We start from the raw sequence: 144,179 nt of genomic DNA on the forward strand, positions 1-144,179 counted from the left end.
CCAGGATTTTATTCCTTTGGGCCCTCCTATCCATTAATGCTCAAAGCCTTGGATCCTTTTTACCCTTGCCTTTTAGTTTTAAGGGTTACTGGCTTTTTCTTTTTCTTTCTTTTTCTTTTATTTTTTGCCATTTTTTTCGCAAGCTTTTGTGTTTTTCACTGCTTTTTCTTGCATCAAGAATCAATTTTATAATTTTTCAGATTATTAATAACATTTGTCTTTTTTCATTATTATTTCATGAGCCAATAGTTTTAACATTCATAAACTTCACTATAAAAAATATGCACTGTTCAAGCATTCATTCAGAAGACAAAAAGTATTACCACCACATCAACATAATTAAACTAATTTCAAGATAAATTTCGAAATTATGCACTTCTTGTTCTTTTGCAAATAAAAACATTTTTCATTTAAGAAAGGTGAGAGATTCATGGAATCATTCATAGCTTTAAGACATAGAATCTAAACTTTAATGATCATATAATAAAAATAAGACATAAAATAAACATAAAAGCAGACAAATAATAAAAGAAAGGAAATTAAAGACATAAAAATAAATGACTCTAATACTAATGCTCATGTAACTCTTAAAATACGTTTCTAATAATAAAAGTTATCACAGAGTTAGGACTCAACAACCTTTATTTTGAGAGGTAAGTGCTCCTTCAATCTGTGGGACGTCTGGCTCTTCAAGGGACAGCTTCTGGCGCTTTAGCTCCTGTATCTCACGCCCTTGTTTCTCTTGTTCTATGAGTAGTTTGCAGAGCATGCTATTTTGATTCTGCTGCTCTTCTTTGAGTTGATTCATAGCTTCTTGCAGCTTGGTGACAGATGCTTCTAAGCGGGCTCAATAGTCGAATTGGGGAATTTCTGGGAGGAGCTCATGCGCCTCCCTCTTGATAAGGTTATCTTGAATTTGAGGTCCATCCATCACTTTTTTGGTGATTAGGCGTTCAACTGGGATATATTCATCCATACTCATCTTTACCCCCGCATCTTTACATAACAAACTAATCAAGCTTGGGTAGGCCAACTTGGCCTCAGTGGATTCCTTGTTTGCAAACATGTAAATTTCAACAGGGATCAGCTGATGAATCTCTATCTTCTTCCCCAGCATAATACAGTGAATTATAACTGCCCTCTTGACAGTGACTCGATAAACCACTATTTTATGGTTTATCTTGTGCTTAATTGAGTGGTTTTTATCAACTTTTTACCCACTTATTCATACTAGTTGCATGGTTTTACAATTCCTTCCCAGAATTTGTGCTATGATTGAAAACATGCTTCTTTGGCCATATATTTGCGAATATGAAATCCTCTCTTATTACCATTAGATGCCTTGATATGTGTGTTAAGTGATTTCAGGATTTACAAGGCAGGAATGGCTTGGAGGATGGAAAGGAAGCATACAAAAGTGGAAGGAATACAAGAAGTTGAAGGAACTGCAAAGCTGTTAGCCTAACCCTCTCGCACTAAAACTGCCATAAGTTGAGCTACAGAGGTCCAAACGATGTGGTTCTAGTTGCGTTGGAAAGATAACGTCCGGGGCTTCGATTTGATATAAAATATGTTATAGTTGCTCTGACGCTAAACGATGCGAATGCGTGCTCCACATGGATGCGTCGCAGTGACGAAAATCAGCGTGGCAGATTTCTTCTCCAGCGATTTTTGGGCTATTTTTGACCCAGTTTTCGGCGCAGAAAACACGGATTAGAGGCTATAAAGTGGGGGAATCCATTCATTCATAATCATCAGCTCATAATTCATAATCTTAGGTTTAGATGTAGTTTTAGAGAGAGATGTTCTCTCCTCTCTTTTAGGATTAGTATTTAGGATTTCTCTTAATTTTAGGATTGCTTCTCAATCCCAGGTTCAATGTTCTTCTACTTTTATTTATTCTATTATTTTATTTTAGTTTGTTAATGTTGGTTTATGAACTCCATGTTAGATTTGAATTTATATTTAATATAATTTGATGTGTTTCAGATTTATGATTGCTTTATTCTATTTATGATGTCTTCAATTTAATTTAGAATTTTCTCTTTTGGCTTTGGTTAAATAATTGGTGACGCTTGAGTTATCAAACTCGAGGTGTTGATTGAAAATTGGAATTCTTCAAGAATTAATTTGAGTTCCACTAACTCTAGCCTTTCCCAAGGAAAGACTAGGACTTGAGGATTCAAATTAATTCATCCACTTAACTTACCTTCATAGTTAGAGGTTAACAAAGTGGGAGAAAAATCCAATTCTCATCACAATTGATAAGGATAACTAGGATAGGACTTCCAGTTCTCATACCTTGCCAAGAGTTTATTTTATAGTTATTTATTTATTTTACTTGTCATTTAAATTACTTGTTCCTTACTTTCAAAATCCCCAATTTACAAGACTCATAACCAATAATAAGAACACCTCCCTGCAATTCCTTGAGAAGACGACCCGAGGTTTAAATACTTCGGTTATCAATTTATTAAGGGGTTTGTTACTTGTGACAACCAAAACGTTTGTAAGAAAGGATGATTGCTTGGTTTAGAAACTATACTTGCAACGGGAATTTATTCTGAATTCTGAACCGTCAATCATTCGTGCGAACGCGTACCCTACGCATCCACGTCGCCTGCACCGCACAGCTTATCTAAATTAGCCAAAAATATCTTATCTTTTCTTCCCCAATCCTAATTTTTCTTATCCTTTCTTACTTTCTTCTTCTTCATCTTTTTAACTTCTCATCCCTCTTCACTTCCATTCTATTTCATTTAATTTATTTGCATACTTTCATTCATTGCATTATTGGTGTTAGAAATTTATTTGGATTATTAAGGGAATTGTTTGACAATTATATATTAATTCTATAAGATTGCTTGCATGTTCAATTCAATGCTTTCAATAGCTTATTCACCATGCATGCTATGTGTTTGTGAAAACGCCCATATGACATTGTGCACCATTTTGAGATTTCTTTTAATCTACTACTCTAAATGCTTGCTTTTCACAAAACCCCTTTTTATATTTTATCAGTCAAATATAATTGTTATTACAAACATGTTATTAGTTTGAAAGACTTGGTAATCTAACTTGGACATGGAATACCTGATCTATGCTACTCATGCCTTTGCTAGCATGCCAATAAACATCTTGCATTTAATTGTCATTACATGCACTTGCTATATTTCCATTAATAAACTTTTCACATGTAGTCATGACCATGTGTTAACGTCATTCTTCTTTATTGTGCATTGATTACCACCTTTCCCGCTCTCTTTCTTGCTCTAAACCTTAGCTTTAAAAGTTACTTTCTTTTTCCCTTTTCAGGATGGCCACTAAGAAGGGTAAAGAGAAAGCTACTCCCAAACCACCGGCAAGGAAAGAAACAAAAGGAGCCCCAGCTGAGGAACCACAACCCCCATCCACTTGCACATCTTAGCATGCACCGAGGACGGTGCAATCTTTAAGTGTGGGGAGGTCGATACCGACTTCCAGGGGTTAGTTACCTTCTTTTCAACACCAATACTCTATTTTCTTTGTTTGTTCATTGTTGCATTTGCATATTTGATTGTATATTTGTTTGATTTTATGTATTTAGTTAGTACTTGGTTGAAGTAATATTTTCTTTTTCAAGAAAATTTTATAGTATTTCACTAATTTAAATTAAAAAATTTTTGTGTTAAACTTGTTTGAAGTTGTATTTGGAACATGATTTTTGAGCCAAAGAACACACAACATGTGAGACTTGAGTTTAATTACATGGTTACATTATTTAACCATAAATATTTTATTCTTGTGTGTTTTCTTCTCTATAATTGCAATTTTTACTTTGTTCCACTCTATATGTCCATTATTTAGTGTATTTACATACTTGCATATGATTGAGGCCATTATTTGTTATTAGCTTACTTATCCCAAATAAGCCTACCTTTTACATCACCCTTGTTAGCCACTTTGAACTTTTTAACCCCCTTCTATTTCATAACCACATTACTATCCTTAAGTAGAAAAACAAAATAAAATTCCAAGTTGAATCCTTGGTTAGCTTAAGACAGATATTGTGTATAATTTAAGTGTGGGAAATTTTATGGGAACATGGAATGATATGAAAAAGTAGGGAATTAAATTGAATGAGTTATTTGAAAATTTGGGAAGCATGCTCATGTGAAATCAAAATAATTAAATTACCATGTGCATTGAAATAAAAAAAATATTAAGTAATTAAATAAGGGGATACAAAAAAATAATATTACCCCAAATGCAAAATAAAAAGAATCAATGCACATAGGACAAAATTCAAAAATAAGTTTGATACATGAGCATGTAATACAAAAGTGGGAAAAATTTGGGTAGCTAGGTAAAGTATTTTAAAATTGTATAAAGTATGTATATGTTAGGTGAGATCTTAGACTAATCAAGGATTCACTTTATAAAGCTCAGTTGGCCATACATATATCCTTACCTTTACCTCAGCCCCATTACAACCCTAAAAAGACCTCATGATGTTTGTATTGGTACATTAAATATTTGTTGATTGGTTAGATGAAGAACAAAGTTTAGAAAGCATGATTAGAGAAGAGTAGAGTGAATTACCCTATACACTTGAGAGACTAGAGTGATATACACTATCAGTGAGGGTTCAATGCTTGATTCTATGTTCCCTGCTTTCATTAGCTATCTTCTTACAAGTTTACTTGTCTTTTATTGTATGATTTGAATTAGTAAAATCTGATTTATGTTTGTCTTGAAGAGCTTATTTACTTTTAACCAAGTAGGTAGAAACATTTTGCATGTAGTTGCATTCACATAGATAGGTTGCATTGCATACTCTCTATCATTCCTCTTCACTCCTTTATAGCTTCTCTTGAGCTTAGCATGAGGACATGCTAATGTTTAAGTGTGGGGAGGTTGATAAACCACTATTTTATGGTTTATCTTGTGCTTAATTGAGGGGTTTTTATCAACTCTTTACCCACTTATTCATACTATTTGCATGGTTTTACAATTCCTTCCCAGAATTTGTGCTATGATTGAAAACATGCTTCTTTGGCCATATATTTGCTAATATGAAATCCTCTCTTATCACCATTAGATGCCTTGATATGTGCGTTAAGTGATTTCAGGATTTATAGGGCAGAAATGGCTTGGAGGATGGAAAGGAAGCATACAAAAGTGGAAGGAATACAAGAAGTTGAAGGAACTGCAAAGTTGTCAGCCTGACCCTCTCGCACTAAAACTATCATAACTTGAGCTACAAAAGTTCAAACGATGCGGTTTCAGTTACGTTGGAAAGCTAACGTCCGGGGCTTCGATTTGATATATAATATGCTATAGTTGCCTTGACTCTAGGTGTCGTGAACGCGTGCTCCACGCGAACGCATCGCAGTGACGAAAATCAGCGTGGCAGATTTCTTCTCCAGCAATTTCTGGGCTGTTTTTGACCCAGTTTTTGGCCCAGAAAACACAGATTAGAGGCTATAAAATGGAGAAATCCATTCATTCATAATCATCAGCTCATAATTCATAATCTTAGGTTTAGATGTAGTTTCAGAGATAGAGGTTCTCTCCTCTCTTTTAGGATTAGTATTTAGGATTTCTCTTAATTTTAGGATTGCTTCTCAATCCCAGGTTCAATGTTCTTCTACTTTTATTTATTCTATTATTTTATTTTAGTTTGTTAATGTTGGTTTATGAACTCCATGTTAGATTTGAATTTATATTTAATGTAATTTGATGTATTTCAGATTTATGATTGCTTTATTCTATTTATGATGTCTTCAATTTAATTTAGAATTTTCTCTTTTGGCTTTGGTAAAATAATTGGTGACGCTTGAGTTATCAAACTCGAGGTGTTGACTGAAAATTGGAATTCTTCAAGAATTAATTCGAGTTCCACTAACTCTAGCCTTTCGCAAGGAAAGACTAGGACTTGAGGATTCAAATTAATTCATCCACTTAACTTACCTTCATAGTTAGAGGTTAACAAAGTGGGAGAAAAATCCAATTCTCATCACAATTGATAAGGATAACTAGGATAGGACTTCCAGTTCTCATACCTTGCCAAGAGTTTATTTTATAGTTATTTATTTATTTTAGTTGTCATTTAAATTACTTGTTCCTTACTTTCAAAACCCCCAATTTACAAGACTCATAACCAATAATAAGAACACCTCCCTGCAATTTCTTGAGAAGACGACCCGAGGTTTAAATACTTCGGTTATCAATTTATTAAGGGGTTTGTTACTTGTGACAACCAAAACATTTGTAAGAAAGGATGATTGCTTGGTTTAGAAACTATACTTGCAACGGGAATTTATTCTAAATTCTGAACTGTCAATCATTCGTTCTTCATGACTTTAGATCGGTTGCTGGTTGGGAGTATAGTACGCCCAATGAAATCCAGCCAACCTCTGGCAACTGGTTTGAGATCTCCTCTCTTTAGCTGGTTTGGGATACCTTTTGAATTAGTAATCCACTTGGTTCCAGGAAGGCATATGTCCTCTAGAACTTGATCTAGCCTTTTATCCTTGGCCATTCTCCTATTAAAGGACTCTGGATCATCTTGTAGTTGAGGAAGTTTGAGAACTTCTCTCACTTTATCAAAGTGGAAGTAAATAATCTTCCCTCTGACAATAGTCCGAAAGGAGTAGAAAGCAGTTCCCTCTAATCTTTGCTTCTCTATCATCCACAGATTTGCATAGAATTCCTGGATCATGTTTCTTCCAACATGTATCTCAGGATTAGCCAGGACTTCCCAGCCCCTGTTTTGAATCTACTCTTGGATCTCCGGGTATTCATCTTCTTTTAGATTGAACTTAACTTCCGGGATCACTGATCTTCTGCACACGATTTTGAAGTAATGGTCTGCATGTTCTTTGGTGCAGAAATTCTCATGCATCCAAAGTGGCTTTGGGTTTCTTTCTTTCTTGCCTCTTGAAGTGGTTTGTCTTCCTTTGGGAGCCATGAGATTCGTTTGTTTTGGCTCAGGGATCGCGGAAATCATACCAAACTTAGAGATTTGCTTGTCCTCAAGCAAAAATAAATAAAAAAAAGATGAATAGAAGGAGAGAAGGATTTGAATGATGGTTAAAGGGGATGGCCGAATGTAGATTTAAAAGGGAGGGGGGAATGGGGTCGAATTTTTAGAAAAATATATCATTGAAAGATATGATTGATAAAAGATAAACATGATATGAAAAAGATAAGATTTTTTTTTAAATTTAAAAGATATGAAAAAGATATAAAGAAGTTAAATTTGAATTTTTGTTTTTGCATCTAAGAAATAAAAGATAATATGAATGAGTTAAAAATATTTGAAAAGAAATTGGAAAGATGAATGAGTTTTGAAAAAGAATTGAAAAGCATTGAAAAAGAATTAAAAAGAATTTATAAGATTGTTGATTTTTGGGAATGGAAATTAAAAAAATGAATGTTTATAATATTTGGATGCAGAAAATCTTGAATTAAAACATGAAAATTCAAAAAAATTGAATTGGAAACGAAATTACCTCCCCCTTGCTATTCTGGCATTAAACACCCATAATGATACCCATTCTGGCGTTTAACGCCCATCTGGTGGCCATTTTGGCCGTTTAACGCCCAGCCAGGCACCCTGGATGGCGTTAAACGCCAGAAATCCTTTGTTACTGGGCTTTTTTCTGAATGCCTAGGATGCTGCTGTTTCTAGTGTTAAATGCCCAGAATGCTGCCTATTCTGGCGTTTAACGCCCAGAATGATACCTTTTCTAGCGTTAAACGCCCAGAATGGTAGCCATTCTAGTGTTTAACGTCCAAAATACCCCTTTACTGTCGTTTTGACGCTAGTGAGCTCTTTTTCTCTGTGATTCCTCTGCTTTATGTCTTGAACCTCTGTTTTCCTGACTTATTCACTGAAATGCATTAGCTAACATGAGTAACAAAATTAAATAGACTTATATAATTGTTATAAACATCTAATTTATTATAATGGCTGGGTTGCCTCCCAGCAAGCGCTTTTTTACTGTCTTTAGCTGGACTTTACTGAGCTTTTAATTTAGTTTCAGTTTTGAGCATTCTTGCTCAACAATACCTTCAAGATAATGTTTGATTCTCTGTCCATTAAGAATGAACCTTTTGTCAGAATCAACATCTTGAAGCTCTACATAATGGTGACACACTTGTAATCACATATGGTCCCTTCCACCGAGATTTCAATTTCCCAGGGAACAATCTGAGCCTAGAGTTAAACAGCAGAACCTTCTGTACTGGCTCAAAGACTCTAGATGACAGCTTTCTGTCATGCCATCTTTTTGCTTTCTCCTTGTAAATTTTAGCATTTTCGAAAGCATTGAGTCTGAACTCCTCCAGCTCATTCAACTGGAATAATCTCTTTTCTCCAGTTACCGTAGCATTAAGGTTTAGGAACCTGGTTGCCCAGTAGGCCTTGTGTTCCAGTTCTACTGGCAGATGACAGGCTTTTCCATACACAAGCTTATATGGAGAGGTCCTTATCGGAGTCTTGAATGCATTTCTGTATGCCCACAGAGCATCATCCAGGCTTCTTGCCCAATCCCTTCTACGGGTACTTACAGTCCGTTCCATAATTCGTTTTAGTTCTCTATTCGAGACTTCAGCCTGCCCATTAATCTATGGATGATATGGTGTGGCCACTTTATGGTTAATTCCATATCGGACCAGAGCAGAGTCAAGCTGTTTATTGCAGAAATGAGTGCCTCCATCACTGATCAGTATCCTAGGGACACCGAACCTACTGAAGACATGCTTTTGGTGGAATTTCATCATGTCTTAGTATCATTAGTGAGTGTTGCAATTGCCTCTACCCATTTAGATACATAGTCTACTGCCACCAGAATATAAGTGTTTGAATGTGATGGTGGGAAAGGCCCCATGAAGTCAATACCCCATACATCAAATAGCTCAATCTCTAAGATTCCTTGCTGAGGTATGGCATAACCGTGAGGCAGATTACCAGCTCTCTAGCAACTGTCACAGTTACGTACAAACTCTCGAGAATCTCTATAGAGAGTTAGCCAGTAGAAGCCACATTGGAGGTCCCTTGTGGTTGTTCGCTCACCTCCGAAATGTCCTCCATATTGTGATCCATGGCAATGCCATAGGATCTTCTGTGCCTATTCTCTAGGCACACATCTACGAATTACTCCGTCTGCACACCTCTTAAAGAGATATGGTTCATCCCACAAGTAGTACTTTGCATCAGAAATCAATTTTTTTGTTTGCTGCTTACTGTATTCTTTGAGTATGAATCTCACAGCTTTATAGTTTGCAATGTCTGCAAACCATGGTACTTCCTGAATGGCAAAGAGTTGCTCATCCAGGAAGGTTTCAGAAATCTCAGTAGGAGGGAGGGACGCTCCTACTACTGGTTCTATCTGGGACAGGTGATCAGCTACTTGGTTTTTTGTCCCTTTTCTGTCTCTTATTTCTATATCAAACTCTTGCAGAAGCAACACCCATCTTATGAGTCTAGGTTTTGAATCCTGCTTTGTGAGGAGATATTTTAGAGCAGCATGGTCAGTGTACACAATCACTTTTGATCATGCTAAATAAGATCTAAACTTGTCAATGGCATAAACCACTGCAAGCAACTCCTTTTCTGTGGTTATGTAATTCTTTCGCGCGTTATTTAAAACACAGCTAGCATAATAAATGACATGTAGAAGCTTGTCATGCCTCTGTCCTAATACTGCACCAATGGCATGGTCATTAGTATCACACATTAGTTCAAATGGTAATATCCAGTCTGGTGCAAAAATGACTAGTGATGTGACCAGCTTAGCTTTCAGAGTTTCAAATGCCTGTAGACACTCTGTGTCAAAGACAAATGGCGTGTCAGCAGCTAGCAGATTGCTCAGAGTTTTTGCAATTTTTGAAAAATCCTTTATAAACCTCCTATAGAATTCTGCATGCCCCAGAAAGCTTCTGATTGCCTTAATATTGGTAGGTGGTGGTAATTTTTCAATTACCTCTACCTTAGCTTGATCCACCTCTATTCCCTTTTTCAATTACCTCTACCATATCAGAGAAAATAGAGAGCATGCACCTCTGAAAGGTTACAGGTGCATTGCACAGGCCAAATGGCATCCTTTTGTAGGCAAATACTCCAGATGGACATGTGAATGCTATTTTTTCTTGGTCCAGAGGATCTACTGCAATTTGGTTGTAACCTGAATAGCCATCCAAAAAGCAATAGTATTCATAGCCTGCTAGTCTCTCTAGCATCTAGTCTATGAATGGTAAAGGAAAATGATCCTTCTTGGTGACTGTATTGAGGCTTCTATAGTCAATACACATACGTGATGCACGAAATTGTGATCACACTTTTCACAACTCCGCACAACTAACCAGCAAGTGCATTGGGTCATCCAAGTAATACCTTACGTGAGTAAGGGTCGATCCCATGGAGATTGTCGGCTTGAAGCAAGCTATGGTCATCTTGTAAATCTTAGTCAGGTGGATTCAAATAGTTATGAGGTTTTGATGATTAAAGGATAAATAAAACATAAAATAAAATAAGATACTTATGTGATTCATTGGTGGAGATTTCAGATAAGCGTTTGGAGATGCTTTGTTGCCTGTAAACCTCTGAACCTCTCAGATGAAAAATATCAGGTACGATCTTTGCACGGCTAATCAACTGTTGGATTTCTTGCCTCGGATGAAAAATACCAAGTACAGCTACTGCACGGCTAATCATCTGTCAGTTCTCACTAGTGTCAGAATAGGATCTCTCTATCTTTTTGCATGCTGTCAGTGCACCCAACATTCGCAAGTTTGAAGCTCGTCACAGTCATTTCTTCCCAGATCTTACTAGGAATACCACAGACAAGGTTTAGACTTTCCGGATCTCAGGAATGCTACCAATTGGTTCTAGCCTATACCACGAAGGTTCTAATCATGGATTTGGATGCTCTGTTGTCAGGAGAGATGATGAAAATGGTGAATTAGAGACCTAAGAAAATATACTCCGGCTATCATCCAATGACTATGTTGAACATCATGTAGACCGCTTGTGGTTGTCAGGCACGCAGATCTTGGCTAAGCGAGTAACGAAGATAGTGGGTGATTGTCACGGGTCACCCCTTCATTCTGTCTTAACTGAATTAAGTACGAGAGTATATTTTGCAGAAGAAGTAGGCGTGAATTGAAAGAAAAATAATAGTACTTGCATTAATTCATGAAGAACAGCAGAGCTCCACACCTTAATCTATGAGGTGTAGAAACTCCACCGTAGAAAATACATAAGAGAAAAGAGGTCTAGGAGTGGCCGTGAGGCCAGCCTCCAAACGTGAACAATGATTCCAAAGATGATAGTCTGATAGTCTCTCGGAATATAATAGTTAAAAAATGCTATTTATACTAACTAGTTACTAGGGTTTACAGAAAATAAGTAACTAAGTGCAGATAGTGCAGAAATCCACTTCCGGGGCCCACTTGGTTTGTGCTTGGGCTGAGCATTGAAGCTTTCATGTGCATAGGCCATTCTTGGAGTTAAGCGCCAGCTTGGGTGCCAGTTTGGGCGTTTAACTCCAGTTCTGGTGCCAGTTCTGGCATTTTACGCCAGAAAAGGGTCTCTGGTGGGCGTTTGAACGCCAGTTTGGGCCATCTAATCTCGGGCAAAGTAGGAACTATTATATATTTCTGGAAAGCGCAAGATGTCTACTTTCCAACACAATTTAGAGCACGCCAATTGGGCTTCTATAGCTCCAGAAAATCCACTTCGAGAGCAGGAGGGTCAGAATCCAACAACATCTGCAGTCCTTTCTCAGCCTCTGAATCAGACTTTTGCTCAGATCACTCAATTTTAGCCAGAAAATACTAAAATTACAGGAAAACACACAAACTCATAGTAAACTCTAGAAATGTGATTTTTGCATAAAAATTAATAAAAATATAATAAAAATTAACTAAAACATACTAAAAACTATGTAAAAATAATGTCGAATAGGGTATAAATTATCCGCTCATCACAACACCAAACTTAAATTGTTGCTTGTCCCTAAGCAACTAAAAACAAAATAGGATAAAAATAAGAGAATATACAATAAATCTCAAGAATATCCATGAAGATTAGTTTCAATTAGATGAGCGGGACTAGTAGCTTTTTGCTTCTGAACAGTTTTGGCATCTCACTTTATCCTTTGAAGTTCAGAATGATTGGCATCCATAGGAACTCAGAATTCAGATAGTGTTATTGATTCTCCTAGTTTAGTATGTTGATTCTTGAACACAGCTACTTTATGAGTCTTGGTTGTGACCCTAAGCATTTTGTTTTCCAATATTACCACCGGATACATAAATGCCACAGACACATAACTGGGTGAACCTTTTCAGATTGTGACTCAACTTTGCTAGAGTCCCCAATTAGAGGTGGCCAGAGTTCTTAAGCACACTCTTTTTGCTTTGGACTACGACTTTAACCACTCAGTCTCAAGCTTTCCACTTGACACCTTCACGCCACAAGCACATGGTTAGGGACAACTTGATTTAGCCGCTTAGGCCAAGATTTTATTCATTTGGGCCCTCCTATCCATTAATGCTCAAAGCCTTGGATCTTTTTTACCCTTGCCTTTTAGTTTAAAGGGTTACTGGCTTTTTCTGCTTGCTTTTTTCTTTTTCTTTCTTTTTTTTCTTTATTTTTTGCCACTTTTTTTTCGCAAGCTTTGTGTTTTTCACTGCTTTTTCTTGCTTCAAGAATCAATTTTATGATTTTTTAGATTATCAATAACATTTCTCCTTTTTTATTATTCTTTCAAGAGCCAAAAATTTTAAGATTCATAAACTTCACTATAAAAAATTTGCACTGTTCAAGCATTCATTCAGAAAATAAAAAGTATTACCACCACATCAAAATAATTAAACTAATTTCAAGATAGAATTCGAAATTCATGTACTTCTTTTTCTTTTTTAGAAAATATTTTTCATTTAAGAAAGGTGAAAGATTCATGGACATTCATAGCTTTAAGACATAGACACTAAACACTAATGATCATGTAATAAAGACAAAAAAATAGACAAAACATAAGGCATAGAAACCGAAAAACAGAAAAATAAGAACAAGGAAATTAAAGAACGGGTCCACCTTAGTGACGGCGGCTAGTTCTTCCTCTTGAAGATCCTATGGAGTGCTTGAGCTCCTCTATGTCTCTTCCTTGCCTTTGTTGCTCCTCTCTCATGGCCTTTTGGTCCTCTCTAATTTCATGGAGGATGATGGAGTGCTCTTGGTGCTCCACTCTTAGTTGCTCTATGTTGGAACTCAAATCTCCTAAAGAGGTGTTGAGTTGCTCCCAATAGTTTTGGGGATCACCTTTTTCTTGGCCACAACTTCATAGAAGTGGTTTTGATGGACTTTTGAGATGAATCTCTCCATCTCCCATGACTCAAAGGTGGAAGCAATTGCCTTCCCTTTCCTCTTTCTAGAGGTTTCTCCAGCCTTAGGTGCCATTAATGGTTATGGAAAAACAAAAAGCAGAGCTTTTTCCCACACCAAACTTAAAACGTTTGCTCGTCCTCGAGCAAAAGAAGAAAGAAAGGAGGAGAAGAAGAAGAAATAAAGGAGATTGAGGGGTGTTTTAAATTCGGCTAAGGGAGTTTAAGTGTGTTTGATGTGTGAAAATGAAGGTGGTAAGGAGGGGTATTTATAGGGTAAGAGAGAGAGAGGGAATTCGTGTAAGATGGGGTTGGGTTTGGGAGGGAAGTATTTGGAATTTGAATGGTGAGGTAGGTGGGGTTTTATGATGTGTTGTGGTGAATAGTGGATGGATATGAGTGGTGAAGAGATTATGGGGAAGAGGGTAGGATTTGATAGGTGAATGGTGTTTGGAGAAGAGTGTTATAGAAAGGTGTGAAGAGGAGAGAAAGAGAGGTGGGGTAGGTGGGGATCCTGTGGTGTCCACATATCCTGTGGTGTCAAGGAATTCTGATCCCTACACATTTCTGGCATTTAAACGCCCTCTGGGTGCCAATTCTGGCATTTAACGCCATCTCTGCTACTTTTCTTGGCGTTAAACGCTAGGCTGATGCCCCTTTCTGGCGTTTAATGCCAACCAGACACCCTTTTCTGGCGTTAAACGCCAGTCTATCTGCCAATTCTGGCGTTTAACGCCAGCCAGATAGCCACTCAGCCAGACACCCTTTTCTAGCATTAAACGCCAGTCTGTCTGCCAATTCTGGCGTTTAACGCCAAGAATGCTGCCAGGCTGGGCGTTAAACGCCCATTCTGCTTTCCTTACTAGCGTTTAAACGCCAGTAAGCCTGTTGATAAACCCATATTTTATGATATATATTGTGCTCAATTCAAGGGATTTATTCAATCATTCACCCACTTATTCATGTAAATTGCATGGTTTTACTTTTCCTTTCTTATTATGTGATATATGTGAAATACATGTTTCTTATACTTTGAAATTATTTATTTTAATCACCCTCTATTACCATTCGATGACGTGATTTGTGTGTTGAGAAGTTTCAGATCTTCTAAGACAGGAATGACTTAAATGATGGAAAGGAAACATACAAAAATGGAAGGAAAGCACAAAATGGGGTTTTTGAAGAAACTGGCAATGACGCGAACACATGGACGACGCGGCCGCATGCCTAGCGCGGAAAAAAAGCAACGCGAACGAGTGACTGACGCGGACGCGTGCTATGAGTAGAACACAGATGACGCGGACGCATGACCGAAGCGAACGCATGATAAGGAAAACTCCAGATGACGCGACCGCGTGACTCACGCGGACGCGTGACAGACGCCACGCACCAAAATATTAGAGAAAACGCTCCCAGCGATTTCGGAAACCCTTTTTGGCCCAGATCCAAGTCCAGAAGGCACAGATTAGAGGTTATGAAGTGGGGGAATGCATCCATTCAGAGAGAGATCTCCAATTATTCACTTTTCATAGTTTAGATGTAGTTTTTAGAGAGAGAGGTTCTTTCCTCTCTCTTAGGTTTTAGGATTAGGTTTTCATGTTATTTCAATTTAGTATTCCGACTCTTTATCAGGTTCAATATTCCTTTTGCTTTATATTTCTCTTTTGCTTTCAGATCTTTTAAAGCTTTCTTTTAATTACTTTTGTTGCCAATTTGGCTTATGAACCATTCATGTTTAGAATCGAATTTCTATTTAATATAATTTGAGGTATTTCAGTTTATGATTGCTTTCTTTTATTTATGTTAATGTTGCGTCCAATCTGAAGACATTTTTATTCGAGTAATTTTACTTTTCCCCTTTTGGCCTTGGTTAAGTAATTGGTAACTCATGAGTTATCAAACTCAACGTGATTGATAATTGTTGTCTTTGCTAATTGAATTGAACTTCAATAACTCCAGTCCTTTCTTAGGAATTGACCAGGACCTGAGGATCAAACTAATTGGTCTACTTTACCTTCCTTTGCTTTAGTAAAGGCTAACTAAGTGGGATTAAAACTCAATTCTCATCACCATTGATAAGGATAACTAGGATAAGACTTCCAAATTCCCATACCTTGCCAAGAGTTTATTTTACAGTTATTTATTTATTTTATTTGTCATTTAAATTACTTGTTCCTTACTTTCAAAACCCCAATTTACAAAACTCATAACCAATAATAAGAACATACCTCCCTGCAGTTCCTTGAGAAGACGACCCGAGGTTTAAATACTTCGGTTATAAATTTTAAAAGGGGTTTGTTACTTGTGACAACTGAAACGTTTGTAAGAAAGGACTTTTGTTGGTTTAGAAGCTATACTTGCAACGGGATTTTATTCTGAATTCTAGACCACGCAAAAGTTCTCTCTTCAAAAATGGCGCCGTTGCCGGAGATTTCCAAACGTGTGCCTTATTATTGGTTATTGTAAATATTTTTTCTTTTATTTGTTTATTTGTTTTTGTTTTTCCCTTTTTTTATTTTTTTATTAGCTACTATAAATTCTCACCCCTCTCACTTTGAGTTTGGTTCTAATATTGTTGAAGGGAACGGAAGTTATAGCAGGAACATGCATCAAGGTCAGAGAAATCAAAGATGGATGGAGCCAAGAGGATTTGATCAACCCTTTAGGCAACAACACCCTCCAAGATATCATGGACAAAGACCATTCTACAATGCATACCAAGCTGATATATATGGTGGACAACCTTGTAACTACCAACAAGCCCCACCCTGTACCTATAGACCATCCTCTCAATATAACTTTGAACTACCACACTCACAAGCTCCTTTTCACCATTGACCACCATACGATCCTTATTTATCCCAATTCCAATCCAATTACTCCCAAACACCACCACTTTCCTATGTACAATGTCCAAATCCATCACCTCGAGAATCACAAGCTCGCCTTAAGGAAACAGTAGATCAACTTCATACAACCCTTCATCAGCTGGAGCAAGTAATACATCAATTATCTTCTAGACGTTTAGACCCTCAAGGAACTCCAATAGCTTTATGTGGAGAATCTAATGACGAACGTAGCATGAAGGAGACACTAGAAACCCCAGTGGGCGGTAATGAGCATAACTTTGTTCTGGAACAATTGGAGGAAGCTCAAATTATCCAAGAAGAAGAAGTACTGATTGAAGATTTAGGAGATGCTGAACCTCCATGGGATTCCAGAGTTGTGAAAAATTCCATCAAGGACGTTACAATTAATGCTAAGGAGGGTAGTGCACAACCCCCAAAGCAGGTATTTCATGAAGAACTAGACGGAATAACCCAAGACGCACGTTTCCTTGTTGATGATAGTCTCAAGTCAAGTTCTCCTAGTAATGAACTTGCATCCGCAAGTGAATTCTCTGAGATTGAAGAACCTTATCCAAGTGAATATGAAGATGATGTTGAGGTAGATTTTTCTCAACCTCCAACTTATGACTTGAGTGATGCGGAAGATGTCGAAGACTTTGATCAAGATGTGGTTGCCTTTGAAGAAGTTCGCAAGGAAGTGGAGGAATTCGCAGAAGATTACAAGGGAGTAGAACTTATAGAACCACTGAAAACACCTATCCCAAGGCCATTACCACCCAATACAAGCTTCAAGTGGGTACAATCCTTAACCTTTAACTTTATTTTTCCACTTGAATATGGTTTTCTTGAAACAAATGGCCAGCTTAGAGCTCTCTGCGGCTTTAAGAGTAAGAGGGAAATGGCTCTTACTCAGAGCTGGTGCACAAGGTTCAATAAGGTTCCGCGCTTCAACTCAAAGTGCACGGATTGGTATCATGTTCAATCGAATGGATCTCGAAAAACGTTTGGTCATCTTGGTGAGAATCTAATTTCTAAACCGCCCGGATGGAAAAATATAGATCAAGACGAAGGCGGATTTAAAAGCAAAGTTTGGGACCTGGAAAATATTCTGATATTCGTCACCCCGGAAACCTGAAAATCTGTTTGAAGCTGCTTAGAAGCTTTACATGCCTAGTTTGGGACCCCAGAGGCTGTTGGTATTCCAAACATTGGTGGAGATTTTTGGATGAATTTAAGCATAAGCCGCCATAACAGGAAGCTCATCCAATGTCCAACTTAAGGACTTTAACTAAAAGTGCTAGGTGGGAGACAACCCACCATGGTATGGTCGTTTCTTTTTCAAATTTTATTTCGTACTGTTTGATTTTATGTTATATTATTGAACCTGGATGTTATTCATAGCATTTGCATTAGCATTGCATACTGCATAATTGCATACCTGCATATAAAAAAAAGAGAGTGGAAGGCGTGCGACGCGATCGCATCGCTAAAGCGTTCGCGTCAGTTGCGAAAAACTCTTCCCACGCGTCCACGTCAATCACGCAAACGCGTGATCTGGAAATCGGCGTAAAAATCCAACGCCCAGAAATCTAGGCTGGAATCGTGCGGCTGTTGTGCGTTTAGCACAAAACAGCCCACGCGTTTGCGTCCCTGACGTGAACGCGTCACTTGCAAAACATCCATCCCACCCGAAAGCGTGAGCGACGCGTTCGCGTCGCGTGGATTGCACAACACCCCAAAGGAGACAGAGAGTTACACTGAAACGATGCTGGAATTGTGAGTTTAGCATATATTCCAGTGACGCGGTCACATGCCTCACGCAACCGCGTCATTCACTTTTTTACCCATTCCATGCGATCGCGTCACTCACGCGATCGCGTCAACCCCCGTCCACCCTAACCACACGACCGCGTGCCCCATGCGTTCGCGTGGATTCAATTTTACTAAACCCCAGTGACGCGAAACCTTACCCCCATCGCGCCCCATTCTCCCCCCCAAACCCCCACTGCTCCCTCTCTGCCCCCCGCCACCTACAACCACCACCACCACCCCAACCAACTCCAACCGCCGCACCCCCCTCGACCACCCAGCCACGACCGCGACGCCACCCCCCTTCTTCCTTCCCTCTCTTTCTTCTCTTTCTCCTCTCTTCTTTCCTCCACCGTCGCTGCCCCCCTCCGCGGCCACCACCACCACTGCACCACCACCGCCGCGCCTCCCAGCACCACCACCCTTATCCCTATTCTTCTTTCACAACCCCCTCCACCGGTCACCTTACCCGAAATCCCCCCGCCACCACAAACAGCCACCACCACCACCGCGTAGCCCTGTTCCGCCACCGCGCCACCGTGCCCCTCCCAGCACCACCACAACCACACCCCTGCCATCTCTAAGTTCCCTAGCTTAGTTCATCGCCTACCAGGTTCCACCGAACGCCACCTTTCTTTCATTCATAATTATTTGCATATTTTTTCAGTAATGTTTAAATTTAGGATAGTTAGAGATGTATGTTGTAGTGGATTCTAGGTGGTTAGGTAGCTAGGATGTGGTTAGTGGATTTAGGCCTGATTCATTTCGCTGTTCTTGCTATTTGTTTTATAATTTTCGCAATTCTGCTGTTGCTGTGATGTTAGTATTGTTCATATGATGTTCTCACTGTTCATGCTGCTATTGCGACTGCTCTTTCATGTTCATATTATTTATGTCTATTTACAGATTTGTTTTAATTTTTATGAACTATTCTACTTGCTGTTTATTACCCGGAAACATCCAATTTTAGCTGGAATGCTGCCCAATTTTCTGTAAATCATTTTGATTCTCATTCATATATTGGTTTTGGCATTTTCAATTTTGCATTCCTTAGCTCTTCCTAAACCAATTCATGAATGCACGGGCCAGCATTCTTATTCCTTTTGTTTTCCCGGTTAATAAATCACATTGTTGATGATTAGATTTCACTTTTCGCTATTTCTATATCTATATGAATCCTCAACAACTTGATTCCCTTGCTTGAATATGAGTTGTCTGTTGCTTAAAATTGTGAAATTCTTGTTACTTAGAAACCAATCATCATGCCACTTACTCTGACTTTCTCTTTACTAACTCACTGATTTTCACTTTCTAACCTCTTTTTCAATTTTACCCACTTTTAACTTTCTAACTTCCCCCTCTGCTTTCTGACTAACTTTTTCAACTTTTTTACTCATGGCATGATTATTGTTGCTCCTACTTAACAAGTATTCCACTCATAAAATATTTTGGCTTGTGATTTTTCATCTCAGATTTTTACCTCCGAAACAATCCAAAATATACATTTCTTTAACTCATTTCATAATTCTACTGCTCCTTTGCCACTTTGTGCTTATCTTGTTATTTGCCTACTTGTTTTCCTATTTTTATTATATCCTAGATTTCTGTTTTTCAGGATGTCTGACCCTCAAAGAAAAGGAAAAGGCAAGGCTACCACTGGCAAACAGAAAAGAGGTGAATCCTCTATGTCAATCCTGGAGATTATGCATGATAACTCCTGGCGGGAAAAGCACTTTACCCCGCAGGAGAAGGCTGACCAGCTCCTCCCTGCCAATGATCCAATCAAGTTTGCAAACCGATACTGTGAGCTGAAGTATCCAGTGTTTGCTACCTCCAGAAATCTGTACCTGGAGAGGACTCTGAAGATTCCAGAAGAACTACAGCAGTACACCTCCGATCAGATCAAACAAAGAGGCTGGTTCTTCTTGGAGAGAAATTTGACAGAGGTTAATGCTTCCTGGGTAATAGAGTTTTACTGCAATTATTTCAAGACTTTCCTGGATGCGGTGAACCTCAGAGGGAAACAGATACTGGTCACTGAAGAGGCCATTGAGGATATTCTGCGCCTTCAGCCTAAGTCAGATCAGCCTGACGGTTACCAAAAGGCTGAAGAGGATATGAGGTTTCTGAGATTCGACTGGGATGCTATCAAGGAGAGGATAGCCCTTGACCCTACTGTCCCATGGGTCATGGGTAAAAACACCACAATGCCTAAAGGAATCAAGCTTATGTATCTGAATGATGAGGCTCGGCTCTGGCACCAGATCCTGAGCAACTTTGTTATGTTGAGTACTCACGAGACGGAGCTGCTTGCTACTATGATCACCCTTCTATGGTGTGTACTGGAGGGTAAGGACCTGTATTTGCCACGATTCATCTGGCACTTTATGGCCAGGGTCCATATCAGAGGCACCCTTCCTTTCCCTTACCTGGTTACCCAGCTAGGCCGTCGTGCTGACGTGCCTTGGGAGGATGCTGATGAGAAGCCACTTGCTGCGGACTACAAGAAGATTATCCCTCACAACAGGAAGTTTCGGGCATTAGGCTATACACCTCCATTCCTCACCGCTTCTGCTGAGACAGCCACGCCTTTAGCTGCCCCTTCTTCTTCCACTGCTGCACCATCCCCACCCACTGCACCTCCACCTGCTCCTGAGCCTATTTACCCTTTGGTACATCGACTCTTCGCCCGCTTGGACCGTATTGCGACGCTATGAGCACCTCAAGTTGATGATCTGATCCGGCGGCGACATTCCCTCCGAACCTGACACCCCTTCTGACACATCTGAGGTGGAGGGGAGCGCTCATGAGGAGGAGCCACATGCCCAGGCTGAGCAGGCAGGCCCGGAGCAGGCTGCACCACAGCAGGAGGAGCCACACCAGATACAGACCGCAGAGGCAAAGATTCCTATCCAGTCAGAGCCTCCACTGCAGCAGACAGATCCTCCCACCCTCATCCAGTCTGCAGATCCTCAGGCCACCACCGAGACTCCAGCAACCCATCCTTCCAGTGATGACACTCCTTCACATCTGGCTTGAGTGAGCATCGCGGATGATGCTTTATTTTAAGCGTGCGGAGGTCGCCATCTCTGGCGTATCTTTTTGGTGAACCACTACAGACTCTTTTATCTTATTTTGGTTATTTTTCTGTATTTTTATCTTTATTTTCATTTTTATCTTTCAGTACTTATACATTGTCCTTTTTTTATGTATTTTTATTTTTATTTCTTCATTTTGCACCTTAGTTCATATTTTAGCCATTTAGTTTAGTTGCAATTCTAACTTATTAGTTATAGAATATGTGGATTAATTAGTATAAGTTTACCCTTTTAGCCTATGATAGTTTGGTTTAAATTGAAAATAAAAAGGAAGTAAACTAGAGACTTTAACATAATCAAAAATAATCCACACACCTTGTATATAGAGCATAACATGTTAGTTAGTTAACAACATTTCATCAAGGAAGAACACTAAAACTTTAAAGCCACCCAAAAAATAATATTTTTACATTGAAAATAATGGGAACTCTTAATTTCTACTTCCATGACATGTATAACTGATATATGATGTTTGAGCTAGAGAACACACAGCCTGTGAGTTTTGAGCTTAATTATATGGTTACATTCAAACCATAATTTTTATTCCTGTGTGTTTTGCCCATCTTTTTTATTTTGATGTTCTTTGCTTTGTTTTAATCTATATGTCCAATATAGAATATAGATACATACTAAGAGATGATTGAGGCCATTGCTTGAAATATTTGCTCACTTATCCCAAATTAGCCTACCTTTTACATCACCCTTGTTAGCCCTCTTGAGCTTTTTAATTCCCTCTTGTTCTATAAACCACATTACTAGCCTTAAGTAGAAAAATAAAATAAAAATCCCAAGTTGAATTTTTGGTTAGCTTAAGATAGAAATTGTGTATTGTTTAAGTGTGGGGAACTTTAGGGGAACATGGATGATAGAAACAAAGGTGGAAAGTTAAAAAGAATAAAGATGTTTCAAAATAAAAATTTGGGAAGCATGCTCATGTGAAGTCAAAACAATTGAATTACCATGTGCATTAAAAAAAATTATTTTTGGTATTTAATTAAGGGGATACAAAAAATTTCCCAATTGCAAAATAAAAATGAATCAATGCACATGGGATAAAATTTAAGTTAATGCATGAGTTTGCAATACAAAGTGAGAAAAGTTGGGCAAATAGGTTAAGAAACTATGAATTACAAAATATGTATGTTAGGCGAGATCTTAGACTAATCAAGGATTCACTTATTAGCTCACTTAGCCTTATACATATACCCCTACCTTTACCTTAGCCCCATTACAACCTTGAAAAAGACCTCATGATTTTTGTATGCCTATATTCTATAATTGTTGATTGGTTAGATGAAGAATAAAGTTATAGAAAGAAAGGATAAAAAGAAGAATAGAGTGGTTAACCCAATAAACACTGAGTGACTAGAGAGTAAACACAAAATCCAGTGAGGGTTCAATAGCTCATCACCATATATCTCTGCTTAAATTGTTAATTGTCTTGCAAGTTTGAAAAATACTTATTACCCATCTCCATAGTAAAAGTGCTTTAACATTATCTAGGGTTTGGCTATGCATATATGATTCCTTGAGAATGTGAATTAATTTCACTACATGTAAGTTTTATATACAAGTGAATAACAATTAGAATTGCATGATGCATTTAGGTAGTTGCATTTAGAATAGATTGCATTGCATGAGATTCCACCACTTTAACCTTACCTTATTCTTTATCTTGGACTTAGCATGAGGACATGCTATTGTTTAAGTGTAGGGAGGTTGATAAACCCATATTTTATGATATATATTGTGCTCAATTCAAGAGATTTATTCAATCCTTCACCCACTTATTCATGTAAATTGCATGGTTTTACTTTCCCTTCCTTATTATGTGATATATGTGAAATACATGTTTCTTATGCTTTGAAATTATTTATTTTAATCACCCTCTATTACCATTCGATGCCGTGATTTGTGTGCTGAGAAGTTTCAAATCTTCTAAGGCAGGAATGACTTAAAGGATGGAAAGGAAACATATAAAAACGGAAGGAAAGCACAAAATGGAGTTTTTGAAGAAACTGGCAGCGACGCGAATGCATGGACGACGCGGCCGCATGCCTAGCGCGAAAAGATAGCGACGCGAACGCGTGACTGACGCGGACGCGTGCCATGAGCAGAACACAGATGACGCGGACGCATCACCGAAGCGAACGCATGATAAGGAAAACTCCAGATGACACGACCGCGTGACTCACGCGGACGCGTGACAGACGCCACGCACCAAAAATTACAGAAAATGCTCCCAGCGATTTCTGAAACCTTTTTTGGCCCAGATCCAAGTCCAGAAGGCACAGATTAGAGGTTATGAAGTAGGGAAATGCATCCATTCAGAGAGAGATATCCAATTATTCACTTTTCATATTTTAGATGTAGTTTTTAGAGAGAGAGGCTCTCTCCTCTCTCTTAGGTTTTAGGATTAGGATTTCTTGTTATTTCAATTTAGTATTCCGACTCTTTATCAGGTTCAATATTCCTTTTTCTTTATATTTCTCTTTTGCTTTCAGATCTTTTAAAGCTTTCTTTTAATTACTTTTATTGCCAATTTGGCTTATTAACCATTCATGTTTAGATTCGAATTTCTATTTAATATAATTTGAGGTATTTTAGTTTATGATTGATTTCTTTTATTTATGTTACTGTTGCTTCCAATCTGAAGACATTTTTATTCGAGTAAGTTTACTTTTTCCCTTTTGGCCTTGGTTAAGTAATTGATAATTGTTGTCTTTGCTAATTGAATTGAACTTCAATAACTCCATTCCTTTCTTAGGGATTGACCAGGACCTGAGGATCAAACTAATTGGTCCACTTTACCTTCCTTTGCTTTAGTAAAGGCTAACTAAGTGGGATTAAAACTCAATTCTCATCACCATTGATAAGGATAACTAGGATAAGACTTCCAAATTCCCATACCTTGCCAAGAGTTTATTTTACAGTTATTTATTTATTTTATTTGTCATTTAAATTACTTGTTCCTTACTTTCAAAACCCCAATTTACAAAACTCATAACCAATAATAAGAACATACCTCCCTGCAGTTCCTTGAGAAGACGACCCGAGGTTTAAATACTTCGGTTATCAATTTTAAAAGGGGTTTGTTACCTGTGACAACCGAAACGTTTGTAAGAAAGGACTTTTGTTGGTTTAGAAGCTATACTTGCAACGGGAATTTATTCTGAATTTTAGACCACGCAAAAGTTCTCTCTTCACCTGTCCTCCAGGGTGTGCTATTTTTTATGCTATTTTTTATTCTGCTTTAATTCTGCAGTTGTTTTTATGACTCCACATGATCATCAACCTAAAGAAAACATAAAATAACAATGAAAAACAAATGTCTATAAAAATAAATATAATTAAATAGCATTGGGTTGCCTCCCAATAAGCGCTTCTTTAATGTCAATAGTTGACAGTGAGCTCTTAGAGAGCTTCACAGAGACTCAGAGCTTAATGGTGGCCTCCCAACACCAAACTTAGAATTTGAATGTGGGGGCTCTGTTTGACTCTGTATTGAGAGAAAATTTTCATGCTTTCTCTCCATGGTTACAAAAGAAGATCCTTGAGCCTTAAACACAAGGTAGTCCTCATTCAATTGAAAGACTAACTCTCCTCTGTCCACATCAATCACAGTTTTTGCTGTGGCTAGGAAGGGTCTTCCAAGGATAATGGATTCATCTTTATCCTTCCCGGTGTCTAGGATTATGAAGTCAGCAGGGATGTAAAAGCCTTCAACCTTCACCAAGACATCTTCTACAAGTTCATAAGCCCGTTTCTTTGATTTGTCTGCCATCTCCAGTGAGATTCTTGCAGCTTATACCTCAAAGATCCCTAGTTTTTCCATTACAGAGAGTGGCATGAGATTTATTCCTGACCCCAGGTCACACAGAGCCTTTTCAAAGGTCATTGTGCCTATGGTACAAGGTATTAAGAACTTTCTGGGATCCGATTTCTTCTGAGGTAATTTCAATTGAGCCCAAGCATTCAGTTCATTGATGAGCAATGGAGGTTCATCCTCCCAAGTCTAACTACCAAATAGCTTGGCATTTAGCTTCATGATATCTCCTAGATATTCAGCAACTTGCTCTTCAACAATATATTCATCCTCTTCAGAGGAAGAATACTCATCAGAGCTCATGAATGGCAACAGTAAGTTCAGTGGAATCTCTATGGTCTCTGTATGAGCCTCAGATTCCTTTGGTTCCTAATTAGGGAACTCCTTAGTGGTTAGTGGACGTCCCTTGAGGTCTTTCTCACTGGAAATCACTGCCTTTCCCTCCTCTACAGGTTTGGCCACTTTGAGTATATTGATGGCCTTGCACTCTCTCTTTGGATTCTCTTCTATATTGCTTGGGAGAGTATTAGGAGGAATTTCAGTAACTCTTTTACTCAACTGACCCACTTGTGCCTCCAAATTTCTGATGGAGGACCTTGTTTCAGTCATAAAATTTTGAGTGGTCTTAGATAGATCAGAGACTATGGTTGTTAAGTCAGAGAGACTCTACTTAGAATTCTGTGTCTGTTGTTGAGAAGATGATGGGCAAGGCTTGCTATTGCCAAGCCTATTTCTCCCACCATTATTATTACTGAAGCCTTGTTGAGGCTTCTGTTGATCCTTCCATGAGAGATTAGGATGATTTCTCCATGAAGGATTGTAAGTGTTTCCATAGGATTCTCCCATGTAATTTACTTCTTCCATTCCAGGATTCTCAGGGTCATAAGCTTCTCTTTCAGAGGAGGCTTCTTTAGTACTGCCAGATGCAGCTTGCAATCCAGTCAGATTCTGAGAAATCATATTGACTTGCTGAGTCAATATTTTTTTCTGAGCCAATATGGCATTCAGAGTATCAATCTCAAGAACTCTTTTCTTCTGAGTCATCCCATTATTCATAGAATTTCTTTCAGAAGTTTACATGAACTGGTTATTTGTAACCATTTCAATAATTTCCTGGGCTTCTGCAGGCATCTTCTTCAAATGAAGAGATCCACCAGCAGAGTGGTCCAATGACATCTTGGACAATTCAGACAAACCATCATAGAATATACATAAGATACTCCATTCTGAAAGCATGCCAGAAGGACACCTTCTGATAAATTGCTTGTATCTTTTCCAAGCTTTATAGAGGGATTCACTTTCCTTTTGTCTGAAGGTTTGGACTTTCACTCTAAACTTACACAACTTTTAAGGTGGAAAGAATTTGGCCAAGAAAGCATTGACCAACTTTTCCCAAGAGTTCAGGCTTTCTTTAGGTTGTGAGTCCAACCATATCCTAGCTCTGTCTCTTATAGCAAAAGGGAAAAGCATAAGTCTATAGACCTCGGGATTAACCCCATTGGTCTTAACAGTGTCACAGATCTGCAAGACTTTAGCCAAGAACTGATGAGGATCTTCCAATGGAAGTCTATAAAACTTGCAATTCTGCTGCATTAGAGAAACTAATTGAGGCTTAAGCTCAAAGTTGTTTGCTCCAATTGCAGGAATTGAGATGCTTCTTCCATAGAAGTTGGAAGTTGGTGCAGTAAAGTCACCAAGCATCTTCCTTGCATCTCCACCATTGATATTGGGTTCGGCTGCCATGTCCTCTTCTTTTTCAAAAAATTTCTGTAAGGTCCTCTCTAGAGAGTTGTGCTTTAGCTTCTATTAGCTTCCTCTTCAGAGTCCTTTCAGGTTCAGGATCAGCTTCAACAAGGATGTCTTTATCCTAGTTCCTGCTCATATGAAAAAGAAGAGAACAGAAAAGAAGAGAAATCCTCTATGTCACAGTATAGAGATTCCTTTATGAGAGTAGTGTAACATCCCGCATTTTTGAAAATCTAAATATAAATAAATTGAGATTTTATCTTATTATGTTTAAACTTTGTAATTTTAGAAATTACTTTATTAGAAATAATTAAATAGATTCTTAAGTAATTTTATTATAATTGAATATTTTGCATATTCTTAGTAGTTGAAAAATAAGAAAGGATTGTACATTTTAATTTAAGTAACTCCTATTATGAATAAATTGTGACTTATTTTATTAGTTGAGCCCTTAGAGATTAATTTATTAGGGATGATTAAATTGATTTTTATAAATACTTTGAGTTTAAGTTAATAAATATTTTTGTGTAATCTTATTACAATTGATCATTTTATATAATTTGGAATTAAGTTCTGATAATAGAAAAATAATAAAAAGTTATATCATTTAATTTGACTAATTAGTATTGAGTTTAAACTATATTTTATAAAAATGTGATTAATATGCTTATTTTATAATTTAAATTAGAAATAATTAATTCAACTTACCAATATGTTGATAAATAATGTTCTTAGATATTTTTAATAATGTATGTTTGATTTTAAAATTATTTTATTCTTTAATCTTATCAAAATATCTATTCACATTTATATTTATTCCTTTATAAAAATCCTAAGTTTACCCTAATTCCCCAAATTGAAGCCCTAGTTCTAAATCCCTAATCAGAAACCTAATTTCCCCTTTCTCCAGCCCTGAAGAACGCAGCCCACCCCCTTTCTTCCTAAAACACTAACACAAAAAACAAAAGAAAGAAACGCAGAAATGGAAAGGGAGAATCGAGAGCTGAGAGGAAGAGAGGGAGCTACACCACATCGTTGTCCAGCTGCCGTCTGGCTCGCCATCACTGGCGTCTCGCTGCCGTCGCTGTGGAGACCGAACGCCTTCGAGTTTCCTACTGCCACCTTGGAGCCCGTCCCTATCAAGAGCGTCAGAAGAAAGAGAGAGGGACGAACTCGCGATGGAGAGAGAGGAGATTGCGCCGTGCAGCCGTGGAGCCCGTCACACATGTCGCCACCGTCGGAAGCAGAACCACGAAGGGGAGAGAAAGAACGACGTTGGGAGGAAACTGTGAGCTGCAAGCCGCTGACCGAGAAGAAGCTCTGCCTTTGTCACCATGTTGGAGTCGTCGCTGCCAACGCCGCGCACCGCCGTTAGCGCTGCCGTTGAAGGGAGGCGCCACTGAAATACCCAACAGCAGCTTCCCCTGCGTTCCCAATTCCATTCTTGAAACTGTAACACTCTTGCTCGTGCTCTGCTTCCCGATTTTATTTCTCTACTATATTTTCATTCTGAATAAAATAGTGTATGTTCCTGTTTTGTATTGTTGTCGCCATCGTCAATCTGGATCCTAGTCGTCCCTGTCGTTCATGCCCCTTTGCTGCACCTGTTTCTCTACTGCTATTATTTGGAGTATTGGCGTTGATGCTATTATGAATCTGTTAGAGTTGCTATTGGTGAGTCCAATGCTACTTTAATTCTGGATTGATCTTTTCCTTGATCATTGACTATTTACACATTTTATTGTCACTGCTATACTTGTTCTGAGTTGATCGCGGTATGTGCCTTGTCTTGAGACCTCCAGGGCTGTGATTGCTCTTAATTTTCATCCAATTTGAATCCTTTGTTTGGTTACAACCACGGTCACTGCCGTGAAGATTAACAATGCTGCTGTTCCGGTTGCTGCCTTTGCCATTCCGGTTGCATGACAGTCACCGCTCTTGCCATGAAACTAAAAGGAAAGGGAATTGTTACATTAAATTATGCAATTGCGACATCGAGGTAGGGGGTTTAAAATGATTTCAATTTAAGAATGCCTACAAGGTTTATTGAATAACTGCAAATAGATTTAGTAGCTGTGAGTAATTGATTGATTATGTGAATATTGAATTGTGGTTGAGATTGTGATTTGGAATTGTTGATTAGTGATATTGATTGATTATGTGGATTGGGAATTGTTTGATGACTAATTGTTGAGAATTTCTGAATTTTAATGGGTAATGTTGGATTTGTTGTCGCTGAGCTGTTATTTGGTATATTGTAATGTTAATGAACTTGGTTGGTGGTTGATTTGGAATTGGTTTTGAGGGGTATTGAAGGGTTGGATTTTGAATACAAAATGGTTTACTGAAAATCAGGTTCTCTTGAAATTAAACGGCAACTTTGAAAGTGAATCAGTGGCTCTATAGTGACTGAAATGATGAGAATTTAAATGTTAAGTAAATTATATTAAGTGTGATTGTTGAGATTTAATTTTGAAGGTTTCATATTAACTGGAACATTAGTTATGATTTTTCAAAGTTAAATCGTGAATCTGATTTTCTGCACTATTTTAAATGAAATTAGAAACTTTGAAAATCTATAACTAATTCTATGACGATCGGATTTGTGTGGGACTAATTCTGGATTATGATTGAGAATATAGGGAGTTGAACTGGTAAATTTGAGACTTTTTCATTAAGTTTATGAATTATGGTGAATTTTTGAATTGGGGATGTCAAATCTGGTTTTTCTGCAGAACGTTTAACACAGCAGCAAATTGATTCCTCTATTGGAAATTCTGCAGTTGGAATTTTTAAATGGAACTAATTTTAAATGAAACTTTGGTCTTATTACTTTAATTTCATAAAAGTTTAGAATTGTTAGAGTTGTGGTTTTAAAGATTTGGATTTTCAATGAAAGATGTTTTATGCAGTAAAAGTCAGGCTTTGTTTTCTAAGTCAGTAAATTTGAGGCTTTATAATTTTTAATTCTGGAATGATATTAAGATGAAACTAATTGGAGGTGAAAGTTGAGTATGTTTAGTATATATGATTCAAATTTCATGGTTTTCCATGTTTTAATAAGTGAGTTATGGGACTTGGAAGAGGTTGTGTTCAATGATTTGTAAAACAGAATTCTGCAGAGGATTACCTAACTTCCAAGCTACGTAACTCCTTCATTAAAAATGGTATGACCCTGGAACCAATTTAGAAAGAAATTTGGATAAGTTATCTTTAACCACATTAATTTTTAAGGGGGTTGGATTTAATTTGTATTTTATATGAAATTTCGAATGTTGTATGCTGCTGCTGTCTTCTGGATTTAAAACACTGCAGAGCAGTCACGGTTTTGCTTATATTCCCGAAGCTAGAGTCAGCATAAAATTATGATTTTTGATTTAATAGAAAGCTTAATCCGAGACGGTCACATGGATATAAAGTTTGCGTAATTCCGAATTCATTTGATATTTTAAAAAGAAAATGGAATTTAAGAAATAGATTTTGGATATGGAATTTAACAAAATAGATTTTCTATTATCAAATGTTTTTGAGGATATATTGTTGTGACAATTGCTGAAAGAGGCTGATGAAATATTGAGAAAGAAGGATCCCGTAGGGTGGATAAGTCCTATTTTTAAAGGAGATTATGTCCAAATTTTTATAAAAGTATAAGGACTTAGTAAAAATCAATATTTAAGGCTTATTTAATGATAGAAACTTCAATGATTCTTTTAAGAAGAGATTATTTGGTATACGAGATTGTTGGCAAGGGCGTGGGTCTTGTCGTGCTTGCGTATTTGCAATTATGAAAGGAAATGGAAAGATGTAAAGTTTTTATAGTATGATTGAACTGAGAAAGGAAGTGGTACTGCATAAGAATGTGAAAGCGATGATGAATAATGAGAATGATAATGAATGATGGTAATGAGAATGATTATGTGATGATCTGCTGCATTGAGGCAGTCAGATAGATAGTGGTGCGACCACTGAGAACGCTTTCCTGCGGTACAGATCCATATTTTAATTCTGTAAGGCAGAGGGGTTATTTCCTGCTACAGAAGTACCGTGACCACCTGTTCCATTTCTGTAGTGGCAGAGGGGTTATTTCCTGTATACAGAAGGTGTGTCGGCATACATCCCTGCAGTGGCAGATGTGTTATTTCCTGCGTGCAGTGGACCCTGTGGTGGCAGAGGGGTTATTTCCTGTACACAGGGGTATAGCCAACAGGAAAGCCATATCCGGCTGGTAATGCTGGGTTACGTCGGGAGCGGGTAGAAACCGACAAATGAGCTCATTACCTGCACTAGGACTAGACATTCATCATATGCATCTATGTGACATTGTTTGGGTGTGTATAATGTAATTGGTTTGCTTAAATGAATAATTCTGTTAACTACTAATTGTTATACTTGATGTACTTGCTCTTGATTGTGTTTGAACCTCATTACTTGGGTTTGTAACTGATTGACTGGATTGTGGTGAATTGGATGTTGATTGAATCGCTTGGGCCTGAGGCCGTGATTGGTTTGTGTTTGAGGTTTAGTAAAGTATGAAAGATTAAGCTGGTTCAGTGATGAGCGGATATTTTATACGCTTTTTGGGGTTAATTTCATATAGTTTTTAGTATATTCTAGTTAGTTTTTAGTTTATTTCCATTATTTTTTAGGAAAAATTCATATTTCTGGACTTTACTATGAGTTGTGTTTTTTTGTAATTTCAGGTATTTTTCTGGCTGAAATTGAGGGAGCTGAGCAAAAATCTGATTCAGGCTGAAAAAGGACTGCTGATGCTGTTGGATTCTGACCTCCCTGCACTAAAAGTGGATTTTCTGGAGCTACAGAGCTCAAAATGGCGCGCTTCCAATTTCGTTGGAAAATAGACATCCAGGGCTCTCCAGAAATATATAATAGTCCATACTTTGCTCAAGGATAGATGACGTAAACTGGCGTTCAACGCCAGTTCTCTGCCCAATTCTGGCGTCCAGCGCCAGAAAAGGATTAAAAGTAGGAGTTCAACGCCAGAAATGGATCCAAACCTGGCGTTGAACGCCCAAAACAGTCTTATGCACGTGAATTGTTTAAGTCTCAGCCACAGCACACACCAAGTGGGTCCCAGAAGTGGATCTCTGCACCACCCATCATAGTTTACTCATCTTTTGTAACCCTAGGCTACTAGTTTAGTATTTAAACAACTTTTAGAGACTTATTTTGTATCTCATGACATTTTAGATCTGAACTTTGTACTCTTTGACGGCATGAGTCTCTAAACTCCATTGTTGGGGGTGAGGAGCTCTGCTATGTCTCGATGAATTAATGCAAGTACTTCTGTTTTCCATTCAAACATGCGTGTTCCTATCTAAGATATCCATTCGCGCCTAACTATGGAGAAGGTGATGATCAGTGACACTCATCACCTTCCTCAATCCATGAAAGTGTGTCTGACAATCACCTCCATTCTACATCAGATTGAATGAATATCTCTTAGATTCCTTAATCAGAATCTCCGTGGTATAAGCTAGATTGATGGCGGCATTCATGAGAATCCGGAAAGTCTAAACCTTGTCTGTGGTATTCCGAGTAGGATTCTGGGATTGGATGACTGTGATGAGCTTCAAACTCGCGAGTGCTGGGCGTAGTGACAGACGCAAAAGGATAGTAAATCCTATTCCGGTATGACTGAGAACCTGCAGATGATTAGCCGTGCGGTGACAGCGCACCTGGACCCTTTTCACTGGAAGGATGGATGGTAGCCATTGACAACGCTGATCCACCTACACACAGCTTGCCATAGGAGGACATGCGTGCGTGAATCAGAAGACAGAGGAAAGCAGAGATTCAGAAGACAAAGCATCTCCAAAACTCCAACATATTCTCCATTACTGCATAACAAGTAACCTTTAACCCATACTCTCTTCTTTAATCGAAATTCAACTGATAAATAAAATTGACTTCCTGACTAAGAATTGCAAGATAACCATAGATTGCTTCAAACCAACAATCTCTGTGGGATTCGACCCTTACTCACGTAAGGTATTACTTGGACGACCCAGTGCACTTGCTGGTTAGTGGTACGGGTTGTGAAAAGTGTGATTCACAATTCGTGCACCAAGTTTTTGGCGCCGTTGCCGGGGATTGTTCGAGTTTGGACAACTGACGGTTCATTTTGTTGCTTAGATTAGGAAAAATTTCTCTTTTTTTTTGTTTAAAGTCTCTTATTATTGTCGTGTTAAAATTTTAGAATCCTTATTTCTTTTTTTTAAAATCTTTTTCAAAAATAATTTTTTTTATTAAACCTTGTGCCAAACTTTAAGTTTGGTGTTTTCTTGTTGGTTTTTCTTAAAACTTTTGAAAATTTATTTTGGTTTTCTAAAAATTTTAAGTTTGGTGTTCTTCCTTCATGTTCTTGTGTTCTTGTGAGTCTTCAAAGTGTTCTTGAGTTTTCCTCGTGTCTTGATCTTAAAATTTTTAAGTTTGGTGTTCCTTGGTGTTTTTCCCTCCAAAAAAAAAATTTTCGAAAACAAGGAGCATTAGATCTAAAAATTTTAAATCGTGTGCTATCTTATTGCTTTTCTCTCTATTTTAAAGCATCTCTTTCAAAAATCAATTTTTAAAACTCAGATTTTTTTTTCAAAACTTCCTAACCACTTTCTCTCTCCTCAATTTTTCGAAAATATTCACCCATTTTTATTTATCTTTATCTTATTTTCGAAATAAAAAAAAATATTTTCTCTATTTTACATCATCTCCCTTTCTCCATCATGGACCTAAGCGGAAATGAACAGTCCAGGAAGACTCTGGGGTCATATTCTAACCCCTCTACTGCTTCATATGGGAGTAGCATCTGCATACCCTCCATTGGAGTCAGTATCTTTGAGTTGAATCCTCAGCTCATTATCATGGTGTAGCAAAGTTGCCAGTATTCCGGTCTTCCACAGGAAGAACCTACAGAGTTTCTGGCACAGTTTTTACAGATTGCTGACACAGTACATGATAAAGAAATAGATCAGGATGTCTACAGACTATTACTGTTTCCATTTGCTGTAAAAGATCAAGCTAAGAGGTGGTTGAATAACCAACCTAAGGCCAGCATAAGGACATGGAAACAGCTGACAGAAAAATTCCTGAATCAATACTTTCCCCCAAAACGGATGACACGGCTAAGGCTGGACATCCAAGGCTTTAAACAACGAGATAGTGAATCTCTTTATGATGCTTGGGAGAGATACAGAGAGATGCTACGAAAGTGCCCTTCTGAAATGTTTTTAGAGTGGGTTCAGTTAGACATCTTCTACTATGGGCTTGCAGAAGGAACTCAGATGTCTCTAGATTACTCAGCTGGTCGATCTATCCACATGAGAAAGACAATTAAAGAGGCTCAAGAGCTCATTGATACAGTTGCCAGGAATCAGCATCTGTACCTAAGCAGTGACCCTTCCATGAAAGAAGAGGTTAAGACAGTAACTGCTGAACTTAGTCCTGTAAAACAAGCTGCTGAATTCAATCAGCAATTGGACTTTCTAACAAAGCAGTTAGCCGAATTCAAAGATAGACTACAAGAGACAATGATGGCTAATATACATATGGAAGAACAGTTTAAGCAAACAAAGCAGCAACTGTCAAGGCAAATAACAGAAGAATGCCAAGCAGTTCAATTAAGAAGTGGGAAAACATTAAATACCCCACCTCAAGGAATGAGCAAACCACCCAAAATTCACCTGAGGACAGTAAGAGCCCAGGGAAAAGTAATTCTGGAACTAAAACGCCAGAAATTTGGTGGAAGGCTGGCGCTGAACGCCCAGACCATGCTCAGGACTGGTGTTCAACGCCAGAAACAAGGCAGGACTGGCGTTCAACGCCAGAAATAGGCAAGGATCTGGCGTTGAACGCCCAAAATGGGCAAGATTTGGCGCTGAACGCCCAAAATGGGCACAGTTCTGGCGTTCAGACGCCAGGAACAGACAAGGAGCTGGCGTCCAATTTCACTCCAGCTTCTAACCCTGGCACTCAATTACCAGTGAGGGATCAGACACACACAAATGCTGATAACAACCCCTCTAAGAAGGCTTCTTCAACCACTTCTGTAGGCAATAAACCTGCAGCAACTAAGGTTGAGGAATATAAAGCCAAGATACCTTATCCTCAAAAACTCCGGAAAGAGGAGCAGGATAAGCAATTTGCTCGCTTTGCAGATTACCTTAGGACTCTTGAAATAAAGATTCCATTTGCAGAAGCACTTGAGCAAATACCTTCTTATGCCAAGTTCATGAAAGAGATCTTGAGTCATAAAAAGAATTGGAGAGAAACAGAAAGAGTTCTCCTCACTGAAGAATGCAGTGCAGTCATTCTGAAAAGCTTTCCTGAAAAGCTTAAAGACCCTGGGAGTTTTCTGATACCATGCATATTAGAAGGTCAATGCACCAAGACAGCTTTATGCGATCTTGGGGCAAGCATCAACCTAATACCTGCATCCACTATCAGAAAGCTTGGCTTAACTGAAGAAGTTAAACCAACCCGGATATGTCTCCAACTTGCTGATGGCTCCACTAAATACCCATCAGGTGTGATTGAAGACATGATTGTCAGAGTTGGGCCATTCGCCTTTCCCACTGACTTTGTTGTGCTGGAAATGGAGGAACACAAGAGTGCTACTCTCATTCTAGGAAGACCCTTCCTAGCAACTGGACGATCCCTCATTGACGTCCAATAGGGGGAAATAACCCTGAGAGTCAATGATGATGAGTTTAAGTTGAACGCTGTCAAAGCCATGCAGCATCCTGACACATCAAAAGACTGCATGAAAGTTGATCTTATTGACTCTTTGGTAGAAGAGATCAACATGGCTGAGAGTCTCGAATCAGAGTTGGAAAACATCTTTAAAGATGTTGAGCCTGATTTAGAGGATTCAGAGGACATGAAAGAGCCTCTGAAATTTCTTCTGGAAGAAGAAAAACCTCCTAAACCTGAGCTCAAGCCATTACCACCATCCTTGAAATATGCATTTCTGGGAGAAGGTGACACTTTTCCAGTGATCATAAGCTCTGCCTTAAATTCACAGGAGGAGGAAGCACTTATTCAAGTGCTAAGGACACACAAGACAACTCTTGGGTGGTCCATAGGTGACCTTAAGGGCATAAGCCCAGCTAGATGCATGCACAAAATCTTATTGGAGGATAATGCCATACTAGTGGTTCAACCACAGAGGCGGCTAAATCCAGCCATGAAGGAAGTGGTGCAGAAAGAGGTCACCAAATTACTAGAGGCTGGGATTATTTATCTTATTTCTGATAGCCCCTGGGTGAGCCCTGTCCAAGTCGTCCCAAAAAAGGGAGGCATGACAGTGATTCATAACGAAAAAAATGAACTGGTTCCTACAAGAACAGTTACAGGGTGGCGCATGTGTATTGACTACAGAAGGCTCAATACAGCCACCAGAAAGGATCATTTTCCTTTACCATTCATAGACCAGATGCTAGAAAGACTAGCAGGTCATGATTATTACTGCTTTTTGGACGGCTACTCAGGCTATAACCAGATTGTAGTAGATCCTCAGGATCAAGAGAAAACAGCATTCACATGTCCATCTGGAGTGTTTGCTTATAGAAGGATGCCATTTGGGCTGTGTAATGCGCCTGCAACCTTCCAGAGATGCATGCTCTCTATTTTCTCTGATATGGTGGAAAAATTTCTGGAAGTCTTCATGGATGACTTCTCAGTATATAGAGACTCATTCAACTCCTGTCTTGATCACCTGAAACTTGTTCTGAAAAGATGCCAAGAGACCAACCTAGTTTTAAACTGGGAAAAATGTCACTTCATGGTGACTGAAGGGATTGTTCTTAGGCATAAAATCTCAAACAAGGGAATAGAGGTGGATCAAGCAAAAATAGAGGTAATTGAAAAATTACCACCACCTGCCAATGTTAAGGCAATCAGAAGCTTTCTGGGGCATGCAGGATTCTATAGGAGGTTTATAAAGGATTTTTCAAAAATCGCAAAACCTCTAAGCAATCTGCTAGCTGCTGACATGCCATTTGTGTTTGACACAGAGTGCCTGCAGGCGTTTGAAACACTGAAAGCTAAGCTGGTCACAGCACCAGTTATTTCTGCACCACACTGGACATTACCATTTGAGCTAATGTGTGATGCCAGTGATCAAGCCATTGGTGCAGTGTTGGGACAGAGGCATGACAAGCTTCTGCACGTCATTTATTACGCTAGTCGCGTTCTAAATGATGCCCAGAAAAATTACACAACCACAGAAAAAGAATTACTTGCAATGGTTTACGCCATTGACAAGTTCAGATCATACTTAGTAGGATCAAAAGTGATTGTGTATACTGATCATGCTGCTCTTAAATATCTACTCACAAAGCAGGATTCAAAACCCAGGCTCATCAGATGGGTGTTCCTTCTGCAAGAGTTTGATATAGAAATAAGAGACAGAAAAGGGACAGAGAACCAAGTGGCTAATCATCTGTCCCGGATAGAGCCAGTAGAAGGGACGCCCCTCCCCTCTCTTGAGATCTCCGAGACTTTTCCGGATGAGCATTTATTTGCCATTCAGGAAACACCATGGTTTGCTGATATTGCAAACTATAAAGCTGCATGGTTCATACCCAAGGAGTACAACAGGATACAAAAGAAGAAATTAATTACTGATGCAATGTACTACTTGTGGGATGAACTTTATCCCTTTAAGAGATGTGCAGACGGAATAATCCATAGGTGTGTGCCTAGAGAAGAAGCACAGAGGATCCTGTGGCATTGCCATGGATCTCAATATGGAGGACATTTCGGAGGTGAGCGAACAGCCACCAAGGTCCTCCAATGTGGCTTCTATTGGCCCACACTCTATAAAGATTCCCGAGAGTTTGTACGTAACTGTGACAGTTGCCAAAGAGCTGGTAATCTGCCTCATGGTTACGCCATGCCTCAAAAAGGAATCTTGGAAATTGAGTTGTTTGACGTATGGGGAATTGACTTCATGGGACCTTTCCCACCATCATACTCAAACACTTATATTCTGGTGGCAGTTGACTATGTATCAAAATGGGTTGAAGCCATTGCCACACCCACCAATGATACTAAAACAGTGCTGAAGTTCCTCCAGAAACATATCTTTAGCAGGTTTGGTGTCCCTAGAGTACTCATCAGTGATGGGGGCACTCACTTCTGCAATAAACAGCTTTACTCTGCCATAGTTCAGTATGGAATTCGCCATAAGGTGGCTACTCCATATCATCCACAAACTAATGGGCAAGCTGAAGTCTCTAACAGAGAATTAAAGAGAATCCTAGAACGGACAGTAAGTACCCGTAGAAAGGATTGGGCACGGAGCTTGGATGATGCTCTGTGGGCTTACAGAACAGCATTCAAGACCCCTATAGGGACCTCTCCATACCAACTTGTGTATGGTAAAGCATGTCACCTGCCCGTGGAACTGGAACATAAAGCCTACTGGGCAACCAGATTCCTAAACTTTGATGCCAAATTAGCAGGAGAAAAAAGATTGCTCCAGCTAAATGAGCTAGAGGAATTCAGATTCACAGCTTTCGAAAATGCCAAGCTTTATAAAGAAAAATAAAAAAAGTGGCATGACAGAAAGCTGTCATCTAGAATCTTTGAGCCAGGACAGAAGGTTCTGCTGTTCAACTCTAGACTCAGGCTATTCCCCGGGAAATTGAAATCCCGGTGGAGGGGACCATACGTGATTACAAGTGTATCACCATATGGTTATGTGGAGCTTCAAGATATTGATTCTGATAAGAGGTTCATTGTCAATGGACAGAGAATCAAGCACTATCTTGAAGGCAATGTTGAGGAAGAGTGCTCAAGGCTGAAGCTAGACTAAAAGCTCAGCAAGGTCCAGCTAAAGACAATAAAGAAGCGCTTGCTGGGAAGCAACCCAGCCATGGGGCATCAATCCTCTAAGCATTTTGCCCTATTTTTATTTTTATTTGTTTATATAGAGTTCATTGATAACAAGGTAAAGAATCAATTGCATAAGTTCACAGGGTTACAGAAGGAATCTGCACACAAAACAGAGAAAAAGAGCTCACTGGCAAGAAAACGCCAATAAGGGCCTATTTTGGGCGTTCAGCGCCCAAAAGGGGCAGCCAGTGGGCGCTGAACGCCAGTAAGGATAGCAATCTGGCGTTCAACGCCAGAAAAGGGCAACAATTGGGCGTTGAACGCCCAGGAGAACAGCATTTGGGCGTTGAACGCCCAAAACAGGCAGTGTTTGGGCGTTCAAACGCCAGGATGATGGGGAGGAGGTAAATTCATTTTTCCTCATATTTTTTTCATTCTAATCTTAATTTTCACACTTCAATTCATGATTTCTTGCATAAACATGTTAAGAACCCTGATTTCTAAAATCCCTAATTTCTAAAAACCCTACCTTAAAAATATCAAATATATCTTAATCCATAAGCACCAACCCTCTTTTGCAAATTCAATCCAACTCTTTTTCAAATTTTCAAAACAAATCTAATTTTTTTCAACTAATATCTTTTTTTTAAATCTCCACATTATCTTTTTCAAAATCTAGATTTATCTTTTTCAAAAATCTTTCATATCTTTTCAATTTTAAACTATATCCTCTCTTATCATATCTTCTATCTTATCTTTTCCAAATCAATCTTTTTATCATATCTTTTCAAAATTTTCGAACCCACCCCCCTCCCTTTATATATGGGTTTGGCCTCTACCCTCCTCCATCAACAATTGCACCTAGCTCTCCTTCTATCCCTCTCCTTTCTTTTCTTTTGCTTGAGGACAAGCAAACCTCTAAGTTTGGTGTGTTTATCCACGATCACTAAGATCATGGCTCCTAAAGGAAAATAAGCCACTCCAAGAGGCAAGAAAGAGAGCATTCCAAAACCACTTTGGAATCAAGGGAGGTTCTTATCTAAAGAACATTCAGACCATTATAACAAAATAATGGGTCTGAGATCAGTGATCCCGGAAGTTAGATTCGATCTGAAAGAAGATGAATATCCGAAGATCCAGGAGCAAATTCGAATCAAGAACTGGGAAGTCCTAGCTAATCCTGAAACGAAAGTAGGGAAGAACATGGTTCAGGAGTTCTATGCTAATATGTGGCAAACTGACAAGTAAAAACTATCTGGGACTGCTTTCTATGACTATTGGACCGTGGTCAGAGGAAAGATTGTTCATACCCACCCTGACATGATCAGGGAGATCTTAAAGCTACCTCAGCTGAAAGATGATCCAGACTCCTTCAACAGGAGAATGATGAGAACAGACAAGGGCCTGGATAAGATTCTAGAGGACATATGTATCCCTGGAGCCAGGTGGACCACCAACACAAAGGGTGTCCCAAATCAACTCAAGAGAGAAGATCTCAAACCAGTCCCCAGAGGATGGCTGGACTTCATTGGGCATTCTCTGTTGCCCACTAGCAACCATTCTGAAGTCACTGTTAAAAGAGCAGTGATGATCCATTGCATCATGATGGGAAAAGAAGTGGAAGTTCATCAGCTAATCTCAACTGAACTCTACAAAATTGCTAACAAAAATTCTAAAGAGGCCAGGTTGGCTTATCCAAGCGTGATTTCTCTGCTCTGCAAGGACACTGGAGTAAGGATGGGAATAACTGAGTATATCTCAGTTGAGAAACCAATCACCAAAGCATCAATGGAAAAACAACAAGCACAGGATGATCCTACCAAGAAGAAAACACAGGAATTTCTCCTAGAAGTCCCTCAATCTGAATACTGGGAGTATCTTGAGACGTCTGTTACCAAGATACGGGAAGCTATGGAACAAATAATAAAAGAACAGAAGGAACACAGTCAAATTCTTACCTATATGTTTAAAGAACAAGAGGAGCAAGGGCATGACTTAAGGGAATTGAAATGCCAGAAGTTATCTCTTGAAGAACCAAGCACCCCACAGATCAGAGGAACACCCATTTCCCAGAATAAAGGTTGTTAAATTCCAATTTCTGCTTTAACTCTGTGATAGTGTCATTATAGAAGTTCACCTTAGGAGTCATATAGTAGTAATTAGTATCTATTTTGATTTTATCTCCAATTAAGCCATAATTTATTTTTCTCATCATCAGCAAACATGAATAAAATAGTAGATCTTTTGAATAAGAGGCAATAAAATTTCGAGTTTTAATAAGAGAAATTCTAATTAAGTGGTGGCAATACTTTCTGTCTTCTGAATGAATGCTTGAACAGTGCATATGTCTTTTGAATTTGTTGTTTAAGACTGTTAAATATGTTGGCTCTTGAAAGAATGATGAACATGAGACATGTTATTGATAATCTGAAAAATCATAAAAATGATTCTTGAAGCAAGAAAAATCAGCAAAAAAAAAAAAAGAAAAAAAAGCCAATAGCCCTTAAAACCAAAAGGCAAGGGTAATAAAAAGGATCCCAAGGCTTTGAGCATCAGTGGATAGGAGGGCCTAAGGGAATAAAATCCTGGCCTAAGCGGCTAAACCGAGCTGTCCCTAACCATGTGCTTGTGGCGTGAAGGTGTCAAGTGAAAACTTGAGACTGAGCGGTTAAAGTCAAGGTCCAAAGCAGAAAGAAGAGTGTGCTTAAGAACTCTGGACACCTCTAATTAGGGACTTTAGCAAAGCTGAGTCACAATCTAAAAGGTTCACCCAATTATGTGTTTGTGGCATTTATGTATCCGGTGGTAATACTGGAAAACAAAGTGCTTAGGGCCACGGCCAAGACTCATGAAATAGCTGTGTTCAAGAATCATCATACTGAAATAGGAGAATCAATAACACTATCTGAATTCTAAGTTCCTATAGATGCCAATCACTCTGAGCTTCAATGGATAAAGTGATATGCCAAAACTGTTCAGAAGCAAAAAGCTACTAGTCCCGCTCATCTAATTAGAATCTGAGCTTCACTCAAAAACTCTGAGATATTATTGCTTCTCAACCTATTAGTCTTCTATTTTATTTGTCTAGTTGCTTGAGGACAAGCAACAGTTTAAGTTTGGTGTTGTGATGAGCGGATATTTTATACGCTTTTTGGGGTTAATTTCATATAGTTTTTAGTATATTCTAGTTAGTTTTTAGTTTATTCCCATTAGTTTTTAGGAAAAATTCATATTTCTGGACTTTACTATGAGTTGTGTGTTTTTCTGTAATTTCAGGTATTTTTCTGGCTGAAATTGAGGGAGCTGAGCAAAAATCTGATTCAGGCTGAAAAAGGACTGCTGATGCTGTTGGATTCTGACCTCCCTACATTCAAAGTGGATTTTCTAGAGCTACAGAACTCAAAATGGCGCGCTTCCAATTGCGTTGGAAAGTAGACATCCAGGGCTTTCTAGCAATATATAATAGTCTATACTTTGCTCAAGGATAGATGACGTAAACTGGCGTTCAACGCGAGTTCTCTGCCCAATTCTGGCGTCCAACGCCAGAAAAGGATTAAAAGTTGGAGTTCAACGCCAGAAATGGATCCAAACCTGGCGTTGAACACCCAAAACAGCCTTATGCACGTGAATTGTTTAAGTCTCAGCCCCAACACACACCAAGTGGGCCCCAGAAGTGGATCTCTGCACCACCCATCATAGTTTACTCATTTTTTGTAACCCTAGGCTACTAGTTTAGTATTTAAACAACTTTTAGAGACTTATTTTGTATCTCATGACATTTTAGATCTGAACTTTGTACTCTTTGACGGCATGAGTCTCTAAACTCCATTGTTGGGGGTGAGGAGCTCTGCTATGTCTCGATGAATTAATGCAAGTACTTCTGTTTTCCATTCAAACATGCGTGTTCCTATCTAAGATATCCATTCGCACCTAACTATGGAGAAGGTGATGATCAGTGACACTCATCACCTTCCTCAATCTATGAACGTGTGTCTGACAATCACCTCCGTTCTACATCAGATTGAATGAATATCTCTTAGATTCCTTAATCAGAATCTCCGTGGTATAAGCTAGATTGATGGTGGCATTCATGAGAATCCGGAAAGTCTAAACCTTGTCTGTGGTATTCCGAGTAGGATTCTGGGATTGGATGACTGTGATGAGCTTCAAACTCGCGAGTGCTGGGCGTAGTGACAGATGCAAAAGGATAGTAAATTCTATTCCGGTATGACTGAGAACCTGCAGATGATTAGCCGTGCGGTGACAGCGCACCTGGACCCTTTTCACTTGGAAGATGGATGGTAGCCATTGACAACGGTGATCCACCTACACACAGCTTGCCATAGGAGGACATGCGTGCGTGAATCAGAAGACAGAGGAAAGCAAAGATTCAGAAGACAAAGCATCTCCAAAACTCCAACATATTCTCCATTACTGCATAACAAGTAACCTTTAACCCATACTCTCTTGTTTATTCGAAATTCAACTGATAAATAAAATTGACTTCCTGACTAAGAATTGCAAGATAACCATAGATTGCTTCAAACCAACAATCTCTGTGGGATTCGACCCTTACTCACGTAAGGTATTACTTGGACGACCCAGTGCACTTGCTGGTTAGTGGTACGGGTTGTGAAAAGTATGATTCACAATTCGTGCACCATTCAGCATAGACTTAATCAACCTATGCTTGGAACAAATTAGTCATTCATACAGTCTAGGAAACTTTTAAGAGTTTTATAAAGAAAATATGGGTCTAGGATTTTGAATAATTAACTAATTCTTTTAAAGAAGGTTAATTTTCTTTTAGATGTCTCTGAATGAAATTAACTATTTGCGCTTTATTCTTTACTTTCACGGCATTCTCGACCTCTATTGAGAACATGTGGTTTGGTTCTCACCCCGAAATTTTCCACCCTTTCAGTGACACAGGTTTGAAGACGCAATTTGAAGCTGCGAGCGATTAGTAGGTTTTCTTTATTGTTTTAATTACTTTCATAGAGTCCCCTCGCTCTTGTCCTTTGAGGTTTTATTTTAACAGAGGGGTAGGTGTTGTATTTGGGTTTATATGACTTCTTATGTATAAGAATTACTATTAATAATACTTATGTGATTGTTATTATTATTTGCAATGTTTGTCCTTGATACATGTCATTAATGAATAAAAACAAAATTTTCTGGCATTTTCTTAAAACTGAAACGCGAAATCGATACAAAGGCTCAGTAATTAAGTAGTTAATATTAGAAAAGATCACGTAACGTTCTTTCTAGTAGAAATACCCTGACTTAAGCAATGTATTTTGCTGGAAGGGATGTTACAAGTAGAAGAATAGAAGAATAGAAAAATGAGGTAGAGAGAGGATAAGAAGAATTCGAACACAGAGAGAGGGAGAGGGTTCGAATTATGAGTAGAAGAGAAGTGTTAGTAAATAAATAAATAAATAGAAAGGGATGAGAGAGGGAGTATTCAAATATTAAATTAAAAAAAAGAAAAATGTTTTTGCTTTTATTTTAATTAAGAGTTAGAATTCGAATTTATTAGAAGAAATAAAATTAAAATTTAAAACAATTAGTTAACTAAAAAGAATTTTGAAAAAGTTATTAGTGGTTTTTGAAAATTAGAGGGAGAGAAAAGTAGTTAGGGAGTTTTGTAAAAGATAAGAAATAGTAATCTTTTTAAAATTAAAACAAACAATTCAAGTAGTTAATTGAAAAAGATTTGAAAATTTTGAAAAGATAAGAAGTTAGAAAAAGATTTTGAAATTAGAATTTTGAAAAAGATATGATTTGAAATTTATTTTGAAAAAGATTGAAAAGGAAATCAAAAAGATTTGATTTTCAAAATTAAAGTTGATGACTTGGCTAACAAGAAACTAAAAGATATGATTATAGAATTTAAAGATTGAACTTTTCTTAATAGAAAAGTAACAAACTTGAGATTTTTGAATCAAAACATTAAATGTTAGCAATAATTTCGAAAACTATGAATAAAATTAAGAAAATGATTTTTTAAAAAAATTTGTTTAAGGATTTTCGAAGACATTAAAGGAAAGATGAAAAATATTTTGAAAAATTTTAAGAAAGAATTTGAAAATATTAAGAAAAAAATAAAAAAGATTTGATTTTTGAAAAAGATTTGAAAAGATAAAATTTTTAAATTGAAATTTTGACTTGACTAACAAGAAACAACTAAATTTTAAAAATCTTTGACTAAGTCAACCCAAAATTTCGAAATTTATGAGTAAAATAAGGAAAAGATATTATTTTTTATTTTTCTGAATTAATGAAGAAAGAGAAAAATAACAAAATGAAACAAAACATAAAAATTTAAGATCAAAATAAATAATGCATGCAAGAACACTTTTGAATGTCAAGATGAACACCAAGAACACTTTGAAGATCATGATGAACATCAAGAACATATTTTTGAAAATTTTTAAGAAAAGAAACACATGCAAGACACAAAACTTAAAAATTTTTGAACTTTAGACACTAATAATTTGAAAATGCATATGAAAAACAACAAAAGACACAAAACAAGAAAAATTAAAGATCAAACAAGAAAAATCATCAAGAACAACTTGAAGATCATGAAGAACATAATGCATGAATTTTCGAAAATTTAAGGGAAATTAAAAAAAAACATGCAATTGACACAAAACTTAAAATTTGACATTAGACTCAAACAGGAAACATAAAAATTATTTTGGTTTTATAATTTTATTAAATTTTTTTGTATTTTTCGAAAAAATTTTGGAAATAGAAAATAAAGAAATTCAAAATTTTTAATAAGAATTCCAGGATTCATGTAATGTTAGTCTAAAGCTCCGGTCCAAAAGAATTAGACATGGCCAAATGGCCAGCCAAGCTTTAGCACAGAATTTTAAATGAGAATCCAAAGGCTCATGCAATGTTATTCTAAAGCTTCGGTCCAAAAGAATTAGACATGGCCAAATAGCCAGCCAAGCTTTAACATAACACATACAAGCATGTCCTTTCTACAATGAAAAGTGGAAGCCTCAGTCCAAAATATTAGACATGGCTTAACAACCAGCCAGGCTTCAACATATCCCATGAAGCTCTAGAATTCATTCTTAAAAATATTTATGAATTTTTCGAAAACTAAATACTTTTTTTGAATGATTTTTTGAAAATAAAAATAAAAATCTTAAACATAAAATAAAATTAACCAATCTAAGCAACAAGATGAACCGTCAGTTGTTCAAACTCGAACAATCCCCGGCAACGGCGCCAAAAACTTGGTGCACGAAATTGTGATCACACTTTTCACAACTCCGCACAACTAACCAGCAAGTGCATTGGGTCGTCCAAGTAATACCTTATGTGTAATGACCTAATTTCTGGTACGTCATGATCATACCAGAAACTGAGCACTACCAACTTGTCTTCCTAATTATTATCTATTATTTATTATATGAGCCTGATTCGTTGTTAAAAGTGTAATTATTTTGCGAGATATTTCTTTTTTGAAAACATTTGGATTAATAAACAGAATCACTCACAATCAATCAAGATTAATTTTACCAAACCCTACCTTGATTTGCTGCTCCAAATCCGGTTACTATTTGAAGTGTTCTTAAAGCACTTTTTCCTCCTAAAACACGTCAAGAACAACTTTAAAACTCTAAACCATCAACTAAACGAACTTCAACAGCATCTTAGGGAGGTTATCCTCACCTTAAACGTGCAGGAAATCAAAGATCTTTGGCCCACAAGTCAAGCTAAGCAAGAGATCTAAGGAAGAACATCAAGAAAACACTTGTTTAAGGATGTTTCCTTGAAAACTGAATTGAAAAGGGAGGGAGACATCCATCTCACCTTATTTCCAGCCTTGATATGTTATATGGTTATGTAGAGAAAGAAGAAAGGATCATTTTGGTGAAATCGGAGTTTTGATTTGAGTTTTAGTTCAGAAGAAATCAAGCTTTGAAGATTAAGTGTTCATGAAAGTTTCTCTCTTTTCTCTCTTCTCATTTTCGTCCAAAGGGAATAAATGAACAGCCTTGGAGTGTCTTGGGGGTGTAGGGTGAGTTGTGATTGGTTGGCTTGGAGGTGGGCTAAAATAATATTAAAATATCTCAGGTGTATAACTACTAAAACTAGGTGTATCAGAACACTTGTAAAAACATCTCTAAATATTCTTTTCTGAGCTACTAGCATAAATGACACTAGTAACATATTTAATATGAGAATAGAAGGTATATGATGAGGCATTAGCATTGCTAAAGTCATTAGAGAGTGCTGGTGTTAAGCTGCACCAGTAAACTATGAACCCGGTTAAACCGATTTCCTATTTTGAACTAAAACAGATCAGGTAACCTTATAATATCATTCAAGCATCTTCTAATACTAATATAATGATAATTTTGTACTATTATCTCTCTTCTCTCATGAATCGAATCCGGTTCATCAAACTGAGACAATTTACGGAAACTAGAATTAAAACTCCTAACCGATACGGTTCAAAAACTAAGTTCTTCGTGACTGCGTTATCGAGCTTATCTCCACTAAGGTCCTGAATTAAAGATAATATATTGACAATGAGGATTGAGATGCTTGATGATACAACAGAGGTGTTCCCTTTACTGATCTTCCGGAGGATTCTGTGCCTTCAAAAAAGATCTCGCGTACTCGAAAAAACGGGGTTGTTACATTACGTGAGTAAGGGTCGATCCCACAGAGATTGTCGGCTTGAAGAAAGCCATGGTCATCTTGTAAATTTTAGTCAGGCGGATTCAAATGGTTATGAGGTTTTGATAATTAAAGGATAAATAAAAGATAAAATAAAATAAGATACTTATGTGATTTATTGGTGGAGATTTCAGATAAGCGTTTGGAGATGCTTGGTTGCCTCTGAACCTCTGCATTCCTATTGTCTTCCTCCAATCATGCGTGCTCCCTTCCATGGAAAGCTGTATGATCCTCTCGGATGAAAAATATCAGGTATGATCTCTGCACGGCTAATCAACTGTTGGATTTCTCGTCTTGGATGAAAAATACCAGGTACAGCTACCGCACGGCTAATCATCTGTCGGTTCTCACTAGCGTCGGAATAGGATCTCTCTATCCTTTTGCACACTGTCACTGCATCCAACATTCGCAAGTTTGAAACTCATCACAGTCATCCCTTCCCAGATCCTACTAGGAATACCACAGATAAGGTTTAGACTTTTCGGATCTCAGGAATGCTGCCAATTGGTTCTAGCCTATAACACGAAGGTTCTAATCACGGATTTGGATACTCTGTTGTCAGGAGAGATAATGCAAATCGTGAATTAGAGACCCAAGAGAATATACTCCGGCTGTCATCCAATGACTACGTTGAACATCATGTAGACCGGTTTTGGTTGTCAGGCACGCGGATCTTGGCTAAGCGAGTAACGAAGATAGTGGGTGATTGTCACGGGTCACCCCTTCATTCTGACTTAACTGAATTAAGTACGAGAGTATATCTTGGAAAAGAAGTAGGTGTGAATTGAAAGAAAAACAATAGTACTTGCATTAATTCATGAAGAACAACAGAGCTCCACACCTTAATCTATGAGGTGTAGAAACTCCACCGTAGAAAATACATAAGAGAAAAGAGGTCTAGGCATGGCCGTGAGGCCAGCCTCCAAACGTGAACAATGATTCCAAAGATGATAGTCTGATAGTCTCTTTGAATACAATAGTAAAAGAAATGCTATTTATACTAACTAGTCACTAGGGTTTACAGAAAATAAGTAACTAAGTGCAGATAGTGCAGAAATCCACTCCCGGGGCCCACTTAGTGTGTGCTTGGGCTGAGCATTGAAGCTTTCACGTGCATAGGCCATTCTTGGAGTTAAACGCCATCTTGGGTGCCAGTTTGGGCGTTTAACTCCAGTTCTGGTGCCAGTTCTGGCGTTTTACGCCAGAAAAGGGTCTCTGGTGGGCGTTTGAACGCCAGTTTGGGCCATATAATCTCGGGAAAAGTAGGAACTATTATATATTTCTGGAAAGCGCAACATGTCTACTTTCCAACGCAATTGAGAGCGCACCGATTGAGCTTTTGTAGCTCCAGAAAATCTACTTCGAGTGTAGGAGGGTCAGAATCCAACAACATCTGCAGTCCTTTCTCAGCCTCTGAATCAGACTTTTGCTCAGATCCCTCAATTTCAGCTAGAAAATACCTGAAATTACAGAAAAACACACAAACTCATAGTAAAGTCTAGAAATGTGATTTTTTCATAAAAACTAATAAAAATATAATAAAAAGTAACTAAAACATACTAAAAACTATGTAAAAAAATGCCGAAAAGGGTATAAATTATCCGCTCATCAATACGCCACCCTGTAACTGTTGTTGTAAGAACCAATTCATTCTTTTCATTATGAATCACTGTCATGCCTTCCTTCTTGGGGACAACTTGGACAGGGCTCACCCAGGGACTATCAGAAATAGGATAAATAATCCCAGCCTCTAGTAACTTAGTGACCTCTTTCTGAACCACTAGCTTAGCATCATCCTCCAATAGGATCTTGTGCATGCATCTGGCTGGGCTAATTCCCTTAAGATCACTTATGGACCACTCAAGAGCTGTCTTGTGTGTCCTTAGCACCTGAATTAGTGCTTTCTCTTCCTGTGGCTCTAAGGTAGAGCTTATGATTACGTGAAAAGTGTCATCTTCTCCCAGAAATGCATATTTCAGGGATGGTGGTAGTGGTTTGAGCTCGGGTTTAGGAGGGTTCTCCACTTCTGAGGATTCTTCAGAGGTTCTTCTGTTTTCTCTGGTTCCTCCAGATCTGGCTAAACATCTTTAAAAATGTCCTCTAGCTCTGATTTAAGACTCTCAGTCATATTGACCACAGAGTCAATGATGTCAGCGCTCATGCAGTCTTTTGATGTGTCTAGATGCTACATAGCTTTGACAGCATTCAACTTAAACTCATCCTCATTGACTCTCAGGGTTATCTCCCCTTTTTGGACGTCAATGAAGGTTCGTCCAGTTGCTAGGAAAGGTCTTCCTAGAATGAGAGCTGCACTCTTGTGCTCCTCCATTTCTAGCACTACAAAGTCAGTGGGAAAGGCAAATGGCCCAACCTTGACAATCATGTCCTCAATTACGCCTGATGGAATTTTAATGGAGCCATCAGTAAGTTGGAGGCATATCCAGGTTGGTTTAACTTCTTCAGCCAAACCAAGCTTTCTAATAGTGGATGCAGGTATCAGGTTGATGCTTGCCCCAAGATCACATAAAGCTGTCTTGGTACAAGCATCCTCTAATGTGCACGGTATCATAAAGCTTTTGGGAACTTTAAGCTTCTCTGGTGAGCTTTTTTAAAATGATTGCACTGCATTCTTCAGTGAGAAAAACTTTTTCAGTTTCTCTCCAATTCTTCTTATGACTTAAGATCTCTTTCATGAACATAGCATAAGAGGGTATTTGCTCAAGTGCCTCTACAAATGGAATATTTATTTCAAGAGTCCTGAGATAGTCTGCAAAGCGGGCAAATTATTTATCCTGTTCTGCTTGGCAGAGTTTTTAAGGATAAGGCATCTTGGCTTTATATTCTTCAACCTTAGTTTCTGCAGGTTTACTTCCTATAGAAGTGGTTGAAAAAGCCTGCCTAAGGGGGTTGTTATCAGCACTTGCAGGTGTCTTATCCCTTATTGGCATTTGAACACCAGAATTGGATGCTGTATGGGCGTTTAACGCCAGATTTCCACCCTTTTCTGGCGTTTGAACGCCAGAATCATTCCTCTCTGAGCTCTTACTGTCCTCAGAGGGATTTTGGGCAGTGGTTTGGTCATCCTCTGTTAGTTGTTCCTTTCTTGGCTTTCTACTGCCGTGAGTTGATACATTCAGTGTCTTCCCACTCCTTAAATGAACAGCTTGGCACTCTTCTATTATCTGTTTAGATAATTGCTGTCTTGTCTGATCCAATTGTGCTTCCATATTCTTGTTAGCATTTTTAGTGTCTTGGAGCATCTCTTTAAATTCAGCTAACTATTTTGTTATAAGAAGCAATTGCTGATTGAGTTCAACAACTTGTTCTGGAGGACTAAGTTCAGTGGATACTACTTTAGCCTCTTCTTTCATGGTGGACTCACTACTTAAGCACAGATGCTGATTTCTAGCAACTGTATCAATGAGCTCTTGAGCCTCTTCAATTGTCTTTCTCATGTGTATAGATCCACCAGCTGAGTGGTCTAGAGACGTCTAGGCCTTTTCTGTAAGCCCATAGTAGAAGATGTCTAACTGTACCCATTCTAAAAACATTTCAGAGGGGCATTTTCTTAGCATCCCTCTATACCTCTCCCAGGCATTATAAAGAGATTCATTATCCTCTTGTTTAAAGCCTTGGATGTCCAGCCTTAGCTGTGTCATCCTTTTTGGAGGAAAATATTGATTCAGGAATTTGTTTGATAACTGTTTCCATGTTCTTATGCTTTGCTGTGGGTTGGTTATTTAACCACCTCTTAGCTTGATCTTTTACAGCAAATAGAAATAGTAATAATCTATAGACATCCTGATCTACTTCCTTATCACGTACTGTGTCAGCAATTTGTAAGAACTGTGCCAGAAACTCAGTAGTTTCTTCCTGTGGAAGACTGGAATACTGACAATTTTGCTGCACCATTATAATGAGCTAAGGATTTAGCTCAAAAATGCTGGCTTTGATGCGGGGGTATACAGATAGTACTCCCATATGAAGCAGTAGTGGGGTTAGCATATGATCCCAAAGTCCTTCTGGACTGCTCATTTCCACTTAGGTCAATGATGGAGAAAGAGAGATGATGTGGATTGTAAATAGAAATTTTATTTTATTTAATTAAGGATAAACCAAAATTTAAAAGAGAATAAAATAAAATACTTGGAAAATAGAATATAAGTTTCAAAAACTAAAAGGAAAAGAAATAAAAGAAATTCGAATACTAAAATGATTAGTTAATTAAAAAGATTTGAAAAATTTTGGATATGATTTTTGAAAAATAAAGAGAGAGAAATTGGTTAGGAAGTTTTGAAAAAGATATGTCTTAATATTAAAGATACTTGTAAGAAAATAATTAAAAGAGAAGATTTGAAAAAGATATGATTTTAAAAATTTTAAAGATTGGAACTTTCTTAACAAGGCAACACCAAACTTAAAATTTTTTCAATCAAAATATTAAAATAGGACAAGTAACTCGAAAATTATAAAGAAAAAGAAAAAGAGTTTGAAAATTTTTAAAAAATACTTTCGAAAAAATATAAAAAGAAATTGAAAAACAATTTGTTTTGAAAAAGATTTAAAAGGATAAATTTTTAAAATTGAAATTTTAACTTGACTAACAAGAAACTACCAAATTTTAAAATTTTGACTAAGTTAACCTAAGGAATTCGAAATTAATGAGTAAATAAAGGAAAAGATATTTTTTTTTATTTTATGAATTTAATGAGGAAAGAGAAAAACAAGTAAAAGACACAAAACTTAAAAATTTTTTAAATTTAGGAAGAGTAATTTTCGAAAATTTGAAGATAAACACCAAAAAGACACCAAACTTAAAATTTTTAGATCAAAACAAAGAAAACAAACAAGAAAACTTTGAATGTCAAGATGAACACCAAGAACACTTTGAAGATCAAGATGAACACCAAGAACAAATTTTGGGAAATCTTTAGGAAAATAAAAACACAAAGGACACCAAACTTAAAAAGTTTTATATTTTGGCCACTAATAATTCGAAAATGCACAAGAAAAACAAGGAAAGACACAAAACAAGAAAAATTTAAGATCAAACAAGGAAAATAAACAAGAACAACTTGAAGATCAAGAAAGAACTAAGAACATGTAATTCAAAAAATTGAAAGAAAAATAAAAACATGCAATTGACACCAAACTTAAAACATGAAACTAAACTCAAACAGAAGACTCAATTATTAGTTTATTGGTTTTTATCTATTTATTAAAATTTTCGAAAAAAATCTAGAAAAAGAAAACAAGGATTTTAAAATTTTAACAAAAACAATAATAAAAGACTCAAATTTAATGACTCTAAACCAAAAAGATAAATTTTTCCTAATCTAAGCAACAAGATGAACCGTCAGTTGTCCAAACTCGAACAATCCCCGACAACGGCACCAAAAACTTGGTGCACGAAATTGTAATCACACTTTTCACAACTCCGCACAACTAACCAGAAGTGCATTGGGTCGTCCAAGTAATACCTTACGTGAGTAAAGGTCGATCCCACGGAAATTGTCAATTATCTTGTAAATCTTAGTCAGGAGATTAATGATAAAAATGATTTTGTTATGAAAAGTAAATAACATAAATTAAATGGTACTTGTGATTCAGTAACGAGGAACAGATTGAGGTTCCGGAGATGCTCTGTCGTCTGAATTTCTGCTTTCCAACTGTCATCTTCTCCAAACACGCATGGCTTCCTTCAATCGCAAGCTGTATGATCCTCTCGGATGAAAAATACCAGGCACGGTCTCTGCACGGCTAATCAGCTGTCGGATTTCTCATATCGGATGAAAAATACCAGGTACAGCTACCGTACGGCTAATCATCTGTCGATTCTCACTAGCGTCGGAATAGGATCTCTCTATCCTTTTGCACACTATCACTGCGTCCAATATTCGTGAGTTTGAAGCTCGTCATAGTCATCCCTTCCCAGATCCTACTCGGAATACCACAGAAAAGGTTTAGACTTTCCAGATCCCAGGAACGCTGCCAATTGGTTCTAGCCTCAAGCTGTCGCCCAATGACTACGTTGAGCTCAGGTAGAATGGGAGTGGTTGTCAAGCACGCGTTCATAGATGTGAGAATGATGATGAGTGTCACGGATCATCACATTCTCTATATTGAAGTACGAGTGAGTATCTTAGAACAGAATCAAGCGTGATTGAATAGAAAACAATAGTAATTGAATTAATCCATTGAAACACAGCAGAGCTCCTCACCCCCACCTATGGGGTTTAGAGACTCATGCCATAGAAGATACAATATGAAATAAAATGTGATCAGTGCCAAAATGAATCTCTAAAAGTAGCTTTTATACTAGACTAGTAATTTAGGTTTACAGAAAATGAGTAACTAAGGGCAGATAGTGCAGAAATCCACTTTCGGGACCTACTTGGTGAGTGCTTGGGCTGAACTTTCAAGATTTCACGTGCATATGCCTCAAGTTGGAGTTAAACGCCACCCTGGGTGCCAAAATGGGCGTTTAACGCCAAGAAGAGTGCTAGTTCTGGCATTTTACGCCAGAAAAGGGTCTCTAGCTGGCGTTTAATGCAAGTTTAGGCCATCAAATCTAGGAAAAAGTATAGACTATTATATATTGCTGGAAAGCCCAAGATGTCTACTTTCCAACTCAATTAAGAGTGTGCCAATTGGGCTTCTGTAGCTCCAGAAAATCAACTTCGAGTTCAGGAGGGTCAGAATCCAACAACATCTGCAGTCCTTTCTCAGCCTCTGAATTAGATTTTTGCTCAGGTCCCTCAATTTCATCTAGAAAATACCTGAAATTATAGAAAAACGTACAAACTCATAGTAAAGTCCAGAAATATGATTTTTGCATAATAACTAATAAAAATATAATAAAAGTAACTAAAACATACTAAAAACTACCTAAAAACAATGCCAAAAAGGGTATAAATTATCCGCTCATCAATATCCTCTAGGCCGTGCACTGCTATGAGCACCACAACGCTCGCCGCTTCCAGTGGATAGTGGCGAAGTTTGAGGGTAGAGATCCTAGGCCACCTCCTTCGGATACACCAGAGCCAGAGGCCGAGGAGCCTCCATCGGAGGAGCCAGCAGCTGAAGCTGTCCAGGTAATCGAGCACCCAGGCCAGAGACCGGCAGAGCCTACGGTTGAGGAGGTAGCAGCTGAGGATCATGGAGTTGAGGAGCAGACAATTGACGAGCTTACAGAGTATATGGTTGAGGAGCCCACAGTTGAGCATCCCAGAGTCGAAGAGCAGGCAGCTGGACCTGAGCCGAGAGTAGAGATGGCAGTAGAGACACCTGACCCGGCACTAGAGCAGCCGAGAGCTGAGACTGTCCCAATGACATCCCGAGAGCTAATTGTATATCACCGTCATCATCATCACCCATCACCTTCTCACATTTGACTTCCTCAGATTCATTATTTTAGCACTGAGGACAGTGCATGACTTAAGTGTGGGGGAGGATATTCGATTTTTGGGTGTAAATATTCTCTCCTGAATACTTCTATTTAGTTTATTTTGAGTTTTTATTATGCTTTTTGTGGATATTTATAGTACTTTGACTTATGCACTGCTGTTTAGTACTTTCGGTATATATATTAGTCGCCTTTAGTTATCTTTAGTATTGCATCTCTAGTTTATGTATATATATATTGCATCTTTATATTGCTTGGTACATAGTATAGATATGGATTGTGATTGGATGATGTGAATAGCTTATGCCTAGTTATCTTGATCCTAATTGTTCATGTTACTTTTTGCTTGTTGAAAATTAGGAAAAGAACTAGGAAATTTTGAAAAATTTTGCATCCCTCACATCATACATACATATAGGAAATAATTTTGGTGAAAAACAACAAATTTTCCAAGAAATTTTGTTTCAAGGGCATGCTGTCGAATTGATTGAGAAAACTATTTTCAAACTTGCTTGAATGATTTCTTTTGGAACATAGAAGAGTAAAGAACAAATACCTTGTGAGTTTTTGAGCTACATTGAGTGGTTACACATTTTAACCACTAACTCTGTTCATTGTGTGATATATCTCTTCTATGAGTGTAATCTTGGTTTTGCTTAATTCTTTATTTCCATTGGTTGATGTATTGAATTGCATTGAGCATGATTGAGGCCATCTTTGATAAAAGCTTACTTTACCCATATAGCCTTACCCTTGCACCTACCATTGTTAACCCCTTTTAAGCCTTATCTACCCCATCGTTCTTGATATTAGCATATCACCACCTTAAGCGGAAAACCATGATTTACCTTGGATTGCATCCTTGATTAGCTTAGGTTAAAGAAGTGTGTTTCATGTAAGTGTGGGGGAATCTTTTGGGAAACATTGGTAGGGAATGAAAAAGTTTAATTTGGGTATCTCATTGAAAACTTTGGAAAATGGGAATATTCATGTATGAACTACTTAACCATATGCAATTCTCATTTCAAAAAAAAAAACCCGTCGTCATAAAAGGGCGCAAAGTCACCCAAAGGGGTAAACAAATGAATAGAGAATTGCATATGTGATGTTTACGGGACAAGCATACATGAATTAGTGAAAAGAAATGATGGAAGGTTAGGATTGCATTTGGTTTTGATTTGATTGATATAGGTTGATGTGGATACTTAAACTAATCAATGATTCAATTGCGTTTAGTCCACTTGGCTGTATCTATCCCACCTTTACCCTAACCCCATTACAACCCCAATAAGTCCTCACGATAATTGCTTTCATGCATCACTTGTTGTTGATTGTTAGATGAAAAGTAATTCCTTGAAAGCATGATTGGAAGAGACTTGAGTGATTGAAACCCTAAACGCCGAGTGATTAGAGTGTATATACACCTAGTGAGGGTTCAATTACTCAACTCTATGTTTCCATACTTCTTATCATGTATTCTTGCAAGTTGCTTTACTTTGATGAGCTGAATCAATTCTTTAGATTTTAGTTGCAATAGATTGTTTCCTTGCTTGGCCCTATTTGTCCATACTCGCTTGGGAATTTGATTGTTTGTTTTCACCAATTTCATATAGATACTATAGAAAGAGACATAGGTATAGATCATATTTACATACTTGCATGCATATAGATAGTTGCATTTAATAAGTTGATTACCCCTTTGATCATTCTCCTTATTAGTTTAGCATGAGGACATGCTATTATTTAAGTGTGGGAAAATTGATGAGTCCATATTTGATGGTATATTTTGACTCAATTTGGATGGATTCTAGCACATGAACTCACACTTAAGCACCAAAATAGCATACTTTTGTGTTTAACCCCTAATTTGATCTTAAATGTGAAAACATGCAATTTTGTGTTTTAATAGAGCAATTTAATCCCACCTTTGTGCCATTCGATGCCGTGATATGGTTTGTGAGTGATTTCAGACCTTGGAGGCAAGAAGGGACAACCAAAAGTGGAAGAAAGCATGTACAAAGGAGAAAACATGAAGAAAACAAGGAAAAGCACACACAGCGAAGTGTGCGTGCGCACAGCCCTACGTGCGCGCACACAAGCAAGAATTTCCATGTGTACGTGCGCACAGGTCTATTTTCAGCCGCGTGTGCGGACGCACACGTTTGTGCGTCCGCACAGGTCCCAACACGTGATTTCATTAATGATGCATGTGCTTCGCGATTTCTGAGGCCTATTGGCCCATTTTGGATGGCTTGGATGCTGAATTGAAGTGTTATATAGAGGAGAGCTCAACACTTATCAAAGGGGGGAGCATTGGAGCAATTTTTACATAGTTTTACATAGTAATTAGGAGTAAGAGTAGTGTAGAGTAGATAGCTCTCCTAGGGTTTATCAATTTCCATTGTAGCATTTTATAGCAAGCTTTGATCTTTCATTTTACTTCTTCAATTGTAAGTACTCTCAATTTTCTCTTTAATTCAAGCACTTTTACTTCCATTTCCTTTTGGTTCAAGTTACTTTGTTCATATTGCAATTTTGTGTTTCTTGAAGTTTTGATTAATGAATTTTATGTTTCATGCTCTCTTTATGTTTGATTGCTTGTTTATTCTTGGGTTTGTTGATAGTTGGTTATAGTTTTCCAATTTTCTTTACAGTTTCCCATGTTTTACTTTTATGCACACAAGGTGTTTGTGAAAATGCCAACTTTAAGTTTTGAGTAGATTTTCCTACCTTGACTTGTGGTTTGAGTTCCTAGGATACTAGAGTCATAATATCCGACAGTTAGTGGTAATTCTTGGGTAGTTAGTTGACTCTTGTATCCATTGACGCTAGCCTTTTATCAACTAGTTTGGTAAGTTGGTTAGGACTTATGGATTAAGGTCAATTATGCTTGCTTGCCTTACTCCTCGATGGTTGGGGTTGACTAGGCGAGATTGACTCATCGTAATTACCATAGTTGTGGTTATGGCAATGATAGGATTCCTTGGATCCTCATTCCCAAGTAAAGGCTCTTTATTAGCATTTTCACTAAGCTTTGATCTTATTTCTCTTTGCTTGCATTAATTCTAAATTTGATCATCTCTTTGTTCTTTTATTGCTTAGTTCTTTTAATCTTTCATTTCTTGCTTGAAAACCCCCTTTTTCTTCACAACCGAAAGAGAAAACAGTTCATTTGCATTCCTAGGGAGAACAACCCGAGGTTTCATTACTCTCGGTTATATTTTGTTTTGAATTTATTATTTGATCTTGAGAATTCATGATTGGTTTGGACTATACTACTAACGCATTAATTCTTAATTCTAAACCATGCAAACAAATTCTTAATTCCTGAACTCAGCAAGGTTCCTGAACTAAGTAAGGTTCCTCTTCTGCCATTTATTTTGCTCCACTATCTTGTTGAGTGCGCTTTGCATCTCTCCCTAGTCGAACTATTCTTGCTGCTCCTTCCTCATGTGCTCCAAATTCCCTTGGAGTTGTTGTATGTTCTCATTCACTTCGTCCCATTGTTTTTGTTGATCTTTGAGTTGGTTATATATCCTAATAAACCACTATTTTATGGTTTATCTTGTGCTCAATTGAGTGGTTTTTATCAAGTCTTTGCAGACTTATTCATACAATTTGCATGAGTTTACAATTCTATCCCAATTTTGTTCTATGGTTGAAAATTTTCTTCCTAAGCCTTTAAATTGTGTATTTTAATTTCCCTTTATACCATTCAATGCTGTGATCAATGTGTTAAGTGTTTTCAGGCTATATAGGGCAGGAATTGCTTAGAGGATGGAGAGGAAGCTTGCAAAAATGGAAGGAACACAAGAAACAAAAGAGATGACCAGCGAGGATTGACGCGCACGCATGGCTTACACGTGCGCGTGATTTGGAGAATTTCACAGCGACGCGTGCGCGCACTTGACGCGTACGCGTGAAACGCGAAGAAGACCATCGACGCGTACACGTGACATGCGCCACGTGCAGAAATCGCAGAAGACCCTGGGGGCGATTTTAGACTGAGTTTGGACCCAATTTTCGGCCCAGAAACACAGACTAGAGCCAGGGGACAAGCAGAGGCTCAACACACATTCTCATACGCATAGTTTTTAGTTTTAGTTTTGAATCTTAGAGAGAATTCTACTACTTCCTCTAGGATTCTTCACATTCATAGATTTCCAGTTTTATGCTTTTGATTTGGATATTGAGAAGAGTTACTACCTCCGTTGAAGTCTTTATTATTCTAGCTTGTTTCCTTATTCCTTTACTTTTTAATCACCCATTTACACTGTTCAGATGTTACATATGGATATCTTTTATTTTGGAATTTATTGATGCAAAAAACTTTTTTTACCTTTAATTAATTTCCAATTATTATTTAATTTATCATGTCTTCTTCTTATTCCCTTTATATGTCTGTGAAAGTTGTATTCATGTTAATGGAGTAAATTCCTAACTTGACTTTGGAGTTGTTTAAGAGGAGAACCTTGAGTTGGAAATACTCAAGTGTTAATTTTAATTGGAAGTTGTTGGCTGACTCTCTGGTCTCTAACTCTAATCCTTCCTTAGGAGAGGATTGGGACTTGAGGTTTGGAGTTGGTTAGTTAGTTACTTGACTTTCCTTTATCAGGTAAAGGATGACTAAGTAGAATAACAACCTCTTACTATTACACTTGGAAAATTTCAACAAGGATAGAACTTCCAATTAATCTTCTCCGGCTCAAGGCTTTTTATTTCAATTACATAAAACCTCTTGTTAATTTTTATTGATTTAATTTACAATTATTTATTTTTCTGTTCACCAACTCTAAAATTTCTCGAAAAATCCTGACCAATAACTCGCACTCTTTTGTCAACTCGTTGGGAGACGACCTGGGATTTCTACTTCCAGTATTTTTATTCTCAATTTGTGACAAATCTTTCTAAATTGATAAGCGGAATTTTCGTCGGTTAAGAACTGTACTTGCAATGCTATTTCTACTATAATTTCTTAATCGGCAATTTTCTGCCACGTCAATTTTTGGTCCCATTGCCGGGGAGTTGCAACAGTGTGCTAAATTATTGGTTGGTGTAAATATTTTTAAATTTATTTATTTGCATATTTTATTTTATTTTATTACCATGAGCTGTATGTCTCTTTCATTGAATGACGCGTTCACTGCCTGATCCAAGCTTAGCCGCGTTTGATCTTGAAATTGAAAGAACTATTTCACATATTAGGCGAGCTCGGTGTCGGTTAGCCTCTGAGGGTGGTGAAGTGGTTACTACCAATTCACCAGTCTTATTTGAGGGTGAATCTGAAGCGCCATTTGAGGAAGAAACAAGCTCTTCTTCTACTGACTCAGTTGACTTACGTGCAGGTAATATGGCAGAGCCCAGAAGGATTACTCTCCAGGAAGCAGGAGCTCCAGACTTTACACTGCAACCGTATCAAGCGCGTCACCCAAATATGGCTGCAGATTTTAAACTAAAGACTGCGCTAATCAACCTACTGCCCAAGTTTCATGGCTTACCTGCTCAAGAGCCTATCAAGCACCTCAAGGATTTTCAGACAGCCTGCTCAACTACTAGGTGTCATGGTGCAGATGAAACTACTATTTGGCTGTATGCCTTCCCATTTTCTCTTGAGGAAAAGGCAAGGGAGTGGTTCTACACTCAACCTGAAGCAGTCATTACCAATTGGGGTCTGCTCAGAAGGGAGTTCCTGGACAAATACTTTCTGGCTGAAGTTACAGATAGACTGAGGAAGGAGATTTCCTGCATTATACAAGGCGAGTCAGAGACTCTCTACAAATACTGGGAACGCTTCAGGAATCTCCTAGATTCGTACCCCCATCACAAGATTGACTAGTTGGTGTTGATTAGTTATTTCACACAAGGCATGGAGCCTCAGGACAAGACCATATTAGATGCTGCAAGTAATGGTTCTCTGATGAAGTACAAGACAGTGACAGAAGCGTGGCAGCTGATTGCCGATCTAGCTGAATCTACCTAGACTGCTAGGCATAGGACCAACCATCCCAAGGCTGTTGTGGAGGTTTCCTCTAGCAGTGAGACTGCTGCTCTCACACAGACTCTGGGAGAGATGACCAACATACTGAAGCAGCTACAGCTGAATCAACAACAACCTCAGCCTCCCCTACCACAACAGAATCAACAGTTGGTTCCTCAGAGAGTGTGCGGAATATGTGCCTGCTATAGTCATTACACTGATGAGTGTCCGTAGCTCCAACAAGAGGACAACACCTTGGCAGCTACTCACAATTTCTATGATCGCCTGAATCAAGGATACTATCAACAAGGCGGCAATTATAACCAAGGTGGGAACTATAACCAAGGTTGGAAAGACAACTCTAACCAGGGGTGGAGGGATAACTCTAACCAAGGATGGAGGGACAACTATAACAGAGGAGGCAGAGACAACCAGGAAAATTAGAGGTGGAATAACAATAACAATCAGCAAAACCGGTATCAGCAGAACCCTTGATAAACCCTGATTTCGTGGTTTATCTTGTGCTTATTTTAGTGGATTTTATCACCTTTTTCCCACATTTATTCAATGAAATAGCATGGTTTTGTAATTCTCCCTTGAATTGTGCTTAAGTGTAAAAACATGCTTTTTAGGCCCTTAAATCGGTGATTTTAACTCACTTTAATTCCATTCAATACCTTGATGTGTTTCGTGAGTGATTTCAGGTTTATAAGGCAAGTATTGGATGGAAGAAATGAGGAGAAAAGCATACAAAGTGGAGAATGCATGAAGAAACAAGAATTGGGAATGCATTGATGGGCGCGCACGCGCACTAGGCGTGTGCGCGTGCAGAAGTGGCTTCGCATAGAGACGCGCACGCGTACATGACGCGTAAGTGCGGATGAAGAAACAGCCAATTGACAAGCACGCGGACATGGCACGTACGTGCCGATACTCTCACGTGACCCACTTAAAGGCAAAACGTTGGGGGCGATTTCTGAGCTGCCCAGGCCCAAATCCAACTTTCTTTGAGCGTATTTCATGCAGAATTGAAGTCCAAGCAAGGGGGAGCAATTAGTTAGTCAACATGAGCCTTTAGTTAGTTTTCTAGAGAGAGAAGCTCCCTCTTCTCTATAGAATTAGGTTAGGATTAGGTTAAATTGTCTTGGATCTTGAATTAATTACTTGATTTCATCTTGTTTCTTTTACAATTTCTCATTTCTACATCTTGATTTTCTGAGTTGCAATGTTATTTTCTCATTTTGCTCTCTTGTATGTTGATAAAAATTGTTGGATCTAATTTCCTTTTTATTCTGATTCATGTTTCTATGTTCCTTTTATGTTGACCTTGCTTGCTATTGTTGATTTCTTGCTTATGTTAGTTATGGGTTTTCTTTAATTCTTGCATTTTATGATGTTTACTTTTCTTGCATACTAGGTGTTTGATAAAATGTTTCCTATAATTTTTGAGTAGTTGCCTTTACTCTTGGCTTAGGCTAAGGGAATTAAGTAATCTTGAGTCCTTGGGCTTCATTGAATTAGTAATTTTGGAACCCTTGGGGATCAATTTGATAACCATTGACTCTACCCTACTACTAAGTTGATTAGTAGCTAGGTTGGGACTTATGGATTGATGTTGATCAAGTCATTTGACGTACTCCAAGCCTAGGAGTAGACATTACGTACTTAAGGCTTTAGTGAGTAGACCTAATGTGCTCGGTTCCTCATAATTACCAATATTTGAATTGTTGATAAGGATAGTGATCTCAGTTACCTAAGTTTAGCCAAGAGTTCCACTTTCTTTTATATTGTTCTGTTACTCTTCCTGCCATTTATTTTCTTGCCAAAATATAAAACCAAACCCCCTTACACTTTCATAGCCAATAATCATTCACTTCATTGCAATTCCTTGTGAGATGACCCGGAGTCTAAATACTTCAGTTAATTTTTATTGGGGTTTGTACATGTGAAAACTCAAATTTTTGACGCGAGAATTATTTGTTGGTTTGGAGCTATGCTTACAATGAAGTAATTCTTTTCTATAAGAAGAAAATCTAGACCGATACAACAAATTCTCATCCATCAAAATGGCGCCGTTGCCGGGGATTGCAATGGTGCTATGTTATTGGCTATTGTATATATTGTGAATAGTTTGATTTTTGATTTGTTGTTGGTTTTTGCTAGCTGTAGGACTTAGTTTCCTTTATTTCTTATTAGTTTTTGTTTTCTTTTTCTTTTCTTGACACTATGAATTCTCACCATTTTGGCTATGAGTGTGGTTCAAACTATGTTGTAGGAAATAGAAGCGTCAATGAGGATGTGCATCAAGGATTTGGAAATCGAAGATGGGAGGAGCCCCAAGCTTATGGACAACCTGCTTTACAACAATCTCCCCCGAATTCTTATGGGTATAATCCTAATCCTAATGCATACCAACCCAATGTGTGTGATGACCCTCATTGTGGTTGTCAACCACAACCGTCATACGCATATGAATCCCCTCCTCAATATAGCCCTCCACCATACTCATAAGCCCCACACCACCATTTACCTCCATATGACCCTAACCCATACCCACCATACCAACCACCATATAAACCATATCTAGAGACACCATCATTCCAACACCAATACACCCAAGAACCACAAAGTCCACACACACCACCTCAAAAATTTCACCAATATGAACCACCTTCTAATTACAACAACCTTCCCTCAAACAATGAACCCTCTCTTCCACCACCGCCTCCCGATGAAACCCTCATGTTAGAACTGAGAGACCTTGAATCTCGTATCTTAAGGCGACAAGAGGAGGATGAAAATAAGTTTAAGGAGTTAAGAGCAAGGATGGCTAGTATGGTAGAAGCCGTGAGTCACCTAACATCCCACCTAAGCTTATGCATCCTAAGTACTCCCATTGTTGAATGTGGAAAAACAATCAAGGAGCCTAGTGAGGGAGTGAACTTGAAGCTCCATGATAAGAAAGAAGAGTTAAAGCAAGAGGTGCAACAAAAGGAGGAGGTAAAAATTAGTGGACAAAAAGAAGTAGTGGGCGGATGTTTGGGATATGTTGAGCACATAAAGGAATCTCAAGTTGAAGAGCCCTCTCCCACGGAGTTTGAAAGGGATGTTAAAGAGGAGAGTGTTGTTACAAAAGTAGACAGAGAGTTAAAGGAATTTGATCAAGAAGTGGATTCCATCGGTAGTGATTTTTTGTCCACATTAATCAATCCCCTTGAAGATCTTGTTGAACCTTCTCCCAGTGGACTAGAACGCAATGTTGAGGAGGATGTGCAACCTCCAAGACATATTGTGAATGAAGAATTGGAAGAAGTGTCCCAAGCAACAAGCTCCCTTGTATATGATGATTCCGCATCAACATATGACCCTTCCGAGTTTGAAGAGTCCGTCCCCAATATGCTTAAACTTGATGATGAGGTAGACTTCACTAGACCTCCTATCTATGATGAGAGTGATGCAGAAGAGATAGAAGAAATTGGTGAAGAGGATGGACAGGAGTGGAGCGTGCTTTATCAAGATCTTTGGAAACTCCTCCACCTAGGTTGTCATCCAATCCTTCGTTTGAGTGGGTAAAACTTCTAACTCTTAGCTTTATTATCCCACTTGAATTTGGTTTGCTTGAGACGGATGGCCAACTTAGGGCGCTTTGTGGAATTGAGCGAAAGAGGAGGATGTTTAGTGGTTGGCGTTGTAAATCTAGGTTCATTATGGTTAGAAGCTCAAAATTGAAGAGCATGGATTGATGTGCTCAATTAAATGGGTCTAGGAGGATAGTTTGGTGCTTTCATGAGAATTTGGCTTTCTTATCACTCGGACAGAATCAAGGTGATCAATTCGAAGATGGATGTGAAGATAAGAAATGGGATCCTGGATCACACAAGGAAGATCAATTTTGGGAGCTCATATCTTGGAAAGAACCTTACCCAAGCTTGGTAAAGATGGTTGGAACTTCTGACGACCGATTGAAGGACAAGCACTCTTGGCGGTTCAAGGATAGATACAAGCTTAAGCCACCTTGACAAGGAGCCTCCCAAATGTCCAACTTAAGGACTTAAACTAAAAGTGCTTGGTGGGAGACACCCCACCATGGTAAACTCTTTTCATTCTCTTCTAGATATAAAGAATGAATGAATTGGGTTCTATTGTATATAGCTTCCCTACCCCGTTAGCATATTTTGCCCTGCTTGCTAAGTTGTTTATACACCCTGTGCCTTAATTAGGGATGATTCTTTGAATTTGAGTTTTTGCTTGAATTACAAGTTTCCTCAAATTGTTTGAAAAATCCCCAAAAATTCAAAAATATGTTTGATTTTGCATTTTAGCTGGTTTTAGATTCCTAGAGGAGATTAGGAGGATTATGAGATCTTCATGGTGCTTTTGAAAAAAAAAAAGAAGAAGAAGCTACGCGCAAGCGCACAGTGCGCGCGCCCGTCGGCTGTGCATTTCGCACTTTCTGGGCCAAGGACTAGAGAGTTGTGCCACTTTTGGGCCAACTCTGAGCCGTAAGCCATGCGGATATATACATGACATGTCTGCGTCCCTTTGTGTTTCCCTACCCACGCTTAGGTGCACTTGGCGCCCCTGCGTCCCATCATCGTACAACTCATCCCCGCGCAAGCGCAGAGTGCGCGCGTGCGCCGATGCGTTTTTACATCACCCAGGCCAAAGACCTGAGAGTTATGCCAACTCTGGGCCATTTTTGTGCCTCTGGCCCAGTACACCCGCACGGACGCGCACCGTACACGTCCGTGCCCATTCCCACATCTCTCATCCACGCGTAGGCAAATATGACGCTCCAGCGCCACTTCCTTATTCTCCCACCCATGCGGACGCACGGTGCGCTCATGCGTGGATTCAAAATTTCACTTACGCCAGGGACGCGAATGCCCTAGCATTCACGTACCCTCACTCTTTCTGTAACGACCCAATTTCTGGTACGTTATGATCATACTAGAAACTGAGCGCTACCAACTTGTCTACCTATTTATTATCTATTATTTATTTTATGAGCCTGATGCGTTGTTAAAAGCGTAGTTATTTTACGAGGTACTTTTTTTTTTAAAACATTTGGATTAATAGACGAAATCATTCATAAGCAATTCACAACTGATAGCAGATAAAACAGTTATAAACAACCACACATAAATACATCTCAAGTAGTTAACAACATTCAGTGATTCAGCCTTTATTATAGTATATAGTTTTAGTTAGAACACCCCTAGATATAGCTAGATAATAACTATATACATATATATACATACAACTTCCCAAGCCCTGACCTGTTCAAGAAGTCCCTAAGCTGGCGCTCAGGCTAGCCTAGACTCTATACTCACCTAGTCCCTCTAAACTACTAAAGCGAGGGAAACTACGTTCTAGGTCTTCAAAACTCAAGTCAAGTAGAACGTCATCAAAAGATAGAACATCATCTGCTACTCCTCTGCACGATCAGACTTTTCCACAAGACGTCTCTCTGGTACCTCATGAAGTAGCCACACAATAGGAATCTCGTACACAGAATTTAGGTTAAAGTGCGCTTACGAACGGGGTGCAGACATTGGCTGGTCTCACAGTATATACATGTAAACAGAGAACGATATTTACCCTAGACTCCGAAGACTAACTAGAGCAGAATCCTCTTCTTGCGAACAGTCATCAGCGAACTATGGTAAGGTACTCTTACTTCCATCTGAAGGGGGAAGGGAGAGAGAAGGGGTAAGAACTGGGGAGTTCTTAGTAGGGTCGGGGTTATTAGTTACGTTCATTAATTATGTGTTTCTTAGCAGATATATAGCAGAATACTGAGAAGTAGTGAACAGAAGATACAGATAAATAGAGACAATAGAGAAAACAGAAAGCAAAGCACAAACAAAAGAATACAAGAAAACAAAACACAGACACAGTGAATAGAATACAAACAAAGAAAGCATACATTCATTCAACAATCATAATAGAGGAAAATGCACAGCCAAGTATGATGCATGTCTGTCCTATGCAGGCCATGAGCTCACGTGTCGGTTTACACCCTGCAGCCCGACATTACCTAGGAACTAGTCCTAGATATGGCTTATTTTCTGTAGGTGAACTTCGGCCTACAGAAATAGCACTCCCGTAAGTGAACTTCGGCTTACAGGAATAGTCTAAACACAACACAACAGCTTTCTATAGGTGAACTTCGGCCTATAGAAATAACACCTCTGTAAGTGAACTTCGGCTTACAGAAATGGTTTAATCACAACAACTTTCTGTAGGTGAACTTCGGCCTACAGAAATAGCACCTCTGTAAGTAAACTTCGGCTTACAGAAATAGTGCCCCTGTAAGTGAACTTCGGCTTACAGGTATCACAACTCTCTGTAGGTGAACTTCGGCCTACAGGAGCAACACCCTGAGATACACAATTGATATTCACTGTAGGTGAACTTCGGCCTACAGGAATAACATCTTAGTGTAGGTGAACTTGGGCCTACAGGACCTCTAGGGCCAATAGAAAAGCATCAGATGAACATATAATAGAATATCATGCCACAAGGCTTAACTCTTTATCTTTATACTCTTCTCCTCTATTCTCTTTGTTATATTACTCTTTTCTCATTATCATCATTCAATATCATTCTCATTGTTCATCATCACTTTCACATTCTTATGCAGTACTTCTTTCTTTCTCTGTATCTCTTTACTCTGTTTTAATTACTCTGTTCTCTGCATCTCTTTTCTCTTCTCTGATTACTCTTTTCATCTGTATCTATATTACTCTTTTTCTCTTTATCTCTTTACTTTACTCTGGTTACTCTGTTCTCTGTGTTTCTTTACTCTGCTCTGATTTCTCTGTTTAACGTATGTATTTAAAGCTTATGTAAATTTCGGTATGAATAGTTAGTCTGTCCCAAGTATAGGTTCATTAAGTCTATACTGAAACAGTTTAACTTTTCATATAATACCTAACCCTAGTCGCAACTCAAGGACTAACTATGTTGCCCTAGTTTGTTCATTAGTCTCTGTCTGTTTTTCTGTCATTAAAACTTTATAGAATTTTCTTTGGTTTTTATCTTTTCTTTAACTTTTTATCTTTTCTTTGTCTTTGCCTCACTATCATGTTATTACCACTCCCTAAGTGTTTTATGAAGGTAATTATGAGATTCTGCATTTAAAGTTGTCTTTCTAAAGCTTTTACAGAAAACTGCCTTTTTCGCATTATTTTATTATTTTTATTAAAATATTATTTTTAATTAAATATTATTATTTAATATTTTATTATTATTTATTATTTTATCATTAAATTTTCGAAAATTACCCCTTTTTAACTTTTAACCTTTAAAAATTCACTTTTTACCACCCATAACTTTTAATATTTCTACTTTTACCACCCTAACTTTCAGAAATTACCAAACAACCTCTTAAACACCAAAAATTTTACCTCCTTGCCCTTTTTAAGATCTAAGGCATGTTCTTCATTGTTCTTCATCACACTCAAAGTGTTCTTCATGTTCTTCATAAATTCTTCAGATTCTTTCTCTGTTTTTACCTGTTTTTCAGTCTTTTTGGCAACCGATTTTTACTAAAATTCATAATAAATTAGCAGCCACTAAAACCCCATATTTTCTACATGATTTTAACACAAATTGAACCTCAATTTAAGCTTAGGGTTTCGTTTTTCCAGCTGCCCAAGAACATGAACTTTAAAGCTTGAATTTCATCAAATTTCATCAAAATTTCACCAAATTTCAACAAGAATTACTCATATAAACAATCAATTTCAAGCATAACCAAACCATATCATAATCACACAACTCAAACACAATCAATCAAGATTAAATTCGTCAATCCCTACCTTGATTTGCTGCTCCAAATCCGGTTACTCTTTGAAGTGTTCTTATAGCACTTTTTCCTCCTAAAACACATCAAGAACAACTTTAAATCCAAAAACTCTCAACTGACCAAATCTCACTCAGTATGTTAGGAAGAGATATCTCACCTTAGACTTGCTGTAAATTCACGTTTCTTGGCCCTCAAGTCAAGTTAAGCATGATTCCTAAGGAAGAACATCAAGAAAACACATGTTTTGCATGGTTTTCCTTGAAAACCGAATTGAAATGGGAGGGAGACAGCCATCTCACCTTATTTCCATCCTTGATAAGTTACATGGTTATGTAGAGGAAGAAGAGAGGATCATTTTGGTGAAATTAGTGTTTATATTTGAGTTTTAGTTCAGAAGAAATCAAGCTTTGAAGATTAAGTGTTCATGAAAGTTTCTCTCTTTTCTCTCTTGTTATTTTCGGCCAAAATGATGAAATGAGACAGCCTTGGAGGTCTTGGGGGTGTAAGGTGATTTTTGATTGGTTGGCTTGGAGGTGGGTTAAAATAATATTAAAATATCTCTGGTGTACAACTACTAAAACTAGGTGTATCGGAACACTCGTAAAAACATCTCTAAAAATTATTTTCTGAGCTACTAGCATAAATGACACTAGTAACATATTTATTATGAGAATAGAACATTTATAATGAGGCCTTAGCATTGCTAAATTCATCAGAGAGTGCTAGTGCTAAGCTGCACCAGTAAACCGTAAACCCAGTTAAACCGATTTTCTGTTTTTAACAAAAATAGACCAGATAACCTTATAATGTCACTCAAGCATTTTCTAATACTAATATAATGATAATATTATACTATTATCTCTCTCCTCTCATGAATCGAGTCCGGTTCGTCAAACAGAGACTATTTACGAAAATCAGAATCAAAACTGCCAACCGATACGGTTCAAAAACTAGGTTCTTCGCGATTGTATTATCGAGCTTGCCTCAAAGGAGGTTCTAGCTTAAAGATGACATAATGATAATGAGGATTGAGATACTTGATGATATAGCAGAGGTGTTCCCTTTACTGATCTTCTGGAGAAATCTGTACTTTCAGAAAAGATCTCATGTACTCGAAAAGCAGGGTTGTTACACTTTTTCCCAATGTCTCTCCCTTTTCTCCTTCTCCCTCCTTCATCATCACTTTCTCTGCAACCAACCACCCGGCCACCTCCGATGACCACGTTCTGCCACCATCAACCGCCGCGCAACCCTCTCTTCCTTTCCTCCCTCCTTCTTTCTCTCCCTCCATTTCGCACTCCCCCCAACTCCTCTGCCATCAATAGCCGTGACTCCCATTGTCGCCGGCAAGCCTTCACCGCGACATCAACCTTCGTCCAGCACATTTCCCCTCTATCTTCCTCTCTCCATCAACCTTCTGCCCTATCCATTCTCTGCTCCTCAGGTCTCTGCCTTTCCCCTATTTTTTTTGAATTCGTTACTACAGCTAGTTAGTAATTTTTGTTAACTTAGTTTAGTTAGAAATGCATGTTAGTTGATTAGGTGGTTAGAGAATCTGAGCTGAATAGTAGATTTAGGTTTGTTTTGAATAATGCTGTCTGGTTTGCTCCTATGCTAATTTGGCTTGTTTGATGCTACTGCATACTGGTTTATTGCTGCTTTGTCCTGCCTGGTTGATGCTGATTTCTTGCTTTAATTTAAACCTAATCACTAGATTCAGTTAGGAGCATTTGTTTGGATTCATGTTGCTTGCTTGTGCAGTGAGGATTTTTGCTGAATGTGTGAATTTAAGTTGTCTTTACTGCTGTTTTGTCCCATTTTGAACTTAATCACTTGAATCAAGATACTTAGTTGTTCAAATTCATGTTGAATTCTTGTGATTGGCTTATGAGTTCAAGAAAAAGATTGCTGCTGGATTGTTCCCTGTTGTTGTTCCGATTTGAGCCTAATCATTGAATTCAATCTGGTTTAAAGTGTTTGAATTCAGATTGCTTGTTTATTGAATGGTTCATTGTCGATGGAGCGATACTATTTTTCTCGAATTCAAATTGAATTGTCAATTGCTCCACTTCTCTTTTGGTTTTAAACCCAACTCTTTTGATCATTCTTTTGAGTGTGATGTTTCATGGGCTTAATACACAAAGCATTGTGCAATTATGGTTTGAATTCTTGGTTTGTGACTTGATTTGAATTCTGAATTTTGTTACTTGCATTCCAAGAATTTTGTTTTCTTCACTCACTTCATGAGTGTGTCTTACCTTGAGTGCTATACATCTACTTGGCTAGTTGCTTATATAATATCACATCTGTTTTCAGGATGTCGGATAAAGGAAAAGCCATAGCTACTACCTCAAAGAAGAGGAAGCACTCCAAAGCCTCTACCCCTTCTCCTTATGCCAATTATGCTAAGAATCCACTGAATGAAATGGATAAAGAGAATCAATTGTTACCATCTATGGACCCAATCAAGTTTCTCAACCTCTACTGTGAGCTTCGCTTCTCCAAATATCAGAAGACGAATTTGAACATTGAAAAAAAACTGGTCCTTCCCAACGATGTGAGACGCACCATCAACACCCGTATTCTGGAATTGGGCTTGGATTTTCTTGATAGGGATTTAGGGAGGATAAACACTTCGTGGGTGAGGGAGTTCTACTGCAACTTCTTTCGTGCCACTCTTGATTCAGTCCACCTGAGGGGTAGGGAGATCTTGATTATTGAGGCAGCTATTGGGGAGGCATTGAAGACCCATGTGCCTATCAGCAGGCAGAGATAGCTATCCACTGCATAACGTTTGATTATGAGGCGCTAAAGCGTGTGATTGCCACACCAGACACCCCTTGGGTGATGGATTCTGGCAACAAGAAGCCCAAGGAGATTCTATTCACTTATCTGTCGAGAGAGGCTAAGACTTGGCAGCATATATTCGCCCATTATGTCTTACCCACCAATCTCTCCACACTTAAACTAAGCATGTCTGATAAACCCATATTTCATGAGTTCTTTTGTGCTTAATTTGAGTGATTTATACAATCCCTCACCTAGTTATTCACATTAATTGCATGGTTTTACCTTCCCTTCCTTATTATGTCATATTGTGAAAAACATGTTTCCTAAGCTTTAAAAATTAATTATTTTAATTACCTTTATTTCCATTCGATGCCGTGATTAGTGTGTTGAGTAGTTTCAGGTTTTCTAAGGCAGAATGACTTAAAAGACGGAAAAGGAAACATACAAAAAGGGAAGGAGAAGGCAAAACGGAGCTTTGAAAGAAACTGGTATTCACGCGATCGCATGGACGACGGGATCGCGTGCCAAGCACAAATCAGCAGCGACACAGCCGCATGACTGACGCGACCGCGTGGCAAGGAAAAGCTCCGAATGACGCGACCGCGTGACCCACGCGGACGCGTGACAGAGGCCACGTATCAGAATTTGCAGAATACGCCCCCAGCGAATTCTAAAGCCCTTTTTGGCCCAGATCCAAGTACAGACAGCTTAGACCAGAGGTTATAAAGTGTGGGAATGCATCCATTCAAAGAGAGCTCGCATATTTTATTTTCCAATGATTTAGATTTAGTTGGGAGGGAGATCTTCTCTCTCTCTCTCCTAGGATTTAGGATTTCTTCTTGTTTAAGAGTGACTCTCAATCCAGGTTTTATATTTCTTTGTTTTAAACTTCCCTTTCACTTTATTTATTTATTTCAGTATCTGAGTTGGCTATTTACCCTTATAATTGGATCTAAGAATTCTTCCATGTTACAGACTGTTATTTGAATTAATGATAATTGAGGTATTTTCAGTTTATGATTGTTCTCTTTGATTTAAGTTACCATTGCTTCCCATCTAAGGACAATTTTTATTATTCCAGCAATTTTACTTTTTTCCCTTTTGGTCCTGGTTAAGAATTTAGTAACTCAACCGTTATTAAACTGAACAAAATTGATAATCATTATCTTGCTAATTGAGCTGAACTTAAGTGATCCCAGCCTTTTCTTAGTAAATAAATAGGATTTAAAGGTCAATTTAATTAGTCCCTTGACTTTCCTTTGCCCTAGTAAAGGTTGACCAAGTGGCGTTTAGAATCAACTTTCATTATAGTTGAGAGAGATAACTACGTTGGACCTCCAACTTCTCTTACCTTGCCAAAAGTCTGCTTTACAGTATTTATTTATTTTAATTGCCATTTACTTTACTTGTCATTTAAATTACTTGCTTCTCATCTTCTAAACCCCGATTACAACCTTTATAGCCAATAATAAGAACATACTCCCTCGCAGTTCCTTGAGAAGACGACCCGAGGTTTGAATACTCGGTTAACAATTTTAATAAGGGGTTTGTTACTTGTGACACCCAAAACGTTTGTATGAAAGGACTTTTTGAAGGTTTAGAAACTATACTTGCAACGAGGGTTTATCCACAAATTTCTAGACCACGCAAAAGTTCTCTCATCAAAATGGCGCCGTTGCCGGGGAACTGCTAACGTGTGCCTTATTATTGGTTATTGTAAATATTTTTCTTTTGCTTGCTTATTTATTTTTGTTTTTCCTTTTTATCTTTATTTGCTACTATGAACTCTCACCCCTCTCGCTTTGAGTTTGGTTCTAATGTTGTTAAAGGAAATAGAGTTTACAGCAGGAATGTGCATCAAGGTCAGACCAATAAAGGATGGATGGAACCAAGAGGATCTAATCAACCCTTTTGGCAGCAACACCCTCCGAGATATCCTGGACAAAGACCATTCTACAGTGCATACCCAGCTGAACGATATGGTGGACAACCTTGTAACTACCAACAAGCCCCACCCCGTGCATATAAACCATCCTTTCAACATAACCTCGAACCACCACACTCACAAGCTTATCTTCACCATTCGCCACCATATGATCCTTCCTTACCCCAATACCAATCCAATCACTCCCAATCACCACCACTTTCCTTTGCATCATGTCCAAGTCCAGCAACCCGAGAAGCAGAGGATCGCCTAAAGGAAACAGTAAGAAAATTTCAAACAACCATTCAACAACTGGAGCAAGTGATAATTCAATGGGCTTCTAGGCACTCAATTACACAAGGATCAGCCACAGCTCCATGTGGACAGCCCAATGAAGAGCGTAGCACGAAGGAGATACCAGAAACTCCAGTGGACAAGACAGAGAATGAATTTGTACTAGAACAATTAGAAGAAGCTGTCTTTGTTCAAGAAGAAGAGTTGGTTGAAGACCTAGGAAATGCTGAACTTCCATGGGAATCCAGAATTGAGGAAAACTCTGTCTAGGATGCTACAGTTGATACTAAGGAGGATATTTCTCCAAGGCAAGTCATTTATGAGGAATCAGACGGAATAATCTAAGAAGCAAATTCCCTTGATGATGATAGTCACAAGTCTAGCTCTCTTGGTGATGAACTTGCATCCGCAAGTGAATTCTCTGAGGACGAAGAATCTTTCCCAAGTGAATATGAAGATGATGCGGAGGTAGATTTCTCTCAACCTCCAATCTATGACTCAAGTGATGAGGAAGACATAGAAGACTTTGACCCGGACGCAGATACAATTGAAGATCTTTGCAAAGAAGTGGCGGAATTCACAGAAGAGCACAAGGAAGTGGAACTTGCAGAACCACCAAAAACACCTATCCTAAGGCCATTACCACCTAATACAAGCATCAAGTGGGTACAATCCTTAACTTATAACTTTACTTATTCACTTGAATATGGTTTGCTTGAAACAGATGGCCAGCTTAGAGCTCTCTGCGGCTTTAAGAGTAAGAGGGAAATGGCTCGTACTCAGAGCTGGTGCACAAGGTTCAATAAGGTTCCACGCTTCACCTCGAAGTACACGGATTGGTATCATGCTCAATTGCATGGATCACGAAGAACGTTTGGTTCCCACAGTGAGATTCTACTTTTTAAACCACCCGGATGGAGACATGTAGATCAAGATGGAGGCGGATTTAAAAGCAAGGCTCGGAATCCTGGAGTTTATTCTGACATTTGTCACCTCGGGAGCCTGACAATCTGTTTGAAGCTGCTCAGAAGCTTCACATGCCTAGTTTGGGACCCCGGAGGCTATTGGCATTCCAAGCACTGGTGGAGATTTTTAGACGAATTTAAACATAAACCACCATAACAGGACACTCCTCCAATGTCCAACTTAAGGACTTTAACTAAAAGTGCTAGGTGGGAGACAACCCGCAATGGAATCTATTTCTTGTTAATTGCTTTCACTTTTCCTTTTTCATTTTAATTTATTAAACCTGGAATCATGCATAGCATTCATGTTAATCATTGCATTCTGCATTTTTCATGCATATAAAAAAAAGGGGTGCACGACGCGACCGCATGACCCACGCGGCCGCGTGATATATATATCGGCGTAAGGATCCAACGAACAGAAAGTTAGCCTACAATCGTGCGGCCCTTGTGCGTTTTGCACAAATTGGCCCACGCGATCGCATGCCCCATGCGATCGCGTCACTTGCACAATACCAATCCCACGCGACCGCGTGAGCGACGCGATCGCGTCACATGGATTGCACATCACCCCAAAAGGAGACAGAGAGTTGCGCTAAAACGGCGCTGGAGTCGTGCGTTTAGCACGAATTCCAGCGACGTGATCGCATGACCCACGCGATCGCGTCACCCTTCTTTCCCCCCTCTCATGCGATCGCGCGCCCCACGCGATCGCGTCACTCCCATTTTCACCCCAACCACGCGACCGCGTGCCCCACGCGGCCGCGTGGATTCGAAAATATAACCCCCCAGCCACGTGAACCCTATCAGTCGTGCAGCCCCTACCCCTAACCCTCTTCTCCCTCTCTGCTCCTTCTTCCTCCTTCTTCCTCCAGCACCACCCAGCCGCCACCGCGCCACCACCCAGACGCCGCCGCCGTCCAAGACACCGCCGCCGCAACCCCTTTCCCTCCCTTCTTCTCCCTTCTTCCTCTCTCCTCCCCTCTCCACCACTGCCCTCCGCAACCACCGCCCACCACCGCCGGCCACCCACTCGCGCCCCCCTTCTCCGCCACCCACCCGCGCCCCCCCTTCTTCTATCACTAACCCTAAACCCTCTCCGCCACTGCCCCCCTCAGCCGCCACCGCGACGCCGTGCCCCGCCACTGCGCCGGATGCCGCCGCAGCCACCTTTTTCCCCGTTCCACCCCTCCCGCCTACCAGGTTCCGTAAAACGCAACCCCTTTTTATCTGTTTGTCATTTTTCTGTAATTTTTTCCGTTTCTGTTCATCATTAGGATAGATAGATAAGCATGCTGTAGTGGATTTTTAGGTTGTTAGGTAGCTTAGGCTGTGGTTAGTGGATCCAGGTCTGTTTACTTGCACTGTTCCTGTTTATGTTTTATCATAACTGTAATTCTGCTGTTCCTGTGACCTCGTTCATATGCTGTGATTTCTTGTAATTGCTTCTTGTTACTCTAAATTTTCCTGTTTCTATTCATTATTGGTAACTGCAGCAAGTTTTTAATTCATATGAACTGCTATGATTGCTGTTTATTTTCCGGGATAATCCAATTTTAGCCGGAATGCTGCCCAAATTTTTTTTAAAAATTGTTTTCATTCATGTTTTGGTTTGGCATTTTTGAACTCTGTTTTACTCTGCTTTACCCTAACCATTTCATGAATGCTATGGCAGACTTTCTTATCCTCTTTGATTTCCTGGTTCATAAACTGCATTTGTGATTCACTGATTCCAATTTTTGCTTTCTTTATTTCTATTCGAATTAGCATCACCCTGTTTTCCTTGTTCGATTATGAGTACTTCTATTCTTACCTGTGAATCCTTGTTATATGGATTTTTTTTCTCTATGCCACTTACTTTAACCCGCACTTCCCTAACTCACTAATTTTAATTTCCTAATTTCTTTTTCAAATTCTAACAATACTCACCCTTTTGATCTCTTTTCTGAATATTTTCACTTTCCTCTAACTTTCTAACCATGGCATATTGATTATTTTTCCATTTAACATAAATTCAATCATATTTCATTTACACATTTTCCTTTTTTATTCCTCCTTTGCCGCTTTGAGCTTCCTTTGTTTAATTGCCTATTTGCTTTACTATTTTTATCCATATCCTGGTTTTCTGTTTTTCAGGATGTCTGCCTCATAGAGGAAAGGTAAAGGCAAGGCTACTGGCAAGCGCAAGCAAGGATATTCCTTCCAGTCCATTATTGCTCTAATGCATGATTCTTCATGGCGGGAGAAGAACTTCACACAGCAGGAGAAAGCTGACCAGCTGCTCCCTACGCATGACCCTATGAAATTTGCAAACCGGTACTGTGAGCTGAAGTACCCGGCTTTTGCAAACTCCAGAAATCTATACCTGGAACGAACTCTGAAGATTCCAGAAGCACTCCAGCAGTACACCACTGAGCAAATTAAGCAAAGGGGCTGGTTCTTTCTGGAGAGAACACTGACAGAGGTCAACGCATCTTGGGTCCGGGAATTCTACTGCAACTACTACCTCACCACCCTAGATGCAGTGAACCTGAGAGGAAAACAAATTCTGGTCACTGAGGAGGCCTTAGAGGACATTCTCCGGCTCCCAGCCAAGTCCGATCAGCCTGATGGTTATTCAAAGGCTGAGGAGGACATGCATCAGATGCAGTTTGATTGGGATGCCGTAAAGGCACGGATAGCTCTCGACCCGACAGTTCCTTGGGAGATGGGTCAGGACACTACCATGCCTAGAGGGATCAAGAGAGCATACTTAAATGATGAGGCTCGGTTATGGCATCAGATCTTGAGTAATTATGTGATGCCGAGTACTCACGAGACAGAGATACCGGCTGCTATGATCACCCTCCATTGGTGTGTGCTGGAGGGTAAGGACCTTTATCTGCCACGTTTCATTCGGCACTATATGGCCAGGGTCCACGTCCGAGGCACCCTCCCTTTTCCGTATCTAGTTACATAACTTGGCCGTCGAGCTGACGTGCCATGGGAGGATGCCGATGAGAGACCACCAGTGGCAGATTGTAGGAAGATCATTCCGCACAGCCGGAACTTCTTAGCCTTGGGCCACAGACCACCACCATTCACTGCTACTGATGCGACAGCTCCACCGTCTGCTGGACCCTCTTCCTCCACTGCTGCACCACCTACCCCTGCTATCACTGCTGCACTTTCACCTGCCACAGAGCCCGTCTATCATCTGGTGCACCGCTTGTTTCGACGACTTGACCAGATGGAGCGTCGCAACAAGCGGCGCTATGAGCACCTAAAGCTGATGATACGATCCGGTGACATCTCTTCCGAGCCCGACACACCATCCGAGGCATCTGAGGAGGAGGCGGATGTGCCCGAGGCAAAGACCCAGCCCCCGGGAGAGGTAGCACCAGCCGCACCATAGGCAGCGGTCCCACATCAGATTGAGGCTGCAGATCTTGAGATCCCGATCCAGTCAGCTCCTCCTCCACAGCAGCCAGACCCTCAGCCCACCACCACCACTGAGACTCCAGCTACCATCCCTCCCAGTGATGACACTCCTTCACACCCGGCTTGATTGAGCATCGGGGATGATGCTTCCTTTTAAGTGTGGGGAGGTCACCATCTCTGGCATTTATTCTGGTGAACCACTACATACTTTTTCTTTTATCTTGGATATTTTTCTGTATTTTTCTTTTTACTGTTATTTTCTGAGTACTTATACATTGCTTTTATGTATTTTTACTCTATTTTCTGCATTCTGCATCTTTAGTTCATATTTTAGCCAGTTAGTTTATTTTAGTTATTTAGTTTAGTTTGCAATTCTGATTTATTAGTGGATTAATTAGTATAGTTTACCCTTTTTAGCATAAGATAGTATAGTTTAAATTGAAAAATATAAAAAGGAAGTAAGCTAGGAAATTGAACATAACAGACCTAAATCCATAAACCTTGTATATATAGCATTACATGACGTAGTTAAGCTGACAACATTTCATCAAGGAGAAACATTAAAACTTTAAAAGCCGCCCTAAATAATTTTTTTATGAGAATAATGGGAATTTTTAACTAAACCTGCATACAATATATAAATGATATATGATGCTTAAGTTAGAGAACACACAGCCTGTGAGTCTTGAGCTTAATTGTATGGTTGCATTCAAACCATAATTTTATTTCTGTGTGTTTCATTTCTTTTTATTCTGATGTTCTTTCCTTTGCTTTAATCTATATGTCCAATTATAGAATATAGAATAGATACATACCAAGAGAATGATTGAGGCCATCATTTGATTTTAACTCACTTACCCCAAAAAATAGCCTACCTTTTACATCACCCTTGTTAGCCCCCTTGAGCCTTTTAAAACCCCTTTATTCTATTTAGCCAAATTACTAGCCTTAAGCAGAAAAAACAAAAGAAAATCCTTGGTTAGCTTAAGATAGAAAATTATGAATAGAGTTAAATGTGGGAAACCTTTTGGGAACATAGATGATAGAAACAAAAGGTAGTAAAGTTAAAAGGAATAAAATAAAATTGGGAAGCATGCTCATGAGAAAATCTAAGTGATTCAATTACCATGTGCATTAAAAAAAATAAATAAAAAAAATAAAAAAATAAAAAAGAGAAAGAAAGTTATTTTTCAGTATCTAAATAAAAGGGGATACAAAAGAAATTCCCCAATGCAAAATAAAAACAATGCACATGGGATAAAAATAAAAAGTGAAACATGAGCATGTAACAATAAGTGGGATAATATGGGAGAATAGGTAAAGAAGTTTTATCTTACTAAAAATGTATGTTAGGTGAGATCTTAGTCTAATTAAGGATTCACTTCTTAGCTCACTTGACCCTATACATAAATCCTTACCTTTACCTTGACCCCATTACAACCTTAATTAATGACCTCATGACTTTTTGGTGTGACTATATTCTATAATTGTTGATTGGTTAGATGAAGAACAAAGCTATAGAAAGCAAGAATAAAAAGAAAAATAGAGTGAATAAACCCAATAAACACTGAGTGACTAGAGAGTAAACACAAAATCCAATGAGGGTTCAATAACTCATCAACATATATCTGTACTTAATTTACTAATTGTTTTGCAAGTTTGTACAATGTTTTCTTTCCCATCTCATTTGCTAAAATGCTTTATTATTTAAAGGTTGGCTATATATATATACATGACTCCTTGAGAATGTGAATTAACTTGGCTACATGTAAGCTTTATATATGAGTGAATAAATTGGAGTTGCATGATGCATCATTCATTTAGGTAGTTGCATTTAAATTAGGTTGCATTGCATGACATTCCATCACTTTAACCTTAATTATTTACCTTGGATTTAGCATGAGGACATGCTAGTGTTTAAGTGTGGGGAGGTTGATAAACCCATATTTCATGAGTTCTTTTGTGCTTAATTTGAGTGATTTATACAATCCCTCACCTACTTATTCACATTAATTGCATGGTTTTACTTTCCCATCCTTATTATGTCATATTGTGAAAAACATGTTTCCTATGCTTTAAAAATTAATTATTTTAATTACCTTTATTTCCATTCGATGCCGTGATTAGTGTGTTGAGTAGTTTCAGGTTTTCTAAGGCAGAATGACTTAAAAGACGGAAAACGAAACATACAAAAATGGAAGGAGAAGGCAAAATGGAGCTTTGAAAGAAACTGGTATTCACGCGATCGCATGGACGACGCGATCGCGTGCCAAGCACGAATCAGCAGAGACGCAGCCGCATGACTGACACGATCGCGCGCCTTAAGCAGAACGCACATGACGCGGTCGCATGACTGACGCGATCACGTGGCAAGGAAAAGCTCCGAATGACGCGACCGCGTGACCCACACAGACGCGTGACAGAGACCACGTATCAGAATTTGCAGAATACGCCCCCAGCGAATTCTGAAGCCCTTTTTGGCCCAGATCCAAGTACAGACAGCTTAGACCAGAGGTTATAAAGTGTGGGAATGCATCCATTCAAAGAGAGCTCGCATATTTTATTTTCCAATGATTTAGATTTAGTTGGAAGGGAGATATTCTCTCTCTCTCTCTTAGGATTTAGGATTTCTTCTTGTTTAAGAGTGACTCTCAATCCAGGTTTTATATTTCTTTGTTTTAAACTTCCCTTTCACTTTATTTATTTATTTCAGTATCTGAGTTGGCTATTTACCCTTATAATTGGATCTAAGAATTCTTCCATGTTACAGACTGTTATTTAAATTAATGATAATTGACGTATTTTCAGTTTATGATTGTTCTCTTTGATTTAAGTTACCATTGCTTCCTATCTAAGGACAATTTTTATTATTCCAGCAATTTTACTTTTTCTCCTTTTGGTCCTGGTTAAGAATTTAGTAACTCAACAGTTATTAAACTCAACATAATTGATAATCGTTATCTTGCTAATTGAGCTGAACTTAAGTGATCCCAACCTTTTCTTAGTAAATAAATAGGATTTAAAGGTCAATTTAATTAGTCCCTTGACTTTCCTTTGCCCTAGTAAAGGTTGACCAAGTGGCGTTTAGAATCAACTTTCATTATAGTTGAGAGAGATAACTACGTTGGACCTCCAACTTCTCTTACCTTGCCAAAAGTCTGCTTTACAGTATTTATTTATTTTAATTGCCATTTACTTTACTTGTCATTTAAATTACTTGCTTCTCATCTTCTAAACCCCGATTACAACCTTTATAGCCAATAATAAGAACATACTCCCTCGCAGTTCCTTGAGAAGACGACCCGAGGTTTGAATACTCGGTTAACAATTTTAATAAGGGGTTTGTTACTTGTGACACCCAAAACGTTTGTACGAAGGGATTTTTGTCGGTTTAGAGACTATATCTACAACGCAACTGTTTCTATGAATCTCTTTACTGGTAAAAATCCCGACGTCAATGTCCTCATGCTAAAATCAAGAAAGAAGCAAAGGGGTATCAACATTTATTCAATACAAACTAACTAAATGCAATCTATCCCTATTTATATGAATGCAATGGCTCAGTCAAAATAAATCAATCTCCCAGAATACATATGCAAGCACAAGGGCTAAGGTAATGGCACTCAAAACAAACCACAATTGGATTGAATTATTGAAAGATTTTACAAACTTGCAAGAAAAGATGATCATGGGTGAAAACATGTAATTGAGCGATCGAACCCTCGCTGGATGTGTATCGCTCTAAGCACTCAAGTGTTTGGAGTTGATTCACTCAATTCTCCCCCAATCATGCTTTCTAAGATTTGTTTCTCATCTAATAATCAACACTTACTCTATGCATGCATACAAATATCATGAGGACTTTTCCATAGGTTGTAATGGGGCTAGGTCAAGGCAGGATGCATATGGTCAAGTGAGTTTGAAATTTGAATCTTTGATTAACTTAAACTTTCCACCTAACTTATGACTACCTATACAATTCTAAACAATCCTAGCTATCCATTCTTCACTTTTCTACACACTCATGTATTCTCTTTTTTTTATCACAACTCATATGCATTGATTTTTATTGAACTTTGAACTTTGGGACATTTTTGTCCATTTTCTTATTGCAATTCTTTTTCTTTCTTCTCTATATATTTTCTTTTTCTTCTTTTGTTTTTCTCATCATATTTTTTTTTCAAACTAAAATGTATACAAGAATATCAATGCATACGGTTTACACATGATTAATACATGAGTATGTTCCCAATTCCCAAGATTCTCAACACAAATACAAAAACACACTTTTATCTCTACCCAATGTTCCCAACTTTTCCAAAATCAAATGATGAACACTCTCACTAGCCTAAGCTAATCAAAGATTCTAATTAAGAATATTTATTGTTTTTCACTTAGGCTTGTAATGTGCTACAATTAAGAACAAATGAGTTAAGAATAGGCTCAAAATTGGCTAACAATAGAAGATAAAAGGTAGGTTATTTGGGTAAGTGAGCTATTTGAACAATGGCCTCAATCATATAAATGCATGTGTGCACAAAGTAATGGACATAAAGAATCAAACAAATCAAAGATTACACTCATAGGAAGAGAATAATGCACACAAGAATGAAAGTAAGTGGTTATGTATGATGTAACCACACAATTAAGGCTCAAAACTTACATGCTTGTGTTCTTAGCTCAAAACATGATCCACAAAGTATATAATTCAAGCATGTCCTAAAAAAAATTTTCAACCAATTGGGGGTGGTACCCTAAAAATGGAATTCTTGGAAATTTTCATCATATTGACTAAGCTTATTCTAATGCAAGGTTGTGATTTAGAAAACTAAAAAAAAAATTTTTTTTCTTAGTTTACCCCTTTTCCAATCAAAGCAAATTTCATATGCAAAAGGGATCAACTAAGTTTCAAAGATTCACAATGTTTTTCCAATTCACAACCAAAATGGCTAAAACAACTATATAATAAAAATCCAACCAAAATATGGAATGTATACAATCTAAGGTGCAAAATGTAATGACTAAGATAAAGTAATCCCAAGATAACAAATATATACAATAATCTCAAAGTAATCTCAAAGGTAAAGTACAAAATGAAGTAGCAGAAGCTAAAGGATAAATGTCTGAAAGTTCACCACACAAATGCTATCCACCGGTCACGAACGGTGACCTCTCCACACTTTAGGATGAAGCATCGTCCTCGATGCTACTGCTGAAGCACGGGCTAGGGGTCAACAGTGGTACCGGGCTGTGGCTCAGGCTCAAGCTGCGGCTGTGGCTCAAGCTGCGGCTGTAGCTCAAGCTTAGGCTACATCTGTGGCTCAAGCTCAGGCTGTGGTACTGGATGTGAGTCCTCAGGAGGCTGCTGACCCTCTGTGGTGGCCTGTGTCTCTGGTGGTACCTCCTGCTGAGTCGGCTCCTCAACATGCTCTTCCTCCTGATCCTGCTCATCGGAGGCGGGAGAGTCTGGGAGCGGAAGTAGCTCAATATCCTGTGATATGAAGACCTGGTCTATGCGATCGAGTCGTCGCATGATACGACACTCGCTGCGCTCCATGAAGCGAAATAGGCGTTGTACGAGCAAGTATGTCGGCTCAGGTGCAGGTGGTGGTGGTAAGGGTACTGCGGCTGCTGAAGCAGAGGAGGGTCCTGCTGCTGCTGCGGAAGATGAAGGCAGAGCTGCCTCCACCACTACTCTAGCTCGAGAACAGTGTCTGGATAGAGGCTTCTCATGTACCCACCCACCCCACGGAATAGTAACCTCCTTGTCATCGTCATCTGGGGGCGGTGGTGTCACGTCATCGTCTTCCCATGGGACATCGGCTAGCTCAATCATGCTGGTGACCAATGTAGGAAATGGCAGTAGGCCACGAATGTGTGCGCGTCACATGCTCTGCCCGATCAACCGGGGGAAGTCTGCCTCCTTCCCCTCCATGACACATCTAATAAGAACTAGCATATCCATCGGAATCTCTGAATATTGAGTAGTGGGCAAGACATAATAGGCGAATATATGCTGCCAAGTCTTAGCCTCTCTCGACAGATAAGTGAATAGCATCCCCTTGGGCTTTTTGTTGCCAGAATCCGTCACCCAAGGGACGTCTGGTGTGGCAATCACACGCTTCAGCGCCTCATAATCAAAGGTCATGCAGTGGATAGCTATCTCTGCCTGCTGATAGGCACATGGGTCATCAGTACGAGGTCGGCAAAGCAATGCCTCCCCAATAGTTGCCTCAGTAATCAAGATCTCCCTACCCCTCAGGTGGACTAAATCAAGAGTGGCACGAAAGAAGTTGTAGTAGAACTCCCTCACCCATGAAGTGTTTATCCTCCCCAAATCCCTGTCCACAAAATCCAAGCCCAATTCCAGAATACAGGCATTGATGGCGCGTCTCACGTCGTTGGGAAGGATCAGTTTCTTTTCAATGTTCTGGTTCGTCTTCCGATATTTGGGGAAGCAAAGCTCACAGTAGAGATTGGGAAACTTGATTGGGTCGGTGGATGGTAACAATTGATTCTCTTTATCCACTTCATTAAGCAGATTCTTAGCATAATTAGCATAAGGAGAAGGGGTAGAGGCTTTGGAGCGCTTCCTTTTCTTTGAGGTAGTAGCTATGGCTTTTTCTTTATCCGACATCCTAAAAACAGATGTGATATGATATAAGCAACTAGCCAAGTAGATGTATAGCACTCAAGGTAAGACATACTCATGAAGTAAGTGAAGAAAATAGGATTCTTGGAATGCAAGTAACAAAATTTAGAATTCAAATCAAGTCACAAACCAAGAATTCAAACCATAATTGCACAATGCTTTGTGTATTAAGCCCATGAAACGTCATACCCAAAAGAATGATCAAAAGAGTTAATTTTAAATCCAAAAGAGAAGTTAGTTGGTTAAACAAGTTAGAAGTTAGAAAAGTGGATCAAAGATTAGTGGTACGACGGTTCTTGGCTTAATTCAAAAGAAAAGCACAAAGTATGTTGTAAGCACACTCAATATCATGAGGGACATTTAGTCATTGATGATATAATATGAAAATTTGCACAAGAGCATGTATATGGGGATCAAATCATCAATCAATGTAAAGGTCACTAGTCTCGACTTAATTGGTGTTGGTTAAGTCAAAATATGGAAAAACAAGTTAACCAAGAAATATTCAACACCAAATCCAACGAGGCATAAAAGTCACAAGTTGAAACAAGAATGGGAAACCTCATGATCTATGTGACTTAATGTGAGTCAGGTATGAATAGAATAAACCAATTTAGCCACATGGATTTAAAACATTCAATCTTGTGACTTTATGCAAAAGAGGCTCAAAAATCTTAAAAGAGTTTCAAGTTACGGTCAATCTGAAAACTCACTCAAACTATTCAATGCATAGAAGTGAAGCAGGATTATAAACAAGCACAGAATATGATAGGCATGACCAAAACTTTGTAAACAAGTTCAAGAGGAACTTTCCAAACCCACTTAGCAAACAAGATTCTTTGAGACATAGAAATTCGTCAAATAGAAGCTTGTTGCACCAAATAAAACAATGTTATTCCATGAAACATGGTTAGGAAAAATCGGGCAGTATTTCAGCAGTAAATTGGCTATTTTCCAATTTCAATCAAGCAGTTCAGATTCCATATGAATTTATTAACTAGTAAAAACACAAAAAATCATGTCTGAATTCATATGAATCTAAAGAAATAAGCCAATCCTTCAGCAACTAAACATCACGAAGCAATTTAAACCAAACCAGCCAGCAATAAACGACATTCTTTCTTTAAATAATGTATAGAATACTGGCTTACAACACAGCACCAGAATAAAATGAAACAGGAATTCAGCAACAATAGGGTCTTGAAGCAAGAACAAAACGGAAACTTGAAGTGGAGCAATTGACAGTTCAATTTGAATTCAAGAAAAACAGTATCACTCCATCGACAATGAACCATTCAATAAGCAAGCAGTCTGAATTCAAACACTTTAAACCAGATTGAATTCAATGATTAGGCTCAAATCGGAACAACAACAGGGAATAATCTAGCAGTATTCTTTTTCTTGAATTCATCAGCCAATCACAAGCATTCAACATGAATTTGAACAACTAAGTATCTTGATTCAAGTGATTGAGTTCAAAATGGGACAAAATAGCAGTAAAGACAACTTAAATTCACACATTCAGCAAAAATCCTCACTGCACAAGCAAGCAACATGAATCCAAACAAATGCTCCTAATTGAATCCAATGATTAGGTTTAAATTAAAGCAAGAACTCAGCATCAACCAGGCAGGACAAAGCAGCAATAAACCAGTATGCAGCAGCATCAAACAAGCCAAATTAGCACAGGAGCAAACCATACAGCAACAAATAAAGCAGCAAAATCAATAGAACAGCAACATCCCAAACAACAGCATTATTCAAAACAAACCTAAATCCACTATCCAGCTTAGATTCTCTAACCACCTAATCAACTAACATGCATTTCTAACTAAACTAAGTTAACAAAAAATCATTAACTAGCTGTAGTAACGAATTAAAATAAAAAAGGGGAAAGGCAGAGACCTGGGGAGCAGAGAACGGACAGGGCATAAGGTTGATGGAGAGAGTAAGATAGAGGGGAAGTGTGCTGGACTAAGGTTGATGTCGCGGTGAAGGCTTGTCGGCGACAATGGGGGTTGCGCCAATTTTGTGGTTTATATTGTGTAAAATTTGGGGGGTTTTGTCAATATTTCTCACACTTATTCGCAAGAAATGCATGGTTTTGTGTTCACTTCCCAATATTGCTCCGTGATGGAAAACATGCTTATTTTGCCTTAAAATTGCCATATTTTAACCCTCTTCTATTTCCATTCGATGCCGTGATGTATTTGTTGAGTAATTTCAGGAATTATAGGGTAGGAATGACCTAGAAGAGAGGAAGAAAGCATGTACAAAAAGGGAGGAACATGAAGAATTGAAATCTTGGAAGAAGCAGCACTGGCGCGCCCGTGCACTCCACGCGCACACGTGGATGAGGTGGTTGGAAGCGGCGCGCAAGGATGGACACATTCGCGTGGATCAGAAGATTCCCATCGACGCGCACGCGCACACGTGGATCGCAAAAGCAATCGGCTCGCGCGCACGCATGGCGCGCTGATGAGCGGATAATTTATACGCTTTTTGGCATTGTTCTTAGTATGTTTTTAGTAGAATCTAGTTACTTTTAGGGATGTTTTCATTAGTTTTTATGTTAAATTCACATTTCAGGACTTTACTATGAGTTTGTGATTTTTCTGTGATTTCAGGTATTTTCTGGCTGAAATTGAGGGACTTGAGCAAAAATCAGATTCAGAGGTTGAAGAAGGACTGCTGATGCTGTTGGATTCTGACCTCCCTGCACTCAAAATGGATTTTTTGGAGCTACAGAACTCAAAATGGCGCGCTTCCAATTGCATTAGAAAGTAGACATCCAGGGTTTTCCAGAAATATATAATAGTTCATACTTTGCCCAAGTTTAGACGACGCAAACTGGCGTTGAACGCCAGCTCTCTGCCCAATTCTGGCGTCCAGCGCCAGAAACAAGTTGCAAAGTGGAGTTCAACACCCAAATTGGCACAAAAGCTGGCGTTCAACTCCAATAATGACCTCTCCACGTGTAGACTTCAAGCTCAGCCCAAGCACACACCAAGTGGGCCCCGGAAGTGGATTTATGCATCAATTACTTACTTCTGTAAACCCTAGTAGCTAGTTTATTATAAATAGGACCTTTTACTATTGTATTAGACATCTTTTGAACCATCTTTGGATCATATTTGGATTATCTTTTGATCTATTGATCACGTTTGGGGGCTGGCCATTCGGCCATGCCTGGACCTTCATTACTTATGTATTTTCAATGGTAGAGTTTCTGCACTCCATAGATTAAGGTGTGGAGCTCTGCTGTTCCTCAAAGATTAATGCAAAGTACTACTGTTTTCTATTCAATTCATCTTATTTCGCTTCTAAGATATTCATTTGCACTTCAACCTGAATGTGATGAACGTGACAATCATCATCATTCCCTATGAATGCGTGCCTGACAACCACTTCCGTTCTACATTAGATTGAATGAGTATCTCTTAGATCTCTTAATCAGAATCTTCGTGGTATAAGCTAGATTGATGGCGGCATTCATGAGAGTCCGGAAAGTCTAAACCTTGTCTGTGGTATTCCGAGTAGGACTCTGGGATTGAATGACTGTGACGAACTCCAAACTCGCGAGTGCTGGGCGTAGTGACAGACGCAAAAGGATAGTAAATTCTATTCCAGTATGATCGAGAACCTCCAAGATGATTAGCCATGCAGTGACAGCGCATAGGACCATTTTCACAGAGAGGAATAGGATGCAACCAACGACAAGGGTGATGCCTCCAGACGATTAGCCGTGCTGTGACAGAGCATTTGGACCATTTTTCCGAGAGGATTGAAAGTAGCCATTGGCACCGGTGACATCCTTACATAAAGCCAGCCATAGAAAGGAGTAAGACGGATTGGATGAAGACAGCAGGAAGGCAGAGGTTCAGAGGAATGAATGCATCTCCATACGCTTATCTGAAACTCTCACCAATGATTTACATAAGTATTTCTATCCTTATTTTAGTATTAATTTTCGAAAACTCCATAACTATTTTATATCCGCCTGACTGAGATTTACAAGGTGACCATAGCTTGCTTCATACCAACAATCTCCGTGGGATCGACCCTTACTCACGTAAGGTTTATTACTTGAACGACCCAGTGCACTTGCTGGTTAGTTATGCGAAGTTGTGAAGATATGTTTAGACCATGGTTCTGTGCATCCGTTTTTGGTGCCATCTCCAGGGAATCAATTTCAAACAATAATTCAAAACTTGAGTAACAATTTCGCATACCACGCGCACGCGTGGGAAGCTGCACGTGACCTCATTAAAGGAAATCGTGCCTGGCGATTTCTGAGGCTCATGAGGCCCAATTTCAAGCTGTTTCGGCATGGAAAAGACCCAAGGATGCTAGGGGGAAAGGGGGGATCATTCATTTTTACACTAAGACACAATTTTAGCTATTTTTGGTTCTTTTGTTATTCTAGAGAGAGAAACCCTTATTTCTCTCTAGATCTAGTTTTAATTTGATCTTCCCTTGTTAACTTGTGAATTGGATCTTGTTAATTACTAGTTTTAATTGTTCAATTTGAATTTCCCTGTTACAATTTTGCTTATATCTAGTGTTAGTTTTATGAATTCTTGTTAATTGTCATTTTATACCCATTTCATGAATGTTGTGAATCTTGACTTGTTGATATTGCATTGATGATTTCTATGTTTAATTTTGTTGTTTGGATGATTGTATGTTGATAATTGTTAGTGGGTATTTGTAGATTTCAATTTAATTGCTATTTTGAACATGTCTTTTATTAATGCTTACCATGTGTTTGATGAATTGTTTACTTTGATTATGGAGTAGTCTTCTTCACTCTTAGCCTAGGTCAACGGAATTAGGTAAACTCGAGTCATTGGGTCTAATGGATTTGATGATTTGGGAGCCCTTAGTGGTTAATTTGATAACCATTGACGCTAATCTTGTATTAAGTTAATTAATAGTGAGGTTAGGACTTATGGGTTGATGTTGACCAAACCATTTGACGTACTTCAAGTATAGAAGTACACTTAATGAGTTTGGTTCCCCATAATTGTCGAGATATGGTTGTTGGACAAGGATGGTGACCCCAATTCTCATGCCTAGCCAAGAGTTGCCTTTATTATTCATATTTGAAAACCAAAATTCTCAATTATTTGTCTTAGTTATAGTTACTTGTTTGGTTTAGAATAGAATTAAGTGGAATGTTATTTGTTCATTGGAATTGCCCATGTTTTGCTTAGTTAATTGAATTAGTTTGTTGCAATTTAAGATTACTTGCTTGTTAAGATTCCCATTTATTTTCATCCTCATAACTCACAACCCCAGATTTCTAACCAATGTTGAAGCGCATGTTTGCCCATTCCTTGTGAGACGACCCGAGGTTTGAATACTTCGGTTATTTCTATTGGGGTTGAACTTGTGACAACCAAATCCATTTTCTAAATTTGATACCCAAGAATTGTTGTTGGTAGAGCTATACTTGCAACGTGATTTTATTGGAGAAAATCTTTACCAATACACTCTTGGGGAGCCATCAAATTTTTGGCGTCCTTGCCGGGGAATGGTTGCAACATATGCCTTGATATTGGTTATGTGAATCTGTGAATATTGTAGATATTTTACTTCTTTCAATACTTAGCTATAGTTTAGATTTCTTTTACATTTGTGCTATGACTCTCAAGTTTGATGACTCGGTCTCAACCAAATTCTAGCTTAGCAGATTTTGATCCCGAGATTGAAAGAACTTTGTTACACACTCGGCAAGCTAGATGGCGGTTGGACTATACGCCTAGTACCTCGGCCTCTCTTGAGGAAAATACCGAATCACTAGACGTTACCGAGAGTGACTTGGAGTCCGCTACTTTCTATTCTTCTGTTAGCACTACTAATACATTTTTGCATCCTATAGGTGAGCCACACATGGCGGAGCCACGCTGGATCACTTTGCATGAGCAAGGAGCTCCAGATATTATACTTCAACCGTTGCAAGTAAGGTACCCTAACCTTGATCCAAACTTTGAGTTGAAAAGTAGCTTGATAAATCTACTTCCTAAGTATCATGGGTTTCTGGGTCAAGACCCCATCCGACATTTGAAGGATTTTCAAGTTGCTTGTTCTACGGCTCGAAGGCATGGAGCCGATGAGGTGGCTATCATGGTTTTTGCCTTCCCTTTCTCTCTTGAAGCGCAAGCAAAAACATAATTTTATTTGCTACCGGATGAGATTGTGACTAATTGGAATTTCTCAAGAAGAGAGTTTCTTGATAAGTTCTTCCCACTGGAGAAGACCGACTACATTCGGAAAGAGATTTCGGGTATAATGCAAAGATACCAAGAGAGTTTGTACGAGTATTGATCTCGGTTCAAGAGGCTATTGGAGTCATGTCCACACCACAGAATGACCACTCACTTGCTCATTAGCTACTTTACCGGAGGTCTTTGTGCGGAAGATAGAAGATTTCTCACCGCTTCTAGTGGTGGTTCCCTTTCGAAAAACAAGACGAAGGGAGAAGCTTGGAATTTGATAAAGGATGTTGCCGAAGCTACACAGCACACAAGGGTGAGAAGTAATCCACTCAAGAGTGTGGTAGAACCATCCCCTTCCGAATCAAGTCTAGCCAAAGCACTTTGGATATGACCACCATCCTTACACAAATCCAAAAGGATCAAAAGGAATACTACTCCATCCAAGCCATCCAAGTCCCACCTCCGGTTGCTCAACTTGAAGGCCCTCCTAGGATTTGTGATTTGTGCTCTAGCACCACATATTACACCGACCAATGCCATCAAATTCAAGAGGAACATGCTCTTGTGGTGGCCAATGTAAATTACAACAACCGTCTACCCTACCCTCCTCAAGGTCAAAACAATTACCATCAAGGTGGTAATCAACATCAAGGGTGGAGGGATAATGCACAAGTGAGCAATCAAAACCAAAGGTGGAACAACTCTCCCTCTCATTACAACAACAACCAATTTCCATCCCAACACTACCATAACAACACCAACTACCAAGCCAACCAAGGCCACTCCAACCAAAACCAAAACAACTACACCAAGTACCAAGCACCACACCATAGACAACAAAATCAAAACCAAACTCCTCCATCTTCCAACAATCAAGTTGATGAGCTTAGAGCCGCCATGGAAAAACGAGATGAGAGCAACAAGGCTCAATTCGATGCCTTGAATACTCAATTGGCTAACCTCACCAACATGCTTTCAAAGATGAACATGTCAAACCAACTACCAACCCCTAATAACAACACCAACCAACCCTCAAGTTCCTCTAACCTTCCATCCCAACCCCAACCAAACCCAAGAGGCGGTCTCAACGCCATCACTCTACGGTCGGGGACTACATTAGAGGAGATACCTCCAAGGGTCATGGGAGATATTCATGAGGAAGAGGTAGTTATTGAAGCTCCACATGAAGAAGAGGTGGTAGACAAAAGGCATGAGGAAGAAGGAGTACACCTCAAGGAACCCAAGAGGAAAGCTATAGTGGATGAGTCCATTCCTATCCCATTCCCTTCTATGGTGAAGAAGGCAAAGAAAACACTGGAATTTGATTTGAACATGCTTCAAGTGTTCAAGAATGTTGAAGCAACCATACCACTTCTTGACGCTATTCAACAAATTCCAAAGTATGCAAAATTTTTGAAAGACTTGTGTACACACAAGGATATGATAGGAGAATTGGAGACACTATCCTTGGGTAGTTCAATTTCTTCCTTGATGGAACCTATTTCAAGGAAATGTGGTGACCCTGGACCGTGCTTAGTGTCTTGTTGTATTGGTGGACACACTTTTCATGATTGTATGTGTGACTTGGGAGCTTATGTAAGCATCATGCCACTTTCTATATATGTGCGGTTGAATTTAGCTCCATTAAAGAAGTCGGTGGCGAGGTTTGCCTTAGCCGATAAAAGTGTGATCACAGTAATGGGAATAGCGGAAGATGTACTCGTGGCAATTAAGGATTTGGTTTTTCCGGTTGACTTTTACATCCTTGAAATGCCTCCAGTAGAAAATAGAAGCTCATCATCCGTTCTACTTGGTAGACCATTCCTCAAAACCTCCAAATTCAAGTTAGATGCCTTCACTGGCATATATTCCTTTGGAGTTGGAGATAAGATTATCAAGTTCAATTTAGAGGAAGCCATGAAACATCCTCCCGAAGAACATTCTGTGCTCCGATGTGATGTAATTGATGCAGTGGTAGCGGAAGTGCAAGAAGAAGACCATGACAAGTTGTGCTACCCCATTATTGAGGAAACGGATGACCAAGAGGATGAACATGAGGAAGTTGTCAAGAATGAGCTTGATGAAAAGGAACCTCATCTTGAGACAAAAAGTGAACTGAAGCCCCTTCCGTCTCATCTGAAGTATGCTTTCTTAGAGGATAACCAAAGGTTTCAGTCATTATTGCTAGTGAGCTTTCAAGTGAAGAAGAGGAAAAGCTCCTAGATGTTATAAGAAAGTACAAGAAAGCAATAGGATGGAGCCTAGCGGATATTGTGGAAATTGACCCCCGCAAATGCATGCATAGGATATTTCTTAAAGATGGAGCTAGGCCGGTTACGCAACCGCAAAGGAGGCTCAACCCAACCATCCTCGATGTAGTGAAGAAAGAGGTCACCAGATTACTGGATGCGGATGGTCACTAAAAGAATACAAAATGCGTGGTGAGTACGTATTGACTACAGAAGATTGAACGCCGCTACACGGAAGGACCATTACCCCTTACCCTTTATCGATTAGATGCTAGACCGCTTGGTAGGTAAATCTCACTACTGCTTTCTTGATGGATTTACTGGCTACTTCCAGATACATATTGCTCCTGAAGATCAGGAGAAGACCACGTTTACTTGTCCATTTGGCACCTTTGCCTATAAAAGGATGTCATTTGGACTATGCAATGCACCTACTACTTTTCAGCGGTGCATGACGAGTGTCTTCTCCGATCTAATGGAGAATTATCTGGAAGTCTTTATGGATGACTTCAGCGTTTATGGTACTTCGTTTGATTGTTATTTAGAGAGCTTGGCCAAGGTCATAGCTAGATGTATTGACACTAAAATGAGGGAGGTCCGCTCATTTTTGGGACATGCAAGATTCTATAGGCGCTTTATCAAGGACTTTAGCAAGATTGCTTTGCCATTGTCGCGCCTACTCCAAAGAGATGTGGATTTTGAGTTCGATAGTGAATGTGTAAAAGCTTTTGAAGAGCTAAGGAGAGTTCTTACCATGGCACCAATTATGAGAGGCCCCAACTGGACGTTGCCATTTGAGATAATGTGCGATGCGTCAAACCATGCTGTAGGTGCCGCGCTTGCACAGCGCGATGGTAAACTCCCTTATGTCATTGCTTACTCTTCTAAGACACTAGATGCAGCACAATCCAACTATACCACTACTAAAAAAGAACTCCTAGCTATTGTTCATGCTTTAGATAAATTCAGATCTTATTTGCTAGGATCAAAGATAGTGGTATACACGGATCATGCAGCTTTAAAGTACTTATTGACAAAGAATGAGTCAAAGCCTAGACTCATACGTTGGATCTTGCTTTTGCAAGAATTCGACGTTGAGATCAAGGACCGGAGTGGATCTCAAAACCTGGTTGCGGATCATTTAAGCCGCATTGAGAATTTAAAAATTGATCTATTTCCAATCAATGACTCATTCCTATTGGATAGTTTGCATACTGTGTCGGATAGCTTTCTTTTGTTTGCCCCAAGGGTGAACTACTTGGTTGCGAAAATCTTCCCTCCCACTTTTCAAAAAACGAAAGGGATAAGTTGAAGAGTGATTCCAAATACTATATTTGGGATGACCCTCACTTGTGGAAGAGGGGCATGGACCAAGTAATTCAATGATGTGTCCCGGAGTCTGAATTCCAACCAATTCTTGAAGCTTGCCATTTCATCCAAATGTGGTGGCCACTTTGGCCCACAAAGGACCGCTAAAAAAGTATTGGATTGTGGATTCTGGTGGCCAACCTTATTCAAGGATGCTAACCGGTTATGTGTGTCTTGCCATCAGTGTCAGAGGTCAGGAAACGCATCCCAAAGGGATGAAATGCCTCAGCAACCTATGTTGTTCGGTGAGATATTTGATGTACGGGTCATTGACTTTATGGGACCGTTTCCCAACTTTAGTGGGCATCTGTATATTCTGTTAGTGGTTGACTACGTGTCAAAGTGGGTAGAGGCCACACCTACCCGCCTTGACGACGCCAATGCCGTTGTTTCTTTCATTAGGAATCACATTGTATGCCGTTATGGGTCGCCACGAGCAATCGTGAGCGACCAAGGATCCCACTTTTGTAACATGAAAGTAAAAGTATTGCTCAAGCGCTATGGAGTGTCGCATAAGGTTGCTACTGCTTATCATCCACAAACAAATGGACAAGCGGAAGTGTCCAACCGGAAAATCAAGAGAATCCTGGAGAAAGTGGTCAATCCACAAAGAAAGGATTGGAGCCTCCGGTTAGGAGATGCACTATGGGCGTATAGAACGGCCTACAAGACTCCGATAGGGATGAGTCCTTTCCGGATCGTCTATGGTAAGGCATGCCACCTTCCGGTGGAGATTGAGCATCGACCCTATTGGGCGGTAAAGCTGTGCAACATGGATTTTGCCAAGGCGGGTGAAGCTAGGAAGTTACAACTAGAGGAGCTTGAGTGTTTAAGGAATGAGTCATATGAGAATGCCCGAATCTACAAGGAAAAGACTAAAGCATTCCATGACCATCATATCCGGAAGAAGGACTTTCAAAAAGATAACGAGGTCCTCCTCTACAACTCAAGGCTCCGATTTATGCTTGGCAAGCTCTGCTCTAGATGGGAAGGACCTTTCAAGATAAAGGAGATAAAGCCCTACGGAGTGGTGGAATTGTTTGTTCCCAAGAGTGAAGCAACTTTCAAAGTGAATGGACATAGGGTGAAGAAGTATCATGGTTGCAAGCCCCCAAAAGAGCTAGAGGTGTACCTATTGGAGGATGCACCAAGGAGAGAGGAAGCTTAAGAAAAGGACCGTCCTTAGTTTCTTGTGAATTTTGTGATCTCTTGATGATTGATTGAGTGCATAGGAATGCTAGCTTTGTTGATTTTGTTGGATAGATATGATGTTCATATAGATAGGATGTGGTAAAAGATAAAGAAAATAAAAAAATTCTTTGAAAAAGGAAACCGACGCGCCAGCGCACAATGCGCGCGCGCCAGTGGCGCAATTCCAGCTCTTGGGCCAAATACCCGAGAGTCATGCCCACTTCGTGCCCAACTCGCGCCAGGCACCCACGCATTCGCGTACTTGCCGCCTGTGCGCACCATTGCAATTCAACCATCGACGCTGAAGAGAGAAACTTTTGCGTGGTCTAGAATTCAGAATAAATTCTCGTTGTAGGTATAGCTTCTAAACTAACAAAAATCCTTTCTTATAAACATTTTAGTTGTCACAAGTAACAAACCCCTTTTAAAATTGATAACCGAAGTATTCAAACCTCGGGTCGTCTTCTCAAGGAACTGCAGGGAGGTATGTTCTTATTATTGGTTATGAGTTTTGAAAATTGGGATTTTGAAAGTAAGGAACAAGTAATTTAAATGACAATTAAAATAAATAAATAACTATAAAATAAACTCTTGGCAAGGTATGAGAAATTGGAAGTCCTATCCTAGTTATCCTTATCAATGGTGATGAGAATTGAGTTTTAATCCCACTTAGTTAGCCTTTACTAAAGCAAAGGAAGGTCAAGTGGGTCAATTAGTTTGATCCTCAGGTCCTAGTCAATTCCTAAGAAAGGACTGGAATTATTGAAGTTCAATTCAATTGGCAAGACAACAATTATCAATCACATTGAGTTTGATAACTCATGAGTTACCAATTACTTAACCAAGGCCAAAAGGGGAAAAGTAAACTTACTCGAATAAAAATATCTTTAGATTGGAAGCAATAGTAACATAAATAAAAGAAAGCAATCATAAACTGAAATACCTCAAATAACATTAATTAAGAGAATTATATGTAGCATGGAAGAGTTCATAAATTAAATTGACAAAGTAATTAAAAAGGAACATTGAACCTGATAAAGAGTTGGAATACTAACTTGAAATAATAAGAAATCTTAATCCTAAAACCTAAGAGAGAGGAGAGAACCTCTCTCTCTCTAGAAACTACATCTAAACTATGAAAAGTGAATAATTGGAGAGCTCCCTATGAATGGATGCATTTCCCCACTTTATAACCTCTAATCTGTGCCTTCTGGACTTGGATCTGGGCCAAAAAGGGTTTCAGAAATCGCTGAGAGCATTTTCTGTAATTTCTAGTGCGTGGCGTCTGTCACGCGTCCGCGTGAGTCACGCGGTCACGTTATCTGGAGTTTTCCTTATCACGCGTTTGCTTAGGTCATGCGTCCGCATCATCGGTGTTATGCTCATAGCGCGAGTCCATGTCAGTCACGCATTCGCGTCGCTGCCTTTTTGTACTGGGCATGCGGCCGCGTCATCCATGCATTCGCGTCGCTACCAGTTTCTTCAAAAACTCCATTTTGTGCTTTTCCTTCCATTTTTGTATGTTTCCTTTCTATCCTTTAAGTCATTCCTACCTTAGAAGATTTGAAACTACTCAACACACAAATCACGGCATCGAAAGGTAATAAAGGGTAATTAAAATAAATAATTTCAAAGCATAGGAAACATGTATTTCACATATATCACATAATATGGAAGGGAAAGTAAAACCATGCAATTTTCATGAATAAGTGGGTGAAGGATTGAATAAATCTCTTGAATTGAGCACAATATATATCATAAAATATGGGTTTATCAACCTCCCCACACTTAAACAATAGCATGTCCTCATGCTAAGTCCAAGATAAAGAATAAGGTAAGGTTAAAGTGGTGGAATCTCATGCAATGCAATCTATTCTAAATGCAACTACCTAAATGCATCATGCAATTCTAATTGTCATTCACTTGTATATAAAACTTACATGTAGTTAAATTAATTCACATCCTGAAGGAATCATATATACATAGCCAACCTTAGATAATGTTAAAGCAGTTTTACAATTGAGATGGGTAAAAATATTTTTCAAACTTGCAAGACAATTAACAATTTAAGCAGAGATATATGGTGATAAGCTATTGAACCCTCACTGGATTATGTGTTTACTCTCTAGTCACTCAGTGTTTATTGGGTTAATCACTATATTCTTCTTTTTATCCTTACTTTCTATAATTTTGTTCTTCATCTAACCAATCAACAATTATAGAATATAGTCATACAAAAATCATGAGGTCTTTTTCAAGGTTGTAATGGGGCTAAGGTAAGGGTAAGGGTATATGTATAAGGCTAAGTGAGCTAATAAGTGAATCCTTGATTAGTCTAAGATCTCACCTAACATACATATTTTGTAATTCCAAGTTTTTTAACCTATTTGCCCAACTTTTCTCACTTTGTATTGCAATCTCATGCATTAACTTGAATTTTATCCCATGTGCATTGATTCTTTTTTTTTTTTTTTTTGCAATTGGGGAATTTTTTTGTATCCCTTTAATTAAATACCAAAAATTTTTTTTTTAATGCACATGGTAATTCAATTGTTTTGATTTCACATGAGCATGCTTCCTAGATTGAGATATATTTTGAAATATCTTTATTCTTTCTTTTTTTTTTAACTTTCTACCTTTGTTTCTATCATCCATGTTCCCATTAAGTTCCCCACACTTAAACAATACACTATTTCTATCTTAAGCTAACCAAGGATTCAAGTTGAGATTTTTATTTTGTTTTTCTGCTTAAGGTTAGTAATGTGGTTTATAGAACAAGAGGGGATTAAAAAAGCTAAAAGGGGTTAACAAGGGTGATGTAAAAGGTACGCTAATTTGGGATAAGTGAGGAAAATTCAAATGATGGCCTCAATCATCTCTTAATATGTATCTATACTCTATATTGGACAAATAGATTAAAGCAAAGCAAAGAACATCAGAATAAAAAGAAGGGCGAAACACACAGGAATGAAAATTACGGTTTGAATGTAACCATACAATTAAGCTCAAAACTCACAGGCTGTGTGTTCTCTAGCTCAAAAATCATATATCAGTTATACATGTCATGCAAGTAAAATTTAAGAGTTCCCATTATTCTCAATGTAAAAAATTTTGGGTGGCTTTAAAGTTTTAGTGTTCCTCCTTGATGAAATGTTGTTAACTAACTAACATGTTATGTTCTATATACAAGGTGTGTGGATTGTTTTTGATTATGTTAAATTCTCTAGTTTACTTCCTTTTTATTTTCAATTTAAACCAAACTATCATATGCTAAAAAGGGTAAACTATACTAATTAATCCACATATTCTATAACTAATAAGTTTAGAATTACAACTAAACTAAATAGCTAAAATATGAACTAAGGTGCAAAATACAGAAATAAAAGTAAAACACACATGAAAAGAACAATGTATAAGTACTGAAAGATAAAAATAAAAATAAAAATAAAGATAAACATACAAAAAAATAACCAAAATAAAATAAAAGAGTCTGTAGTGGTTCATGATGACATGTCATCATGTCATGTTTTTCTATGCCTTTTTCCTTTGGTTTCAATAGGTTTTATGCACTTTCTTGATCCATAAGCAAGCCAATTGGGTAGATTTTCATGTTTCCTTTGATTTAATCAACCATGTATGAATTCATGCTATTTCATGAGGTTTTATGCTATAATTGTCACATATTATGAAAGAATGAATATCTCATGATTTTGAGCATAGCTTTGATGTGTTTGGTTGATCAATGATAGGTGAAGAAAGCTTGGAGAAAGGTTGAAGCAAGAAGGAATAGCTAGGAGTAAAGAGAAGACAATGGAATAAATGAAAATGAACCAGGAAGCAAAAAGCTGGACCTAGAGTTAGCATCAAACTTTTGCACAAACTTTTGGGTGAAAAGTTAGCCCCAACGTTAGACCCCTAACTTGGAGGCTAACGTTGGCACATGAAATTCACCCCTGGGCACCAAAAGTTTGCGCCAACGTTAGCCCCCTAACTTTGAGGCTAACGTTGGCATGAAGAGAACCTCCCTGGGCACCAAAAGTTTGCGCCAATGTTAGTCCCCTAACTTGGTGGCTAACGTTGGCACATGAAAATCACAAGGGGAGGAGCAAAAGTTTGCGCCAACGTTAGCCCCCTAACTTGGTGGCTAACGTTGGCGCCACACACCACAAGGCATACAAGGGGTATACTTCCAACAAGAATAACTTGAGCTACAGAGCTCCAAATGAGGTGATTCAAGAAGCATTGGAAGTAGGGATCAAGAGCTTTCCAAGCATATATGGCACTGCATGGTGGACACTAAAATTGAGGGAGAAAACTGCCCCACAATGTGCATAAACGAACATGGTGGCAACCTGCAGTGAGGCCACTTGACCTCTGCACCTTCGATGGAGTATAACTCGAGCTGTAGAGCCCCAATTGATGTGCTTCCAAAGGCATTGGAAAGTAGACATTCAGGGATTTCCAACAATGTATAATAGTATGGGGTGGACAATACGTTTGAGCCTCCAGAACTGGCGTTTTCGCCAACGTTTGAGGCAAACGTTACCTCAAACGCTGCACACCAAAGCCAGCGACCATGCCCTCTTCAAATGATCATATTCTAAGTGGGTTAGAAAGCTGACATTCAGAGCTTTCCAACCATATATGATAGTCTATATTGGGCATAAAATTGGCAACATGACAAGAGGACAAAGTTGGCGCCATAAATGTGCATAAGGGAGGCCAACGTTGGAGCAAAAGTTAGACCCCTAACTTTTGCCCCAACGTGGATAGCAGCAAATTTTGTGGGCTGATATGAAAAGTTAGACCCCTAACTTTTGCTCAAACTTTTGGTCCAACTTTTGCAAAACTCCAACCCGGTTCATTTGGTTCACTTCGGTTCCTCCTCAAACTCCAAGAGCAATCAACCAAGGCCTTTATCAACCCAATTCCATCAAGAGCAAGGGCCCAATTGACACCACTCAAGGGCACAAGAGATAGTTAGAATAGAAATTTCATTTTAATTGTAATTTGTTTTGAATTTCAGTTTCATTTTGTAAAGCCTATATAAGGCATCATTTTCATATTTGTGAGGAGGCTGGCTCCACTAGGGAGCAGAAGGATTTGAGAGCTCTCTTTAATTTTCTTTTCTTTGTTTTTGAGTCTTGGGTGGAGAATTGAAGGTGTTCTATTTCATTCTCCCTCTGAGACTTCTCTCTGCTTTCTTTACTGCTCAATTGAATCAAATTTTCTGTTAATTGCTCTTCATCTACTTTCTCTGCAATTTACATTTCCTTTGCAATTGTTCTTGTTGGATCTAGGAAGGCATTGAGATCTAGACTTGGTTATCTAGTCTCTTGGGTCCTGAGATCTTAATTCCAATTTTACATTCTCTGTTTATTGCTTTTCATGTTTATTTACATTTCTGTTTTGGTTCCGAATCAATCAAATCCATCTTTTACTTCTCTGCTTGTTGAAATTTAACTTTTCCTTGTTTAATTTCTGCAAATCCAATTCCCAATTCCCTTTACATTTAATGCAATTTATATTTCTTGTCATTTAAGATTCTTGCAATTTTAATTTCTTGCTCTTTAAGTTACTTGCCAATTTACATTCTGCAACTTTAAATTCATTGTCATTTACTTTCTGTTGGCTACAATTTCACACAATTCACTAAATGTCAGCTTGACTAAACTAATCACCCACTAAAATTGCTTGATCCATCAATCCCTGTGGGATCGACCTCACTCCCGTGAGTTATTATTGCTTGATGCGACCCGGTGCACTTGCCGGTTAGATTTGTGTGTTTTGGGAGAAATTTATTTTTCACCAAAATACTCATCAAGTTTTTGGCGCCGTTGCCGGGGATTGATTAGATCGACAATGATTAAGTGGGTGAGAAGTCTAGATTAAGCATTTTCTTTATTTTTGTTTTCTGTTTCAAAGTGAAACCAAGGTGTTTGAGTTTTTGCCTCACTAAGAAATTCTCATCTCTGATATGAGTAATTTCAATTTTCCTTGGTTGTGTGTTTTACAAAATTCAAATGGAGTTCAACTCATCTTATGATCAAACAAATTTTATGGGATATTACCCGTCATCACCAATCTCTAATGGTGGCTGGGAATATCACCAAGAGAATACACATTCTGAGCACTCCAATTCATGGAGATTTGCTTCAGAACCACAAGATGAGAAAGAAAATCATATGGGATATTTCCCTCCACCACAAAATGATGCAAGTCATGATTCTAATGGTGGCTGGGAAGGGAATTCTAGTGCTCCATATGATAATCATCCAAAGATATCATCACTTGATCATACTTCAACCGAAAGCCCCTTTCAAAACTCATCACCCACACAAACTTCCATGAACCACTCAAAGCTTTCAGAGCTTGAGTCCAAGATTGAAAAATATGCGAAAGAAGCACAAATATTCGAGAAAAGGCAAGAAGCTTTATTCAAAAATATGAATGGAGAAATAGAGAAAATAAGGAGGAGCTTAGAACCACTGAGCAAGAAAAATGAAGGCCAATTGATGGATATGAAGGAGAAAGTGGAAGAGCAAGATAAGGAGGCCACTGCATCAAGTGAACTTTCAATGAAGAATGAGGTGGTTGAACCTGAAACTGCACTTGAGATGACAAGAGAACATGAAAACTCACAACTCTCACAAACCTCCCTGGACCAAAATGCCTCAACATCTGAATCCATGATTAAAAGGTATGACGAGGAGATGAAGAAATGTTGGGAAGATCGACAAACCTCTCCCATGATAGAGCTATTAAAACAAATGTTGGGTGTAAAAGAGGAAGTGGAGGAGCAAGAAAGTGAAGAAGTCATTCCAAACTCAAGTGAGGCAAAGAAGTACATGAAGGAAGAATTCATAGAACCACCATTGCAAGAGACTCTTGATGAAGACAAAACTCCAACAATCACACAACCACCAAAACATGGATTCAAAGAAGTGAAGGCAATTAACAAAAGCACCAAGAAGAGGATTGTGACCAAACTACCAAGGACAACATTCAAGAGGAGGTCAACCACAAGCAATCCAACCCCTGGACCAATAGCAAGCAAGCTCAATCAAGCCATGTACAAAAGAAAGCTTGCTGAGGAGAGACCAAGACAGGGGGTAATAGCTGAATCTTCTCCTCCTTTGAAGTCATTTCTCTTAACAAATTGGAAGAAGAGGAAGAAAGTAAAGAACAGGTAGACAGTAGGTACATTTCTTTTCCTTGCTTTGTTTAAATTTCAATAAATTGGCATATGGTTACATTCTAAGTTTGGTGTTGCCCTGCAACAAACTGTTTTCCATCTTCATGGATGATTGCATCAATTTTACATGAAAATGACACACCAAGATTCTAAGTTTGGTGTGCCACCTATTTTTCTATGCAAATCAATCCGCAACATCACTTGTCTGCATAATCATATTGCCTTTTACAGTGTTATTTTTCTTCTTAGTTGGATAATTTTTGTTTTCTCTTTGTTTCATTTATTTACTTGTTTTTAATGCTTTCCTCCATTAACTGTTTTTGTTAATACATCACCAAGACATCCTTATTCATAACAGATTCTTCATTTGGTGATTGTACTTAACATATAACAGTTTCTTTTGTTTAGTTTTAGTTCAAATAAATTGACATAGGATTGCATTCTAAGTTTGGTGTTGCTATGCACCACAGTTTGCTTCAAATCTTTACTGGATACTTGCATTGATTCCAAGTGAAAGTGTCACACTAAGTTTGGTGTGCCACTTATTCTTTATGCAAAGTATTATGCTCACCTTCTTAAGCTTGCAATCATAATGTCTCTGTCTCTTGTGCCTTGATTATTATCTTTAATTTTGCTTGCTTAAAACACATGTGCTACTAACATTTCATTATGTAAGACATTCATGATACATCTTAGCCCCATAGCCATTGTTCTAATTATTGCTTGAGGATGAGCAAGTATTTTGAGTTTGGCAAGGGAAGGAGGAAGAATAGAGGAAAAAGGACAACAATAATGAAGATGAACTACAAGGTTGTAAAGTTCCTTTTCCTCTCATTTGTTTCAAGCACTATAAACTGCATGATTGTCTTTACCTTCTCTGTATGCATGTGTGTATGAAAAGGCCTAGTTTGATTTCTAAATTGCAACATGGTGCTGTGCCATTGTGATTACCAACTTGAGTTTTGTGAATTCAAAAGCGGTAAAGCATCATGATCATAAACAAACAAGGAACTAAAGAAGAGTTTAGCATGTGCATACAAGTATTGGAAAGCTAGTATGAATAATTGTTGCTCAATTGTATTGGATTTTATTTAATTGAAGTTTTCATCTAGTACAGTTTGTGAAATCTTTTGAAAATCATGAAAACCTTGAAGAAGCAAATACAATTAAAGCAAGAAAAGTAAAAGGGAAAGAATGAGAAAGTTGAAGGCTCTGAGTACCAATGGCAATTTATTTGTTAAGTACTTGTGGTATTTATGTATCAAGCCAAATGCTTGAAAACAAAACACTTAGAAGTCAAGGTTAGGCTCAAAGTGCAAAAGCACTCCCTCAAAGCTCAAGGCTCTGAGCATCAATGATTAAGAGAGTCAAGAAAAGAAAAGAAAAATGAGCTTAATGAAGTCCTCTAATCAAATGCTTGTAGTGCTTATGTATCAAGTGGTAATACTTGAAAACAAAGCATTTAGAAGTCGTAGCTTTGTTATCAACTCATGGGGCAAAGCACCCAAAAGGAGAAGCTAAATAAGAAAATCAAAAGTTTGTTTCAAGGAAGAAATATAAAAGAAAGATTTCATAAATTGAGCTAGATGGAAGCATCAATCATTTACATTTCTTTTGTGATTATAGCATGCTTAGAAAACTAGCTTACCATGAACATTGAGTTGCTATCCTTCTTGCCTTGGATTGTCAATCTTCATTGCATGATTCTTTTCTTGCTTGGGGACAAGCAAGGTTTAAGTTTGGTGTTGTGATGACATGTCATCATGTCATGTTTTTCTATGCCTTTTTCCTTTGGTTTGAATAGGTTTTATGCACTTTCTTGATCCATAAGCAAGCCAATTGAGTAGATTTTCATGTTTCCTTTGATTTAATCAACCATGTATGAATTCATGCTATTTCATGAGGTTTTATGCTATAATTGTCACATATTATGAAAGAATGAATATCTCATGATTTTGAGCATAGCTTTGATGTGTTTGGTTGATCAATGATAGGTGAAGAAAGCTTGGAGAAAGGTTGAAGCAAGAAGGAATAGCTAGGAGTAAAGAGAAGACAATGGAATAAATGAAAATGAACCAGGAAGCAAAAAGCTAGACCTAGAGTTAGCATCAAACTTTTGCACAAAATTTTGGGTGAAAAGTTAGCCCCAACGTTAGACCCCTAACTTGGAGGCTAACGTTGGCACATGAAATTCACCCCTGGGCACCAAAAGTTTGCGCCAACGTTAGCCCCCTAACTTTGAGGCTAACGTTGGCATGAAGAGAACCTCCCTGGGCACCAAAAGTTTGCGCCAACGTTAGCCCCTTAACTTGGTGGCTAACGTTGGCACATGAAAATCACAAGGGGAGGAGCAAAAGTTTGCGCCAACGTTAGCCCCCTAACTTGGTGGCTAACGTTGGCGCCACACACCACAAGGCATACAAGGGGTATACTTCCAACAAGAATAACTTGAGCTACAGAGCTCCAAATGAGGTGATTCAAGAAGCATTGGAAAGTAGGGATCAAGAGCTTTCCAAACATATATGGCACTGCATGGTAGACACTAAAATTGAGGGAGAAAACTGCCCCGCAATGTGCATAAACGAACATGGTGGCAACCTGCAGTGAGGCCACTTGACCTCTGCACCTTCGATGGAGTATAACTCGAGCTGTAGAGCCCCAATTGATGTGCTTCCAAAGGCATTGGAAAGTAGACATTCAGGGATTTCCAACAATGTATAATAGTATGGGGTGGACAATACGTTTGAGCCTCCAGAACTGGCGTTTTCGCCAACGTTTGAGGCAAACGTTACCTCAAACGCTGCACACCAAAGCCAGCGACCATGCCCTCTTCAAATGATCATAACTTAAGTTGTAGATGTCCAATTGAAGTGATTCTAAGTGGGTTAGAAAGCTGACATTCAGAGCTTTCCAACCATATATGATAGTCTATATTGGGCATAAAATTGGCAACATGACAAGAGGACAAAGTTGGCGCCATAAATGTGCATAAGGGAGGCCAACGTTGGAGCAAAAGTTAGACCCCTAACTTTTGCCCCAACGTGGATAGCAGCAAATTTTGTGGGCTGATATGAAAAGTTAGACCAAAAGTTAGACCCCTAACTTTTGCTCAAACTTTTGGTCCAACTTTTGCAAAACTCCAACCCGGTTCATTTGGTTCACTTCGGTTCCTCCTCAAACTCCAAGAGCAATCAACCAAGGCCTTTATCAACCCAATTCCATCAAGAGCAAGGGCCCAATTGACACCACTCAAGGGCACAAGAGATAGTTAGAATAGAAATTTCATTTTAATTGTAATTTGTTTTGAATTTCAGTTTCATTTTGTAAAGCCTATATAAGGCATCATTTTCATATTTGTGAGGAGGCTGGCTCCACTAGGGAGCAGAAGGATTTGAGAGCTCTCTTTAATTTTCTTTTCTTTGTTTTTGAGTCTTGGGTGGAGAATTGAAGGTGTTCTGTTTCATTCTCCCTCTGAGACTTCTCTCTGCTTTCTTTACTGCTCAATTGAATCAAATTTTCTGTTAATTGCTCTTCATCTACTTTCTCTGCAATTTACATTTCCTTTGCAATTGTTCTTGTTGGATCTAGGAAGGCATTGAGATCTAGACTTGGTTATCTAGTCTCTTGGGTCCTGAGATCTTAATTCCAATTTTACATTCTCTGTTTATTGCTTTTCATGTTTATTTACATTTCTGTTTTGGTTCCGAATCAATCAAATCCATCTTTTACTTCTCTGCTTGTTGAAATTTAACTTTTCCTTGTTTAATTTCTGCAAATCCAATTCCCAATTCCCTTTACATTTAATGCAATTTATATTTCTTGTCATTTAAGATTCTTGCAATTTTAATTTCTTGCTCTTTAAGTTACTTGCCAATTTACATTCTGCAACTTTAAATTCATTGTCATTTACTTTCTGTTGGCTACAATTTCACACAATTCACTAAATGTCAGCTTGACTAAACTAATCACCCACTAAAATTGCTTGATCCATCAATCCCTATGGGATCGACCTCACTCCCGTGAGTTATTATTACTTGATGCGACCCGGTGCACTTGCCGGTTAGATTTGTGTGTTTTGGGAGAAATTTATTTTTCACCAAAATACTCATCAGTTCACCAAAAGATATGCCAGAGATGGCGACCTCCCCACACTTAAAATAAAGCATCGTCCTCGATGCTCACTCAAGCTGGGTGTGAAGGAATGTCATCACTGGAAGGATGGGCTGCTGGGGTCTCTGTGGTGGCCTGAGGATCTGCAGACTGGATGAAGGTAGGAGGATCTGTCTGCTGCAGTAGAGGCTCTGACTGGATAAAAATCTCGGGGTCTGTGGCCTGTATCTGGTGTGGCTCCTCCTGCTGTGGCGTAGCCTGCTCCGGGCCTGCCTGCTCAGCCTGGGCATGTGTCTCCTCCTCATGAGCGCTCGCCTCCGCCTCAGATGTGTCAGAAGGGGTGTCAGGCTCGGAGGGGATGTCGCCGCCGGATTGCATCATCAAATTGAGGTACTCATAGCGTCACTTGTTGCGACGCTTTATACGGTCCAAGCGGGCGAAGAGGCGATGCACCAAATGGTAAATAGGCTCAGGAGCAGGTGGGGTTGCAGTGGGTGGGGTAGGTGTAGTAGTGGAAGAAGAAGGGGCAGCTGAAGGCGTGGCTGTGTCAGCAGAAGCGGTGAGGAATGGGGGTGTATAGCCTAAAGCCCGAAACTTCCTGCTGTGAGGGATAATCTTCTTGCAGTCCGCAGCAGGTGGCTTCTCATCAGCATCCTCCCAAGGCACGTCAGCTCGACGGCCTAGCTGGGTAACCAGGTAAGGGAAGGGAAGGGTGCCTTTGACATGGACCCTGGCCATATAGTGCCGGATGAATCGTGGCAGATACAGGTCCTTACCCTCCATCACACACCAGAGGAAGGTGATCATAGCAGCAGGTAGCTCTGACGTCGGGTTTTCTACCAGTAAAGAAATTCATAGAAACGGTTGCGTTATAGATATAGTTTCTAAACCGGCAAAAATCCCTTCGTACAAACGTGTTGGGTGTCACAAGTAACAAACCCCTTTTAAAATTGTTAACCGAGTATTCAAACCTCGGGTCGTCTTCTCAAGGAACTGCGAGGAAATATGTTCTTATTATTGGCTATAAAGGTTATAATCGGGGTTTAGAAGGTGAGAAGCAAGTAATTTAAATGACGAGTGAATTAAATGGCAATTGAGAATAAATAATAACTGTAAAGCAACTTTTAGCAAGGTAGAGAAATTAGAGGTCCAACTTAGTTATCTCTCTCTACAATAATGAAAGTTGAATCTAAACTCCACTTGGTCAACCTTCACCAGGGCAAAGGAAAGTCAAGGGACTAATTAAATTGACTTTCAAATCCTAATTATTTTCTCAGAAAAGGTTGGGATTATTTAAGTTCAGCTCAATTAGCAAGATAACGATTATCAATTATGTTGAGTTTAATAACTGTTGAGTTACTAAATTCTTAACCAGAACCAAAAGGGGAAAAGTAAAATTGCTGGAATGATAAAGAGGTCCTTAGATGGGAAACAATGGTAACTTAAATCAAAGAGAATAATCATAAACTGAAAATACCTCAATTATCATTAATTCAAATAACAGTCTGTAACATGAGAGAATTCATAAATCAAATTATAATAATCAATTCAAATGTTGGAATAAATAAATAGAAGTAATACTAAAAGAACATTAAACCTGGGATCCAGAGTTACTCTTAAAACAAGAAGAAATCCTAAATTCTAAAAGAGAGAGAGAAGATCTCCCTCTCAACTAAATCTAAATCATTGAAAGGTAAAAATATGCGAGCTCTCTTTGAATGGAAGCATTTCCACACTTTATAACCTCTGGTCTATGCTGTCTGTACTTGGATCTGGGCCAAAAAGGGCTTCAGAATTCGCTGGGGGCGTATTCTGTAATTTCTGGTGCGTGGCCTCTGTCACACGTCCGCGTGGGTCACGCTGTCGCGTCATTCGGAGCTTTTCCTTGCCACGCGATCGCGTCAGTCATGCGACCGCGTCATGTGCATTCTGCTTAAGGCGCGCGGTCGCGTCAGTCATGCGGCCACGTCGCTGCCGATTCGTGCTTGGCACGCGATCGCGTCATCCATGCGATCGCGTGGATACCAGTTTCTTTAAAGCTCTGTTTTGCTTTCTCCTTCCATTTTAGTATGTTTCCTTTTTCATCCTTTAAGTCATTCTGCCTTAGAAAATCTGAAACTACTCAACACACTAATCACGGCATCGAATGAAAATAAAGATAATTAAAATAATTAATTTTTAAAGCTTAGGAAACATGTTTTTCACAACATGACATAATAAGGAAGGGAAAGTAAAACCATGCAATTAATGTGAATAAGTAGGTGAAGAGTTGAATAAATCACTCTAATTAAGCACAAAAGAACTCATGAAATATGGGTTTATCAACCTCCCCACACTTAAACACTAGCATGTCCTCATGCTAAATCCAAGGTAAATAATTAAGGTTAAAGTGATGGAATGTTATGAAATGCAACCTATGCTAAATGCATCTACCTAATGAGTCATGCAATTCTAATTCATCCACTCATATATAAAGCCTACATGTAGTCAAGTTATTTCACATTCTCAAGGAGATATATATATATATATAGCTAACCCTTAAATAATAAAGCATTTTAGCAAATGAGATGGGAAAGAAAACTTTGTACAAACTTGCAAAACAATTAGTAATTTAAGTACAGATATATGTTGATGACTTATTGAACCCTCACTGGATTTTGTGTTTACTCTCTAGTCACTCAGTGTTTATTGGGTTTATTCACTCTATTTCTCTTTTTATTCTTAATTTCTATAGCTTTGTTCTTCATCTAACCAATCAACAATTATAGAATATAGTCATACCAAATCTCATGAGGTCTTTAATTAAGGTTGTAATGGGGTCAAGGCAAAGGGTAAGGATATATGTATAAGGCTAAGTGAGCTAATAAGTGAATCCTTAATTAGACTAAGATCTCACCTAACATACATATTTAGTAAAATAAAATATCTTTACCTATTTTCCCATATTTCCCACTTATTGTTACATGCTCATGTTTCACTTTTTTAATTTATTTTTTTTATTCCATGTGCATTGTTTTCATTGGGGAATTTCCTTTTTGTATTCCCTCTTATTTAGATGCTGAAAAATAACTTTTTTTTTAATGCACATGATAATTAAATCACTTAGATTTTCTCATGAGCATGCTTCCCAAATTTTATTTTATTCCTTTTTACTTTTTCTACCTTTTTGGTTCTATCATCCATGTTCCCAAAAGGTTTCCCACATTTAACTCTATTCATGATTTTCTATCTTAAGCTAGCAAAGGATTCACTTGGGATTTTCTTTTTGTTTTTCTGCTTAAGGCTAGTAATTTGGCTAAATAGAATAAAGGGGTTTTAATAGGCTCAAGGGGGCTAACAAGGGTGATGTAAAAGGCAGGCTAATTTGGGGGTGAGTGAGCTAAAATCAAATGATGGCCTCAATCATTCTCTTGGTATGTATCTATTCTATATTCTATAATTGGACATATAGATTAAAGCAAAGGAAAGAACATCAGAATAAAAAGAAATGTAACACACAGAAATGAAATTATGGTTTGAATGCAACCATACAATTTAAGCTCAAGACTCACAGGCTGTGTGTTCTCTAACTCAAGCATCATATATTATTTATATATTGTATGCAGGTTTAGTTAAAAATTCCCATTATTCTCTTGAAAAAAATTATTTAGGGTAGCTTTTAAAGTTTTAATGTTCCTCCTTGATGAAATGTTGTCAACTAACATGTAATGCTATATATACAAGGTGTGGGTTGTTTTGATTCTGTTAAAGTTTCTAGTTTACTTCTTTTTTGTATTTTTTTATTTAAACTATACTATCTTATGCTAAAAAGGGTAAACTATACTAATTAATTCACTAATAAATCAGAATTGCAAACTAAACTAAATAACTAAAATAAACTAAATAACTCAAATATGAACAAAAAATGCAAAATGCAGAAAATAGAGTAAAATATACAAGTAGCAATGTATAAGTACTCAGAAAATAACAATAAAAGAAAAAGAGAAAAATATAGAAAAATATCCAAAATAAAAGAAAAAGTATGTAGTAGTTCACCAAAATAAACGCCAGAGATGGCGACCTCCCCACACTTAAAATGAAGCATCGTCCTCGATGCTTAATCAAGCCGGGTGTGAAGGAGTGTCATCACTGGTAGGGATGGTAGCTGGGGTCTCTGTGGCGGTGGTGGGCTGAGAGTCTGGCTGTTGTAGAGGGGAGACTGACTGGATCGGGATCTCCGGATCTGCAGCCTCAATTTGGGGCATAACCTCCTGATGCGTGGTAGTCTGCTCTGTGGCTGCCTGCTGATGAGTCTCCGCCTGGGAATGAGTCTCCTCCTCGTGCTCATCCTCCTCCTCCTCTGATGGCTCTGAAGGGATGTCGGACTCGGAGGGGATGTCGGCGCCCTGTCTGATCATCAGCTTCAGATGGGAATAGCGTCGCCTGCTGCGGCGCTCCAATCTCTCATACCGGCGCCTGTTACGGCGCTCCATCTGATCAAGCTGGCGGAAAAGACGGTGCACGAGGCGATAAACTGGCTCAGAGGCGGGTGGAGGTGCAGTGGTGGCAGCAGGGGCAGCTGGGGCAGCTGTGGATGAAGAGGGTCCAGCAGACGGAGGGGCTGTCTCATCAGTAGCAGTGACAGGTGGTGGTCTGTAGCCCAAGGCACGGAAGTTCCTGCTGTGCGGGATGATCTTCCTGCAGTCCGCTGCTGGTGGTCGCTCATCGGCATCCTCCCAAGGCACATCAGCCTGACGGCCTAGCCGTGTAACCAGGTAAGGAAAGGGGAGGGTGCCTCGGACGTGGGCCCTGGCCATATAATGCCGGATAAAACGAGGCAGATAAATGTCCTTACCCTCTAGCACACACCAAAGGAGGGTGATCATGGTAGCCGGGATCTCCGTCTCGTGAGTACTCGGCATCACAAAATTACTCAAGATCTGATGCCATAGCCGAGCGTCATCATTTAAGTACACTCTCTTAATCCCTCTAGGCATAGTGGTGTTCTGACCCATCTCCCAAGGAACAGCAGGGTCGAGAGCTATCCTTGCTTTCACAGCATCCCAGTCAAACTGCATCTGGCCCATGTTTTCCTCAGCCTGTGCAAAACCATCTGGCTAATCGGACTTGGCTGGGAGCTGGAGAATGGTCTCTATGGCCTCCTTAGTGACCAGAATTTGCTTTCCCCTCAGATTCACTGCATCTAGGGTAGTAAGGTAGTAGTTGCAATAGAATTCCCGGACCCAAGATGCATTGACCTCTGTCAGTGATCTCTCCAGAAAGAACCAGCCCCTTTGCTTGATTTGCTCAGTAGTGTATTGCTGGAGGGCTTCTGGAATCTTCAAGGTACGTTCCAGGTATAGATTTCTGGAGTTTGCAAAGTCGGGTACTTCAGCTCACAGTACCGGTTTGCAAATTTTATAGGATCAGTCGAAGGGAGCAGCTGGTCAGCTTTTTCCTACTGTGTGAAATTCTTCTCCTGCCATGAGGAATCGTGCATTAGAGAAATGATGGACTGGGAGGAATCTCCTCTCTTACGCTTGCTAGTAGCCTTGCCTTTACCTTTTCTCTGTGAGGCAGACATCCTGAAAAATAGAAAACCAGGAATGGATAAAAAAATAGGAAAGCAAATAGGCAATTTAAACAAAGGAAACTCAAAGCGGTAATGGAGAAATAGAATAAGGAAAATGAGTATATGAAATGTGATTGAATTTATGTTAAATGGAAAAAATAAGCAATATGCCATGGTTAGAAAGTTAGAGGAAAGTGAAAATAATCAGAAAAGAGATCAAAAGGGTTAGTATGGTTAGGATTTGAAAAAGAAATTAGTAAATTAAAATTAGTGAGTTAGGAAGGTAAGTGGCATAGAAAAATTCCATATAACAAGGATTCACAAGTAAGAATAGAAGTACTCATAATTGAATAAAGAAAACAGGGTGATGCTAATTCGAATAGAAATAAAGAAATCAGAAATTGGAATCAGTGAATCACAAATGCATGTTATGAACCAGGAAAGCAAAAGAGGATAAGAAAGTGGCCCTTAGCATTCATGAAATGGTTTGGGGGAGGTAGAGTAAAACAAAGTTGCCAAACCAAAACAAGAATGAAAACAATTTTCAAAAAATTTGGGCAGCATTCCGGCTAAAATTGGATTGTCCCGGAAAATAAACAGCAATCAGATCGGTTCATATGAATTAAAAGAAAGCAAGCTGCATGTACATAGATATAAAAGAAACAGAAAAACTCAATGTAAACAGCAGCAACATACAAGAAAGCAGCATATGAATCATGATTATAGCAGCAACAGATTTGCACATAGGATAAAACAGAAGTAAGAACAGTGCAGGTAAACAGACCTAGATCCACTAACCACAGCCTAAGCTACCTAACAACCTAAAAATCCACTACAACATGCAAGTCTAGCTATCCTAATTATGAACATAAACGGAATAAAAAATACAGAAAAGTGACGAACGGATAAAAAGGTTGCGTGTTGCAGAACCTGGTAAGCGGAAGGGGTGGAACAGGGAAGAAGGTGGCTGCGGCGGCGTCCGGCGCGGTGGTGGTGTACGGCGACGCAGTGGTGGCTGAGGGGGTAGTGGCGGCAAGGGTTTTGGGTTGGTGATAGAAGAAGGGGGTGTGGTTGGGTGGCGGAGAGGGAGGGGGCGCGGCTGGGTGGCGGTGGTGGGGGGCGGTGGTCGCGGAGGCAGTGGCGGAGAGGGGAGAGGAGGAAGGGAGAAGAAGGGAGGGGAGGGGGTTGGGGCGGCGGCGTACGGGGTGGCGGCGGCGTCTGGGTGGCCGGCGGTGGCGGCTGGGTGGTGGTTGGAGGGAGAGGGAGCAGAGAGAGAGAAGAGGGTTGAGGGTGGGAGGGGGCTCGCGACTGATAGGGTTCGCGGGCTGGGGGGTGTTATATTTCCGAATCCACACGGCCGCGTGGGGCACGCGGTCGCGTGGTTGGGACGAGAATGGGAGTGACGCGATCGCGTGGGGTGCGCGATCGCATGAGAGGGGCGAAAGAAGGGTGACGCGATCGCATGGGTCGCGCGATCGCGTCGCTGGAAGTTGTGCTAAACGCACGACTCCAGCGCCGTTTTAGCGCAACTCTCTGTCTCCTTTTGGGGTGATGTGCAATCCATGCGACGCGATCGCGGCGCTCACGCGGTCGCGTGGGATTGGTATTGGGTAAGTGACGCGATCGCATGGGGCATGCGATCGCGTGGGATAATTTGTGCGAAACGCACAAGGGCCGTATGATTCCAGCCTAACTTTCTGTTCGTTGGATCCTTACGCCGATATATATATCACGCGGCCGCGTGGTTCACGCGGTCGCATGGGTGGTGTTTTGTGCGATACGACGCGATCGCATGGGGCATGCGGTCGCGTTGTGCAACCCTTTTTTTTTTATATGCATGAAAAATGCAGAATGCAATGACTATCATGAATGCTTATGCATTATTCCAGGTTTAATAAATTAAAATGAGAAAGGAAAAATGAAAGTAATTAACAAGAAATAAATTGAAAAAGAAGTGACCATACCATGGTGGGTTGTCTCCCACCTAGCACTTTTAGTTAAAGTCCTTAAGTTGGACACTGGAAGGGTATCCTGTTATGGTGGCTTATGTTTAAATTCGTCCAAAAATTTCCACCAGTACTTGGAATGACAATAGCCTCCGGGGTCCCAAACTAGGCATGTAAAGCTTCTGAGCAGCTTCAAACCGATATTCAGCCTCCCGGGATGATGAATGTCAGAATATAATCCCTGATCCCAAGCTGTGTTTTTAGATTTGCCTTCGTTTTGATTTGCAAGTTTCCATTCGGGCGGGTTAAAAAGTAGAATCTCACCGTGGCGACCAAACGTTCTCCGTGATCCATGCAATTGAGCATGATACCAATCCGTGTACTTCGAGGTGAAGCGTGGAACCTTATTGAACCTGGTGTACCAGTTCTGAGTACGAGCCAATTCCCTCTTACTCTTAAAGCCGCAGAGAGCTCTAAGCTGGCCATCTGTTTCAAGCAAACCATATTCAAGTGAATAAGTAAAATTATAAGTTAAGGATTGTACCCACTTGAAGCTTGTATTGGGTGGTAATGGCCTTGGGATAGGTGTTTTTGGTGGTTCTGCAAGTTCCGTTTTCTTGTGTTCTTCTATGAATTCTTCCACTTCCTTGCAAAGATCTTCAATTGTATCTGTATCCTGGTCAAAGTCTTCTATGTCTTCCTCATCACTCGACTCATAGATTGGAGGTTGAGAGAAATCTACCTCCGCATCATTTTCATATTCACTTGGGGAAGATTCTTTGATCTCAGAGAATTCACTTGCGGACGCAAGTTCATCACTAGGAGAACTAGACTTGTGACGATCATCATCAAGGAAATTTGCTTCTTGGATTATTCCGTCTGATTCTTCGTAAACGACTTGCCTTGGAGATTGTACGGTATCCTCCTTAGCATTAACTGTGGCATCTTGGACGGAGTTTTTCTCAATTCTGGATTCCCAAGGAAGTTCAGCATCGCCTAGATCTTCAACCAACTCTTCTTCTTGAACAATGATAGCTTCTTCCACTTGTTCTAGTACGAATTCATTCTCTGTCTTGTCCACTGAAGTCTCTAATATTTCTTTCATGCTACGCTCTTCATCGCGCTGTCCACATGGAGCTGTGGTTGATCCTTGTATATTTGAGCGCCTAGTGGCACATTGAATTAGTGCTTGCTCCAGTTGTTGAATGGTTGTTTGAAATTTAATTACTGTTTCCTTTAGGCAATCCTTTACTTCGCGGTTTGCCAGACTTGGACATGATACAAAGGAAAGTGGTGATGGTTGGGAACGATTGGATTGGTATTGGGGTAAGGAAGGATCATATGATGGCGAATGGTGAAGAAAAGCTTGTGAGTGTGGTGGTTCGAGGTTATGTTGAAAGGATGGTTCATTTGCACAGGGTGGGCTTGTTGGTAATTACAAGGTTGTCCACCATGTCTTTCAGCTGGGTATGCACGGTAGAATGGTCTCTGTCCAGGATATCTCGGAGGGTGTTGCTGCTAGAAGGGTTGATTAGATCCTCTTGGTTCCATCCATCCTTGATTGGTCTGACCTTGATGCATATTCCTGCTGTAACTTCTATTTCCTTTAATAATATTAGAACCAAACTTAAAGCGAGAGGGGTGAGAGTTTATAGTAGCAAATAAAGATAAAAAAGGAAAAATAAAAGTAAATAAACAAGCAAAAGAAAAATATTTACAATAACCAATAATAAGGCACACGTTAGCAGCTCCCCGGCAACGGCGCCATTTTGACGTCGGGTTTTCTACCAGTAAAGAAATTCATAGAAACGGTTGCATTGTAGATATAGTTTCTAAACCGGCAAAAATCCCTTCGTACAAACGTGTTGGGTGTCACAAGTAACAAACCCCTTTAAAAATTGTTAACCGAGTATTCAAACCTCGGGTCGTCTTCTCAAGGAACTGCGAGGAAGTATGTTCTTATTATTGGCTATAAAGGTTATAATCGGGGTTTAGAAGGTGAGAAGCAAGTAATTTAAATGACGAGTGAATTAAATGGAAATTGAGAATAAATAATAACTGTAAAGCAACTTTTAGCAAGGTAGAGAAATTAGAGGTCCAACTTAGTTATCTCTCTCTACAATAATGAAAGTTGAATCTAAACTCCACTTGGTCAACCTTCACCAGGGCAAAGGAAAGTCAGGGGACTAATTAAATTTACTTTCGAATCCTAATTATTTCCTCAGAAAAGGTTGGGATTATTTAAGTTCAGCTCAATTAGCAAGATAACGATTATCAATTATGTTGACTTTAATAACTGTTGAGTTACTAAATTCTTAACCAGAACTAAAAGGGGAAAAGTAAAATTGCTAGAATGATAAAGAGGTCCTTAGATGGGAAACAATGGTAACTTAAATCAAAGAGAATAATCATAAACTGAAAATACCTCAATTATCATTAATTCAAATAACAGTCTGTAACATGAGAGAATTCATAAATCAAATTATAATAATCAATTCAAATGTTGGAATAAATAAATAGAAGTAATACTAAAAGAACATTAAACCTAGGATCCAGAGTTACTCTTAAAACAAGAAGAAATCCTAAATCCTAAAAGAGAGAGAGAAGATCTCCCTTTCAACTAAATCTAAATCATTGAAAGGTAAAAATATGCGAGCTCTCTTTGAATGGAAGCATTCCCACACTTTATAACCTCTGGTCTATGCTGTCTGTACTTGGATCTGGGCCTAAAAGGGCTTCAGAATTCGCTGGGGGCGTATTCTGTAATTTCTGGTGCGTGGCCTCTGTCACGCGTCCGCGTGGGTCACGCGGTCGCGTCATTCGGAGCTTTTCCTTGCCACGCGGTCGCGTCAGTCATGCGACCGCGTCATGTGCGTTCTGCTTAAGGCGCGCGGTCGCGTCAGTCATGCGGCCGCGTCGCTGCTGATTCGTGCTTGGCACGCGATCGCGTCATCCATGCGATCGCGTGGATACCAGTTTCTTTAAAGCTCCGTTTTGCTTTCTCCTTCCATTTTAGTATGTTTCCTTTTTCCTCCTTTAAGTCATTCTGCCTTAGAAAATCTGAAACTACTCAACACATTAATCACGGCATCGAATGGAAATAAAGGTAATTAAAATAATTAATTTTTAAAGCTTAGGAAACATGTTTTTCACAACATGACATAATAAGGAAGGGAAAGTAAAACCATGCAATTAATGTGAATAAGTAGGTGAAGAGTTGAATAAATCCCTCTAATTAAGCACAAAAGAACTCATGAAATATGGGTTTATCAAGCTCCGTCTCATGAGTACTCGGCATAACAAAGTTGCTCAGGATCTGGTGCCAGAGCCGAGCCTCATCATTCAGATACATCAGCTTGATACCCTTAGGCATTGTTGTGTTCTTACCCATGACCCATGGGACTGTAGGGTCAAGGGCTATCCTCTCCTTGACAGCATCCCAATCAAATTTCAGAAAGTGCATGTCTTCTTCAGCCTTTTGGTAACCGTCAGGCTGATATGACTTAGGCTGAAGCTTCAGAATATCCTCAATGGCCTCTTCAGCGACCAGTATCTGTTTCCCTCTGAGGTTCACTGCATCCAGGGAAGTCTTGAAAAAATTGTAGTAAAACTCTCTTACCCAAGAAGCATTGACCTCAGTCAGGTTTCTCTCCAAGAAGAACCAGCCTCTCTGTTTGATCTGATCGGAGGTGTACTACTGTAGTTCTTCTGGAATTTTCAAAGTCCTCTCCAGGTACAGATTTCTGGAGGTAGCAAACACGGATACTTCAGCTCATAGTATCGGTTTGCAAACTTGATTGGATCATTGGCAGGAAGGAGTTGGTCAGCCTTCTCCTGCGGGGTAAAGTGCTTTTCCCGCCAGGAGTCATCATGCATAATCTCCAGGATTGACATAGAGGATTCACCTCTTTTCCGTTTGCCAGTTGTTGCCTTTCCTTTTCCCTTTCTTTGAGGGTCAGTCATCCTGAAAAATAGAAATCTAGGATATAATAGAAGCAGGAAAACAAGTAGGCAAATAACAAGATAAGCACAAAGTGGCAAAGGAGCAGTAGAATTATGAAATAAGTTGAAGAAATGTATATTTTGGATTGTTTCGGAGGTAAAAATCTGAGATGAGAAATCACAATCCAAAATATTTTATGAGTGGAATACTTGTTAATTAGGAGCAACAATAATCATGCTATGAGTTAAAAAGTTGAAAGAGTTAGTTTAAAAGTAGATGGGGAAGTTAGAAAGTAAAAGTGGGTAAAATTGAAAAAAAAGAGGTTAGAAAGCGAAAAACAGTGAGTTAGTAAAAAGAAAGTCAGAGTAAGTGGCATGATGATTGGTTTCTAAGTAACAAGAATTTCACAATTTTAAGCAACAGACAACTCATATTCAAGCAAGGAAATAAGGTTGTTGATGATTCATATAGATATAAAAATAGCGAAAAGGGAAAGCTAATCATCAATAATGTGAATTATTAACCGGGAAAACAGAGGAATAAGAAAGCGAGCCCGTGCATTCATGAATTGGTTTGGTAAAAAGCTAAGGAGTGCCAAATTTAAATAGCCAAAACCAAAACATGAATGAATATCAAAGAAAGTTACAGAAAATTGGGCAGCATACCGGCTAAAATTGGATATTCCCAGGTAATAAACAGCAGGCAAAATAGTTCATATAAATTAAAACAAACTGCAAATAGATATAAATAATATGAACATGAAAGAGCAGTCGCAATAGCATCATGAACAGTAAGAACATCATATGAACTATTTGAAATTCAATGAAGCCCAAGGACTCAAGAACACTCAATTCCCTTAGCCTAGGCCAAGAGTAAAGGAAACTACTCAAAAATTATAGGAAGCATTATATCAAACACCTAATGTGCAACAAAAGTAAACATCACGTAACTATCATAAGCGAGAAATTGGTATGCAAAATCGTGATCGTTCATTCCTTGGTAACGGCGCTGAAAACTTAATACGCACGTTCATAATCTTAATTCTTTGTCACAACTTCGCACAACTAACCAGCAAGTGCACTGGGTCGTCCAAGTAATAAACCTTACGTGAATAAGGGTCGATCCCACGGAGATTGTCGGCTTGAAGCAAGCTATGGTCACCTTGTAAATCTCAGTCAGGCGGATTCAAATGGTTATAGAGTTTTAATAATTAAAAGATAAATAAAACGTAAAATAGGATAGAGATACTTATGTAATTCATTGGTGAGAATTTTAGATAAGCGTATGGAGATACTTAATTCCTTCTGAATCTCTGCTTTCTTGCTGTCTTCATCCAATCATTCCTACTCCTTTCCATGGCAAGCTTTATGTAGGGCATCACCATTGCCAATGGCTACATCCCGTCGTCTCAGTGAAAATGGTCCAAAATACACTGTCACCGCACGGCTAATCATCTGTCGGTTCTCGATCATACTGGAATAGGATTCAGTAATCCTTTTGCGTCTGTCACTATGCCCAGCATTCGCGAGTTTGAAGCTCGTCACAGCCATCCCTTCCCAGATCCTACTCGAAATACCACAGACAAGGTTTAGACTTTCCGGATCTCAAGAATGGCCGCCAATAATTCTAGCCTATACTACGAAGACTCTGATCTCACGATCAGGAGGCTAAGAGATACACATTCAACCTTGTTTTCATGTAGAACGGAAGTGGTTGTCAGGCACGCGTTCATAAGTGAGAATGATGATGAGCGTCACATAATCATCACATTCATCATGTTCTTGTTTGTGAATGAATATCTTAGATAAGAAATAGGCTTGAATTGAATAGAAAAACAATAGTACTTTGCATTAATTCATGAGGAACAGCAGAGCTCCACACCTTAATCTATGGTGTGTAGAAACTCTACCGTTGAAAATACATAAGAACAAGGTCTAGGCATGGCCGAATGGCCAGCCTCCCTAAATGGCATATGAATTCGAAAATTGGAAAAAGACCCCCAGTACAATAGTAAAGAGTTCTATTTATACTAAACTAGATACTAGGTTTTACAAAAATGAGTAAATAATGCGGAAATCCACTTTCGGGCCCACTTGGTGTGTGCTTAGGCTGAGCATTGAAGCTTTCACGTGTAGAGGTCTTCCTTGAGTTAAACGCCAGTTTGTAACTTGTTTCTGGCGTTTAACTCTGCTTTGCAACCTGTTTATGGCGTTTAACTCCAGAATAGGGCAGAGAGCTGGCGTTGAACGCCAGTTTGCGTTACGTAAACTTGGGCAAAGTATGGACTATTATATATTGATGGAAAGCCCTGGATGTCTACTTCCCAACGCAATTGAGTGCGCGCCATGTGAACTCCTGTAGCTCTAGAAAATCCACTTTGAGTGCAGGGAGGTCAGAATTCAACAGCATCTGCAGTTCTTTTTATTACCCTTGCCTTTTGGTTTAAAGGGTTACTGGCTTTTTGCTCTTGCCTATTGGTTTTAAGAGCTTTTGGCTTTTTCTGCTTGATTTTTCTTTTTCTTTCTCTTTTTTTTCGCCATTTTTTTTTCTTTTTTTTTCGCAAGCTTTTGTATTCACTGCTTTTTCTTGCTTCAAGCATCAATTTTATGATTTTTCAGATTATCAATAACATTTCTCCTTTTTCATCATTCTTTTAAGAGCCAACATATTTAACATTTATAAACCACAATATCAAAAGACATATGCAATGTTCAAGCATTCATTCAGAAAACAAAAAGTATTGTCACCACATCAAAATAATTAAACTAGTTTCAAGGATGAATTCAAAACCATGTACTTCTTGTTCTTTTGTTTTTAGAACAGTTTTTATTTAAGAGAGGTGATGGATTCATAGGACATTCATAGCTTTAAGACATAGATACTTAAACACTAATGATCATGTAATAAAGACACAAACATAAATAAAACATAAGGCTCAAAAATCGAAAAACAGGAAAATAAGAACAAGGAGATTAAGGAACGGGTCCACCTTAGTGAGGGTGGCGTCTTCCTCTTCTTGAAGAACCAATGGTGCTCTTGAGCTCCTCTATGTCTCTTCCTTGTCTTTGTTGCTCCTCCCTCATAGCTCTTTGATCTTCTCTAATCTCATGGAGGATGATGGAGTGCTCTTGGTGCTCCATCCTTAGTTGTCCCATGTTGGAACTTAATTCTCCTAGGGAGGTGTTGAATTGCTCCCAATAGTTATGTGGAGGGAAGTGCATCCCCTGAGGCATCTCAGGGATTTCATGGTGACTAATTTCCTCATGCTCTTGTTGAGGTCCATGATCTCTTGTTTGCTCCATCCTTTTCTTGGTGATGGGCTTGTCCTCATCAATAAGGATGTCTCCCTCTATGTCAATTCCAGCCGAATTGCAGAGGTGGCAAATGAGGTGAGGAAAGGCTAACCTTGCCAAAGTGGAGGACTTGTTAGCCACCTTGTAGAGTTCTTGAGGTATAATCTCCTGAACTTCCACTTCCTCCCCAATCATGATACTATGGATCATGATGGCCCGGTCTACAGTAACTTCAGACCGGTTGCTAGTAGGAATAATGAGCGTTGAATAAACTCCAACCATCCTCTAGCTACAGGCTTAAGGTCCGGTCTTCTCAATTGAACCGGCTTGCCTCTTGAGTCAACTTTCCATTGAGCTTCTTCTACACATATGTCCATGAGGACTTGGTCCAACCTTTGATCAAAGTTGACCCTTCTAGTGTAGGGGCATGCATTTTCTTGCATCATTGGCAAGTTGAATGCGAGCCTTACATTTTCCGGACTGAAATCTAAGTATTTCCCCCGAACCATGGTAAGCCAATTCTTTGGATTCGGGTTCACACTTTGATCATGGTTCCTAGTGATCCATGCATTTGCATAGAACTCTTGAACCATTAAGATCCCGACTTGTTGAATAGGATTAGAGAGAACTTCCCATCCTCTTCTTCTAATCTCTTGTCGGATCTCCGGATATTCGCTCTTTTTAAGATTGAAAGGAACCTCAGGGATCACTTTCTTCTTGGCCACAATTTCATAGAAGTGGTCTTGATGGACCTTTGAGATGAATATCTCCATCTCCCATGACTCAAAGGTGGAAGCAATTGCCTTTCCTTTCCTCTTTCTTAAGGTTTCTCTTGCCTTAGGTGCCATTAATGGTTATGGAAAAACAAAAAGCAATGCTTTTACCACACCAAACTTAAAATGTTTGCTCGTCCCTAAGCAAAAGAAGAAAGAAAGAAGGAGAAGAAGAAGAAAAATGGAGGAGAGGGAGAGAGGTGTGTATTCGGCCAAGGGGAAGAAGAAAGGGTTGTGTTGTGTGGAAATGAAGAAGGAATGAGGGGTTTATATAGGAGTTGGGGGGGTTTAGGGTTCGGCCATTAGGGTTGGGTTTGGAAGGGAAAAGAATTTTGAATTTTGGAGGTAGGTGGGGTTTATGGGAAAGAGTGGAGGGATGTGAGTGGTTAAGAGGTGATGGGGAAGAGTGATTGAGGTGATTGGTGAAGGGTATTTGGGGAAGAGGGTTATAAAAAGGTGTGAAGAGGAGAGAAGAAGAGGTGGGGTGGGTGGGAATCTTGTGGGTTCAAGGACTTAACATCTCTGCTCCAATTAGGTGTGTAAAACGCCTTTAGCATGCATGTCTGGCGTTAAACGCCAGCTTGCTGCTTGTTTTTCGCATTAAACGCCCAAATATAGCCTGTTTCTAGCGTTTAACGCCAGGTTGATGCTTGTTTCTGGCGTTAAACACCAGCTTGGTGCTTGTTTCTGGCGTTAAACGCCAGACAGATGCTTGTTTCTGGCATTTAAACGCCAGAATGCTCTTCCTCTAGGGTGTGCTGTTTTTAATGCTATTTTTCATTTTGGTTTTAATTTTTTAGTAGTTTTTTGTGACTTCACATGATCATCAACCTAATAAAACACGAAATAACAATAAAAATAAAATAGATATAATTAAATAACATTGGGTTGCCTCCCCACAAGCGCTTCTTTACTGTCAATAGCTTGACGGTGGGCTTTCATGGAGCCTCACAGATGTTCAGAGTATTGTTGGAACCTCCCAACACCAAACTTAGAGTTTGAATGTCGGGGTTCAACACCAAACTTAGTGTTTGGTTGTGGCCTCCCAACACCAAACTTAGAGTTTGACTGGGGGGGCTTTTGTTGACTCTGCAGTGAGAGAAGCTTTTCATGCTTACTCTCCATGGTTACAGAAGGAGATCCTTGAGTTTTAAACACAAGGTTGTCCTTATTCAGTTGAAGGACCAACTCTCCTCTGTCCACATCAATCACAGCTCTTGCTGTGGCTAGAAAGGGTCTTCCAAGGATGATAGATTCATCCTCATCCTTCCCAGTGTCTAGGATTATGAAATCAGCAGGGATGTAAAGGCCTTCAACCTTTACTAGCACGTTCTCTACTAGTCCATAAGCCTGTTTTCTTGAGTTGTTTGCCATCTCTATTGAGATTCTGGTAGCTTGCACCTCAAAGATTCCTAGTTTCTCCATTATAGAGAGTGGTATTAAGTTTATGCCTGACCCCAGGTCACACAGAGCCTTCTCAAAGGTCATGGTGCCTATGTTACAGGGAATTAGGAATTTACCAGGATCCTGTTTCTTTTGAGGTAGAGTTTGCTAAACCAAGGCATTTAGTTCATTGATGAGTAATGGAGGTTCATCCTCCCAAGTCTCATTACCAAATAATTTGGCATTCAGCTTTATGATTGCTTCGAAATATTGAGCAACTTGCTCTTCAGCAATGTCTTCATCCTCTTCAGAAGATGAATAGTCATCAGAGCTCATGAATGGTAAAAGGAGGTTCAAAGGAATCTCTATGGTCTCTAGATGAGCCTCAGATTCCTTTGGTTCCTCAAAGGGAAACTCCTTATTGGTTAGTGAACGTCCCAAGAGGTCTTCCTCACTAGGATTCACGTCCCCTCCTCCTCTTTGGGTTCGGCCACACCAAGTAAGGTAATGGCCTCGCACTCTCTTTTTGGATTCTCTTCTGTATTGCTTGGGAGAGTACTAGGAGGGGTTTCAGTGACTCTTTTACTCAGCTGGCCCACTTGTGCCTCCAAATTTCTAATGGAGGACCTTGTTTCATTCATGAAACTTAAAGTGGCCTTAGATAGATCAGAGACTATATTTGCTAAGCTAGATGGATTCTACTCAGAATTCTCTGTCGGTTGCTGAGTGGATGATGGAAAAGGCTTGCTATTGCTAAACCTGTTTCTTCCACCATTATTAAAGCCTTGTTGAGGCTTTTGTTGATCCTTCCATGAGAAATTTAGATGATTTCTCCATGAGGGATTATAGGTATTTCCATAGGGTTCCCCTATATAATTCACCTTTGCTATGGCAGGGTTCTCAGGATCATAAGCTTCTTCTTCAGAAGATGCCTCTTGAGTACTGTTGGATGCAGCTTGCAATCTATTCATACTCTGAGAAATCATATTGACTTGCTGAGTCAATATTTTATTCTGAGCCAATATGGCATTCAGAGTATCAATTTTAAGAACTGCCTTCCTCTGAGGCGTCCCATTACTCACAGGATTCCTTTCAGAAGTGTACATGAACTGGTTATTTGCAACCATGTCAATGAGTTCCTGAGCTTCTGCAGGCATTTTCTTTAGGTGAATGGATCTACCTACAGAATGGTCCAATGACATCTTTGATAATTCAGACAGACCATCATAGAATATATCAAGGATGGTCCATTCTGAAGGCATTTTAGAAGGACACTTTTTAGTCAGTTGCTTATATCTCTCCCAAGCTTCATAGAGGGATTCACCTTCTTTCTATTTGAAGGTTTGAACATCCACTCTAAGCTTGCTAAGCTTTTGAGGAGGAAAGAACTTGGCTAAGAAAGCCGTGACTAGCTTATCCCAAGAGTTCAGGCTATCTTTAAGTTGAGAGTCCAACCATATTCTAGCTCTGTCTCTTACAGCAAACGGGAAAAGCATAAGCGTGTAGACCTCGGGATCAACCCCATTGGTCTTAACAGTATCACAGATTTGCAAGAATTCAGTTAAGAACTAAAAAGGATTTTCTGATGGAAGTCCATGAAACTTGCAGTTCTGTTGCATCAGAGAAACTAATTGAGGCTTTAGCTCAAAATTGTTTGCTCCAATGGCAGGGATTGAGATGCTTCTTCCATGTAAATTAGAATTTGGTGCAGTAAAGTCACCAAGCATCTTCCTTGCTTTGTTATTATTTTCGGCCATGTCTCCTTCTTTTTCGAAAATTTCTTTCAGATTTTCTCCAGAGAGTTGTGCTTTAGCTTCCCTTAGCTTCCTCTTCAGAGTCCTTTCAGGTTCAGGATCAGCTTCAACAAAAATGTTCTTATCCTTGTTCTTGATCATATGAAAAAGAAGAGAACACAAAAGAAAATATGGAATCCTCTATGTCACAGTATAGAGATTCCTTTATGTGAGTAAAAGAAGAAAATAATAAAAGAAGAAAAATTTGAACACTAAGAGGAAGAGAGGGTTCGAATTTTTGAGTAGAAGAGAAGTGTTAGTAGATAAAATAAAATAAAAATATTTTTGTTTCTAATTTAAAATTAAGGTTAGAATTCAAAAATTAAAAAAATTAAATTAAATTAAATTAAATTAAAATTTAAAACAATTAGTTAATCAAAAAGGAATTTTGAAAAAGAGGAAGGTGATTTTCGAAAATTAGAGAGAGAATTAGTTAGGTAGTTTTGAAAAAGATATGATTGAAATAGTAAACTTTTAAAATCAAACAAAAAGTCAAGTAGTTAATTGAAAAAGATTTGAAAATCAATTTTTGAAAAGATAAGAAGTTAGAAAAGAAGTTAGGAAAGATTTTGAAATTGATTTTGAAAAAGATGTGATTGAAATTTATTTTGAAAAAGATTTGAAAAAGAAATTTAAAAATATTTGATTTTGAAAATTAAAGTTGATTACTTGACTAACAAGAAACCAAAAAGATATGATTTTAAAATTTAAAGATTGAACCTTTCTTACTAGGCAAGTAACAAACTTAAAATTTTTGAATCAATCAAATTAATTGTTAGTAAAGATTTTGAAATTATGAAATAGAAATAAGAAAAAGATTTTGAAAATAAATTTTGAAAATTTTGAAATTATAAAAAAAATGAAAAAGATTTGATTTTTGAAAAAGATTTGAAAAAGATAGAATTTTTAAATTGAAAATTTGATTTGACTCATAAGAAACAACTATATTTAAAAACTTTTTGACTAAATCAAACCAAATTTTCAAAAATTTATAAGAGAATAAAGGAAAGATATTTTTTTATTTTTGAATTTTTAATGAAGAAAGAGAAAAACATCAAAAAGACTCAAAACATGAAAATTATGAATCAAAACACATGATGCATGCAAGAACACTTTGAATGTCAAGATGAACACCAAGAACTTATTTTTGAAAATTTTTAAGAAAAGAAAAAACATGCAAGACACCAAACTTAGAAATTTTCAAACTTTAGACACTAACAAATTGAAAATGCATATGAGAAACAAGAAAAGACACAAAACAAGAAAATGCAAAGATCAAACAAAGAAAATCATCAAGAACAACTTGAAGATTATAAAGAACACCTGATGAATTTTTGAAAATTGAAGGGAATTTGAAACACATACAATTGACACCAAACTTAAAAATTGACACAAGACTCAAACAAGAAACATCAAATTTTTGGTTTTTATGATTTTCAAATTTTTTTGGATTTTTTGAAAATTATTTCGAAAAAGGAGAATAAGGATTTCAAAATTTTTAATAAGAATTCTAAGAATCATGCAATGTTAGTCTAAAGCTCCGGTCTAGGAATTAGACATGGCTTACTGGCCATCCAAGCTTTCAGTGAAAGCTCCGTTCCAAAACACTAGACATGGCCAATGGCCAGCCAAGTTTCAGCAAATACAAATCAGGCATATAACAGCTTATTAGATGAGAGTCCAAGGGCTCTTGCCATGATAGGTGGAAGCCTCAGTCCAAAAATGTAGACATGGCTTGACAGCCAGCCAGGCTTCACAAATTATGAAGAAACTCTAGAATTCATTCTTAAAAATTTTGAAGAACATAGAATAATTTATTTTTATTAAAAAATTTATTTTCAAAAATAAAAATAATAAAAACAGAAAGCTTAAAATTAAAATTAAATTAAATCTGAGCAACAAGATGAACCGTCAGTTGTCCAAACTCGAACAATCCCCGGCAACGGCGCCAAAAACTTGGTGTTGTTGCCGGACCAAAAACTTGGCACTTTTGTTGCCGGAAACAAATGCGAAATTGTTGTTCGTTCCCTCCCCTGCGACGGCACCAAAAACTTGGTATGAAAAATCGTGATCGTTCATTCCTTGGTAACGGCACTGAAAACTTAATACACACGTTCATAATCTTAATTCTTTGTCACAACTTCGCACAACTAACCAGGAAGTGCACTGGGTGTCGTCCAAGTAATAAACCTTACGTGAGTAAGGGTCGATCCCACGGAGATTGTCGGCTTGAAGCAAGCTATGGTCACCTTGTAAATCTCAGTCAGGCGGATTCAAATGGTTATAGAGTTTTAATAATTAAAAGATAAATAAAACGTAAAATAGGATAGAGATACTTATGTAATTCATTGGTGAGAATTTCAGATAAGCGTATGGAGATGCTTAATTCCTTCCGAATGTCTGCTTTCCTGCTACCTTCATTCAATCATTCCTACTCCTTTCCATGGCAAGCTTTATGTAGGGCATCACCATTGTCAATGGCTACATCCCGTCCTCTCAGTGAAAATGGTCCAAAATGCACTGTCACCGCACGGCTAATCATCTGTCGGTTCTCGATCATACTGGAATAGGATTCAGTAATCCTTTTGCGTCTGTCACTACGCCCAGCACTCGCGAGTTTGAAGCTCGTCACAGCCATCCCTTCCCAGATCCTACTCGAAATACCACAGACAAGGTTTAGACTTTTCGGATCTCAAGAATGGCCGCCAATAATTCTAGCCTATACCACGAAGACTCTGATCTCACGATCAGGAGGCTAAGAGATACACATTCAACCTTGTTTTCATGTAGAACGGAAGTGGTTGTCAGGCACGCGTTCATAAGTGAGAATGATGATGAGCATTACATAATCATCACATTCATCATGTTCTTGTGTGCGAATGAATATCTTAGAGAAGAAATAGGCTTGAATTGAATAGAAAAACAATAGTACTTTGCATTAATTCATGAGGAATAGCAGAGCTTCACACCTTAATCTATGGTGTGTAGAAACTCTACCGTTGAAAATACATAAGAACAATGTCTAGGCATGGCCGAATGGCCAGCCTCCCTAAATGGCATATGAATTCGAAAATTAGGAAAAAGACCCCCAGTACAATAGTAAAGAGTTCTATTTATACTAAACTAGTTACTAGGGTTTACAGAAATGAGTAAATGATGCAGAAATCCACTTCCGGGCTCACTTGGTGTGTGCATGGACTGAGCATTGAAGCTTTCTCATGTAGAGGTCTTCCTTGGAGTTAAACGCCAGTTTGTAACTTGATTTTGGCGTTTAACTCTGCTTTGCAACCTATTTCTGGCGTTTAACTCCAGAATAGGGCAAAGAGCTGGCGTTAAACGCCAGTTTGCGTCATCAAAACTTGGGCAAAGTATGGACTATTATAAATTACTGAAAAGCCCTGGATGTCTAATTTCCAACGCAATTGAGAGTGTGCCATTTGGACTCCTGTAGCTCCAGAAAATCCACGTTGAGTGCAGGGAGGTCAGAATCCAATAGCATCTGTAGTCCTTCTTCAAACTCTGAATCTGATTTTTGCTCAAGTCCCTCAATTTCAGCCAGAAATTACCTGAAATCACAGAAAAATACACAAACTCATAGTAAAGTCCAGAAATGTGAATTTTATTTAAAAATTAATAACAATATACTAAAAACTAACTAAATCATACTAAAAATTATGTAAAAACAATGCCAAAAAGCGTATAAATTATCCGCTCATCAGAAATCAATAATAGCAAGCAAGATTAACATAAAAGAAACATTGAAATATGAAATTGCATTAAAAGGAAATTAGATCTAACGTTGTTCATCAACATAAAAGAGAGCAAAATGGGAAATTAACATTACAACTATGACAATCAAGATGTAGAAATAAAAAATTGTAAAAGAAACAAGAAGAAATCAAGTAATTAATTCAAGGTCCCAGACAATTTAACCTAATCCTAATCCTAACCTAATTCTAGAGAGAAGAGGGAGCTTCTCTCTCTAGAAAACTAACTAAAGGCTCACGTTGACTAACTAATTGCTCCCCCTTGCTTGGACTTCAATTCTGCATGAAATACACTCAGAAACAAGTTGGATTTGGGCCTAGACAGCTCAGAAATCACGCCCATCATTTTGCCTTTAAGTGGGTCACGTGCGAGTATCGGCGCGTACGCGCCATGTGCGTGTGCGCGTCGATTGGCTGTTTCTTCATCCGCGCGTATGTGCCTTGTACGCTTGCGCGCCCATTGAAGTATTCTCAATTCTTGTTTCCTCATGCATTCTCCACTTTGTATGCTTTTCTCCTTACTTCTTCCATCCAATACTTGCCTTATGAACCTGAAATCACTCAACAAACACATCAAGGCATCGAATGGAATTAAAGTGAATTAAAATCACCAATTTAAGGGCCTAAAAAGCATGTTTTTACACTTAAGCATAATTCAAGGGAGAATTACAAAACCATGCTATTTCATTGAATAAATGTGGGAAAAGGTGATAAAATTCCCTAAAATAAGCATAAGATAAACCGCGAAATCGGGGTTTATCACCTATCCTAAAGAGTTGTCTCAACACAGAACACTTAGCTATAGAAAGCAATAAGCTCTAAAGAAGAAAAGAAAACAAAAATAGAGAAGTTAAGGATCAAGAATAAGAGTCTCATAGAAGGCAATAGAGTGAGAATTCAAGAGCATATGAGAGCCTAGAAACCAGCATGAACATGAACCTAAGTTGCCATGCATGAAACTCCATGAACCAAGGATTTGAATTCTCTAAATAAGGACTTGTATCTCTTGTATTTTCATGTTCTATCACTTACTTGAGGACAAGCAAGATTTAAGTTTGCTGTTGTGATGCCAGAGTATCTTGGCTAGTTTCACAAGCCATTTTTAGTTTGTTTTAGAGTAGTTTCATGCATTTCTTAGGCAATAAGTAAGTATTTGGATGAGAAATTCATGCTTGTCTTGATTCAATCAAACATTGTTAATGTTGTGCATTTTCATGAGGTTTATGCAAAGAATTGTTTGATGCTATGAATGATGCATTATCTTGTGATTAAGGCAATACTTTAATTCATTTTGTTTGGTTGATGATAGGTAAGAAGAAGCTAAGAAAAGGTAAGGCAAAGAAGCAACAAGAAAGCCATGAAAGGAAGCAAAGGGAAGCAACTTTGGAGCTAAAGTTGGTGCTCCAATGTTGCTGGAAACGTCGCTCCCCACAGCCTGAAGGGGTATACTTCCAACAAGAATAACATGAGCTAAAGAGCTCCAAATGAGGTGACTTCAAAAGCATTGGAAAGTAGGAATCAAGAGCTTTCCAAGTATATATGGAACTACATGGTTGACACTAAAATTGAGGGAGAAAACTGCCCCGAAAATTGTATAAACGAACATGGTACCAACCTGTAGTAAGGCCAGCTGACCTCTGTACCTTCGATGGAGTATAACTCGAGCTGTGGAGCTCCAAATGATGCGCTTCCAACGGCGTTGAGAAGAAGAAATTCAGGGCTTTCCAACAATATATAATAGTATGGGGTGAACAGCACGTTTGAGCTTTCGAATCTGGCAATATTCTCAACGTTGGCGCAAACGTTGGTGGTCCAAAGTTGCCTCCAACGTTGCACTCCGACACCAGCGACCATGTCCCCTTCAAAGGAGCATAACTTGACTTGCATATGTCCAATTGAGGTGATTTTAGTTGGGTTCGAAAGCTGACATTCGGAGCTTTCAAACCATATATAATAGTCTATAGTGGGCATAAAATTTACAACGTTGAAAAGAGAACAAAGTGACGTCGCAAAGCTTGATTTGCAACATTCAGTTTGGAACTTGAAAATTTGGCATCCACGCGCACGCATAGGTGACACGCACGCGTGAATGTGTGAACATTGGAGGTCCAACGTTACCTCAAACGTTAGCCTCCAACGTCCATGATGAGTCCATATTTTACGATATCTTTTGGTTTGATTTGAGTGAATTTCATCACATAAACCCACATTTATTCATCCAAATAGCATGCTTTTGAGTTTTCTTCATAAATTGTGCTTAAATGTGAAAACATGCTCTTTTGTGCTTAGTTCTAGTTAATTTTATTCACTTTAATCCCATTTTGGTGTCGTGATGTATTTGTTAAGTTATTTCAGGTTTCCAAGGCAAGCATGGGTTGGATAAGTGAGGAGAAGAGCATGCAAAAGGGAAGAAACCATGAAGAAATGAGATTTGGAAAGGTGTCCATCCTGACCTCTCGGTACTAAATTGGTCATAACTTGAGCTACAGAGGTCAAAATGAGGCGGTTCCAGCAGCATTGGAAAGCTAACGTCCGAGGCTTTGATTTGATATATAATTTGCTATAGTGGACATAAGTCTACCTGTGCGTCCGCACAGGTCAGAAAATAGCAAGTGTGTGGACGCACACATCTGTGCATCCGCGCAGGTCCCTGCACGTGAGCTCATTAATTGAAAACTACTGGGGGTGATTTTTGGGCCCCCAAAACCCATTCCAACTCAGTTTTTGAAGCTATTTAAGGCCAAAGTGAAGAAGGATGATTGGGGGGCAATTAGGTTTAGTTTTTATCATGCTTTCTCTTAGTTTCTAGAGAGAGAAGCTCCCCCTCTCTCTCTAGAATTAGGGTTTTTAGCTTAGTTTCTATTAAATTTCAGCACTTTAATTCTTGTTTTAATGTAGTTTCCTTTATGTTTTTATGTTTTCTTGTCTTTATCTTCTTCGTCTCTTTTGTTATTTTCTCTTTTATGGCAATTTTCATGTTATGAACACCTTTGTTATTTTAATTCCAATTAATGCAAATTTATGTTTCCATGTCATTTATTGCTTTCTTTAGTTGTCATTGTCACTTTCTTGCTTTGGTAGTCTTAGAATTTATTTTATTATATTTTAATATTATTTTATTCTCATGCATACCAAGTGTTTGATAAAATACTTGGCTTAGTTTTTTACATAGGTTTTCTTCACTCTTGGCTTGAAGTTGTTGTCTTTGGTGATCCTTGAGTCATTGATGTCCATTCTTGTTTGATATATTAGAGTGAGTTAGTTGATTTGGTTTCCCTTGACTCTATGTGACCCCTTAGTGTTGACATAGGACTTAGGGATTGAAATTAACTATGCCTATTTGACTTATCTTCAATGTAAGGTTGACTAAGTAGGATTAACTCTTCATAATCATCATATATTTGTGGTCAATGATTAGGATAGGTAGCCTTAGCTCTCAATTGCTTGCCAAGATGCTTTCTTGCATTCGAAGTTTCCTTTCTTTGCATTTAATTGCTTTGACTTTTATTGCTTTGATGTTTAAATTCTTGCATGTTTAATTTTCATATTCTTGGTTGAGAAATTGGATGTTTGGGTGGATTGAGTTATGGATGTCCATTCTGCATTGTGTGAGAATGGTTAATTGATTTGGTTTCCATTGACGCTAGTCTTTCATTAAGTAATTAGTGAGTTGACTAGGACTTATGGATTGAGATCAATTACACCTTTGACTAATTCTCAAGGAGGATTAACTGATTTAGATTGCTTCCACACAATTGCCATGTTTGTGGTCCATAACTAGGATAGGAAACCTAGATTACCCACTTCTTGCCAAGAGTCCTTTAATTGCTTTCTTTTGATTCTTGCATGATCATTTACTTTCTTGGTATTTACATTTCTTGCTCTCTTTCCCAATTCCCTATGCTCTCTCCTTCATAGCCAATAATTGTAGATTTCATTGCAACTCCTAGGGAAGACGACCCGGGAGTTAAATACTCTCGGTTATTTTGTATTGTGACATTATTATTTGATCTTGAGAATTCATTGTTGGTTTGGACTATGCTACCAACGAATTGATGCTTGTCTTTGATTGATTCCAAACCATACAATAATTCTCATTTGTCAGTCTGTGATAAAATTTCAGAAATGGGAGTTGGGAATTTTGAATCGACGCGTACGCGTGGATGAAAAAAATGCCACTTTGCGCGTAAGCGTACAGTACGTGTACGCGTGGATGAGCATTTTTGACCCTTTTGCGCGGACGCGCAAAGCACGCGTACGCGTGAATAGCGGAACATTAGCCCTCCAACGTTGAGTCAAATGCCAATGACAGCAACAGAACTGATTTTCTCAATGTAGCGTTTGATTCAACGTTTGCCCTCAAACGTTACCACCAACGTTAAGGCCAATTTCAGTTATAAAATGGCACCCTGCAAGATATGAATGTTTAGCCATTGTCAACGTCAGCTAGAGTGATTCCTCATTGCTTCAATCAAGGCCAAGGCCCACATCCAAATACTTGATCCAATTGAAGATGAGAAGAGGGTTATAAATAGAAGAATTGTTGAAGATTGAGAGAAGCTTTCGGGAGGCCCTAAGGGGGCTCTGGGAGTTCAATGCCCTGATTCCATTTTCTGGACTTTTCTCTTTTAGTTTCTTTTGTATTTTTCTTTATTTCTTTTTGCGCTTTTCTTTCTCTATAAATTGAATTGAGCTATGACCAACTAACCCCACTTTATTGGGTTAGGGAGCTTTGTGTAAATTCAATGGATCAATACTAGTTTTCATTCATCTTCTTCTTTCTTTTCTCTTGATTTTACTAGAAAGCTTTCATTCTTCATTTAATTGGATAGTTATCTTGGGAAAGAAGCTATTCATAATTGGATCTCCTCAGAACCTTGGAAGAGGAATGAAGAGATCATGCTAGAATTGCTTTCTCACATTGGATTATATTGGGGTTTGGATGGATATAGTGACATGTAATCCTACCAACACTTTGATTTATGAATTTGTGTGGTATAATCAGTGACCAAACTTCATCTCTTCCCATGAGCACTTAAATCAAGGAATTGGGCAATTGTTCATGGTTAGAGAGATTGGTGAGCCAAGGAATTGGGATCCAATCACTTAAGATTGCCAAGGAGATCAATGAATGCATTGATTGCGGAAGAGATGAAAATGAATTTGATCCGGAGAATTATACATCTCCTAAACCCAATGATTCCCCATCTCTAATCTTACCTATTCTATTTACTTTCTGTAATCTTTAATTTCATGTTTCATTCCCAATTTTCCTTTTAATTTCTTGCAATTTAAGCTTCTTTCATTTAATTTCTAGACATTTAATTTTTTGTTCCTTTAATTTCTTGCAATTTAAGTTTCCCGCCAATTTTTACTTTCTGCAATTCACAATTAAATTCCAATCTTGCTCAACTAGCAATAATTCTCCAATTATAATTGCTCGATCTACCAATCCCTGTGGAATTCGACCTCACTCTTAGTGAGTTTTTACTTGACGACAATCCGGTGTACTTGCCGGAAGGAAATTTGTTGAGAAGCAAATTCCCGTGAATCATCTATCTTTATTGAGATTCTGGATATGCGAGATTAGGCGTAACTGCTTAAAGAGTAGGAAATACAGCAAGCGGTTTGCCTTGATCCTTGTGATTGCCAGAGAAATCCATCAATGCTACTTGATAAATGTGAAAACTTGTTTGTGTGGGCTCTTGTCCGTATTTCTGAACTTTCATTCCTTAATATGCTATTCTATTTCCTTTTCTTCTTGCTTATTGGAAGGACCGGTGCGCCGGGCCATCTTTAATGTTAATGGACAAAGACACGCTTGGCAATTTTTCCATCCACGCGTACGTGTCATGTACGCGTACGTGTCGCCATGCAACTTCACTTTCCACGCGTGCGCGTCTGCTGCGCGTGCGCGTGGGTTGATTTACTCCAAATCCTTGTTTCCTCATGCATTCTCCACTTTGTATGCTTTTCTCTTCATCTCTTCCATTCAATACTTGCCTTATGAACCTGAAATCACTCAACAAACACATCAAGGCATCGAATCGAATTGAAGTGAATTAAAATCACAAATTTAAGGGCCTAAAAAAACATGTTTTTACACTTAAGCAGAATTTAAGAGAGAATTACAAAATCATACTATTTCATTGAATAAATGTGGGAAAAGGTGATAAAAACCCCTAAAATAAGCACAAGATAAACCACAAAATTGGGATTTATCAAACCTCCCCACACTTAAACTAAGCATGTCCTCATGCTAAAATCAAGAAAGAAGCAAAGGGTATCAACATTTATTCAATGCAAACTAACTACATGCAACCTATCTATATGCAATCTATCTACATGAATGTATCTACTTAGTCAAAATAATCAATTTCCAAGAATTCATATAAGTACAAGGGCTAAAGAATTTCCAATCAAAGCAAAACCAATAATTGAATTGAATCATTGAAAGATTTTACAAACTTGCAAGAAAAGATGATCATGGGTGGAAACATGTAATTGAGCGATCGAACCCTCACCGGATGTGTATCCGCTCTAGTCGCTCAAGTGTATGGGGTTGATTCACTCAATTCTCCCCTAATCATGCTTTCCAAGATTTATTTTTCATCTAACAACCAACAATTATTTCATGCATGCATACAAATATCATGAGGACTTTCCCATAGGTTGTAATGGGGCTAGGGTTAAGGTAAGATTGTATATAATTAAGTGGACTAGAATTTGAATCTTTGATGAGCTTAAACTTCTCACGTAACTTATGACAACCTATACAATTCTAAACAAACCTAACTACCTATTCTTCACTTTTTCACACACTCATGCATTCTCTTTTGATCATCACACATATGAATTGATTATTATTGAACTTTGAACTTTGGGGCATTTTTGTCCCTTTTTTATTTTTTCTTTCTTTTTCTATTTCTATTATTATTATTATTATTATCTTATCATTTTTTTTCTTTTCAAACTAAAATATATACAAGAACATCAATGCATATGGTTTACACATGATTAATACATGAGTATGTACCCAATTCCCAAGATTTTCAACACAAATACAAAATATACTTTTATCTCTACCCAATGTTCCCAACTCCCCCAAAATCAAATGATAAACACTCTCACTAGCCTAAGCTAATCAAAGATCCAAATTAAGGACATTTATTATTTTTTACTTAGGCTTTTAATGTGCTAAAATTAAGAATAAATGGGTTAAGCATAGGCTCAAAATTGGCAAACAATGGAAGATAAAAGGTAGGCTATTTGGGTAAGTGAGCTATTTGAAACCATGGCCTCAATCAATGATTACAATCGTAGGAAGAGAATAATGCACACAAGAATGAAAATAAGTGGTTATATGATGTAACCACACAATTAAGGCCCAAAACGTACATGCTTGTATTCTTAGCTCAAAACATGATCTACAAAGTATATAATTCAAGCAAGTTCTAATTTCTTTTCAATCAATTGCGGTGCCCTATAGATAAAATCCTTGGAAAATATCATGATTTTGACTAAGCTTAATGTATACATATGTAAAATAAGAAAATGCAACTAAAAATCCTACTAGACCTAAGAGTGAAATGCAAAAGTGTTGGGATTAGAAACTTGTCACCCAAAGACATCGAATGGTCGGACGACCTCCCCACACATAAAAGTTTGCACCGTCCTCGGTGCACTCAAAGACGAGCAGGGGGGTATGGCGACTCTCCGAGTTGCCACCTTCAGCTGGTAGGTCAACTGGTGCTGCGTGTTCTTCTTCCCGCTTCCGTTTTTGCTTATGGTGCATCAACCATGAAAAATAAAATAAACATCGTAAGATCAGAAAATACAAAAGCAAGGAAGCGTGGATTGTTGGAATGAGGTGAATCACTAGAATGTAGTGAGTGAACTAGTGTGACATTGATGAAAAATAAGTGTGTGGGTTCTAAAATTGCGCGTGGTTTAGAACACACACACATTAGTATAAATAATTATGTCACAATTACACAAAAGAAAACATGCACTTCACTCATTCTAGTGTGCTTGAGATACTTTAAAATACTTGTAGGTTAAGGCAACCAAACAAGTAGTGAAGAAGCATAAAAGCATTCAAGCAAAAATCAAGCAATGGTGAAATTGGATAATGAATGGGTATCGATTGATGTGTAGGTGAACTTAATGAACCTAATGGTATAAGAAACTTACACAACAATCAATGACACCTATTGAAGTTGTTGCAACACCTAAGTGACATAGAGGTGAAACACATGGATGCTATGGAACTTAGGAAAAAGAATATAGAAGTCAAAATCAACCACATAGCAGCATGGTCCACAAAGCTGAGAAAGCTCAAAAATATGTCACTAGGTAAGCTTTCGATCTAATTCCGCACCCACACGATCTCAATGCATGAAACAGGTGCTGTGGATAAGGGTAAATCATAAACAAGCATCACCTAAAAAAATGCATTGACAATGTACAATTGCCTAACAATAGATAATGAATGGATGGTGGCCAAAACATGTAATTCAAAGAGTTAAGATGCATGAAGGCAATGTAATTAGTACTTGGTATTCAAAGGCATTAAGCATGAAAAGTTCCGAACCAAGTAACCAAATACAACCTCAACAAAGAAATCCAACAATGAAAATTAACAACAATGATGTTAAAGTAACATCCTATTAGTAATAGGCAGTAGTAAAACAGCAAACAAACTTAGTAATCTAACACTTATAATGAAAAATAAAAATTAAAAAAAATTAAACTAGTTAAATGATAACTAAAAGAAATGGTGTTAAATGGTGTTTGGTAGTGTTGGATGATGTTGAAGGGTGGAAAGAAAAGAAGAGAAAAGAGAAGAAGGAAAGAAATGGAAAGAAGAGAAGAAAAGAAGATGATTGATGCAGAGCAGGCCACACGTGCGCGTCAGTGACGCGTGCACGTGGAGTGATGAAATGGGAGCGACGCGTACGCGTGAGGTGCACGTACGCGTGACCAGCCTTGCGCAAAAGGCACAGTGCGCGCGCGCTGTTTGCGCAACTCTCGGGAAAATGGCTTGGAGGTGAAAACATACAATCCACGCGTACGCGTGGGTGACGCGTGCGCGTGGATGCTTGAAAATACTTGATTCACGCGTACGCATGATGCACGCGTGCGCGTGGGTTGGTGCCCTGTTTTTCAAAATTTTTCAATGTTTTTGCACCAAACCAAGCATTCCAAACGTCCAAACAGCTACCAAAACATCATAAAACCTTATTTAACCTATTAGACTCCCAATTAAACTCAACTAACTAAACAAAACATGAAATTAAACTAAGTTTACTAATATTTACAAAAGAGAAAAAGGAAAGAGTTTACCATGGTGGGGTGTCTCCCACCTAGCACTTTTGTTTATTGTCCTTAAGTTGGACTTATGGGGAGCTCTTCATCAAGGAGGCTTGTGCTTGAATCCATCCTTAAACATCCACCAAAGCTTGGACTTCCATTGTGCTTTGATAAACCATTATTTTATGGTTTATATTGTGTTTAATTGTGTGGTTTTATCAAATCTTTACCCACTTATTCATTAAATTAGCATGTATTTACAATTCCTTCCCAAAATTACTCCATGGTTGAAAACTTGCTTCCTAGAGACTTTTAATTATGTATTTTAATTCTCCTTTATTTCATTCGATGCCGTGATCTGTGTGTTAAGAGTTTCAGGCTTTATAGGGCACGAATGACTTGGAGATTAGAAAGGAGGCTTGCAAAAATGGAAGGAACACAAGAAATTGAGTAGATGACAAGCGAGAAGCAACGCGGACGCATGGCTCATGCGACCGCGCGAATTAGAGGAAATTGCAGTGACGCGCTCGCGTGCCTGACGCGAACGCATGGATTGGAAACTGCATAAGTGACGCGAATGCGTGGACGACGCGCACGCGTGGCAACGCAAAACGCTGGATGACGCAAACGCGTGGATGACGCGATCGCGTGACGTGCGCGATCTACAAAATCTGCAGAATTCGCTGGGGGCAATTTTGGGCCCTGTTTTGACCCAGTTTTCGGCCCAGAAAAGTAGATTAGAGCCAGGGAACATGCAGAGACGAACAACGACATTCATTCCGCATTTAATTTTAGTTTTTAGATCTGAATTTACTCCTCCTCTAGGTTTTCTCTCTACACATTCATAGTTCTTAGGATTTTTTATTTTTTATTTTTTTTTGCTTTTTGGATTGGGATATTGAGAAAAAGTTATTACCTCCGTCAAGACTTCATCATTCTAGTTTGTTTCCTTACTTGTTACTTACTCTTTCATATCCTTAATTTATTCATAGTTACTATTAAATTATTTTTAGAATTTATTAATACAAGAACTATTTTTATTTTTTTAATTGATCCTTTTGATTATTATTTATGATGTCTTTCTTTATTTCCCTTTCTTATTTCGTGAATTTTACAATCATAATGAGCGAGTAGTTCCATAACTTGATTGGGAGTTGGTTGAAAGGAGAACCTTGAGTTGGAATGTTCAAGAGTAAAATTATAATTGAGTTTAAATTTGGGTCGCCCTCTAGTCACTGACACTAGTCCTTCCCAAGGGAGAGGATTAGAACTTGTGAATAGAAACTGACTTCCAACTTGCTTAACTTTCCTTTATCTGGTAAAGGATAACTGAGCAGGCAACCTTCAATTATCAATTTGATCATGGGAAAACTCCAACAAGGATAGGACTTCCGACTAATCTACTCCCAGTCAAGGTTTTTATTTAAATTACATAAATTCTCTGATTTAATTTTCTATCTATCAAACTCAACCCCTTTTGGAAAACATCTGATTAATAAAATAGCACATCTTTCTGCAACTCGTTGGGAGACGACCTGAAATTCATACTCTCAGTATTTTAATTCTAATTTTGTGACAACCCTTCTAAATTGATAAGTGGTTTTTTAGTTGGTTAAGAACTATACTTGCAACGTATCTCTTATAATAATTTCTTAACTCGCCAATTTCTGCCACGTCAATTATTGGCGCCGTTGCCGGGGAGTTATAATAGAGTGCTAAGTTATTGATTAGAATTTATTTATTTGCATTTTATATTATTTTTGCTACTATGAGCTGGATGTTTCTTTCGTTAAATGACGCGTTCACTTCCTGATCCAAGCTTGCCAGTATTTGATCCTGAGATTGAAAGAACTATTTCACGTATATGGCAAGCTTGGCGTCGGCTAGTCCTCCCCGAGGGCGAATCTGAAACGTCACGTAAGGAAGAAACAAGCCCCCTTTCTACTGATTCGGTTGATTTACGTGCAGGTGACATGGCAGCACCTAGGAGAGTTACGATCCAGGAAGTTGGAGCCCCTGATTTTACAATGCAACCGTTTCAAGCGCATCACCCAGCGGTGGCTATAGATTTTGAAATAAAGACTGCACTGCTCAACTTGATGCCTAAGTTTCATGGCTTACCTGCTCAAGAGCCTATCAAACACCTTAGGGATTTCCAAGCAGCCTGTTCTACTGTCAGGCGTGATGGTGTAGTTGAAACTTCTATTCTATTAAAAGCCTTCCCGTTCTCTCTTGAGGGAAAGGCAAGAGAGTGGTACTACACTCAACCCGCAGCAACTGTTTCTGACTGGGATACGCTCAGAAGAGAATTTTTGGAAAAAATCTTTCCAGCTGAAGTTATTGATAAACTGGGGAAAGACTCTCTACGAATACTGGGAGCACTTCAACAATCTTCTGGAAGCATGTCCCCACCATATGATTGACAAGATAGTGTTGCTCGGTTACGTCAGACAGGGCATGAGGCCCCAAGATAAGACCACGTTGGAAAGTTCTAGCAATGGGTCTATGAAAAAGTATAAGACCACTGATGAGGCATGGCAATTGATCAGCGACTTAGCTGAATCTACTCGGAATCACAGGCAAAAACAAAGCCGGTCAAAAGCTGTTGCAGAGGTATCTTCTAGCAAGGAGACTACTGCTCTGACTCAGAGTATATGTGAAATGACCAACTTACTGAAGCAGATGCAGTTGAATCAACAACAAGCGCAGCAAAGCCAACAGTTAGTCCCACAGAGAGTGTGCGGGATCTATGCTATAGCCATTATACTGATGAATGTCCGTAGCTCCAGTAGGAAGACAACACTGTGGCAGCCACTCATAACTTCTATGACTGCCCCAACCAAGGATACAATCAAGGTAGCAGCTACAACTATGGATGGAAAAACAATTCCAACCAAGGTTGGAGAGATAATTCTAACTGGAGTTGGAGGGACAACAATAACAGAGGAGGCAGAGACAATCAAGGAAATCAGAGGTGGAATAATAACAACAACAGGCAATAGAACCAGAACCAGCCTTACAGAGCACCTCACCTGAGGCAATCCCAAGGAGCACAGCACAACCAACAACAAGTTCCGTAGATCACTCAATCTAATTCCTCTCCGAGTGACGAGGCGCTTCAATCCATTGCGCAAGGACAAAGGAACGTGGAAAGTTCACTTAATGGTCTAACATCCGCTATACAAGCTCTCATCTCTCAGCTGGGATCATCCAATACCTCAAACACTCAACATGCAAGCTCCAGTGGAATTCCTTCTCAACCCTTACCCAATCCAAAGGGTAGCATCAATGCCATCACCCTAAGGTCTGGAACCACACTGCAAGAGAGGAATCAGGAGGAGCCAATCCCGTCAGAACACGCCTCAGCTGAAGAGGTGGTGGAAGTAGAGGATGCTGAAGAGGAAGAGGACATACAAGACATGGTTGAAGAAGAAGAAGCTCAACCACAGAAAAAAGCACTAAAGGATGCAGACGCTGCAGTAAACGCCCTTCCTATTCAAAAAGGTTGAGGTAACTGTTCCCCTTTTTGATGTTATTCAGCAGGTACCTAAATACGCAAAGTTTCTAAAAGATTTATGTATACATAAAGAAAAAATTAATGAATTAGAAACTATTCCTTTAGGTAGTTCTATATCTGCTTTAATGGGAGGTATACCTGAAAAATGTAGTGATCCAGGTCCATGCATGGTTAATTGTAATATTGGAGGTGTGATATTTTCTGACTGCATGTGTGATTTAGGAGCATGTGTTAGTATAATGACTTTGTCTATATATGATACTTCGAGGCTCCCTCCCTTAAAAAGGTCGGCAGCTCGTTTTGTTAGCAGATAAAAGCATTATTACAGTGGTTGGAATTGCTGAAGATGTATTAGTGAGCATTAAGGGGCTCACATTTCCCATTGACTTATATATCCTGGAAACGCCCCCTAATGACTCAGGAAGGCCATCATCAATCCTGCTTGGAAGACCATTCCTGAAGACTTCAAAGTTCAAGCTGGACATATTTTCCGGAACTTATTCTTTTAAAATAGATGGCAGAATAGTGAAGTTCAGTTTAAATGGAGCTGTAAAGCACCCTCCAGATGATCTTTCTATCTTCCAGTGTGACATCATAGATGAAACCGTGGCTGAAGTTCACCAGGAGGAATTAGAAGAGAAGTACACAGGACAAGGTCCAAGTGTGGGGACACTTTCAGAGGACAATGAGGGCACTTTGCCATTATCACCAGCTCCGGATGATCCAGAGCCTGGCCATGAGCAGAAATTAGAATTAAAGCCCCTCCCTCCACACATCAAGTATGCTTACCTTGAGGACAAACAGAAGTTTCCGGTTATTATTGCAAGGGAACTCACTCCCCAATAAGAAGAACAACTACTCAGTGTACTGAGGAAACACAAGAAAGCAATTGGATGGAGCCTGGCGGATATAGTAGGCATCATCCCTCAAGTTTGTGAGCACAGAATATTCCTAGAAGAGGAAGAAAAGCCTGTCCGTCAACCTCAGAGAAGACTGAATCCCATCATCCTAGAAGTTGTCAAGAAAGAAGTGACGAGGCTACTTGAAGCAGATATCATTTACCCCATCTCAGATAGCGAATGGGTCAGTCCAGTACAAGTGGTGCCCAAGAAGTCTGGAATCACAACAGTAAGAAATGAGCATGGAGAGCTTCTGACAACTAGAGTGCAGAATTCATGGAGAGTTTGCATTGACTATAGACGTCTCAACCAAGCCACTCACAAGGATCATTACCCTTTGCCATTCATTGATCAGATGCTTGATCGCCTATCAGGTAAATCCCATTATTATTTTTTAGATGGTTATACAGGCTATTTTCAAATCCATATAACTCCTGAAGATTAGGAAAAGACTACTTTTACATGTCCTTTTGGAACTTATGCTTATAAGAGAATGCCCTTTGGCTTATGCAATGCACCAGCTACTTTCCAAAGGTGCATGATGAGTCTTTTCTCCGACCTTATTGAGAACTGTATGGAGGTTTTTATAGATGATTTTAGCGTTTATGGTGATTTATTTAGTCTTTGCTTGGATAGTTTATCTAGAGTATTAGATAGATATGTCAGTAGAACCTTGTATTGAATTTTGAAAAATGTCACTGTATGGTAAAATAAGGGATTGTACTAGGACATGTTGTGTCTAATACTGGCATTTCTATAGATCCAGCAAAGGTGGATGTTATTTCTAGTTTACCTTACCCCTCCTCTGTGAGGGAAGTCCGTTCGGTCCTTGGCCATGCAGGTTTTTACCGAAGATTCATTAAGGACTTCAGTAAGGTAGTACTACCCTTATCCAGACTACTGCAGAAAGATATTGAGTTCGAGTTCAGTGAGGATTGCAAACAAGCGTTTGATAAGCTGAAGACCGCCCTGACTCAAGCTCCAATTGTGAGAGGACCAGATTGGAGTCAGCCATCTGAAATCATGTGCGATGCTTCCAACCATGCAGTAGGAGCAGCGCTGGCTCAGCGTGAAGGTAAGGATCCTTTTGTAATTGTTTATGCGTCTAAGACTTTAGACACCGCTCAGTCTAATTACACTACTACTGAGAAAGAGCTTCTGGCT

The sequence above is a fragment of the Arachis hypogaea genome, chromosome 20, assembly GCF_003086295.3.
Source record: "Arachis hypogaea cultivar Tifrunner chromosome 20, arahy.Tifrunner.gnm2.J5K5, whole genome shotgun sequence".
Taxonomy (NCBI): domain Eukaryota; kingdom Viridiplantae; phylum Streptophyta; class Magnoliopsida; order Fabales; family Fabaceae; genus Arachis; species Arachis hypogaea.